This window comes from Oncorhynchus nerka, linkage group LG27, assembly GCF_034236695.1.
Source record: "Oncorhynchus nerka isolate Pitt River linkage group LG27, Oner_Uvic_2.0, whole genome shotgun sequence".
Classification (NCBI taxonomy): Eukaryota; Metazoa; Chordata; class Actinopteri; order Salmoniformes; family Salmonidae; genus Oncorhynchus; species Oncorhynchus nerka.
This window is the reverse complement of record NC_088422.1, coordinates 20709511-20853689: the sequence shown is the minus strand read 5'-3', so window position 1 is coordinate 20853689 and position 144179 is coordinate 20709511. Positions and strand designations below refer to the sequence as shown.

The window sequence follows — 144179 nt, the reverse complement described above, 5'->3', positions numbered from 1 at the left end:
GTTACTACATGGGTATATGAGCAACTTAATGTAGTGTTAGAGATTATTCTATTCGTTTACGGCCTACTGCTGATTAAGGGTTTGATGTTTATATGGCATTAATTAAAACACTATTTTTATTTAAAATAAATAATATACATTACAAATATTCTAGATTGTTCTCTCATTTTCTCTCAGTGTTCTCCTGCTGGGTTCTACAGCAATGTCTCCTTCAACAACCAAAACCTGTTCACACAGCCGCGCCTGGCTCCACAAAACCAGGACCTACAGCCCAAGTCTTTCCCCAAGCCCATCTACTCCTACAGGTAAGCCTCCCCTGGGCCAAGGGGCATTACAGTAGTATTGTATTGCCTGGGTCATGTTCACTAGGGCACACAAAGGAAAATGACAAGTTCAGGTAGTTCCCCATTTAAGTCCATTTTCTTCCCATTGGTGCCTAATGAACAAGACCCTGGTCTAATTATCAACCATATGACATGTATTTACTTCCTATATTTATAACTAAATGGTAATATTGTCTTTCTACTTTGGTCCATCCTCAGCTGTTTGATCGCTATGGCTCTGAAGAACAGCAAGACGGGCAGTCTCCCCGTCAGCGAGATCTACAGCTTTATGAAGGAGCATTTCCCCTACTTTAAGGTAAGACTTGAGCAGATCCTCTAAGGGCTGGTTTCTCGGACCCAGTTTAAGCCTAACCCTGGAATAAAAAGCATGAATGAAGAATCACCATTGAACATGCTTTTTAGTCTAGGACCGGGTCCAGAAAACTGGCCTAATATTCAATAGTGATTGGGGAAGCAGATATGTTGCATGGAAGTTAGCATTGTGTTTAGTAAGTCGTTTAAATGTCTCCTTCCTCTCCTTGGGGTTGTTTTCCCTATAGACAGCACCAGACGGATGGAAGAACTCAGTCCGACACAACCTGTCCCTAAACAAGTGCTTTGAGAAGGTGGAGAACAAGATGAGCGGCTCCTCGCGTAAGGGTTGCCTCTGGGCCCTGAACCCGGCCAAGATCGACAAGATGGAAGAGGAGATGCAGAAGTGGAAGCGCAAGGACCTGCCAGCCATCCGTCGCAGCATGGCCAACCCAGGTGAGACCACAGGGCTGACTGAGGTCTATTCACACACAACCTGGATCCTGTTCAATAGGCACAAAATAGAGGAAAAGGGACTGAAACAGGGAGGAACAACCTGAACTCATTTTTGTTTTCCTTTGCAAAATGTTTTTGAAAAATTGTGTGTGCTCTACTGAACACGGCCCATCAATGAAGGACATGACCCTCCACCAATGAAGATGATTATTACTCCTCAGTTTTATATGTCTATGTGGCAACTGTCACGGCTACAGTACAGTTGGCTATGTTCCAATTGACACTAATATGCTTAGACTCTGCTAAGTTTTTTGTTTTAAATGGACAGTCATCAGTCTGTCATCAGCTGCTAAACTGCCCTGTTTTTCCCTCTCTGTCAGATGAGTTGGACAAGCTGATCACGGACCGGCCAGAGAGCTGCAGACGAAAGCCCATGGACCCCGGGATGACCCGTCTCCCAAGCTGTCCGTCCGGCCTAACCCTGTCTGTCCCAGGCCAGATGCAGCCCCAGCCCGTGGTCACCCTGTCCCTGCAGTGCCTGCCCATGCACCACCAGCTTCATGCCCAGCTCCAGGCCAATGCCCAGGCCAGGCTGGCCTCGGTATCCCCCGCCCAGACACCCCCCTCCACACCGTTCCTGACCTCTCCCACAGCCCTCTTGCCACCGAGCATCCCGGCAAGCAGCCTCATGACTTCTACAGTCTCCACGGTGACGTCAACGCAGAGGTGGACGCACTGGACCCCAGCATCATGGACTTCGCTCTACAAGGTGGGTAGCTATAGCACCTAGTCACAACATGATATACTAATTGAACAATCCTCAAACCAATGTTACTTTGCACTGGAGTTGGCCATTTTCTTGTCTCTTAGAAGCAGTGATGACCATTGACGTGACAAAATTAGTTTCTTCTGTCCTCAGGTAACCTGTGGGAGGAGATGAAAGACGACAGCTTTAACCTGGAAGCGTTGGGCACCTTCAGTAACTCTCCCCTGCGTTTGTCTGACTGTGACCTGGGTGCCATGACCGGCAGCCTCCCTCCTGTCTCCAGTGGAGGTAGCATGCCCTTCTCAGACCTGCAGGCGACGGGCCTGTTCACCTCATACGCCACCCTGGACACCCTCTCCTCCCAGTACATGGGCACGCCAGGCAACAGCAAGCCCATCACCGCCCTGCTTTAATGAAAACATCCCCACCACAGAGTGGAAGTCAAAGACAAGAGCTGTAGTGATGCATCACCAACAGAATCAAAATACCTTCTTTTGTTTTGCACAGAGGCTCTACTTGTCAATCCCACTACTGGCACCAAAAACCCCCCCACATCTTCTTTGACTGAAAAGCGTGAACCCTCATTGGTTTTCTCTGTCCACAATGACAGTGCAACTTGTGTTGCCGTCCCCAAGCCACTACTTCAGATGGGAGAAAGAGGTCCATTTGGAGACTGATTTGATCAAAATAATTTTAAAACCACACACATACAGACAGGGTCTTCGGAAAGTATTCAGACCCCTTGACTTTTTCCACAATTTGTTACGTTACAGCCTTATTCTTAAATTGATTAAATCAGTCTACGCACAATACCCCATAATGACAAAACAAAAACAGGTTTTGGGAAAATGTTGTTAATTAAAAGAATAAATAAATGGAAATATCACATTTACATAAGTACTCAGACCTTTTACTCAGGACTTTGTTGAAGCACCTTTGGCAGCGATGACAGCCTCGATTCTTCTTGGTATGACGCCACAAGCTTGGCACACCTGTATTTGGGGAGTTTCTCCCATTCTTCTCTGCAGATCCTCTCAAGCTCTGTCAGGTTGGATGGGGAGCGTCGCTGCAGAGCTCTTTTCAGGTCTCTCCAGAGAGGTTAGATCGGGTTCAAGTCCAGGCTCTGGCTGGGCCACTCAAGGACATTCAGAGACTTGCCCCGAAGCCACTCCTGCATTGTCTTGGTTGTGTGCTTAGGGTCATTGTCATGTTGGAAGGTGAACCTTCACCCCAGTCTGAGGTCCTGAGCGCTCTGGAGCAGGTTTTCATCATGGATTTCTCTGTACTTTGCTCCGTTCATCTTTCCCTCGATCCTGACAAGTCTCCCAGTCCCTGCCGCTGAAAAATATCCCCACAGCATGATTCTGCCACCACCATGCTTCACCGTAGGGATGGTGCCAGGTTTCCTCCAGACGTGACGCTTGGCATTCAGGCCAATCTTGGTTTCATCAGACCAGACAATCTTGTTGAGAGTCTTTAGGTGCCTTTTGGTAAACTCCAAGCGGGCTGTCATGTGCCATTTCACTGAGAAGTGGCTTCCGTCTGGCCACTCTACCATAAAGGCCTGATTGGTGGAGTCTTGCAGAGATGGTTGTCCTTCTGGAAGGTTCTCCCCATCTCCACAGAGGAACTCTAGAGCTCTGTCAGAGTGACTATTGGGTTCTTGGTCACCTCCCTGACCAAGGCCCTTCTCCCCCGATTGCTCAGATTAGGCGGGCGGCCAGCTCTAGGAATAATCTTGGTGGTTCCAAACTTCTTCCATTTAAGAATGATGGAGGCCACTGTGTTCTTGGGGATCTTCAATGCTGCAGACATGTTCTGGTACCCTTCTCCAGTTCTGTGCCTCGACACTATCCTGTCTCGGAGCTCTACGGACAATTCCTTCGACCTCATGGCTTGTTTTTGGCTCTGACATGCACTGTCAACAGTGGGACCTTATACAGACAGGTGTGTGCCTTTCCAAATCATGTCCAATCAATTGAATTTACCACAGGTGGAATCTCAAGGATGATTCATGGAAACAGGATGCACCTGAGCTCAATTTCAAGTCTTATATCAAAAGGTCTTAATACTTATGTAAATAAGGTATTTCTGTTTTTGTTTTTCTATACATTTGCAAAAAAATCTGTTTTCGCTTTGTCATTATGGGGTATTGAGTGTAGATTGTTGAAAAAATATATATATTTAATACATTTTAGAATTAGGCTATAACGTAACAAAATGTAGAAAAAGTCAAGGGGTTGGAATACTTTCCGAAGGTACTGTGTACTGTAAGCAAGAGGAGTAACCAATGGCGGATAAGAGGGAAACTCAAATTAGGAGAAAATTGACAAAAATATACGGACATCTCTGGTGGAGCTTTGCCAAGCAAAGACTCAAGAAGCTGTGCTACCCTGTAGTACACCAACTACTAACTTACCATCTGCTAGTTATTGTACCATTGGCATTCCTGTGTTTGTAAGCCTTACCATGATACTGCTAAGTTCCCTGTTCTTTATCTGTTGTCTGTATCATCTTAGGAAGTATTACTGTGATGTTTTATTTATATTGGAGAAAGGGAGGAATTTATCAAACACGGTTTACTGTATATATTTGTATGTTTCAAATCCCTTCTATCTCCACAGAAAAGCTTTCGTTTCTTAAACAGTATTTACCCATACATTCCAAAACAGGTCAGCATTGGAAAATATGCTAAAATTAGTCAAATTCTGAATTCATCATTGAAGTGATTTTTTTATGACTGTCAGGCTACATGTACTTTAAAATGACAGAAAAACAATAAAATCACAATGGGTAAATCAGTTTCAGTTTTGTGCTGAAAATAGATTCATTACATTTATTTACTTTATCTCTTATTAGGGTTACGTACACAAAATAGCAGATATTTTATATATATTATTAACACAATTTCAAATGGATATCTGATATTTTGTTGAAGGCAACATTTATCCATTGCATCGTTGTCTGCCCCTGTTCACCTGAGTTTAAGAAACAATCAGGATTCTATTAAACACAATGAAAACATGTACACGTATTCATATCACATACAAAAAGATAGCATGAATCATCATCTTCTTTAGGTGTCCATTTGTTCCAAATGAGCACCATACAAGTACTATGGGTGTGAATTTATCTAGTGGCATTTAGATTGTTCAGCCAGACTACACACCATGTATACACCATCAATAACCAGGTTTCCATCCAACCTTTTTATGCGAGTAAAGTACATGTTGGATAAGAAAGGTGACAAAAGGCCCGATGCAAATCTGTAGGTAAACTTCACAAATGTCGACAAAACAAAATACGGGGTTATTATAAGGTGGGTTATTATAAGGTGGGTTATTATCAGGTGGGTTATTATAAGGTGGGTTATTATCAGGTGGGTTATTTTTGTGTCTGTAAAATGTATTATGTGAGAAATGGCGGTGAAAATGCCTTTATGCGAAAATATTGCTATAATAACCATCATATCAAAGTAAACTTGGAGTCACGCGATGACATGTTGTGTGGTCCTCCCACTAGACTGGTTGGGAAAGCATGCAGTTAATTAGGCTACAGATGAATGATGATGAACTTCACAGGGTGGTTAAAGTGCACGGTGATGAGCTTGATGCTCCTTTCCAATAAATATTGAGGGTCTTATTCTGGTGACATGATGATCAAAGCTTGGCTGCTGTTTGACAAATCAAAATGATCTCACTCTTTTGTCCATGATAATCTCATCATGTAGGTAGCCTACATGCACTGTATATCTGAGAGTTGTTGGCTAGCATGCAAATGATTCGACCTGAATGAGCACATTCGCTATATATAAATTAAAAAAACATCAGTAAAGTTGAAAATCCGACGGAAACCCATTTTAATTTTTTTAAAATTTAAATTCGGGAAATGGGAATTTAACAGCAAAAGTCATTTTTTTGTGCATACCTCATCACACACAGCCTTTTATCCGCACCAAGTCAATTTGATGGAAACACATCTCTGGTGGGAAAATGCACATATTGTTTTTATGCTAATTTTAGAATATTAGCATGAAAATCTGTCGCCAATTGGATGGAAACTTAGCAATTGACAACAAAAAAATACAAATGAAATCACTCAGGAAAAACACAGGTGTATTTCTAATTCAGTCAAACACCAATAATAAAAGAAAGAAATTCAAGGGTACAAGAATAAACACCGGGTGGTAACGTTAAGTACAAAAAAAGCTTTTACCTGACTTTCAAATTGCACATAGTTAGGCTTTTAAAGACGACACTGACCTAAAAACTAACCTTTGGTTTAATTAGTACAGTATGCCGTACATTCAAAGGATAGCAATGAGAATCTTTATTAGAATACTGACAAAAAGGCCAATGGTTCAATCTATTCAATGAATGTTACATTTTTTAAATATATGGGTTTCCCCATCCTATTGATAATGTGCATTTGAAATGCCAGTGAGTAGTGGCGGTTCCCTCTGATCACAGCAATGTCAACCGCTACATGGAACCAGACCATTTCTTTTGCCTGCCTGTAGTGTCAGGTGGGTGTGGTTTGTACCTTTGATCATTTTATATTGGTTCCATTGGAACAGGCAAGCTTAAATACAGTATTTGAAATGATCTGAGATAGTATTTGAACCCAGGCCTGCTTGGAACATCCTAAACATGTCCAATCACAGCATGTAGTACCTGTGCAGTGGCAGGGTGAATCTCTGCTGTGCCTGGTTACAGTGTGTGAGTAGCACTAACTAGCCCTAACCCTGAGAATAAGACAAGCTTTAGTCTTAGCTTTATTGGCTCACCTGATTACAACAGAAAGGGTCCACATGTCTACTTCTCTAGTCTCTCTCGTATGGGACAACTACATAGATGTCTTGTGTAAGGCGTCAGGCAGCTCAGCTCAGACCTGGAGTTTAACTGGGGGCCGTGCCGTCCATCGTGGCCAGCAGGTGGGAAATCTTGGCCCTCTGGGACGGAGTGATGGTCTGGCTCATGTGGATGATGCAGTCCATGGTCAACTCAGGATTGGCCTGCACCAGGCTAGAATAGCAAACACAGTATACACAATAGGATTACTGGTAGTTGCCAGCATATACACACAGTACATTCAAGTGCATGCGCACGCACGCGTGTGTGTGTGTATGTGTGTGTGTACCTGCGGATGTGTTTTAAGGCGTGGTCCCTCTTCAGGTACTTGATGTTCTCTCTGATGGCTGATCGTGTGCCGTCCTCTTTGGTCAAATGTTTCTCCAGCCACTCCACCACCGCTTTGTTGTTGTCCCAAAGGTACGCCTGGAAATGAGGCACAGAATCTCACTCTAAAACACTTCTCCACACAATGGATTGTAGTTAAATAGATTGTATCTCCCACGCAGTAACCCAACATCTTAAACATTGGATCAAAAATAACTCCTTATGGTCAGAGGGTGACAATTAGGACATGTTTCAGACAGGGCTACATGTTTCAGACAGGGCTACTACACTATAATAGCATAACACCACTTGTATGACATGAACGGAGACATTAAGTTGTGACGTCCATACCTGGACTGTTCCCTCAGTCTCCACAAACCAGCGGCGCAGCATGGACTGGATGTGTCCGTCACTCAGCTCTGGGTTGGCCTGCAGGACCTCACACTTCACCACGCCCTCCAGCAGGAGGCGCCGCAGACGCCAGTAGAAGAAGCTCCGCACATTCTTCCAGTCCAGGATGTCCTGCATGTGACCACCGGGTTACACAGACAACCCCCGGGTTACACAGACCACCCCCGGGTTACACAGACAATAGAGTGAGAGGGAGGGACACTAATGCCCCTGTCCCATTGCAGGTACAGAGAATAGGACTGGCCACGACACATGCATCTCCTGCCAGCCCATGTGCAGGTACAGAGAATAGGACTGGCCATGACACATGCATCTCCTGCCAGCCCATGTGCAGGTACAGAGAATAGGACTGGCCATGACACATGCATCTCCTGACAGCCCATGTGCAGGTACAGAGAATAGGACTGGCCACGACACATGCATCTCCTGACAGCCCATGTGCAGGTACAGAGAATAGGACTGGCCATGACACATGCATCTCCTGACAGCCCATGTGCAGGTACAGAGAATAGAACTGGCCATGACACATGCATCTCCTGACAGCCCATGTGCAGGTACAGAGAATAGGACTGGCCATGACACATGCATCTCCTGACAGCCCATGTGCAGGTACAGAGAATAGGACTGGCCATGACACATGCATCTCCTGCCAGCCCATGTGCAGGTACAGAGAATAGGACTGGCCATGACACATGCATCTCCTGACAGCCCATGTGCTCCACTTGTAATTTCCTTCAACTTTATTTTGCTTTGCAGTGTTGGCTCTGGGACCTTCTCTTGTTTGATTGACTATCATAACACAGAGAGTGTTGTTGAAAATACAGGGAGGAAAGTTGATTCTTACCGTGATGGCGCCCTTCTCCTGCATCCTACCAGGAGTGTCGTGGAGGTCCACAAACTGCACTGCCACCTGGTGGTAAATGGGCAGTAGGAACTCCTCTCTGGCACTCAGCTTGGCCTCCAGGTCCCGTCGCTGTTGGTCCGTCAGCTCGGGTGTACCTGGTCAGTCAAGAGGATTTATCAGCCAGTGTCTCCAATGGAAAGCAGAAAATGTTTGTTTCTTATTGGACAAATCCAGGTAGTCTTATCCTGCTTCAGTCTGATTATTTTTGTTTGGTGCCTAATGACCCAGTTGTTTTTTTTAATAGTTGACATACTCATTTTACTCTAAACATGCCAAAACTTCAACAATTGTTATAATGCTAATGAAAAAAAAACATAATCTCTATTGTAGATATGGGTGAAACTACAGGTATTGTTGTAAGAGTTTACCAAGCTTTTCAGCCAGAACGGCGTAGATTGAGTCGATTCGGCGCATGGTCTTCAACAGGTCTTTCCTGCGATACTTAATCTCAACAGTGCCCTCTGCCTCGAGCACACCACCCCTGGACAGGGAGAGTGAGAGACAGACAGAGAGAGAGAGAGAGAGAGAGAGAAGAAAGGGAAGAGGGGGAAGATAAGGGGAGGGTAAAGATGAAGAGAGAGAGAAAGAGAGAGAGTAAGAGAGCAACTCATTCACAATGCAGGGAAGCTTCTCTCCTGTGTAAATGTAAAAAGGCCCACCTGCTCTCCTTGTCTGCGTAGAGCTCCATGCACAGAGGGTTGATGGTGGGGTCGATCACTACCCAGGATCCCCCTCTCAGCTCGGCGTGCGGCGGGATGTAGATCAACACGGGCTGGCGAAACTCCCGCAGGCCATCCACGATGTAGGCACCGAACTTCAGCACCTGGTCGTACATGTCTAAGAGAGAGAGAAACGGACTTGCACTTGTGGTTTTATTTTATTCTATAAATGCTGAGAGAAACGGACGCGCAGTTATGGTTTTATTTTATTCTTTAAATGCTGGGGTGTTTTAGTGGCAGTTATTGTTCCAGTCAGTACCAGACCTGGGTTCAAATACTATTTGAAATGTTTTAGATATTTTGAGCTTTACTTTAATCTGCCAGATGGGCATTCTTTGCACTTTTCTAGACATTTCTATTGGTTCCCTTAAAACAGGCAAGCTCAATCAGGCACAGATACAGTATTTGAAATGATTTTATGTTGTATTTGAACCCAGGTCTGCCAGTCTGTACCTTTCATTCCCCCGGAAAAGCCTCTCCAGTTGGCGAACACCATCAGAGGCAGCCGCTCGCGGTTGAAGTCACGGATGGCCTGGGCCGTCTTAAAGGCTGAGTCCGGGAACCACACCTGGCCAGCCTGTTGCACCAGCTGAGAGGAACGCACAGAGAGGGATATTACACTCTGGTGTAGCTGTCATTTCAGTCTGTGTTACCTTGTCAGATCATGTATTTCTTTTCTAAATGATCGAAGGCATCAAAACTTGATTAATGACGGCTTACAAACAGGTCCCCTTGGCATATGACACAAGCAGGTCCATTACGTAATCATTAAAGGACACAACATACACTAGGTGTACAAAACAGAGGGTTGTGCGGACAGTACATCACTGAGGCTGAGCTCCCTGCCATCCAGGACCTCTATATCAGGCGGTTTGAAAAGAAGGCCCGGAAAATCGTCAAAGACTCAAACCACCCAAGCCATAGACAATTTTCTCTGCTGCCGCATGAAAAGGGGTACCGGTCTACCACGTCTGACACCAAGTCTGACACCAACAGGGTCTTGAACAGCTTCTATCCCCAAGCAATATGACTGATAAAAATGTATCTTTATTGATCTTTTAATTCAATATTTGCACTGTCTCTGTGCACAATCACATAGCCTCCAAACACTCGGACACCCACTCACATACAAGCTGCTGCTACTCTGTTTATCTTCTATCCTGTTGCCTAGTCACCTTACCCCTATACATATCTACCTTCATCACTCCAGTATCCCTGTCACCTTACCTCTATACATATCTACCTCCATCACTCCAGTATCCCTGTCCCCTTACCTCTATACATATCTACCTCCATCACTCCAGTATCCCTGTCACCTTACCCTTATACATATCTACCTCCATCACTCCAGTATCCCTGTCCCCTTACCTCTATACATATCTACCTCCATCACTCCAGTATCCCTGTCAACTTACCTCTATACATATCTACCTCCATCACTCCAGTATCCCTGTCAACTTACCTCTATACATATCTACCTCCATCACTCCAATATCCCTGTCACCTTACCCCTAAACATATCTACCTCCATCACTCCAGTATCCCTGCACATGTAAATATGGTATTGGAACTGACTTTTTAAAATATTTCCTGTATATAGTGTGCTTACTTACTTACTTTATTGTATATAACATATTTCCTATTCTTATTTCTCGTGTTTTTTTCTAGTAATACATTGTTATTGTTTATTCCATTGTTGGGTTTTGAGTTTGCAAGAAAGGCATTTCACTGTACTTGTGACATTAAAACTTGAACACCTTCCTAACATTGAGTTGCACCCCCTTTTGCCCTCAGAACAGCCTCAATTATTCTGGGTATGGACTACAATGTGTAGAAAGCTTTACACAGGGATGCTGGCCCATATTGACGCCAATGCTTCCCACAGTTGTGTCGTGTTGGCAGGGTGTCCTTTCTGGACCCTTCTTGATACACATTGGAAACGGTTGAGCATTAAAAACCCAGCAGCGGTGCAGTTCTTGACACACTCAAACCGGTGCGCCTGGCACCTACTACCACACCCCGTTCAAAGACACTTAAATCTTTTGTCTTGCCCATTCACCCTCTGAATTTCACACACACACAATCCATGTCTCAATTATCTCAAGGCTTAAAAATCCTTCTTTAACCTGTCTTCTCCCCTTCATCTACACACTGATTGAAGTGGATTTAACAAGTGACATCTATAAGGAATGATAGCTTTCACCTGGTCGGTCTATGTCATGGAAAGAGCAGGTGTTCCTAATGTTCTGTACACTCAGTGTACAATGTGGACACTAAGCCACTCACTCTGGCCTCAGAGTCCAAGTTGGCTGGATCGGCCGGTATAGCCACCTCAACGGTGCGTGTTTCCACTGCGATGACACCAATAGGAATCCCTCCTAACCTGTGATGTTTTTTGTTACAAGTTAGTTGTTAATTTACGTTCCGAGCACTAACATCTCAGGGGTTCCATATCCTGTAGGTATGATGCTTTACATATTGTCAACATGTATGGACCTTTATAATGTCATATTATAACACTTCAAATGTCTCCCTCTATGTAGCAAACGTTTTCTACTGACTCAAAATGGCTGGTATTTAGTAAGGATTCAAATCCATTAGAATTTCATCATAATGCATTGTGCCTGCAGACGTTAAGTTTTACTCGTATGTCTTCTGTAAGCATTTCTATCACAGAATTCTAGGATTACAAGTTGCTATTGTGCGTATGTGCGTACCTGGCTCTGCCTACCACTACTGTCTGGGCCCAAGATCCCAGCACCTCCATGAAGGAGCCATGGTCACAGAATCCACTCTGCCAGGATCCTTTCACAGCTAAACACACAAACAGAGTTGATTTAGTCGTCCACATTAATATGTAAAGTGTATTGCATTTCTTTAATGCACTTTAAATAGTTTTGGTTCGATTCAAAATACAGTACACTACACCGTGGAATCAAAATGATAGTGATATATCCATGGGGAAATAGAATCTGGGCAGAGTTAAGAGGGTTTTGTATTCTGCAGAGTGTGTCTTACTGGGGTGGGGCCTCCCAGCCAGTAGCCAGCGGGGGTCATAGGGAGCCTTGGTGGGGGTGAACTCGATCTCCCTCTCCACTGGGTCCTTGGGTGGGATCACCGGCACCGGAGAGTGCTTGTTCTGAAACCAGAGTAGAACAATGTTCTGAGATCTTCTATCTGGGGGTTGGTCGGCTGAGTTCGACCTCTTACCGGACATATTTTGCCTGGTCCCACATCTATTTGTGCGGTCTTGCCAACTTGGCGTCTCAGAGTATAACTGCTGATCTAGGATTAGTTTTGCCTGTTAGATCACAATGAATCCGATTATATGAACAGGGGGAACCTGATCCTAGATCAGCACTACTACTCAGGAAAAGCTTTATGAATATAGACTCAGATCTGGGATCAGGCTAGGATGTTCTTTCTCTTCTTAGAATGTACCTTTGGCATAAAGGAGAGCCACTGCAGGATGGTGAAAACGCCCTCGAAGTCGTCAGGCACCGTGCTGTGTGTCACGCCATTGTTGTGCATGATCTGGACGCCTCCCAGCTGGTTGTTGGAGGTGTACACCTCTCGGCCCAGGACCTGCAATGAAAACAGCTCCACTGTCAACGAAACTGAAAAAACACCACATATCCAGTGGATTACATTCATCAACAGGGAAAGGCGGATACCTAGTCAGTTGTACAACTGAATGCATTCAACTTAATCAGAGAGGTGCGGGGGGCTGCCAATATCAACATCCACTTCTTTGCGGCCCGGGGAACAGTGGGGCTACTGGCCCAACAATCTAACCACTAGGCTACCTGCCGTCCAAGTGGTTGAAAAGCTGAAGGCATTAATGGTTATTTAAAGTTTTTTTTTTTTTAAAGTAATAGTTTCACTATTTATGAAATACGATTCTTCTTAAAGGGGTATTTTAGCTAAAAAACACATTTTGATATATTCCTTGTCAGTCCACTGCTGATATGGTCTCAAATTACCATTATGTTATCCTAATAGTGGACCTGTGTTCACTTCTTGGAAAAGTCTTAGACAGGACAGAGGCATACCTTGTTGAGGGCTCCAGCCCCAGTCAGGATGATGTGGGAGTTCTCCACCTGGATGACCCTCTGCCCCAGACGCACCAGATAGGCCCCGATCCCAATGGCACGGCACGTCACCTGCAGTAACCAGGACATAACATGGCTTTAACATAAGCTATGAGGCATGGTAGGCCTAACCACCTGGGATATCTAACCCCAGACGAAGAGACGTGTGTGTGTGTGTGTGTGTGTGTGTGTGTGTGTGTGCGTGCGCAGTTTGCGTGCGTGTGTGTCTGTTGTGGTGATGTGACGTCTCCTCCTGACCATGCTGATGGTGATGATCTCATCGTAGGCCTGGGATGTCTCCCCGGCGATGGTGCCTGATCCCCTCAGGTTCTCCACCCCCAGTCCCTCCTCGGTCCCTATGATATCAGTGATAACGTACCTGGAGCCCAGTCAATGGGATGGGAGAGAGTGAGAGAGAGTGAGTCAGCAAATCTCTGGGATAACAAACTGTGTGTGTAAGCTGTGCTATTTGATAAAGGGGTGACTAGCTCCAGGTGAAGGGGGTGTGTCCTACCTGGACTCCCCTCCCTCCTCCACATGGTGGCAGTGGACAGCGTTGGTGGAGCTGATGCGGGTGTAGTCCTGGGGCGTCAGGTACAGATACTTGAAACCCTACAGGTGGACACAATAAAACAAACAGTCATCAGTCCAACGGAAGAGGGCTCACACAGTGACAGACACAGGGCATGACTGTGTAGAGGCTGATAGTGATTACATTATGCCCCACCCACCACTGTTCTGATCACAATTCTGTTTGTCCAACCTAGTAGACCATGCCACCAGCACATGTGGAGGGAAGGAATACCGGTAAGTCAGAAAATGAACATGTTTGATTGCCATGACCTTAAATTTTGAATGAGTATTTCCAGTGTGTTTTCCCCCCCATTACCAGCATGGTTCTGCCCTTACAAGTTTCAACCCTGCACCTTTTTAGAATGACTATTGAGTTGAGTGCGTCAATAGCTAAATGGTCTGGCATAGAGTCTACTGGTAAGTAGTGCCTGGTGGTAAGCCACCTTGTAAGGGTCCTGAGGGTCGATCCAGGCCACCTGGAACATGTGTCGTATCTCCTCGGCCAGGCCAATGCGCGCCCCGCTGTTGGCTGAGATGTAGATACGAGGAATGCCCTCGTCCCGGGCCAGCTCCGACGCCCGCAGGAACAGCAGATCTTCCTGGGGCCCGAACGAGCCAATCATATAGGTGATGTCGTTGCAGATGACGATGATGTCGCGGCTCTCGGGATACTCAGGGGTCTTCATCCGCATCCGGAAGGCTACCATTCCCACCTGGGAGGTAGAGAGAGTGAAGAAGGGTATATGCGATTGCCATGTGGTTTGGGACAACATAGGGGATTTAAAATAAATAGTGTCCTGCTTATCTTTGCTTCAGTTCCTTCCAATCCACTTGAGCATGACGTGTTCTACCTGGTTGTCTCCAGGCAGGCGGTTCATCTGCACCAGTCGGTCCTGCGGGTCCAGCACCAGCTCAGTGCACATCAGCACATCTTTAGGGTAACTGTCACCCGGACCCCACAGCTTAAAGAGGGCCTATGAGACACATGGGTTAAAAATAAATACAGTCCGCACAGCTTAAACAGAGGAAGGATCAAGGGTAAAAAACCTTTACAGTGAGAGGTAAAGAGAGAGAGAGGTAAAGAGAGAGAGAGAGAGAGAGAGAGGTAAAGAGAGAGAGAGAGGTAGAGAGAGAGAGGTAAAGAGAGAGAGGTAGACAGAGAGAGAGAGGTAAAGAGAGAGAGAGAGAGGTAAAGAGAGAGAGAGAGAGGTAAAGAGAGAGAGAGAGGTAAAGAGAGAGAGAGAGGTAAAGAGAGAGAGGTAAAGAGAGAGAGAGAGAGAGAGAGATAGAGAGAGGTAAAGAGAGAGAGAGAGAGGTAAAAGAGAGAGAGAGAGAGAGGGGTAAAGAGAGAGAGAGAGAGGTAAAGAGAGAGAGACAGAGAGAGAGAGAGAGGTAAAGAGAGAGAGACAGAGAGAGAGAGAGAGGTAAAGAGAGAGAGACAGAGAGAGAGAGAGAGGTAAAGAGAGAGAGACAGAGAGAGAGAGGTAAAGAGAGAGAGAGAGAGAGGTAAAGAGAGAGAGACAGAGAGGTAAAGAGAGAGAGACAGAGGGGTAAAGAGAGAGAGACAGAGGGGTAAAGAGAGAGAGAGAGAGAGGTAAAGAGAGAGACAGAGAGGTAAATAGAGAGAGAGAGAGAGAGAGAGTAAAGAGAGAGAGTAAAGAGAGAGGTAAAGAGAGAGAGAGAGAGGTAAAGAGAGAGAAAGAGAGAGAGAGAGAGAGAGGTAAAGAGAGAGAGAGAGAGAGAGAGGTAAAGAGAGAGAGAGGTAAAGCGAGAGAGGTAGAGGTAAAGAGAGAGAGGTAAAGAGAGAGAGAGAGGTAAAGAGAGAGAAAGAGAGAGAGAGAGAGAGAGGTAAAGAGAGAGAGAGAGAGAGAGAGGTAAAGAGAGGTAAAGAGAGAGAGAGGTAAAGAGAGAGAGAGAGAGAGGTAAAGAGAGAGAGAGATAAAGAGAGAGAGAGAGAGAGGTAAAGAGAGAGGTAAAGAGAGAGAGAGAGAGAGGTAAAGAGAGAGAGGTAGAGAGAGAGAGAGAGAGAGGTAAAGAGAGAGAGAGAGAGAGAGAGGTAAAGAGAGAGAGAGAGAGGTAGAGAGAGAGAGAGAGAGAGAGAGAGAGGTAAAGAGAGAGAGAGAGGTAAAGAGAGAGAGAGAGGTAAAGAGAGAGAGAGAGAGGTAAAGAGAGAGAGAGAGGTAAAGAGAGAGAGAGAGAGGTAAAGAGAGAGAGAGGTAAAGAGAGAGAGAGAGTTAGAGAGAGGTAAAGAGAGAGAGAGAGAGAGGTAGAGAGAGAGAGAGAGAGGGGTAGAGAGAGAGAGAGAGGTAGAGAGGGAGAGAGAGAGAGAGAGAGGTAAAGAGAGAGAGAGAGAGAGAGAGAGGTAAAGAGAGAGGTAAAGAGAGAGAGAGGTAAAGAGAGGTAAAGAGAGAGAGAGGTAGAGAGAGAGGTAGAGAGAGAGAGAGAGGTAAAAGAGAGAGAGAGAGAGAGGTAGAGAGAGAGAGAGAGAGAGGTAAAAGAGAGAGAGAGAGAGAGAGGTAGAGAGAGAGAGAGGTAAAGAGAGAGAGAGAGAGAGGTAAAGAGAGAGAGAGGTAGAGAGAGAGAGAGAGAGTAAAGAGAGAGAGAGAGAGAGAGAGAGAGTAAAGAGAGAGAGAGAGAGGTAAAGAGAGAGAGAGAGAGAGAGAGAGAGAGGTAGAGAGAGAGGTAAAGAGAGAGAGAGAGAGGTAAAGAGAGAGAGAGAGGTAAAGAGAGAGAGAGAGAGGTAAAGAGAGAGAGAGGTAAAGAGAGAGAGGTAGAGAGAGAGAGAGGTAGAGAGAGAGAGGTAAAGAGAGAGAGAGGTAAAGAGAGAGAGAGGTAAAGAGAGAGAGGTAGAGAGAGAGAGGTAAAGAGAGAGAGGTAGAGAGAGAGAGGTAAAGAGAGAGAGAGAGAGAGAGAGAGAGGTAAAGAGAGAGAGAGAGACTAAATTGCTATCTGACCCTAAACAGAGAATATGAATTGGCTGATTATCTCTACTCTGTCAGAGATACGAAGCAGAGACAGATCCTTACCAAGTACAGGCTGAGTGACCACCGATTGGCAATAGAAACCGGCAGACATAAAAAGACATGGCTACCCAAAGAGGAGCGTGTATGTGGTCAATGCATGACAGGGGAGGTAGAGACAGAGATGCACTTTCTCCTTTACTGTGATAAATATTCCTCACAAAGAGATTCATTATTCACAGAAATGACTACATATATTCAAAATTTTTACAAATTGAACCCAGAGGAAAAACTAAGAATACTCATGGGCGAAGGAGCAATGGCTCCTCTTGCAGCCAAATATGTATTTTCCTGCCATAGCCTGAGGGACACTGAATAATAACATCTGCATAGTAAACAGTAACTTACTTATTATTACTATTATTGTTATGACTATAATTATTAATGTTTATCATTCCAAATATGGGTGGTAATGGTAGTGATAACAGTTTAGTGAGGGTAGTAGTAGTCGTAGTAATGATGATTGTAGTTGTAGTACTGATATAAAGAAGATGACAGTTATTTAGTTATAAGTTAGTTATAGTTTCATTTTCCATAATTTGATTTTATATTTATTACATTTCTACTATTGACTGTTACCATTTTATTGTTATTATTTTTGTATTTAATTTTGTATTATTATTTACTACCATTTTATATTAGTATTTGCTATCATTTATAATTTTGTTACAATGTATATTGTATACATTGTTGCTTTGGCAATATTGACACAATGTTTTTCATGCCAATAAAGCAGCTTGAATTTGAGAGAGGTAAAGAGAGAGAGAGAGAGGTAAAGAGAGAGAGGTAAAGAGAGAGGTAAAGAGAGAGAGAGGTAGAGAGAGAGGTAAAGAGAGAGAGGTAAAGAGAGAGAGAGAGAGAGAGAGAGAGGGGTAAAGAGAGAGAGGTAAAGAGAGAGAGAGAGTTAGAGAGAGAGAGAGAGGTAAAGAGAGAGAGAGAGTTAGAGAGAGAGAGAGGTAAAGAGAGAGAGAGTTAGAGAGAGAGGTAAAGAGAGAGAGAGAGAGGTAAAGAGAGAGAGAGAGTTAGAGAGAGGTAAAGAGAGAGAGAGAGAGAGGTAGAGAGAGAGAGAGAGGTAGAGAGAGAGAGAGAGAGGTAGAGAGAGAGAGGGAGAGAGAGAGAGAGAGGTAAAGAGAGAGAGAGAGAGGTAAAGAGAGAGGTAAAGAGAGAGAGAGGTAAAGAGAGGTAAAGAGAGAGAGAGGTAGAGAGAGAGAGAGAGGTAGAGAGAGAGAGAGAGGTAAAAGAGAGAGAGAGGTAGAGAGAGAGAGAGGTAAAAAAGAGAGAGAGAGAGAGAGTAGAGAGAGAGAGTAAAGAGAGAGAGTTAGAGAGAGGTAGAGAGAGAGAGAGAGAGAGAGAGGTAGAGAGAGAGAGAGGTAGAGAGAGAGAGAGAGGTAGAGAGAGAGAGAGAGAGAGAGAGGTAAAGAGTGAGGTAAAGAGAGAGAGAGGTAAAGAGAGGTAAAGAGAGAGAGAGGTAAGAGAGAGAGAGAGAGAGGTAGAGAGAGAGAGAGAGGTAAAAGAGAGAGAGAGAGAGAGAGAGAGAGGTAGAGAGAGAGAGAGGTAGAGAGAGAGAGAGGTAAAGAGAGAGAGAGGTAAAGAGAGAGAGAGTTAGAGAGAGGTAAAGAGAGAGAGAGGTAAAGAGAGAGAGAGTTAGAGAGAGGTAAAGAGAGAGAGAGAGAGAGAGAGAGGTAGAGAGAGAGAGAGAGAGAGAGAGAGTAGAGAGAGAGAGAGGTAGAGAGAGAGAGAGAGAGGTAGAGAGAGAGAGAGAGGTAGAGAGGGAGAGAGAGAGAGAGAGAGAGAGAGAGAGGTAAAGAGAGAGGTAAAGAGAGAGAGAGGTAAAGAGAGGTAAAGAGAGAGAGAGGTGGAGAGAGAGAGAGGTAAAAGAGAGAGAGAGAGAGAGAGGTAAAAGAGAGAGAGAGAGAGAGAGAGGTAAAAGAGAGAGAGAGAGAGGTAAAAGAGAGAGAGGTAGAGAGAGAGAGAGAGGTAAAAGAGAGAGAGAGAGAGGTAGAGAGAGAGAGAGAGGTAAAGAGAGGGAGAGAGAGAGAGAGAGAGAGGTAAAAGAGAGAGAGGTAGAGAGAGAGAGAGAGGTAAAAGAGAGAGGTAAAAAAGACCCCACCTGTCGGAACATTTCAGGGAAGTCGTAGACGTAGGTGGTGCCCAGGGTCTGAGCCTGGAAGCGCTTATACTGCAGCAGGTCCTTGGTGACATATGGATGGTTGATGAGCATGCCGTGCAGAGGGCCCTGCTTGTCCTCGTATGACTGGAACATGATCTAGAGATCGGAGACGGAGGTCAGCAGCAGCTCATAGCTTTGAATTGATAGAGAAACTTATCAATGATTAGTGAAGCATCTAGTCTTCATGAATGCCCTATGAAACCTTTATTAATTGTAGAATCTTTACTCCTGCACTGCTTATTCAACACCATTTCTCTGGCTGTGCAGTGTGTACAAATCTGTGCACACTGAATGTGAGTGGCAATTTCCTGTAGCATCGGTAAGCAAGTGAGCTGATCCGGTTTATAGTGCTCTTCCTGATCTACCTACCTGTCCTGTTGAGGGGTCTGTGACTTCCTTATATAGGCTGATATCCAGGTTGTAGCCTGACTCGTTGGTGAGGAACAGGTGGATGGGGATGGCGGTCCCGGTGGGCGTCAGCCGAATGTTGATCTTCAACTCGGCCTGGAGCACCCGGAGCTTCCACAGCCTACTACCGTAACGCATCACCATGGAGTGCACTGACTCCTCAATCTAAAAGGGGGAAGGGGGAGAGAGAGGACACAGAGAGGCAACACATACAGTATAGTTCATATACACATGTCAAGCTTTATTTATATAGCACATTTCAGACATGAATGCAATGCGCTTCACAGGAACAAACAATACAGAAAAACTGAAATATTTACTACACAACAAACATAAGAGGATATAAACAAAATAATAACAATAAAAACTGAAAGACTAAAAAGCACCCGAGGAAAAAAAAACTAAAAAGGTGTTTCAAGATCTCTTTTAGATATTTCCACAGTTTTGGCTCCCATCAGGTTCTCTGGCAGGTTATTCCAGAGGCTGGGGGCATAATAACTAATGGCTGCTTCTCCATGCCTCTTGGTCCTGGGCTTTGGGATAGTTAAAAGGCCAGTGCCAGAGGACCTGAGGGACCTACTGGGTACATAACTTAAAATCATGTCTAATATGTATTGGGATGCACAATTGTTGATTGATTTAAAAACCAATAGAAGAATCTTAAAATGTATTCTAAAACTCATAGGCAGCCAGTGCAGAGACTTTAAAAGCGGTGTAATGTGTGCTCTCAGTCTGCTGCAGCAGTCTGTATGTTTTGCAGTTGAACAACGGCTTTCTTGAGAAGACCAGACAGGAGAGCATTACAGTAGTAAAAGCATGGATGAGACTCTCTATCAGCCTGAGATAGAAACGGCCGCACCATGGCAATGTTCATCAGGTGGTAAAAAGCTATTTGTCACATTCCTAATGTGTGATTCGAAATTGAGTTCAGAATCTAAAACGACACCTAGGTTTTTGGACCTGGTGTTTTATCTTTATTGCCTGTGAATTAAAACATGCAGCCAGATTCCCTCTGTGCTTTGGCTCCAATAATAAGTACATCAGTCTTGTCTTGATTTTGCTGGAGGAAGTTGTGAGCCATCCAAGTATTTAAATCATTAATACAGTCTAATAATTTAACTGTGGAGCTAAAATCCTCTGGTAGCACAGACATGTAAAGTTGTGTATCGTCTGCGTAGCAGTTAAAATCAATCCTGTGCTTTCTGATTACGCTGCCAAGGGGTAACATATATAAACTGAACAGTATGCAAAAATCGACCATGTGGAACTCCAAAAGAGTGAGAAAAAAAAACTCTTGCCCTAAATACACTATATGATCAGAAGTATGTGGACAGCTGTTCGTCAAACATCTCAATCCAAAATGGGCATTAATATGGAGTTGGTCCCCCCTTTGCTGCTATAACAGCCTCCACTCTTCAGGGAAGGCTTTGCACTATATGTTGGAACAATGCTGCAGGGAATTGCTTCCATTCAGCCACAAGAGCATTAGTGAGGTTGGGCGATTACGCTTGGCTCGCAGTCGGCGTTCCAATTCACCCCAAAGGTCTACAAAGGGGTTGAGGTCAGGGCTCTGTGCAGGCCAGTCAAGTTCATCCACACCGATCTCAACAAACCATTTATGTTTGGACCTCGCTTTGTGCACAGGGGCATTTTCATACTGAAACAGGAAAGGGTCTTCCCCAAACTGTTGCCACAAAGTTGGAAGCACAGAATCGTCTAGAATGTCATTGTATGCTTTAACGTTGCGATTTCCCTTCACTGTAACTAAGGGGCGTAGCCCGAACCATGAAAAACAGCCCCAGACCATTCATCATTCCTCCTTCACCAAACTTTACAGTTGGCACTGTGCATTGGGGTAGGTAGAGTTCTCCTGGCATCGGCCAAACCCAGATTCGTCCGTCGAACTGACAGCTGGTGAAGCGTGATTCATCACTCCAGAGAACGCATTTCCACTGCTCCAGTCCAATGGCGGAGAGCTTTACACTACTCCAGCTCACGCTTGGCATTGTGCATGGTGATCTTAGGCTTGTGTGTGGCTGCTCAGCCATGGAAACCCATTTCATGAAGCTCCCAACAAACAGTTCTTGTGCTGAAATTGCTTCCAGAGGCAGTTTGGAACTCGGTAGTGAGTGTTGCAACGAGGACAGACGATTTTTACAGCACTCAGTGGTCCCCTCCTGTGAGCTTTTGTGGCCTACCACTTCGCAACTGAGCCATTGTTGCTCCTAGATGTTTCCACTTCACAATAACAGCACTTACAGTTGACCGGGGAAGCTCTAGCAGGGCAGAAATTTGACGAACTAACTTGTTGGAAAGGTGGCTGCCTATGACGGTGCCACGTTAAAAGTCACTGGGCTCTTCAGTAAGGCCATTCTAATACCAATGTTTATCTATGGAGATTGCATGGCTGTGTGCTCGATGTTATACACATGTCAGCAACGGGTGTGGCTGAAATAGCTGATTTCCACTCATTTGAATGGGGGTGTCCACATACTTTTGTATATATGGTGTAGGTCCTAAACCAATTTAGAACTAGACCAAAGAGGCCAACCCACCTCGAAAAAGCAGCACTTAAATCCAAGAGTACAAGGACAGAGAGCTGTTTGGCATCTGTGTTGGCTCTAAGATCATTTACCACTTTAACTAAGGCCACCATCATGTAAGATCATTCGCTTCTTAATTCATGAAACCACACAATCCTTAGTTGTATGTTTTTGCTCATAGGCCTGGAGAGGTGTGCTCTTTTCTGTCCAATAAGGTCATTTCTTGGTAATATGTGTGTTCATTTAAAGGACATGTTTTGGCCCTGGAGCACCCCCAGAGGTAAAAGTTTTGCATAGCCCCTTTAAAGATGGGATATTACGAAAAGTATTGTCGTCAATCACTTAGCTAAGCACGTTATGGAGGAGCCGGCAGCGCAGATAGGAGGCACACTGACCTTGGAGGGGTCCATGATGACAGTGGGGACAAAGTTGAGGAAGATGTGGTTGCAGTCAGTGCGCACATTATTGTTGCTGAAGGCTACCTCCAGCTCATCCATGGCCTCCAGGAGAAGACGCTCGCCCTCATTCTGCAGGTACTCAAAGGATGCTTCCTGGAGGAGAGAGAGAGAGGTGCAAGAGCTATGAAATAAAAACATTATTCTTAGCAAGACAAACTATTTATCTCAAATATAAGAGAACAAAAACAATACATGTATTTTTAAAGGGATTTGTATTTCATTTAACCTTTATTTAACTAGGCAAGTCAGTTAAGAAAAAAAGTGTTATTTACAATCATACTGGCCACAGAGATAAAAATGGTATCCATGAGTTCATCTGAATCTGGGGAAGTAGATAAAGGGCCTCATTCCCGAAGTATCCCTTTAACTTTGTGTGGCGTTGACTCCACCCCCCTGTACCTTTGTGATGAGGTCAGAGTGGCGGATGATGGCTCGGATGAAGAAGCGGTAATCGGTGACCTCGGCACCCTCCTGCACACGGGCGGCGCCCAGGTACAGGTGCATCTTGTGGTTGGCACAGGGCACGGCTGTCAGGTCAAAGTTACGCATGCGGTTCAGCTCCAGCTGGAAGGCCAGAGCAGGCTCCAGGTTCCTGTAGATACGGTCCTCCTGGAACTGGGAGAGAGTGAGGAAGTGGGGGGTGTTGAGAGAGAGAGATAGTTTAATAGTGTTTTAAAGTTGTTCATGTATAACAAATGTCCAGTTACTGTGAGAACTATTTTGTGTAAATATGTTGCTGTTTTTTTACCCCGTCTCTGGCTCTGAAAGTGAAGAACTTGGGAAATTCCCTCTGGTAAAAATCAGAGAGAAAAATGTGATCAATCTTGGTCGTATTCATTAGGGCACCAAACAGAAGAAAAGGGTCAGAAACAGGGAGACTATTATTGTCGAATAAGAAAGGATTGTTTTAATTTTCCATTACAAAAATCTTTATATATGACCCTGCTTTTATTAGCCATAGTTTAATGTAAGTTCATGTTAAGTTAATTGTACATTAATCATAAGTTACTGAACCATTTTTGCAATGTCACCATAGGCTATGACCGGTTGGAACGTTGGTTGAATGACCTGCTTTCTACTGTTTAACGAGAAGCAAGACCTATTTCTATAGAAGAAACCCATTTGTATTCCCAGCTTCTGAAATAACTCATCAACATGCTTTTTAAGAGACCGCTTATTGTCTATCCAGATACCCAGATATTTGTATGCAGGAACATGATCAATGGAGGCACCATCAAAGGTACATCCTTGTATATTATCAAAAATATTTTGGCAAGCAATCCAAGTACTGTCAGTCTGAACATCTCGACGTTGGTTTGGAGTTGATAGCTTAGACGGTGACAGAGGACATAGGTCTAGAATTTCTTTGACCATTCTAGTCTATGGCTCTTTTTTCCATTAAAATGCATTGGTATTCATAGTAACGGCTCTGTTTAAGATGCTCAATGAGGGGACATAAGAGAGCTATTTGCTGACATTACATAGCTAATTTTCGTCACTCTAAACTCCGACAATCAGCTTGTGATTGGTAGCAGATATTTTTGTTACGATTTCAGATTTGAATAGCAGGGAAGTTGACCAAGATGTCATACCCTCTAACCTTTCGTCTAACTTGATGGGAAAGTGGTCAAAATGTCAGTTGTTTATAAAAAGTTTGAGAAAATGTTGTTGATGCGGTTACTTAAACACCTGTAACGTTTGATCAGTACCAGATAATTCTGTTCTGATTTAAAGATTTGAATAGCAGGGAAGTTGACCAAGATGTCATACCCTCTAACCTTTCGTCTAACTTGTTGAGGAAGTGGTCAAAGGAGCTGATTTGTGTCAAAAGTTGCATTCACAGCGAATGTTGGAAGTCATGATGTCACAATGGAAGCTTTAGAATGTTGAAGAAATAGTGTGAAAGTCGATGAAGTTCAACACGTTTTATGAGTATGATTAGTATAGGAAATGGTATAAAATCACGCTATTCAAGACCAGTCTGCTTGTTTTAAAGTTTGAATTGCGTTTCTAGCTTAAACAGTGTAAGAGGAGCAGCATTGTAAAGAATAACTAGAAGTCAGAAATGAGTGGTACAATATTTAAAGTGTGGCTGCTTTTGCAAGCCACACTTATTAATAGTAAGAGATGACGGAGTACTACTCACCATTTTATTCAACAACAACAAAGGGAATTTCAAATGTAGCCTCGTATGACCATTCTGATCTCCAAGCTTACATTCTGTTTCGCTACATGGATTCCGTGCAACAGAATGGAAGCTTGGGAGATCAGGATGATCGTACGAGGCTATTTCAAATGGTCTTGTAGAAGCATCTTACCCTCTGTGCGACTAAAAACGTGATCCTTCGGATGCCGTGCTCAAAGAGTAAAACTTTCTGGAATAAGAAATGATCATATCAAGTATAATCCTAGTGCAGAAATCATAGGACACTGGGATAATAGTGAAGGGGTGAACCCCTTTAAGATTCCCCCCTATGAGAGAAATCCATAATGTTACTGAGAGAGTTTGGGGGGGATGAACAGTGCTGCTGACCTTAGACTGGGCGAAGGCAGCGAAGGCTGTGACCAAGGCATCGTCATTCTCTGTGTCTGCCGACTTGATGGACACATTGATGATATGGATGGGGTTCTCCCTCATGTTCTGCAGGTGCGCAGGGGAAATAATCAATCACAGCTTAGTGAGAAATCTCAGCTTTCCCCCTCATATACCAAATGATCCTCTTAAAGATACTCTATGAGATGTACAGTTCATTAACATAGATGATAACAAAATCATATAAATGTCTTATATTATAAACATACAAATCATTAGTATTAGGCAAACAGTATATATTTTCTGTCTGATATTTTGGTCCTTTTAGGGGATCCCTTGGGGGCGGCTCGCAAACACCACCAGAGTCAAAAGGTCTGTAAAGCCTGTGTAACACGATCCCATCACATGGTCACCTTGCAGTTGTCCTCCTCGTAGAGGCTGGGGCAGGCCTCGGAGAACAACGGGCTCTCCAGGAGCGGGTCAGCAAAGCTGGAGATGACCTCGTCAAAGTTCCTGCACACACAGCCAGCGGATGGACAGACTGGTCAGGACAAGGCGTAGTATTACCCTATATTACCCAGCCTACATATTTCTACCATGCAAACCTGACACCCAAGAGTTGTTCTCTGTGTTATTTCACCTTTTGAAGTCTTCAAAACATTGGAAGGCCACCATGGCCCCCATGCGCTGACAGGGGGGAGAGAGTGCCCCTTCTAGGAAGAGCTCGCTACCCTGCCGCCTCATCTCAAACTGCCCTGTGCTGTTCACCGGCATCGCCACCCTGAGGGGAGGGAGGATACACTGGTGACTCCTGGGTAGGTTTGGGGTGGGCAGAGAGAGCAATGTTCAGTTAAGGTTGGGGGTTGCTTTTCTTCAGCACTAGGCATGGTGAACAACCATCGACACAAATGAGTGTAGGCGCTGGTGATCAATTGACAGCAAGTTTACATCATGATGCCAACAGCATACTGTACCTGTTGTCTTTCCACAAAGCATAACAGACAGCAATATCTTTGTTCACAAGACACTTTTTTTCTTTCATAATACGTTTCATAATATGAACTGATTGGCTGATTGTGTTTGATTGGAAATGGTGGGGCAGATTACTACAGTGGCCTATGAGGGTCAAATCAGCCTCTGGTAGAATACAGAATCCCCTTTTTGTCACAAAGGAATCACACAAGGTTTTAAAAGGCACAATGCATACTGTAGGTCAGACAAATTAAATGTGCCTCCCAAAAGCTAATTATCTCTATGAAAGTTAAGACAAACAATACACAACATTAGAAAGTCATTTGGCAGAGGTTTACAGTTTTAAAAAGAGGGGGGAAAGCCATGCATTCCTAGGAGACATACACAGACAGAGCCAGACACCGTGTGGCAGGAGGAAGGAGGAGCTGTAATCTACCTGTTCAGAGTAGGGCTGCTCCCTCTGAAATCAGACAATTGGCAGGTGAATGTTCGCAGTGGATGATCCACCTGAAAGCTCTTCCTTTACCTCTTGCATTCTTATTAGTTTCAAAGCACTTTATGACATACTCTAGCTTTGCACACTTTAATAATCACCATGAAAAATGATTTTAAAGTTAAAAAGTTAAAAGCAGCTTATGGGTAATTGTATTTCTGTACTGTGTGTGATTGAGATCCATTGTGATCTTTCAGGTTGCATTCATGAAACCAGACTTATGACAAAATAAGAGAGCAGAGAGAAAAGTTAAGCCTCTGCAATCATTACATTACATTTACATTTAAGTCATTTAGCAGACGCTCTTATCCAGAGCGACTTACAAATTGGTGCATTCACCTTATGACCTCCAGTGGAACAGTAGTGCATCTAAATCTTTTCAGGGGGAGGGGGGGTGAGAGGGATTACTTTATCCTATCCTAGGTATTCCTTAAAGAGGTGGGGTTTCAGGTGTCTCCGGAAAGAGCCGGAGCAGGCCCGACTTTCAGTGAAATAGAATTTGCAACACTCTGTAAGAAAAAAAAATGTTTTAAACAATAACAATGACTGAAGTCCTTTTCCTGGTTTGTGGAATCGGAGCGTTGCCATCTTGAAAGCAATCTGATATAACAGCAGTTAATCCCAATAGTTTACCTCGGTCTGACTATTTGCCCCAAAGTGGCGGTGGGAAAACAACGATATTGAGGGTTTGTTCCAAAGGGCATACCACCCTGCATCCCACTGCTAGCTTGCTTCTGAAGCTAAGGAGGGTTGGTCCTGGTCGATCTCTGGATGGGAGACCAGATGCTGCTGGAAGTGGTGTTGGAGAGCCAGTAGGAGGCACCCTTTCCTCTGGTCTAAAAAAATCTGCCCCAGGGCAGTGATTGGGGAAATTGCCCTGTGTAGGGTGCCGTCTTTCGGATGGGATGTAAAATGGGTGTCCTGACTCTCTGTGGTCACTAAAGAGTCCATGGCACTTATTGTAAGAGTAGGGGTGTTAACCCCAGTGTCCTGGCTAAATTCCCATTATGGCCCTCATACCATCACGGTCACCTAATCATCCCCAGCTTACAATTGGCTCATTCAACCCCCCTCCTCTCCCCTGTAACTATTCCCCAGGTCGTTGCTGTAAATGAGAATGTGTTCTCAGCCAACTTACCTAGTAAAATAAGGGTAAAAAAATAAATAATTGGGGGGGGGGGGTTGAGGAAGGACAGAGAGGGTGTACTGCTGTGCCCAAATGGAAGCAGCACACAGACTGTACCATGACCAGGGGTTACAGGATTTATTAGTGCTCTCAGTATAGGGACTGAACATCGATTGGCTCATTCGTTAACAAAGATACACTACCCCTCCAAAAATATCAACCAGATACAATAGATTTCCATTCACATTGCTTAACATAATTAAAGCCTTACGTAGTGAATTAACTACAAACAACTTTTCTTTTGACACAGTTATCATAATGGCAGAGTTGTAACTTTGTGTTGTAAACTAACTGTCATTTCTATGTCTATTTTCGAATCCCCCAGTTTATGGCAAATTGCACCCACCCTGTTCCTTCCATCTCAACTCACAGACTTCTTACTGGTCACTTTTTGGCACAAGGGGAGACCTGACAGATATGGATGACTTGTACCTGGCAGCTATGGATGCCTTGTACCTGGCAGCTATGGAAGCCTTGTACCTGGCAGCTATGGAAGCCTTGTACCTGGCAGCTATGGAAGCCTTGTACCTGGCAGCTATGGAAGCCTTGTACCTGGCAGCTATGGATGCCTTGTACCTGGCAGCTATGGAAGCCTTGTACCTGGCAGCTATGGATGCCTTGTACCTGGCAGCTATGGATGCCTTGTACCTGGCAGCTATGGAAGCCTTGTACCTGGCAGTTATGGATGCCTTGTACCTGGAAGCTATGGAAGCCATGTACCTGGCAGCTATGGATGCCTTGTACATGGCAGCTATGGAAGCCTTGTACCTGGCAGCTATGGAAGCCTTGTACCTGGCAGCTATGGAAGCCTTGTACCTGGCAGCTATGGAAGCCTTGTACCTGGCAGCTATGGATGCCTTGTACCTGGCAGCTATGGAAGCCTTGTACCTGGCAGCTATGGATGCCTTGTACCTGGCAGCTATGGAAGCCTTGTACCTGGCAGCTATGGATGCCTTGTACCTGGCAGCTATGGATGCCTTGTACCTGGCAGCTATGGAAGCCTTGTACCTGGCAGTTATGGATGCCTTGTACCTGGAAGCTATGGAAGCCATGTACCTGGCAGCTATGGATGCCTTGTACATGGCAGCTATGGATGCCTTGTACATGGCAGCTATGGATGCCTTGTACCTGGCAGCTATGGATGCCTTGTACCTGGCAGCTATGGATGCCTTGTACCTGGCAGCTATGGAAGCCTTGTACCTGGCAGCTATGGAAGCCTTGTACCTGGCAGCTATGGAAGCCTTGTACCTGGCAGCTATGGAAGCCTTGTACCTGGCAGCCATGGATGCCTTGTACCTGGCAGCTATGGATGCCTTGTACCTGGCAGATATGGATGCCTTGTACCTGGCAGCTATGGATGCCTTGTACCTGGCAGCTATGGATGCCTTGTACCTGGCAGCTATGGATGCCTTGTACCTGGCAGCTATGGAAGCCATGTACCTGGCAGCTATGGATGCCTTGTACATGGCAGCTATGGATGCCTTGTACATGGCAGCTATGGATGCCTTGTACCTGGCAGCTATGGATGCCTTGTACCTGGCAGCTATGGATGCCTTGTACCTGGCAGCTATGGAAGCCTTGTACCTGGCAGCTATGGAAGCCTTGTACCTGGCAGCTATGGAAGCCTTGTACCTGGCAGCTATGGAAGCCTTGTACCTGGCAGCTATGGATGCCTTGTACCTGGCAGCTATGGAAGCCTTGTACCTGGCAGCTATGGAAGCCTTGTACCTGGCAGCTATGGAAGCCTTGTACCTGGCAGCTATGGATGCCTTGTACCTGGCAGCTATGGAAGCCTTGTACCTGGCAGCTATGGAAGCCTTTTATTGTATGTTGCAATGGTCAAAATGATGTGAATTCCATAGTTGGGAGATAGAGAGTTTAGAGATGGGAGATAGAGAGTTTGGTGTAGAGCTGCTTTATGACGCTGGCAGAGAACTGGTGTCTGCCGTTGGCTGGGTACCTGTTGGGGTGGGACGACGGCAACATGAACTGGAAGTCTACAGCACACGTCCCGTCCTGCAACTGGCGATGCTGGAGGCTGTTCAGCTCATAAGCAATGTAGCCCCTGCGTACGTACACCTATAGGGAGGGGACAGCGGGAAGAGAACATAAGGGAGAATTTTAGCGAAATGACGCCATCAGGATGAAGCCAAATCCGGTTTATATGCTGTTCACTATTCTCACCTCCAAGGCAGCCATGCACACCACCCGGTTAGAATGGTAGAAGAAATTGGGCAAAACATCGAAGATGGTGGTCTCAGACAGGATGAGTTTCTGCCGAGGGGAAAAGCAATATTATCCTTTAGATGTTGTGTAAGTCAACAACAACAACAAAAATTGGTTTTGCATTATGATGCTCACCTTCAGGTTCTCTGGGCAGAACTGGTGCCCATATATGTCAATGGCAGACAGAAAGATGGACTCCACCTGGTTGTGCCTCAGTTCATAAGAGGGCAGATGGGAAGCTATCAAAACCTGCAAAATACACACTTTTCCATCAATATCTGGTGTTTTGTAGCTACTAAACTGCCTATCTAAGTGAATAACCTCTATCATCTTATCTGACTAAGGTCTTACAAGTCTGACTGAACTCTTAGAATGATGAAGAACAGTACACTCCATTGTGGGAAAATGTCATTCAGTACAAACAGTTGCGAAAAATACCTGTCTGGCACGCAGAGCCACCTTTGAGTTCTCCATCTTGTTGAGCTGTGTGAGCTCGTTCAGGATGGCCATCAGCTCGTCTGTTACGGTGGGGTCTCGGCCACACAGCTGATCCTAAACATCACCAGGGATACACAACCCACTCCCTATTAGCATTAGAGAGACGTAAAACATGGCCCCAATACAACAAACTACATATGTAGGGAAACTGCATTGCAGGTTCACTGAAAATTATTACAATAATAATTTTGTATTATAAAGACAGGTGTGGTTTCAGAACCTGGTCTCAGAGCATTTTGTATTATTCTATATGTAAATCCGAGACACTCGATTTAGTATGATATTTTGCCTTTCTTATGGTATGTATTCATTTGTGGATGTCCATCACCCATTTCGTATGATATGTCACGAATTACAATTCGGGGGAAGGGTTAACTAACATGCTAAGTAGTCGCAAAGTAGTTAAAAAGTTGCTAATTATCTAAAATACTAAAGTTGTCTGTGATGAGATTTGAACTAACAACCTTTGGGTTGCTAGACATTTGCGTTATACGCCCACCCCCCAGTTATAAGCTCACCCCTCCACCCTGACCAACCACCCTACTTTCATTTTTTGCCTTAAGTAACCATCGGTCTTATGTAACCATACCAAATGTAACATATCATACTACACTGAACAAAAATAGAAACGCAACATGCAAAGTGTTGGTCCCACAAGCATTTCGCTACATTCGCATTATCATCTGCTAACCATGTGTATGTGACAAATAAAATGTGATTTTGATTTGATGTTTCATGAGCTGAAATAAAAGATCCCAGAAATCTTCCATATGGACAAAAAGCTTATTTTGCTCAAAGTTTGTGCACAAATTTGTTTGCATCGCTGTCAGTGAGAATTTATTTTTGCTAAAATAATCCATCCACCTGACAGGTGTGGCATATCAAGAAGCTGACTAAAAAGCATGATCACTACACAGGTTTATGCTGGGGACAATAAAAGGCCACTAAAAATGAGCAGTTTTGTCACAATGCCACACGTCTCAAGTTTTGAGGGAGCCTGCAATTGGCATGCTGACTGCAGGAATGTCCACCAGAGCTGTTGCCAGAAAATGTAATATTAATTTCTCTACCATTAGCTGCCTCCAACATTGTTTTAGAAAATTTGTCCGTACATCCAACTGGCCTCACAACCGCAGACCACATGTATGGCGTTGTGTGGGTGAGCGGTTTGCTGATGTCAACATTGTGAACAGAGTGCCCCATGGTGGTGGTGGGGTTATGGTTTTGGACGGCATAAACTACGGACAACAAACACAATTGCATATTATCAACGGCAATTTGAATGCACAGAGATACCGGATGCCCATTGTCGTGCCATTCATGTTTCAGCATGATAATTCACCGGATGCCCATTGTCGTGCCATTCACGTTTCAGCATGATAATTCACCGGATGCCCATTGTCGTGCCATTCACGTTTCAGCATGATAATTCACCGGATGCCCATTGTCGTGCCATTCACGTTTCAGCATGATAATTCACCGGATGCCCATTGTCGTGCCATTCACGTTTCAGCATGATAATTCACCGGATGCCCATTGTCGTGCCATTCATGTTTCAGCATGATAATTCACCGGATGCCCATTGTCGTGCCATTCACGTTTCAGCATGATAATTCACCGGATGCCCATTGTCGTGCCATTCACGTTTCAGCATGATAATTCACCGGATGCCCATTGTCGTGCCATTCATGTTTCAGCATGATAATTCACCGGATGCCCATTGTCGTGCCATTCATGTTTCAGCATGATAATTCACCGGATGCCCATTGTCGTGCCATTCACGTTTCAGCATGATAATTCACCGGATGCGAAATGACTACATGACGCAAGGATCTGTACACAATTCCTGGAAGGTGAAAATGTCCCAGTTCTTCCATGGCCTGCATACTCACCAGACAGGTCACCCATTGAGCATGTTTGGAATGCTTTGGATCAACGTGTACAACAGCGTGTTCCGGTTCCAACCAATATCCAGCAACTTCACAGTCATGGAACAGGAGTGGGACATTCCACAATCAACAGCCTGATCAACTTTATGCGAAGGAGATGCATCGCTCTGCATCTGACTGGTTTTCTGATCCACACCCCTAGTTTTTTTTTTTTTAAGGCATCTGTGACCAACAGATGCATATCTGTATTCCCAGTCATGTGAAATCAATAGATTAGGGCCTAATTAATTTATTTCAATTGACTGATTTCCTTAAATGAACTGTAACTCAGTAAAATCTTTGAAATTGTTGCATGTTGCGTTTATATTTTTGTTCATTATATTTTTGTTCATTATATTTTTGTTCACTATAATTTGAGTGTCCCGGATTTACATTTACTATGCTACGTCTAGTCTATGAGGCCAGGCTGGGTTTCAATGACCAATGACAAAGTCAAGCAGAGAACAGCTTGCAGGTTGTGTTGTTTGTCCCCTCCGATATAGCATAAACATTTGCGCAATGCATTTTCCTTTATAAAGATTGAGGCTGAATTGATGTTTAAGCTTCACTTGTTCTTCATCAAGTGGAGGCGGAGCTGTGGGTGTTAAGTTGAGAAAGTATTCTTACAATAAGCATAGTGACCAGGATGTTCTTTTTGGATACTTGGGCGTGAGAAAAGATGCTCTCCAGCACAGGGGTCATGTCAGGCTTGTACTGCTCCCTCAGGTTGATCACACACTTGTCGTAGTGAGCTGTTCACAAAAGGAAAAAATATTGGAATACCATGTATCACCACAATATAAAATAACATACAACTGCAGGATACAGTCTATGTCTTGATTATATCCACAGTGAAACACCAATCACCTTGCTGGAACTGCATTTCAACCTGAAGGTAACGGTTGAGCAGATCAAGCACCACAGACTTCATGTAACCCCGGATTCCACTGCGGTACCTGTGACACATTCATATCACAATCCACTCAAACATCATATATCTGAAGTCATGTCTGTTATGGAGTGATGATTCAGATGTGAAATAAGAGAAGTGTGACCTCTGCACCAGCTGGACGATACTCTGAGTGTTCATGAAGAACACTTCCCGCTCAGCCTTCCTCTGTAAGGTGGCCGCATGGCTGTCCAGGATACAGGCAATCTAAAATGGAGGGGGAACAAATTCAGTAGGCGTACTGTAGAAGGATTCACTTCATTAGTTGAGAGGTGGATGCAGTTCACTGTGCATTTATTCAATTCCCAGTCCCAAGTCTGATCATGTGGTGGCGATTGTATGGTGCCTGACAATGACTGTAAGAGTTGGCAAGACAGCACAAAAAGATCTGGGGACCAACCTCCTACTAAGGTACTCTGAGGCCACTCACTTTGGCGAAGTGAGAATGGTCAGACGGAGCATATCAGTTAGGATTCCAGGCTAAGTCACTCACCCTTTGGCTGGGGAACTGGCAGAGCACCGAGGTGATGTTGCTGGCGTACTGGGCCATGACTTTGCGGATGGCCTTCTCCACACCGGGCGGGATACGGCTGGACACGCTGGTCATGATCTCCTGCAGCTCCAGCAGGGGAAGCGAGGGGTCCCGCAGGGTCTTCATCAGGGAGCCCACCCAGAGCTTCACCTGAAGGGGTGGGGGGAACATACTGTCATCACACCCTCATATCACACCCTTGTCCCACAGCTCAATCAACATTCCCATTCTACAGTGTGCACAAGGGATGCAATTACCCGCATTCCAACTTGTCTTCATAACAATCTGACAAGATTTACGTGGTTCCGGAGAAGATAAAACACTTCTTTGGGGCATTATGCGATCTGATAATCTGCTTGACTATGATAATAATGTCGACCTGGAACCTTGCGACCCCTCTATTGGTATGTGCAGCGCTGCAGTAGGTGGAGGCCCACACCTTGTTGCTGAAGTAGGGCTCGGTGAGGCAGTAGCCATCCATGACCTTGACCAGGTTCTCCAGGACCATGTGGAAGACCTGGTGGAGCTTCTCCCCCACGATGGGCAGCAGCTGCTGGGCTGGGAGAGAGGCCGTGTTCAGCTCCACCTAAGAGATCCACAGGAAGACAGAGATTCAGATATAAACCAGCCTCCAAATGTGTGACTGACCACTGCATCATCCCTGCTATTGACTGGCTGACTGATGGGACTGTTGTGTAGGTGGGTTCTTGTCCATGCCTATGTGAAGGCGTGTGTTTTACATTATGTACACTACCGTTCACAAGTTTTGGGTCACTTAGAAAATCCTTGTTTTTGAAAGAAACGCACATTTTTTGTCCATTAAAATAACAAAAAATTGATCGTAATACAGTGTAGACATTGTTAATGTTGTAAATGACTATTGTAGCTGGAAACGGCTGATTTTTAATGGAATATCTACAGAACAGAGGCCCATTATTAGCAACCATCACTCCTGTGTTCCAATGGCACGTTGTGTTAGCTAATCCAAGTTTATAATTATAAAAGGCTAATTGATCATTTGCAATTATGTTAGCACAGCTGAAAACTGTTGGGCTAATTAAAGAAGCAATAAAACTGGCCTTCTTTAGAATACTTGAGTATCTGGAGCATCAGCATTTGAGGGTTCGATTACAGGCTCAAAATGGCCAGAAACAAAGAACTTTCTTCTGAAACTCGTCAGTCTATTCTTGTTCTGAGAAATGAAGGCTATTCCATGCGAGAAATTGCTCAAGAAACTGAAGATCTCGTACAAGGCTGTGTACTTCTCCCTTCACAGAACAGCACAAACTGGCCCTAACCACAATAGAAAGAGAAGTGGGAGGCCCCGGTGCACAACTGAGCAAGAGGACAAGTACATTAGAGTGTCTAGTTTGAGAAACAGACGCCTCACAAGTCCTCAACTGGCAGCTTCATTAAATAGAACTCGCAAAACACCAGTCTCAATGTCAACCGTGAAGAGGCGACTCCGGGATGCTGGGCTTCTAGGCATAGTTGCAAAGAAAAGCCATATCTCAGACTGGCCAATAAAAATATGGGCAAAAGAACACAGACACTGGAAAGAGGAAGATTGGAAAAAAGTGTTATGGACAGACAAATCTAAGTTTGAGGTTCGGGTCTCAAAGAAGAACATTCGTGTGATGCAGAAAAAAATAACAGATGCTGGAGGAGTGATGACGCCATCTGTCAGCATGGTGGAGGCAATGTGGTGGTCTGGGGGTGCTTTGGTGGTGGGAAAGTAGGAGATTTGTTCAGGGTAAAAGGGATCTTGAAGATTTTGCAACGCCATGCCATACCCTGTGAATGGCGCTTAATTGGAGCCAATTTCCTCCTACAACAGGACAATGACCCAAAGCACAGCTCCAAACTATTCAAGAACTATTTAGGGAAGAAGTCAGCTGGTATTCTGTCTATAATGGAGTGGCCGGTCAGCACAGTCACCGGATCACAATCCCATTGAGCTGTTGTTAGAGCAGCTTGACCGTATGGTACGTAAGAAGTGCCCATCAAGCCAATCCAACTTGTGAGAAGTGCTTCAGGAAGCATGGGGTGAAATCTCTTCAGATTACCTCAACAAATTGACAACTAGAAGGCAAAGGTCTGCAAGGCTGTAATTGCTGCAAATGGAGGATTCTTTGACGAAAGTTCCAAGGACACAATTATTATTTCCATTAAAAATAATTATTTCTAACCTTGTCAACGTCTCGACTACATTTCCTAATCATTTTGCAACTCATTTCATGTATGTTTTAATGGAAAACTTTGATTTCTAAGTGACCCCAAGCTTTTTTGAATGGTGGTGTATGTTTTAAACCTATTGCACTACTATGTGATTTGCACTGTATTATGTGATAAGAATGCCTACTATAATAGCTGTGTCCGAAATGGCACCCTATTCCCTATATAGTACAGTGTAAATATTGGATAGTGTGCCAGTTCAGATGCAGCCATAGAGTTGTATTGAAGTAGGTGAGGGGGTGACTTGCTGGATGGATGCTGCTGGGGTTGTCCAGGTCCATGCGTGCCACCACACAGCCAGGCTCCAGCACCGCCCCATGCCTCTTCACATAGTGGACACAGCCAGACTCCACCACTGTCAGTGTCATCACCATCTTCATGACCTGCAGACGCACCGCAGAAGTCAGTCGGCACACACACGCACACACACAAACAAGACTGACTACCCATGTAACGATTATCTAATTATGAAAACCAAACCTGTAGACATACAGTAGGTTTTCATGGACTCCTCGCTCACCTCGATCTCTGCATACGAGTTCCCTGCACAGATATGGCCTCCGTCCTCCACCAGGTACAGCAGGAGCTTACCAGCAGAGGACGACCTCAGCACTGTAGGGTCTTTCTCCTTCTCAAACACACACGTCTTGTTGCCAACAGTGATCCGGTAGCTAGAGGGTTACAAATATGTACACGTTAATGATGGCAAAAGAATTGTCTTAATGGCCCATCCATCCACCTGACAGAATGTCCCACCTGGCCACTTCCTCCTTCATGTAGGTGGTGTAGCTGCTGCCATTGTAGGAGAGCAAGAGGCCGCCGTCACTCAGCCGGTGGACATCGATCTCAATGTCCGAGCCATTCATGATGACAACGTACATGGTGGGGGACTGGCGAGCCACCTATCAGTCACAAACAATGTTGAAGTCTTATTGGTTGATAACTCTGAGGGGTGAATCCTAACTTCCACTTGAAATGAATTTTTACTTAGTCACGCATTGATGTCAATAGGAGACTAAGTGAAAATTTGACTGAAATTAGGATTCGCCCCTGATCAATCAAATGTATTTATAAAGCCCTTTTTTCATCAGCAGATGTCAAAGTGCTGTACAGAAACCCAGCCTAAAACACCAAAGCAGATGTAGAAGCACTTATCCCTGAGAGGATAAGATCAAGCCATGACAGAGAATGAGACAGGTGTAATGAGAGGTCTTCGTACCTTGAGGCAGTATTTGATCCCCTCATAGACCAGGTCCACCTCGACAGTATTGAGCAAACTGGCTGCAGGCAGCACCTGGCCCCTACAGAAGGACATTTCACATACTGGATTTAGACAGGTGTACAACTTCACAGCAATAACACACCGACAAAGGTGATATTTGGATTCTCTTCCTTCTCCCCCTCAAGGATTTATAAGTATTGGATTGGTTGTAACAAATATGGGAGAAAAACACTCCATCTAACTCCATGCCAATCCAATACTTTTTCAGCCTTGAGGGGGAAGTAACAATTGCACACTTCAGGGAGAAGGGGGGGTGAGAATGTGAATTGGGCTATAGTAGGCCACCTTTCCAGTGAGTGCAGGAAGTCGGACATGCTCTTCCTGAAACTAGCGTCCGCTACATGTAACGACCCGCAGACGATGCCCAGCATGGTGTCTGGCCTCTCCGCCTTCAGGGAGAACACACACACGTTGGAGATGTTTTCACACACACAGACGTTGGAGATTTGTTTTTAACCAACTGTCGTCTTACAGGATTGACTTTTTAAAGATTTCCGTTCATATTCCACAAGGGTCCTCTACCTGAACTTTATCTGCGATGAGATTATCCAACCAGCCGGTGTCGATGTCGTTGTTCCTGAAGCTCTCTGTCTCCAGCAGCTTGATGAGGTACTCCACCGTGGTCCTGAAGTCCCCCCGGATACACAGCTCCTTCATGGCCACCACCATGTTCCTGCGCCACCACACAGTAACCACCACCACTATCACCTCCCAGGTACGGCAAGACACCAACACACAAACCACCAACTCATGCAGAATTCCAAATGGATCTGAGCCCATACACCCAAATCACTCATGTAGATCTGAGAGCACTTTGATAATAGCTTCATCTTGCCTTCTGATTGGCCAGGTGAAAATGTCACCATATTGCTTCCACCTATCCTATCCTCAGGTCTACAGAAGTGGTTAGGGAGTAGGGGCTAGCGGTCGATAGGGACTTCATCAGAATAACTGTCTACAACACAACAAGGCAAGGAAGGACTCACGAAATGGCCTCCTCTCGGTTCTCCCCCCAGGAGAAGCAGTGGCCGAACTGGGAGTCAGCAAACTCGTGCAACCCCCCGGTAGCCCCAACACTGAAGTAGCCCCACACGTTCTTACTGCTGCGGAAGTTGAGCTCCTGCACTGTGCCCGAGCTGGGCTTGAAGCCCTGCGAGTGACAAGGAGGGAGGACAGGTCAGTTGTGAGCCTGCAGAACCCATGCCATCTCCTGTTAAGAATATGGCCGGCCAGCCCTGTAGAATGCACACCTCGTCTGGGTTCTCGCTGGTGATGCGGGCCGCGATGACGTGTCCCCGGGGACTGGGTACACAGTCGGGGGCCTCAAAGTTGATGGTGGTGTCCCCCCAGGGGGCCTCTCCATAAAGCATGCGGATGTCTTTGATCCTGTGGAGGGGGATCCCCATGGCTATCTACAACAAAGGAGAAAGACCAAGTTAACATGGTTTATTCCCAAGGAACTATTCACAGTTCCTAAAGCTTTCAGAACATCTCAACAACCACATTAATATGACATTTTACTGAGTTTGCGGGAAAAAATGGAATGCGATCATTAACTACGCCAAAGGACGAGATTAAACCCTGACCTCTGGCTGTTGCGTACCTGTAGCTGGGCGGCGGGCAGGTTGACATCCCCAATCATCTCTGTGCAGGGGTGTTCCACCTGCAGACGGGGGTTGAGCTCTAAGAAGTGGAAGCTCCCGTCTTCAGAGAAGAGGTACTCCACGGTGCCTGCGCTCACGTAGCCCACCATCTTAGCCATCCGCACTGCATACTGACATGGGGAGGGGGCTTGTGTTCATTAGGCACAAAGAGGAAGATAACTGACTGAAACAGGGAGGGACTACATTTTCCGTTGTGTGCCCTAATGAACACAACTATGGAATAGTGAAATGGCCGAAAAACAAGTATCTAAATGTCAAAGGGGAGAATCGTCATTACAATGGAGAACAGGTCGCAGTTGTTCTCAACTAGCCTACCTGGTTAAATAAAGGTGAAGAAAAAAACAAAACAAAACAAAAAAAACACAACGACAAGGAAAGGCCCTCTGTGTCTCACCTGCTCCATGTGCTCAAAGGTGGTGGAAGATGCTATGGTGGCTGGGGCCTCCTCAATGATCTTCTGGTGTCTCCGCTGGATGGAGCAGTCTCGGCCAAACAGGGAGATGGCGTTGCCGTACTGGTCGGCAAGGATCTGGACCTCCAGGTGACGGGCATGCTGGGCCAACTGCATGACGAAGATGGGCGAGCCGGGCACCTCCGACTGCACCTGTAGATGTATGGATCCATCGATTTGTATTAGATGACGGTAACACAAAATTGTGCTAATTATGGGCATGACATCTCATGCAGTGTGTGTGTGTGTGTGTGTGTTTCAGGTGTTATGGGCAGCCTAGCTGTGTGGATGTGGATTCAAATAAAGTATTAAAATGTGTGTGTGTGCGTGCGTGCGAAATGCGATGACACAAACCTGTCTAAAGAAGCTGGGAAAGTCCTCAGCGTTGTCCACCTTCCGGATGCCCTTACCCCCTCCTCCTTCTGACGCTTTTATCACCACCGGGTAGCCAATTCTGTCTGCTCCCTTTCAGGAGAAAGCACATTGCAGACGAAAGGATATTCAGCAACCCTGAACCAACGCGTTTCATCTTCAGTTTGCTCCACTGTTTATGAACCTTGGTTTAAAAGAGAGTTAGGGACAGCATTTCCATTGCTCGGGAAAGAAACACATTGAAATACACAGTTTCAGACATCTTAAAGGACATCAATACAAACAGAGTGAATTAAATACCTCTCCAGTGACTACTTGTCATATGCTGCAAAGGATGTCTCAATGGTTTCAGCATTGGCGATGGCATGGAGATGCTTACCGCAAGTCCAACGTCAACATCACGCACGCAGCCGTGCACGTAGACCTCTGGAGGCACGCTGATCACGTGGCCGAGCCTCTGGTCCTCCTCTGTCCAGTCTACTCTCAGACCTACAGCACACGCAAGAGAAAATAACATGAGACCTAGCTCAGGACAAATACACTGTTATGACAGAGTATAGAATAGAACAGAATCATCTTCAAAACCGCTAGTGTCAAAACACAACAGTCAGTCACCCAGTCAGAGTCCTAAAACTAGGGGTGTGGGGAAGGGGTTAAGATGCAAAGATGGATGGATGGGGAGGTCTGGGGGTAAGTGTGGGGCAGGGGGGTATATCACCTGATCCACTCCAGGGCAGGGTGGGGATGTCTGCGCTCTGGGCCACGATGGAGGAGGCCACCTTATCACCCAGGGCCCACATGGCCTTACTGGATGGCCCTGAGACACATGCAAAAAAATATATAAAAAATAAACATATCTACATCAACACACCACAATGAATGGTGCTTGTGTTGTAATGAGAGTTAACCATTAAATAATCCACAAACGGCTTCATACCTAAGAAGGAGATTCCGTTCTTGTCCAAGAGCTCAGGCAGTTTGGGGTTCTCAGAGGCGTGACCCCATCCAACCCAGACCGCCTGTGAACAATAAGAAAACCGAGATCAGAGTGGGAGCCATGAAAATATAATTACTAGAAGAGACAAAGCCTCTCAGACCAATTTGACAGCAACATTCATCGGTGCACTCAATATGGCCGCCGGTCCACCCATCATAGGACATTGGGACTTGATTTGGGATTGCTAATGTCCCTTCTAAGCAAAAACGAATTCTCCTGTGGGTGAGAATGGAGATGGAGGAGCACCGTCTGACCTGTACAGGGATCCTCTTGGCGATGTCCACTATCAACTCTACGTTGGCATAGTTGTTGTTGTTGGCGCCGCCGGGTACGGGTACATAGTGGTCCGCCATTTTGATATACTCTATAGAAGAGTCACACACATACAGTCACATTAGTTATTCGTGAGAAGTTCACACAGAAATAATTTCTTTGGAGTAATTGAGTGACTCGCTGTCGACTTTATCTACAGATGTGCCAAGAGACACAATGAGGAACAACCATCTGGAGCTGATGATGATGACCTGCTAAAACATGTTTCACTGACCTGCGTTCGCTTTCAGGTCCTCAGGGGTGACCATCACTACAAAACGGATGGTCTTCTCATTCCGGAACATCTCGTAGGACCAACGGCGGATGGAACGCATACATTTGACCGCCGCTATGCCATTATTAGCTATCAGCACCTTGTGAAAGAGAAAAAGTGGGAGAGAGAGAAAGAGAGAGACAAAAAGAAAAAAGAGAAGAAATAAACAGTACTCAACTCAACTTTTGACACTATTTTGTTGTCTGTTGCTCATAGCTTAATGAGGAGTTTAGTCAAGAGAGACACACATTTAGTGACACGCATCCAAAAAAGGCACAGACAGACAGGGAGGGATATCTTACCTTATCTATCACACGGTTTCCTCCGAAGCGGGTGACAAACTCCGCCGGCGAGGCCACGGTGAAGTCTCTTTGCAGCTCAATTTTTCGGTGCTCGCGACCCTTCCTCACCAGATGTGGGTGAGACATGCTAGGCCTGGAAAGAGAAAACATACAAGTGGTTGTCCAAGAGCACAAACGCATCAATGCCTCACGCTTTTTATAAATATTTCATACGCACAACTCAAGTAAAACATTAAGCAACTGGCAATCAGTAATTTCTGTATTGGGACAAATCTCTGCATCATGTAAAGTAGGTCCCGGTAAATTAGGACGTAGGACTTCTAGAAGAACATTCCCGTTCACCAACATTGGACTCACGGGCCAAACCCAGAACAAGGAGGAAACAGCAGCATTGGACCATCACAGCAATCAGCCAAAGGTCAGTCTCTACAGAGGGTAATGGTTGTGCTGTCACAGCTCAGGTCACAAGTGCATGTCTTATCTTCTCTGTGAGCCAAACATTTTGTCAGCCATATCCTACGCAAGGTGTTCAGTCTACCGTGACAGACAAATGTTTCAACTCGGCGATCTGACAGGCTACAGTACAACACACATGCTAATCCTCTCAGTTACCTACAGAGGTGCCGCAGACATGCCTGGTACTGCACGTATAAACAATGCTCCCAGACCACAGAGACAATCAAAGGTTAATGTGTTATCAGCAAAAATACATAGCCTAGTTACACGAGCCCTTAATTCTATCAGCAGTGGCAGAGCATTTTACCATCTCTCCATTGTGCACAACCACCAAAATGTTCACATGGACCAAGTTCATATGAAAAATATATGCTAATGGAAACAATACTAACTGCACTCTGTTAAGCTGACAAGTAAGCATCAATAAAAAAAAAGTGTGATACTAACAAGAGCAGTGTGCAGGTTTCTCTTTTCTTTAAAGTTCTCTCTATGTTACCATGTAACTGCAACAAGATAGCTCAAATGTGCGAGTGACTTCTTACATTTTGAACTGCAGTCAGTTAAAAGTAACCTGGATATGGGTTTTCATTTTCAGTTCAAAATGATCACATAATGAATCAATTAGAAGCCAGACTTTCAGAATATCTGCCTATATTATTGAAGAGTGACAGGGGGCACAATAAAACAATATAATGTTCACTACCGAGAATGATCAAACACTAAACAATACAGGGGTAATTCCAAGGTAATGGAATTATGCTTTGACTCATACCAAACAAAAAAAACAATGATTTCAAAGTTGAACAAACCATACAATTCCATGCAAAAGGACTACTTTTAACAATTTGAAAAGAAAAATGTACTAAAACTAATTTAGTGGAAGAACTGTGCCAATGCAAACTTTGGTGATGGAGTTAAGATAAAATCTCCCTCAGGTTTTCATGCGAACATGTTGTCCAATAACTCTTAAATACTGTATCTCCTCCGAATTAAGATTTAGAAAATGTCTGCAAAAAGAATGGGGTGTCAGCTATGACATACACTACCGTTCAAAAGTTTGGGGTCTCTTCGAAATGTCCTTGTTTTTGAAAGAGAACCAAATTTTTTGTCCATTAAAATAACAACATCAAATTGATCAGAAATACAGTGTCGACATTGTTTATGTTGTTAATGACTATTGTAGCTGGAAACGGCTGATTTTTTATGGAATATCTACATAGGCGTACAGAGGCCCATTATCAGCAACCATCACTCCTGTGTTCCAATGGCACGTTGTGTTAGCTAATCCAAGTCGATCATTTTAAAAGGCTAAGTGATCATTTGCAATTATGTTAGAACAGCTGAAACTGTTGTGCTGATTAAATAAGCAATACAACTGGCCTTCTTTAGACTAGTTGAGTACTTAGAGCATCAGCATTTGTGGGTTCGATTACAGGCTCAAAATGGCCAGAAACAAAGAACTTTCTTCTGAAACTCGTCAGTCTATTCTTGTTCTGAGAAATGAAGGCTATTCCATGCGAGAAATTGCCAAGAAACTGAAGATCTCGTACAACGCTGTGTTCTACTCCCTTTACAGAACAGCGCAAACTGGCCCTAAACAGAATAGAAAGAGAAGTGGGAGGCCCCGGTGCACAAGTGAGCAAGAGGACAAGTACATTAGAGTGTCTAGTTTGAGAAACAGATGCCTCACAAGTCCTCAACTGGCAGCTTCATTAAATAGTACCCGCAAAACGTCAGTCTCAACAGTGAAGAGGCGACTCCAGGATGCTGGGCTTCTAGGCAGAGTTCCTCTGTCCAGTGTGTGTGTTCCTTTGCCAATCTTTAATCTTTTTATTTTTTTATTGGCCAGTCTGAGATATGGATTTTTCTTTGCAACTCCGCCTAGAAGGCCAGCATCCCAGAGTTGCCTCTTCACTGTTGACGTTGAGACTGGTGTTTTGCAGGTACTATTTAATGTACCAATTTAATTGGTGATCTGCAAGCCAGCTGATGAGAAATGTTGCAAATCATCTTTTTAAATCTGTGAATTGTTTGCAGGACAACACAATCTTTCCCGAAAGGTGTGGAAGTAGGAAATTGTAACATTATCTGACTAAAAACGTTAGAAATTCAGCTGTCCGTTTTCTGGTCAATGTAGGCTTGCTTGCAACTCTGGGTCTTCCTTTCCTATGGCGGTCCTCATGAGAGCTAGTTTCATGATAGCGATTGATGGTTTTTGCAACTGTACTTGAAGAAACTTTCAAAGTTCTAGAAATTTTCCAGATTGACTGACCTTCATGTCTTAAAGTAATGATAGACTGTTGTTTCTCTTTGCTTATTTGAGCTGTTCTTGCCATAATATGGACTTGGTATTTTACCAAATAGGGATATCTTCTGTATATCACCCCTACCTTGTCACAACACAACTGATTGGCTCAAACGAATTAAGAAGAAAAGGAATTCCACAAATTAACAAGACACACATGTTAATTGAAATGCATTCCAGGTGACTACCTCATGAAGCTGGTTGAGAGAATGCCAAGAGTGTGCAAAGCTGACAACAATACAAAAAGGGTGGCTACTTTGAAGAATCTCAAATATATTCTGATTTGTTTAACACTTCTTTGGTTACTACATGATTCCCTATGTGTTATTTAATTGTTTTGATGTCTTCACTATTATTCTACAAAGTTGAAAATAGTACACTTTTTTTTTTAAATAAAAAACTTGAATGAGTAGGTGTTTCCAAACATTTGACTGGGACTGTGTATGAAACATATAACACTAACATATCTTGATTAGATAAGTATTCAATCCCCTGAGTCAATAAATGTTAGAATCACCTTTGGCAGCAATTACAGCTGTGAGTCTTTCTGGGAAAGTCACTAAGAGCTTTGCACACCTAGATTGTACAATATTTGCACATTATTCTTTTAAAAAATATTCAAGCTGTGTCAAGTTGGTTGTTGATCATTGCTAGACAACCATTTTCATATCTTGCCATAGATTTTCATGCCGATATAAGACAAAACTGTAACTAGGCCACTCAAGAACATTCAATGTTGTCTTGGTAAGCAACTCCAGTGTTACATTGGCCTTGTTTTAGTTTATTATCCTGCTGAAAGGTGAATTTGTCTCCCAGTGTCTGTTGGAATGCAGACTGAACTAGGTTTTCTTCTAGGATTTTGTCTGTGCTTAATTCTATTCCATTTCTTTTTATCCCTTCAAAAACGCACTAGTCCTTGCCGATTACAAGCATACACATAACACGATTCAGCCACCACCATACTTGAAAATATGAAGAGTGGTACACAGTGATGCGTTGTTCGATTTGCCCCAAAAATAACACTTTGTATTCAGGACGTATTTAGGGTTGTAATAACAAAAGGGTTTGAATGACTCAAGACATTTCAGCTTTTCACTTTTATATACATTTTTAAAAACATAATTCCACTTTGACATGATGGGGTATTGTGTGTAGGCCAGTAACACAAAATCTCTATTTAATCCACCTTAAATTCAGGCTGTAAAACAAAATGTGGAAAAAGTCAAGGGGTGTAAATACTTAGTGAAGGCCCTGTAGCTAGCTAACCAAGAACAACTGGAATGCCACACTCAGCCTTCAAGTGCCTTTAGCAGCACAGCAGTCAAGTAAACAAACTCACAAATTGCTTCCTGAGGTCTAAAATAGCTGGACAAGAGGGCATTGAACCCATCATTGTTCTATTGACTACTATTACAGAGAAAACAAAATAGTACAGCTAGTGTGCCATTATTGATGACATGCCCCCCCACCTCCCTTTTCACTGTAAATACAACTTCCCTGTTGAAGTTGTCAGTGATTTCAAAAATGTTACAGCGACTAAGTTCACAACCTTTAAACCTGTATCATAATGTATCCTTTAACAAACATATTATCGATCCTGTGTCACATTGAAAAGAGACGGTGAGGAGTTCTTGTTGATGGCACTATTTATGTAGTGGTCATGAGTCATGACACCTAGTCACCAGCAATGTGGATAAGAAAGGTTTGTTGAAAGAGGCTATCGTGCTAAGCAAAGATCTGTGGGAAGATGGCTGTATTACACTCTATGGTTCGTTTCTGCTTTCTTTTACAGCTTGAGTTGATTTCGGGGTGTGGTTCGATGCAGATGTCTCATGTGTGTGAGGGTGTTTGCAGATGGGAAGAGTTAGCCAAATTCTTTTGCCAATTAGCTTCAGCTGGCTGTTGTGCGACCGTAGCAAACTTGGTTTGACTTTTGATAGCATATCTCCAGGGCTAGTTAGGGACCATCAGGAAATTAATTACACAATGTAAATTAGACCATATTTTCATGTTGGACACCTTTTAGTTTTCATTAAATGCTTTCAATATTTGTATACGAATATCTACAATTTAGTTGGTTTGAGGTTTTAAGTCATTGAAATTTGGAGCCAATACACTTTTAACATACAGTATGTCTCATGGTCCCTAATTACTGCAGGCATTACAATTGGCTTGCGTGCAGCTGCACTCCGAATTTATGATTACTTGTGTGCTGACAGCTGTGAGCATGTGGGCAAGATTGAAATGAACACAACCTTAATTTACATTGTGACATACTCATGTACAAAACTCTGCTTTGGACCAGACTGACTTTATGACCATAATTATTTACACTTTGTAGTCAATTCTGACAGAATAAATGTTTTTGACTCATATCGATGCCACGTAGGCTGTTTTCCAAATGAGAAGTTGGTTTTTAGGGGCTTTGTATCATTATATATATCTCTGTCTCAACCACACGTTTCCCAAACAAGGAAAATAAGTAGTTTGTACTATTCCAGTTCCACATGATGGAAATCAAGGTTGTAGAAACATCTCAAGGATGATCAATGCAAACCAGATGCACCTGAGCTCAATGTTTTTAGCAAAAGGGTCTGAAAACTTTGTAAATAAGGTATAGTTTTTTTATTTGTAATACATTTCCAAAAATGTCTAAAAACCTGTTTTTGCTTTGACATTATGGTGTAGTGTGTGTAGTTTAAAAAAATCAATTTTAGAATAAGGCTGTAACGGAACAAAATTGGGAAAAAGTCAAGAGGTCTAAATACTTTCCGAATACACTGTATAGTATATGTGGTTCAAGTGGACGGTACCATACACACACACCAAGTTTGCCCCTGGCAACGTCATGCTACACTAACGGCCATGGTACGTTACGAGCAACACAACCAAATTAAGAAACTCTTGGCACGGTCACTGACAAGAAGAGACCTGGGGTTAAGTCTGCTCTCAAAATGTGTTCTGCTGGGAAGAAGAACGCTTTCATAGCCTAATAGCTTAGCGAGTCGAACAGCTATGTCTTGGCTATTATGAGGAAAGGAACTTTCAGAATCGGGAGGAGCAAATCTGTGCGTAATGGTAGGCTAAGCCTATGATGACCTTATCGGATGTGCTTTACTAACAGTATTTATAAAGGCAACTATCCTTCTAACAACTGTCGTACAGTACCAGTCAAAAGTTGACACGTACTCATTCAAGTGTTTTTCTTAACTTTTTAAAACGATTTTCTACATTCTAGAATAATAGTGAAGACAAAAAACTATGAAATAACACATATGGAATCATGTAGAAACCAAAATATATTTTATATTTGAGATTCTTCAAAGTAGCCAGCTTTGCCTTGACACCTTTGCTCACTCTTGGCATTCTCTCAACCAGCTTCACCTGGAATGATTTTCCAACAGTCTTGAAGGAGTTCCCACATATGCTGAGCACTTGTTGGCTGCTTTTCCTTCACTCCGCGGTCCAACTCATCCCAAACCATCTCAATTGCGTTGAGGTCGGGTGATTGTGGAGGCCAGGTCATCTGATGCAGCACTCCATCACTCTCCTTCTTGGCCAAATAGCCCTTACACAACTTGGAAGTGTGTGTTGGGTCATTGTCTTGTTGAAAAACAAATGATTGTGGGACTATGTGCAAACCAGATGGGATGGCGTATTGCTGCAGAATGCTGTGGTAGCCATGCTGGTTAAGTGTGCCTTGAATTCTAAATAAATCACTTACCGTGTCACCGGCAAAGCACCCCCACACCTCCTCCTCCATGCTTCACGGTGGGAACCACACATGCGGAGATAATCTGCTCACCTTCTCTGCTTCTCACAAAGACAAAGCGGTTGGAACCAAATAATGTGTACTCATATTTGTACTAATCAGACCAAAAGGACATATTTTCACCGGTCTAATGTCCATTGCTCATGTTTCTTGGCCCAAGCAAGTCTCTTCTTATTGTTGTCCTTTAGTAGTGGTTTCTTTGCAGCAATTTGACTATGAAGGCCTGATTCATGCAGTCTCCTCTGAACAGTTGATGTTGAGATGCGTCTGTTACTTGAACTCTGAAGCATTTATTTAGGCTGGTAACTCTAATGAACTTATCCTCTGCAGCAGAAGTAACTCTGGGTCTTCCATTCCTGTGGTGGTCCTCATGAGAGCCAGTTCCATCATAGCACTTGATGGTTTTTGAGACTGCACTTGGAGAAACTTTCAAATGTATTGACTGACCTTCATGTCTTAGAGTAATGATGGACTGTTGTTTCTCTTTGCTTATTTGAGCTGTTCTTGCCATAATATGGACTTGATCTAGGGCTATCTTCTGTATACCACCCCTACCTTGTCGCGACACAACAGATTGCCTCAAATGCATAAAACACATTACAAATTAATTTAACAAGGCACACATGTTAATTGAAATGCGTTCCAGGTGACTACCTCATGAAGCTGGTTGAGAGAATGCCAAATGTGTGCAAAGCTGTCATCAATGGCTACTTTGAAGAACCTCAATAATAAAATGTATTTTGATTTCTTTAACACTTTTGTGTTATTTCATAGTTTTGATGTCTTCACTATTATTCTACAATGTTGAAAATAGTAAAAAATAAAGAAACCCTTGAATGAGTAGTATGTCCAAATTTCTTGACTGGTACTGTACGTTAGTACACCCAGTTGAAAATAGTAAACATGGGATCAGGAGACCACGGGGCCTGTGTGTGTGTGTGTGTGTGTGTGATGTATATGATTCCCATGTCGCATCAATTGTAGAAAATAACAAAAAGGCCCATGAAAGGCACAGAATATGCCCCCACATAACCACCTTTATTGACAATGTTTTGATCCACATCTTCATCGTCCGGTCAAAAGGACATATTTCACCCCACATGACCATTACGCACCCCCGATTCCAACCCCATTTAAGCACATGTAAATGGAACTTCCCTTTTCATGAACTTTTCTCTCTATGCATATTCTGAACTTAAGCATGAGAATAGCATGCAATTCACCTACTATTCATTCAGGGGTGGAGATTGAAAAAAATAAGATGTAGTGGAAATGTGTCTACAGATATGACATATTCTGACCTTGACTTAATTCCCTCATAACGCCACCACCTATATGCAAGAGGAAACCATGATTAAGGTTGAGCGAACCTGCCGGTTCCAAGTGCAAGTGGAAAAAGCACATTTTTTTCCGATAACAGCATTCTCTATGCACTGTAATTTACAACTTGATAATAGCTATTAATAAGAGCTAGGTAAATGAGTAATCTGTTTGGGTAAGGGGATTGAAAATATTAATGACAGTTGTTTTAGATCTATTTGACCATATGATCGCTGGTGACAAATCTGAAACCAGTCACATGGTGGCAAACTGAAGCATGTCAACATTTCCACAGTGAAGTTTATAAAATGTTGTGCCATTATGCAGAATGAAAAATCTTACAGCCTTTTAACTTACAGGGATGAGAGCTCTCGAATGTCTTAATTATAGGCTACCCCGAATCTCTCTGTTTCCTACTTCTATCATGATAAATATTAGCCACAATCAGCATCGACCGTCAGTAGACCTAATAACAACACATATTACACTGTAAATTTACTGTTAGTTCCCTTCAGTTGGTATAGCCAACCGCACCAGTATATGGTCTCACAAGGGGTCTGAGGATCTCATCTCGGTACCTAATGGCAGTCAGGCTACCTCTGGCGAGCACATGGAGGGCTGTGTGGCCCCCCAAAGAAATGCCACCCCACACCATGACTGACCCACCGCCAAACCGGTCATGCTGGAAGATGTCCAGGCAGCAGAACGTTCCCCACGGCGTCTCCAGACTCTGTCACGTCTGTCACATGTGCTCAGTGTGAACCTGCTTTCATCTGTGAAGAGCACAGGGCGCCAGTGGCGAATTTGCCAATCTTGGTGTTCTCTGGCAAATGCCAAACGTGCTGCACGGTGTTGGGCTGTAAGCACAACCCTCACCTGTGGACGTCGGGCCCTCATACCACCCTCATGCAGTCTGTTTCTGACCGTTTGAGCAGACACATGCACATTTGTGGCCTGCTGAAGGTCATTTTGCAGGGCTCTGGCAGTGCTCCTCCTGCTCCTCCTTGCACAAAGGCGGAGGTAGTGGTCCTGCTGCTGGGTTGTTGCCCTCCTACGGCCTCCTCCACATCTCCTGATGTACTGGCCTGTCTTCTGGTAGCGCCTCCATACTCCGGACACTACGCTGACAGACACAGCAAACCTTCTTGCCACAGCTCGCATTGATGTGCCATCCTGGATGAGCTGCACTGCCTGAGCCACTTGTGTGGGTTGTAGACTCTGTCTACCACTAGAGTGAAAGCACTGCCAGCATTCAAAAGTGACCAAAACATCAGCCAGGAAGCATAGGAACTGAGAAGTGGTCTGTGGTCACCACCTGCAGAACCACTCCTTTATTGGGGGTGTCTTGCTAATTGCCTATAATTTCCACCTGTTGTCTATTCCATTTGCACAACAGCATGTGAAATGTATTGTCAATCAGTGTTGCTTCCTAAGTGGACAGTTTGATTTCACAGAAGTGTGATTGACTTGGAGTTACATTGTGTTGTTTAAGTGTTCCCTTTATTTTTTTGAGCAGTGTATTTGGTCAATAACAAAAGAGGTCACCTATTGCAGATTCAGTCTTCCCAGTCTGGTGCAGGTCTACAATTGTGTTTCTGGTGTCCTTTGACAGCTCTTTGGTTTTGGCCATAGTGAAGTTTGGAGTGTGACTGTTTGAGGTTGTGGACAGGTGTCTTTTATACTGATAACAAGTTCAAACAGGTGCCATTAATACAGGTAACGAGTGGAGGACAGAGGAGCCTCTTAAAGAAGAAGTTACAGGTCTGTGAGAGCCAGAAATCTTGCTTGTTTGTAGGTGACCAAATACTTATTTTCCACCATAATTTGCAAATAAATTCATAAAAAATCCTACAAAGTGATTTTCTGGATTTTTTCCCCTCATTTTGTCTGTCATAGTTGAAGTGTACCTATGATGAAAATTACAGGCCTCTCATCTTTTTAAGTGGGAGAACTTGCACAATTGGTGGCTGCCTAAATACTTTTTTGCCCCACTGTATTTGTGAAGTTGCACTGGGTACATCGGCTTCATCTGTAAATTATCTAGGAAGGTGCCTTGTGGCGCAGTTGGAAGAGCAGATCTACCCACCACTTTTTTTTTCTTTAGTTGTGGGTCAGTGATCAACATGTGCCTGTGATTTTTTTATGATATGGTCGAATTGTTTGGGAAGTATTAAAGGAGACATTGGGCTCGTTGTTCAGGGGGGGCTGGTTTGGGAGAGTGAGCCTCAATATTTATGTAATGTCATGCAGCCATTACTCCTGGTAACGTCGCTATATGAAGCATTCTTCCAGACAGTGCGCCTACTACATATCATATGTATGCAACAGTATTGGCTGATAGAGGTTATTTTTGCAGGGTTGGAAGCTACCTCTGCATAGGGAATTCCTGTCCGTCGGCTTCCTAGGTCCATGCTAAAGCCACCCACTGCCTCTTTACCGAAATGTTCAGAAAACGTGTTTCATGCGCATTACATGTCAGTGTGAATTTCTGATTTTCACTGCTTGTACACCTGTGATTATTGATTATGTGTGAAGTGCTTTTGGTATAGCCAAGTCTTGAATGGTTTCCACAACCACTATGCGTAATGGTCCGTTGGGGTGGAATACATAGTACCAGGTAGTCATCTATTTTGGAGACAGGGATTGTGCCAGGACATGAAGGCAACATATGAAGTGGCACTGTTATAGGGGTGATGGGCAGCACCACCATGGAAAACACACACACATTCTATTTACAGTTTCTTTAGAAAGGATTCACACCCCTTGACTTTCTCCACATTTTGTTGTGTTACAAGGTGGGATTAAAATGAATGTCATATTTTGTAAACGATCTACATAAAATACTCTGTCAAAGTGGAAGAGAAATTCTAACATTTGTTGAAAAGAATATGAAAAATAAAACACTACTATATTTTGATTACTTAACTATTCAACCCCCTGGGTCAATACATTTTAGAGTCACAGTTGGTAGCGATTTCAGCTGTGAGTCTTTCTAGGAAAGTCTAAGAGCTTTGCACACCTGGATTTTACAATATTTGTATATTCTTTAAAATTCTTCAAGCTCTATCAAGTTGGTTGTTGATCATTGATAGACAGACATTTTCAAGTCTTCAGCTCTTACCATAGATTTTCAAGTAGATTTAAGTCAAAACTGTAACTTGGCCACTCAGGAACATTCAATGTCGTCTTGGTAAGCAACTCCGTGTAGATTTGGCCTTGTGTTTTAGGTTATTGTCCTGCTGAAAGGTGAATTTGTCTCCCAGTGTCTGTTGGAATGCAGACTGAACCAGGCTTCCCTAAAGGATTTTGCCTGTGCTTAGCTCTATTCCATTTATTTTTATCCTAAAAAAGACTCCCTAGTCCTTGCCGATGACAAGCATGCCCATAACATGATGCAGCCACTACCATGCTTAAAAATATTTAGAGTGGTACTCCGTGATCTGTTGTTGGATTTGCTCCAAACATAAGGCTTTGTATTCAGGATGTAAAGTTCATTTCTTAGCCAAATGTTTTGCAGTTTTAAATTTAGTGCCTTATTGCAAACAAGATGCATGTCCTCAGTTCTCACAGCCATTCAACTCCATGGGTGGGCCTGGCTCCCAAGTGGGTGGGCCTATGCGCTCCCAGGCCCACCCATGGCTGTGACCCTGTCCAGTCATGTGAAATCCATAGATTAGGGCCTAATTTATTTATTTAAATTGACTGATTTCCTTATATGAACTTTAACTCAGTAAAATCTTAATTATTGTTGCGTTTCATATTCCTGTGCTGAAAGTGCATTAGTCAAGCTCCACCACTACTTTGTTCAATTTGCCCTCTGGTGAGTGGGGCCAAATTGTGAGAGGGAATTGTTGTCATTTCCCTAACTTCCTCTTTATAGGGGTTACACGTGCCAAGACCAGCACTGCTCAGTTACATAACACACTCAACCATAGCCACAATGTCAACAGAACAGCCATCATTGTTTACTACATATTCTGTCTACCAACTATCAAGTATACAACATGGTAAAGCAGATCTCTGGACAGTATTATACAGTTCAGAAATCGCGTACCCTGAAATAAGCTGTTGTCTGAAACCTGCAGTCCAAGAATCAGAGAAAAACAGGAAGCTACTTAAAAAAGCAAAAGGAAGAAACTAACCTGAGATACTGAAACCAGCAGTTGAAACTTCCATCACCCTCCATGGCAGATAGATTTCAACTCCGTCATTCACACACCAGAGACTAAGACCAAAACAATACAACCTCCACCAGTCCCTTCCTCTATGAGCCAAGCCCTCCCTCACCCCTCCCACAGGCATATCAAAACATCCTTCAACCGCAGAACCATATGGAACGGGGAACAGAACACTAGTCTCTGTGTGTGTGTGTGTGTAGCAGACCTGAGTTCAAATAAATATGTATTTGAGTATTTTCTAATAATATGACCCGAAATCAAATGTAATTGATACAGAGGTACAATCAGTAAGGCTGGTCTGAATGGATAGCTCACTTCAGTAAGTACAATATAATTACGGGTTCACAACAAAGCTGTGAAACCTATTGTTATTCTTAGGATAATCTTTTTTTCACTTGACAGGGTCAAATAACTCAAGCATAGGTTTGGTAACTTTTGTTCTAACATGGCACACAGAAACTAGAGGCCATGAGTAACTTGGTCAAAAAGAACTGCACTGACTGGCCAATAGGTGGCGCTGTTATAGGCAGTCTCATTTAAACCTTCATATCTGCTGCCCCGTTTGACCTAGAGACTTAACTTTGTATGTAGATGTCTTTCCTCATACTGAACACATTTTCCTGAAGGACCCATAAGGTACATCAAGATAAACTTTCCTCCATCTTGGAAGCTTGGGGATTGGTTAAGAGATGGCTGAGTTACTGATCAATCAGAAAATCAGATTTCACGTGTCCATTTACAGTGCCTCCCCGCAAGTATTCACAACCCTTGACATTTTCCACATTCTGTTGCATTACAGGCTGTATTAAAAATTGAGTCAATTGAGATTGTGTCATTGATCTATACACAATACCCCATAATGTCAAAGTGGAATTTTGCTTGTATTATTGTTTTGTAATTAAGAAATTAAGCTGAAATGTCTTGAGTCAATACGTATTGTGGTATCCCAGGAGGTCTACCCCGGGGGATGGTAATAGAGTGGAGGTACGTGAGGCGACATTGGCTCCCTCTGCTGGGAATACGGGAGCTGGGCACCTCGACACGGACAGCAAAGTGGAGGTAATTAGAGGAAAGCGCCAACCAGCCGTGGAGGCTAAATAAAAGGAGCACGGTGGCACATCGCGGGAGAGAGACGGACGCCAGTTAAGAAAGACCGAGCAAAACCTAAGTTATTTCTTTGATATATTTATTTTCTGTCTTGGTAAATTGTTTTTGCGGACTAAAGCCCCCCTGTCTCTGTGTCAATCTCTGCACGCTCCACCCAACGGTTTACTGCAGTATTCAAACCCTTTTATGGCAAGTCTAAATAAGTTCAGTAGTACAAATGTGCAGTATAAATTGCATGGGCTCATTCCGTGTTCAATAATAGTGGTTAACGGGATTTTTTAATGACTACCCCATCTCTGTACCCCACAAACAATTCTCTGTATGTTCCCTCAAATTGAGTTGTGAATTTCAACCACACATTCAACCACAAAGACCAGGGAGGTTTTTCAATGCTTAGCAAAGAAGTGCACCTGTTGGTAGATGTGTAAAAATAAAACAAGCAGACACTGAAAATACCTTTGAGCATGGTGAAGTTATTAATTAGGAAAGTGCTCAGGGATTTCACCATGAGGCCAACGGTGAATTTAAAACAGTTACAGATTTAGTTTAAATAGTTATGAGACAACTGAGGATGGATCAACAACATTGTAGGTACTCTACAATCCTAGCCTACATTACAGAATGAAAAGGAAGCCTGTACAGAATAAAAATATTCCAAAACATGGATCCTGTTGCAACAAGGCACTTAAGTAATAATGTAAAAAAATGTGGCAAAGAAACGTAATACTTAGTATTCAGGACAAAAAGTATGTTTGGGGCAAATCCAACAACAAATCCCTGAGTACCCCTCTTAATATGTTCAAGCATGCACCTGGTACAGACAGTGGGGCACAAGTTCACCTTTCAGCAGGTCAATCATCTAAAACAAGACCAAATCTACACTGGTGTAGTGGTGCCTACTATAATGGGGCCAAAAAGTTGCAAAACGGACCGCCCTGCGTCAAAGGCACCCTGAGTGAAAAATCGTATATTTTTCCGTTTTTTTAGATTGTTTTTCAATAACAAAACTTGGTTTAAGTCCACAACAATGCTTAAATGACTATCTGATTCGGTGGGCCTGTCAGAACCTGGCTCCCCAGTGGGTTGACATCTGTCCACCCCATCCATGTCTACGCCCTGATGCAAACAGCACATGGTGACAATTACGCATCACAAATAGCCTAACAAACAAACATTTCAGACTAAACTTTTTCATACCCATTGTTGCCTTAGTTATAATTTACTGGTAGATATAACTTAAAGCGTCTTTCCTACTCTACCGGCTACCGATGTCATTCTTCTGTGAGCTGCTCCATGCCAAAACCGTTTCCTCTTTCTGCCTGCAATGATATTCCACTGAAACGAGGCTGTGTGCGCAACGCACATGTGAATATATTTCACGTGCTTTGCGATTGTGTAGGCTACTTTGTATGATTTAACTATTGTACTACATAAATGATAAATCGTATACCCTCCACTACACTACTTTGATATGCATCAGTAGGGATGAAGTAGTGAGTATACGCAATTCCCACTGGAGGAAAAAATATGATTTATACCTTTGTAAACCCTCCACTTCACCACTTACCCTTTGTGTTAAAAAAAAGAAGTGCACTCTCCTGAGTGCCCTGGTATAACGGTTGCTGTCCTTTCAGAATCACAAACCTGTCACACACTGAAGGCCTATAGGTTCGCCACTGCGCAAACATGTCCATAATATACATAAAGTCTGTTAATATAATGATTCAAGAAAGAAGTGTATAAATTAGGCCTGGCGAAGCTGTTTTAGGCACCGACTGAATGGAAGCGGATGATTCGTTTTTTACTCCGCTGGTCTCGTGAAGATCTGACACCGAGACAATACCAAGTCACTCAATACCTGGTCTCAAGTACTACAACACTGGGTTGAATATATATTTCAAGGTATTAATATCCATTGAGTGATTGGTTGAGGTTTCTTGGGTGCGTGACGTCACTACGAGTCCGTGAGAAACATGAGACAGATTCTCTCGCCTGGAATCGGAAACCAGTAGTGACCACCAAATTAAATGACAGTTAACTTACAATTAAAAGGCGAATATAACATTCCCGCATCCCAATAGCATTGTTGCAGAGGAGGGCTTGCTAGATAGTGTTTGAGTCATCTCAGATGTTTTCTTGTTTTACGGTTCTGCTGGCTTGTGAAATGCTAATTTTTGATGTAAGCTAAACTGCTTCTAGACTCAGGAGCCAGAGGGTTAGATGATTCCACAATGGGCAACAACTGGCTACTAGAACTGAACAGATGGTCATGGGGCAATGACATTTGGTATGTAAAGCTTATGTATGTCCTTAGAAGCTGTGTGAATATAAAGTCACTGACACTTTAGGATGGTACAACAGACCAATTGGTGGCAATATAGATCTCATTGGCATCAGTGGCACCATAGGATACTAGAGCAATAACCTTCGATCAAGTGGACTTTGTCTCATGCACATTGATGTTAGATTCTAATTATGCAGACAATGTGAATGATCATGATTAGTATATCTGTATAATCACATATAGTTGCCCTAGTATGTCAACAACAAAAAACATTTTATTTGCCACGTGCTTCGTAAACAATGTGTGGACTAACAGTGAAATACTTACTTACAGATTTTCCCAACAATGCATAGAGAAAGAAAATACTAAAAATAATTGAAAAGTAAAACACAATGATAAAAGTAATAATAGACACACAATGAGTAACAATCTATGTATATATTGGGTACACTACCGGTCAAAAGTTTTAGAACACCTACTCATTCAAGGGTTTTTCTTTATTTGCACTATTTTCTGCTTTGTAGAATAATAGTGTAGACATCAAACCTATGAAATTACATAGAATCATGTAGTAACCAAAAAAAGTGTTAAACAAATCAAAATATATTTGTGATTCTTAAAAATAGAACTTGATACATCCAGTCTGTGTGTGTGTGTGAACGTGATTTTGTATGCGTGTGTGTAAGAGATCAGATAAGATTGTCAAACACGTCTACACTCCAGATCAGGGTTCAAATACTATTTAGGGTATTTCAATTACTTTCAAAGACATTTGAAAGTAAATATTTCAATTTGTTTTATTTTTAGTAGTAAATTGGAATGTGTTTGGAAATACGCAAATACACTGACTCATACACTGTATTTGAAAATAGTATTTGAAATAAGTATTAGAAAATACTTTTAAATAGTAGGCTAATTTTTGGGAATTATTAGAAAATGCTTTCAAATACTTCCAATAGAGGTAGTTCAATTGAGGGCATGCTTAACTGAATGAACAGCAGAGACATAATGCAAGCATTGATATTTATTAAAACAGTTTAGAGAATGGAACCAACAGACTAGACTGCCAAATAGATATCCGGACTAACTATCTGCTTGGATGGTTTTTGCACCAACTTTTTTACAACTAACTTGTCCCTTCACGAACCACCAAACTATAGCTTATGGTAACCTTCTAGCATATCGTAAACAAAAACGTGGGAGGCTAATCCTTCCATGTAGCAAACTGACTGAAATGGTCAAAACATTTTTGGTAGGTGTTCTGTCTAGGCCTACACAGTGGCATCATGTCAGTCAGTACAACTCATAGGCCTTTGCTACTTCACAATGTGGAAAAACGATCATTCCTGAAAGCTTTCCATGTGTTATCTTACCTCTCTCCCCTTTCAGTTTTACCTCCGTGGTGATTACTGCACATGTGGCTCAAGAGTACAAACAAACAAGCTTTTCAAAACTTGGCTGAGAGTGGACTGTGGCATTCAAAGCCAACTGAACCTGTCAAGTAGACTTAGATATGCTCAGCTGACCAACTACCTGAGATATCCATTGTGATGTCACCAAAAAAAAAATCAACAATAGCACCTCATGCTCTATGCCTAAAGGCAACATACAGCAAGTCAAATGTATTTGCAGAGAACTTCCAAGGGATGTAGAAACATTTGTTAAGCACACATACAATATGTTGTTGTGTGCCCTCCTGGGACTCAGACCCTGGTTCTCAAAGTCAACGACACTTGTTCCGTTAAAAGTGCAGAGAGGTGAGGCATGCGACAATAACACAAGTTACTGTCAGCATGCATGCTGTGGTCAGGTGATCATAGGCAGCTGGTTGTGTGGATACAGCATGGGGCAGCAATAATACCACAATGTGGCTGGCAAGTTTGCCTCAGGCCTGGCCAACAATTGGTCTCGCCTTTTGGATAACAGCGCACTCTGTTGATACCCATAGACTACTGCACTGACAGGCAGCCTCACAAGTCACGAGCTAATCTGCTGAATGATTCATTGATTCTTAACACTGGGTTGATGGAGCAAGCACTTGCATTCACTATCAACACGTTCTGAACTAAATACAATTCCAATGTCATCGGAGTAGAGAAAACGATGACGTCTAAACCTGTTTATTCTATACTGAACAAAAATATAAAACGCAGCATGTTACGTGTTGGACACATTTCATGAGCTCATGTTAGTGAGCATTTCTCCTTTGCCAAGATATTCCATCCACCTGACAGGTGTGGCATATCAAGAAGCTGAATAAACAGCATGATAATTACACAGGTGCAATTGGCATGCTGACTGCAAGAATGAGGCTGGTTGGATGTACTGCCAAATTCTCTAAAACAACATTGGAGGTGGCTTATGGTAGAGAAATTAACATTCAATTATCTGGCAACATCTCTGGTAGACATTCCTTCAGTCAGCATGCCAATTGCATGCTCCCTCAACTTGAGACATTTGTGGCATTGTATTGTGTGACAAAACTGCACATTTTAGAGTGGCCTTTTATTGTCCCCAGCACAAGGTGGACCTGCATAATGATCATGCTATTTAATCAGCCTCTTGATATGCCACACCGTAAGGTGGATGGATTATCTTGGCAAAGGAGAAACGCTCAATAACAGATGTAAACAAATTTGTGCACAACATTTGGGAGAAATAAGCTTTTTCGGGGATCTTTTATTTCAGCTCATGAAACACAGGACAAACACTTTGCATGTTGCGTTCATATTCTTGTTCAGTGTAATATGAAAATGAAGTTAACTTAAAAGAAGTTGCACAACATGCTATGGCCTACCTCATGCCATTGGAGGTAGGGGTTGATGTTACTGATGTAACTTGCTGTGGGGGGGAGAAGGTGGTTGAGGTTGCTGATACGGTTTGTCGTAGGCAGGAGGTGGCCGCTGCCTGAGAGGAACCAAAACCTGTAGGGGGTTTCATGGTCAAAGGCAGATCTTCATCTGAAGAATTGTCCTCCGATGCCCCCAGGATGAACTTGGGGCGCGCTTGTCGAGCTTCTAGGCCTGAGATGAGTTTGGGCCTGATCGTTCTACTGGGAGGCTGAGGGACAACGAAGGGAAGGGACGGCTGTGTGTGCTTCATTTCCTCCGAAGAACCCCCTACCCTGGGTATCATGGGACCGACAGTGGGGTCAATGTGGGTTAGGGGACGGTTGTCCCCGCTATCTGTTGAGGTAGATGCTGCAAGACCCATGGGTGTGGATTGTTTAGTAGGGGGTGGAGCAGGGGTGTGTGCAGCCGCAGCGGATCTATCGGCCGCTTGCATCTCCTCCTGTGCTGCAGCTGCAGGGGTTCCACAGCCAGTCACTATTTCCCCCCCTTTCTCCAGCATCTGCTTGACCTTAATCATCCAGAATAGCCACAATATCAGTAGTAATCCCAAGAGTAGAAGTGGGAGCATTCAGACATCCTCTTGAAACTGCAAAATACAAATAGATGTATGATACTTATCCCAATTTCCTGACTGTACCAACTTTTATCATTAGAAAATAAATATGGATTCAAATGAATTATGCGACTGCCTCATAAGGAATTCAGTAAAGTGCACAAGCAACCGTTTCCATAGAAGCAAAACACCTTGTATAAAATCTATTCAGAGTCGTTCAATGTCATTTCAGCAAGCCATGACACCCACCATCACAAATTGTTCTTAAATTGTTTCTGTAACATTTAGTTTATTTTTGAGATATTACGCTAATTGACTGGACCCAAATTGGCCCTTTTGATTTATTGGATTCAAATAATATTCAATAAATATTGTACCCAACATCTGATTTGGACCAAACTTCTTCCTACCATTGAGTAACACATGAGGAATCCAACGAAAGCCACCCACAGACCCCCCACACCAAACCCACCTCAACAACCAGTATACAGTATCAGTTCCCTATGTCTAACAAGTAGTATGGAGCTGCAGGCTTGGAGTATTGCTTTTTCATTCTATTTCATGTATTTCTCCTGAATCTGGTGATGTAATTTGTTTCCCTGTTCTGAATTGCTTTTGTGGAGGATTGGCTTAAATTGCGAGGATGACCACACAATTTATTTTATCATGAGCAAATGCTATTGCTTTTGTACCCAAAGTTGCAAAGAAAATGTTCTGATCCATTTAATAAACACAAGAGTCCAGCCAAATTGATACAAGTTTGTGGCAGTAGCAGGAACAGTGGCATCTAGTGGGGATAACCTGGTACTTTCACTCATTTAAATAATTCAAGCGACTTCAATGGCTAATTTCTCTGAACAGAGGAAAAAAACAAAATCACAGGTAATACATTACAAAGGATGAAAACACTATAGGCCTACTCCAAGCCACAGCGCCATACTACTTGTCAGAAAGACAACTGATACTGTATACTTTTTGTTGGTGTGGGATTGGCGTGGGGGGTATGTACATGGGTGGCTTTTGATCATTTTATTGGATTCCTCGTCTTACTCATTGTTAGGATGAATTATGGTTCAAATCGGATGCTCGGTACTATATTTATAGGAGATTATATGAATGCCTTAAATTAAAATGGCAAATTAGGGTGCAATCAATTAGCTTAATTACATTAAGAAAATAATGTTTCAGGAATGCTAATCTTAACTTTTTCTAACAGAAACCATTTCAGTACAATCTGAGATGGGGGAATGCTTTCCCAACCCTACACTGAGAGAACAGACTATGTGGAGGTTGACCCCAATCACTGTTCAAGGGTTAGGTGTCTTCTTTATCCCCCGCTAATATTTACAGTCAGGCAGTAAGGTAATCTGATCCCAGATCTGTGGTTAGAGGCAACTTCTACCTCATAAGGACAGTCTCTGAAAGCCCAGACAAACAGGAATGTAAACTACAAGCAGGCAAAGAAACATGCCTGTTATGGCAGTGCACAAGGTAGCCTGTAAATGAACAATCCAAATGGGTTGTTTTTTCAGTTGCGAAAACTTTTGCAGTGTTTTTAGGGACTAGGCTAGTGAGTAGGCTATTCCTTCACTACTACTTTGTGACAACCTTACTCTGGCAGCTGACGAGAGAGAGCTGAGTGGGTTTCATTCATACAAACACAGCTAACATCTGTCGTTGTGACACATGGAGGAAAGGTCAGCAGTGAGGGAATAAAATGTGGAGGGGGAGGGACAAGCCCAATAATGACTCCTTCAGATCCAAGGACCCTTTATGTTATTTTCAGAGGTAGACTGGCTCTGGCAGCCAAAACAGCCAAATACTAAACGGGAGTTGAGATACGGTTCTAGAAACATAAAGCCCTTTACTTTCATACAGGGGTGGAAGTAAGCCGATATGGCATCCCGGCAAAATAAATAGTGGGGGTACGCCATACCGGTAAAACATGAGCCTATCACAATTAACACAAAGTGCCAAGAAAAGATGAGTGGCTGTGACTTAGGGACGGGTGGACAACTGTGGAAGCATCAATTCAGGCTTCAAGTGTAGGCCTAATGACAATTGCAGAATGTTATTACAATACATATAGTTGTTTTGTAACAGACGTCTCAGCATTCATCAAATTGCGGGTGTACAGTTCACTGTTTGAATGATGAAATTATTTTGCATTTAGTCTACAGGAGTAACTTTCTGAAGTGATTGTCAAACAATCAGATGAAAACATTATGACTGGTTGTGCTTATGCCACATTAAAAAGTTAATGCATTTTGAAAGTAGAATAAATATTTACTAGGCCGAGGCTACCAGGCCCACAGAGATCATATGATATTAATAGGGATTCTATGATTACACCTAGGCTATAAATAAAGAAAAAGTGTGCGTGCTTGGGTGTCCCATACCGGTAAAAAATTAAATCTACTTTCACCCCTGCCTTCATATCACATCAAAATAATTTCACAAATATAAAATATAAACTTGCAGTTCAAACACGTTTCTGGCAACCTTCTTCCACCTTCTTCCATTACACAGGTGTTCGTAGAATGCTAGATAGCTAATTATCACAGCCTCAGTCTTCCGTAAACACGTGCTGTAACATGGGGATATGGCTGTGTAGGAACACTAACCCTATGAACTATTTTGCATTTTTTAATGATTTCTCGCTGATATGGAAGATATGTTACTAATGTTTCCAAAACCGTACTGCAAGCGATGCGTGTCCACAGTTCGATCGAGCGTCAGAGCTCTTAACAAAAGTACCCCGGACCTTCATCAATAGGCGCTAAAGGTAGTTAGTATCTGGGACAGGCAGGCAGGCAAGTCATATAGCCTAAACCAGGGGTTCTCAAACTTTTTGGGGCCAGGGACCCCTTTTGTGATAGCAAATTCATCAGAGACGTCTCATAATCAGAACAACTTGGGTTAGTAAATCTCCTTGTATGCCATTTGTTATCTATGACTTCGGCAGTGCATGGCTGGATGAACCAAGTTTTGGGTTCTGGGAATAAACATTTTAAAGGAGAGAAAATGTTAGTTTTCAAGCAATTTTCCTGCAGTTCTATACATTATCATAGGGCAGAGATATGTTTTGTTGTTGCCATTAGGAGATAAACTGCAGTTTTAAAGCTTAAATTACAGTGCATCTAAGAAAATAAAAATAAAAAAAGTTTTTAAAATAATAATAATTGGGGGCGAATATAGGTAGTTAGTTAAAATGTATAATTGGTGAGTTAAAGTACTGTGGATACCCAGTATCCCTTTGAGCCTGCCAGGTCCATGTTGCCCAGGGTTAAGAACATACATAGTAGATTTATAATAATATGTTGTATTGTATTACACCCTCTAAAATTCTTCCACCTTGGCCAAAATTAGTTGAATTTTTTGTTTAATAAAATGTTATAACCCCTTTTTCTCCCCAATTGGTAGTTACAACCTTGTCCCATCACTGCAACTCCCATACTGACTCAGGAGAGGCGAAGGTCGAAAGCCATGCATCCTCCAAAACACAACCCTGCCAAGCCGCACTGCTTCTTGACACCCTGCTCGCTTAACCCGGAAGACAGCCGCACCAATGAAACACTGTTCAGCTGGCGACCGAGATCAGCTTGCAGGCGCCCGGCCCGCCACAAGGAGTCACTAGAGCGCAATGGGACAAGAAAATCGCAGCCAGCCAATCCCTCCCCTAACCCGGACGACGTTGGGCCAATTGTGCACCGCCTCATGTGTCTCCCGGTCACAGCCAACTGTGACACAGTCTGGAATCGAACCAGGGGTTGTAATGACGCCTCAAGTACTGTGATGCAGTGCCTTAGACCGCTACGCCACTCAGGAGGCCTGGCCATTTTTTAAATGTCATTTGGTTTATATATATAAAATAATTTCTTTCTCTCTAATATAAATAAATAGAGCTGTCCGCAGACCCCCCACAGTACCTCAACCACGGACCCCACTTTGAGATCCGCTGGCCTAAACAAGATTGGTATAGGGACGAAGCAAAATGATACCATATCAGCACACAAAATCCTTAAAGCAAGACATCCTTGCTACCCTCACGTTCCCACAAAAAGGCATAATCTTCTCTGCCAAGTTTTACTTTCATGCTGGAGGGCCATTTCTCCAACCCTTTCCTCTAATGCTTGAGTAGAGAGCAGTGAGCACAAACATGTATGACCATTAAATAGTTTACTAATACGTTTGTTAAACATCAAATAGACTAGGTCAAAAAAGATAACCCGCTCATCAATATTTCTGATAGGGTAATCTACAAAAGTACTAGCTATCTCAGACAATGATAACAGTAGTCTATCAATCTCTCTGGAATTAGCCTAAAACATTTCAGGGGCAATTCTACAATGTGGATGGATATTCGTGGAACTGAACAAGTTTAAACTCCCAAATGCAATAATATGTAGTACACATTACTATGATAACTTGGCAGTGAAAATGACCGAGGTTAGTTCCGTTAGTAAATGTAGTTAACGCCTAAATTAACTAATTAGTCGTAGGCTTACCTCTACCGTGTTGCGCGTGGTGATGGTTACAATGTCTATGGTGGCCACACGTGTGCACCAGATAAACAACAGGGGTGTACGCCCTTGTGAACGCTAGTAAGTCAAGTCGATGGGTTACAAAGTTCAAACATCGTATTGCTTAAAAATATTTTGTACACGGAATTCTGAGCGAAAAGAGCATACATCACGTTGCTGTGATTAATGTATTTGACAACAAGAATATCCTTCTTTCTGTGAGTGGCCTATCAAATCTCAATTTCGGGTTGCGATTGTTATTGATGAAGCAACATGTATGAATGAGGTGCCATGCTGCTCAAAATAGTTTTGGGTTGACGTTAAAATAGTCTTGAGAGGCGCTACTCACCACCTATGAAAGCGTTTAATATATCATTGTAAGTAACTACAGCAGTGCCAGTTCGATGTTAAGTTGTCATTAGTGACTAATTAAAATCCTTGTTAGGCAAAACAATATGTCCAAAAATCAATCAAATTATGAGCGAGTCAGGGGCATTATGTCTGATGTTGTCCACGGGTGCGTATGTAAATTCACTCTGGCGGTCTACTCCGCTTTGAGAGCACTCTCGTCTGAATGTGCCAGAGCGCAGATCACTGACGGATTTACAAACTCTCAACACACTATGAATATGGCCGGTGTCAGTAAACGTCTACAAAAAAACGTAATTAAATTGTTGCCAGCAGCGAAGTTGGTCACTAACGCTCTAGATAACATGGACATAGCCTAACCAGCTATTCTAGGGCGAGTAAAATAGTCAGTGAGGTGTTCTATCATTTGTGTGTGCAAGTAGCAAGCTTACTTTAATCGTTAGTTTGGGTGCTTATGAGGTCAGAACGCAAGGATCTACCCTAGGTTGCAACCCTACTCCTCGGCCTGAGCGTAAGTGTGCTGGCTGCATCAGTTGCTATATTTAAAATGGTTCTTGCTATATGGAACCTTTGGGCATTCCTACCCTATTCAAGGTGTAATTTTAAATGTATATGTTTAGATACGGTTTGGGTAGCGACATCCAATCAGGAATGTCTTTGGTGGTCTCTGGGTAGAAAAACCTAGCTAGCTCAGCCAGCCATTGGCTAGGCCGTCAGAAAGCTGGACAGAAGGCCTCTGCCATTCCTCTGCATTATAGCAGAATTTGAGTGGCAGTGGAATGAACCAATCACATTTTTGACTTGCAATTGATTGTATTTCTGTGACGTGTCTAGGCCTTCACTACTGAGGTAATTAATTCATAATACAGAATAGTAGGCTGATAAACTGCCAATTCAGTAGGTGGCAGCAATATACTTATATGTTGTAATCTGCCTTAAAACCTTGAAGAAGAGCATACAAGGGAATGGTTACAGTCCAAACACAAGACACACCCTATCCTCTCAGCCCTCAAAGGAAGTGGACGCTTCTGATGATGTCTAATGAGTATACACTTGCAGGGCGAGGGAGGAAGGAATGATTTTTAAATGGACCACCCTTGGCTGGAAATTCTTCACTCATTCATCCCGCAATGATTGTGTATTAAGCCAGCGGTAGCTTGTGGGTGCTTTTATATGTGCTACATTCAATTACGAGGGCATGTCTACTTATGTTAAATATTATTAATATATGCCTGCCGATTAATCGGTATCTGCTTTTTTGGTCCTCCAATAATCGATATCGGTATCAGCGTTAAAATCATAATCGGTCGACCTCTAATATCTACATGTACATACTACCTCAATCAGGCCGACTAACCTGTGTCTGTATGTAGCCTCACTACTTTTATAGCCTCACTACTGTTATTTTTCACTGTCTTTTTACTGTTGTTTTTATTTCTTTACTTACCTATTGTTCACCTAATACCTTTTTTTCCACTATTGATGAGAGCCTGTAAGTAAGCATTTCACTGTAAGGTCTACCTACACCTGTTGTATTCGGCGCACGTGACAAACGTCGATTTGATTTGAAATGCTTTTTGGAAGTTGATAAAGCAAACTTATTATTTTGGTGGACATGTTGATCTATCAGGGTGTGTTGGGTGTAAATATGATCAGTTGTGCGATGTTTCGGTATAAATCCAATTTGGATTTTACTCAAGACATTGTGCTTATTAAGGAAGTTTAGAACGCTTACATTTACAGAAAACCTTCCCCAGGTTACTGTTCACATAAATGCCTCTGTAATTGTTAGGGACAAATTTGTCTCTGTTCTTAAAGATTTGGGTTATGAGTCCTTGATTCCAAATGTCAAGGAAATAACCTACACTCAGGATCAAATTAAACAGTTTTAATATAGCCAATTGAAATTTTGCACTAGTGAGTTTGAGCATCTCATTTAGTATGCTTTTTTAAATTTGAGGGCCTGAAGTTTCGTACAGTGCTCCTGGTCAGTAATTGAGGAGTCCAATGGATTTTGATTGTCCTTTATAGCTTTTTCTAATCTTTTCAACTCCTCATGATTTTGGCATTATTCTGCATTTGTTTTAAAATGGGTTGTCCATATGTCACCATTTTGTATCGCTAATTCTTCTTGTTTAGATGTTTTATTTTATTTTTACAAATTTTGCCAGAAGTTGTTTGTGTTTATTGACTCCTCAATTAGTGTCATCTGCTTGCTGTTGTACTGTGCTTGTTTGGTTCTGAGTGTATGTTTTTACATAGCTTTAAAGTCTCACAGTAATGAAGGCGTAATTCACCATTATTTGGGTCTCTACGCTTTTTGTTGGATAGTGTTCTACGCCTTTTCCTTATAATTTTACAATCTGCATCAAACCAGTTGTCATCTGTGGTCTTTAAAAAAATAATTTAAAAATTCAGTTGTGCTTCTTTTGCCGCTTGCCTGAATATGTAGTTGACGTTTTTTACTGCTAGATTGATGCCTTCTTTACTGTGAGTGAATGTGCTATCCAGAAAGTTATCTAAGAGTGTTTGGATATTTTGGTTACAGGTTGCTTTCTTGTATTCTTCTGTGCTGTTTTGGGCCCATCTGTATGAATTTCTGATGTTGTACAGCTTACTGGGCTGTGAATGTGTAGTTGTTTCCATGTCTGTTCTTAGGAAGAGCAATGTAATTTGGCTGTGATCAGACGGAGGTGTTAGTGGCTTGACAGTGACTGAGCTGAGAGAGAAAGGATCAATGTATGTAATCATTTAGTCTACTGTGCTGTGGTTTAGAGGTGAGCAATGGGTGAATCTCTCCAAAGAGAGATTCACCCATTGACAAAGTACAGACCCAGGCTTCGACAGAGCTGAAACAGTTCCCTTCTGTTTTTGTTGATGGAGATGTCACTGTTGTTTCTATGGGGGAGTTAGAAACAGTATGGCCTGTAATAAAGCTGTCCCCTCTTGTGGTCATTAGATCAGGTAGTGTTCCTGTGCACGCATTTGTGTCCCCACAGATGAGCACATTTCTCTGGGCCTATAAATGGCACATCTCTTCCTCAAGGGTGGGGAAGATCTCTGAGTAATATGGGGATTCTGAGGGGGGTTGTATATAGTTCAAAGGAACACATATTTTTCTCTCAGTTCAAGTTATTTTTTCAGTTTTAACCAAATGTGATATTTACTCATTTTGAGGGGATCAATTAGATTTCGGATTTGTACCAAATGATCAATCATCCAGAGTCTCTGCCTCTATTGACAGAGCTGTATTTCTATGATTACCTCTCTGTAGCCTGTGGGACAGTGAGTGACAATGTCAGCCTTACACCATGTCTCCTGCAGAATGATGACATCAACATCTTTAAGATTTTTGTTGAACTCCAGTGCTGAACTCTTCGGTCCAAAGGTTGATGAGTTTAGGCCCTGAATGTTCCACATGCTAACTAATAGTGATTTCATGTTGCAAAAAGAAAGAATAACAGTCAGAAATACAGTAACTACTAAGTTAAGATTGAGATAAACAGGATAACAGCCAACATTTTTTCTGTTTCATAGAACAAGTCAACTTTTAGTACTGTGTGTGTGTGTGTGTGTGTGTGTGTGTGTGTGTGTGTGTGTGTGTGTGTGTTTAGTACAGATGTATTGGAGGAGCTGTTTAATCTAACTCCATCCTACAGGGTTCTCCTGTCCTCTGACGACGGTGGTGATGTGGGAGTTGGGGAACCACTCAGAGGCCGTCTCTGCTACTCTGTTGACCAGGTTGCCTATTCTCTTCTGTCTCTCTCGCTCTCTGTCTTTGTCGTTCTCTCTACCTCTGTTTCTGTCTCTCTGTCTCTATCTCCCTCCGTCTTTGTCGCTCTCGCTGTCTCAGCAAGTAAAATTAGGAGGCAGCAGATTGCACAGAACAAAGGAACAAAAGGATTGTTTTACGGTGGATATTTGGTTATTATGTTGTAGTCATGCACAATGCTCTTGGTTGGTCATCAATCAAAAAGATCATTTAAAAAAAACATGCTAATTTTATCTCACAGTGTCCACCATTTAAAACAGTCAAACTCCATTCACAACAATATTCAGTTGGTAAGAGACCAGATATTCAGTCAATACTAGGAATGGATTGTCCACCATTCCTAGCAAAATAACATTTCGCTTCAGAGCAATAAAGACATTGAGTAATTTATCTGTGCAAACCAGAAACCTTTCAATATATGCATTCAAACAGGACTTTAGGACTTTTTAAATATAGTACATTGGAAGGTTGTGCAGGACTATGGTAGATGAAGGAACCTATCTATCTTTTTAGACTGTCAGAGTATTTATCTGGTCAATATATCAGTGTGTTATATCTGAAAATATGATTGTATTATAAATGGTATTTTAATGTTTAAGGACTCTTGGAAGATTTGTCCAAATGAGGACTAAAAGAGATCCTAATAAAATCAAATATCTCTCGCTCCTCTCTTTCTGTTGTCTCTATCTAGTGTGGTCAGTTCAGTTGGACTACCTACCTACCTCCATCGTGGTGTAGGGGTACTTTAACCGCATCCTGCTGTGCACCAAGAAGAGAAGGATAGAGGACGCCATCGATTACGTTGCTCCCCGCCCCATGTACTACTATCCCTCTAGAACGTTGATGTTTTATAATTTTTTATTTTATTTATTTTACCTTTATTTAACTAGGCTAGTCAGTTAAGAACAAATTCTTATTTTCAATGACGGCCTAGGAACAGTGGGTTAACTGCCTGTTCAGGGACAGAACGACAGATTTGTACATTGTCAGCTCGGGGGTTTGAACTTGCAACCTTCCGGTTACTAGTCCAACGCTCTAACCACTAGGCTACCAATATAACATATATGCTGGCTATGGCAATATCAAAGCCAATTACTGAACATAAGAAAACAATATTTTTGACTAACAAATAATGATGCGCCTCCCGGGTGGCGCAGTGGTTAAGGGCGCTGTACTGCAGCAGCGCCAGCTCTGCAGCAGCGCCAGCTCTGCCACCAGAGACCCTGGGTTCGCGCCCAGGCTCTGTTGTAACCGACTTCTGTGGCGTGCCGGGCTCAGTGCGCGCTAACCAAGGTTGCCAGGTGCACGGTGTTTCCTCCGACACATTGGTGCGGCTGGCTTCCAGGTTGGAGCGTGCTGTGTTAAATTGTGTATCGGGTTGGATGCGGCTTAGGTTGTGTATCTGACTTTCAACCTTCGTCTCTCCCGAGCCCGTACGGAAGTTGTAGCGATGAGACAAGATAGTAGCTACTAAAAACAATTGGATACCACGAAATTGGGGAGAAAAAGGGGTCAAATTAAGATAAATAAATTTAAAATAAAAAACAGTGATGCATGGTGGCCGAGTGATGTCAAGTTCATGGATGCTTGAATTAATAAATAAGGGTTAGAGCTAAATCACCGGCCGCCACCGGTCCGTGGGGCGACGCACAATTGGTCTAGCGTCGTCCGGTAAAGGGAACAAGCACTGACCATAAATTAGACCATAAATTAGTAGGCAAGATTTTGTTTTAATTATTTATTTTTTACTTTATCTGACCAAAACAATCCTCAATCATCTTCCTTGCAGTATTCACTCCTCCTCCCACTGCTGGGAGATCCTTATGTGGATGCATCTGGCAAATTATGGAAGAGTGGAGGGAAAGCTGCCCTCCAGTGTCCTGTATGGAGAGATACAGTCTAGTTCTACTGGACCTTCTTTTAAACAATGTGTGTATGTGTTTCCCATTTCTCATAACCGATGAAAATGGCTGGGGTAAAAATGACACACCACCTGCATTAACTTTCAGAACGGGACAGCCTAGAAGAAGGGAAATGGGGGTGGAGAGGAAGAGGAGAGCAGTGAGGACGAGGAGGAAGTTGACGATGAGGAGGAGGATGGCGCTGGAGACATGGATGAGGTGGAGGAGCTGATGGAGAGCAGCTGGAACATCATGCAGTGTCTGGCCTAGACTGCTTCCTGTCAGAAATACTTCCTCATGACCGTCTGTTATCATATCATGTGTACAGTGTTTGATCCATAATTAATTTGGAGGGGGTGCGTGGGCACAGCTCCCTGATTTCCTGCACAAATCCATCCATCCTTTTATTATGTCTCCTCAGTTTCCTCTTAGTCTACATCGCTGCCGTTGACCACGGCATGCGAGTGAAGAAAAGACGTAAAGCCCCAGGAACCACACCCATTAAGAGGCGGGGGCGCAGGGCAGGCTTCCCAGCAAGCAGCAGGAGACTCCAGCGCTCTTCCCGGTAAGTAATGAGAGAGCGGTACCACAAAGCCACAAGGTACAGTACCAGTCAAAAGTTTGGACAAACCTACTCATTCAACATGTTTCTTTCTTTTTACTATTTTCTACATTGTAGAATAATAGTGAAGACATTAAAACTATGAAATAACACATATGGAATCATGTAGTAACCAAAATAGTGTTAAACAAATCTAAATATATTTACAATTTTAGATTGTAGCCACCCTTTGCCTTGATGACAGCTTTGCACCTCACAAAGACACTGCGGTTGGAACCAGAAATCTCAACTTTGGTCTCATCAGACCAAAGGACATAGATTTCCACTGGTCAATTGTCCATTGCTCATGTTTCTTGGCCCAAGCAAGTCTCTTCTTCCTATTGGTGTCCTTTAGTAGTCGTTTGTTTGCAGCAATTCGACCATGAAAGCTTGATTCACGCAGTCTCCTCTGAACAGTTGATGTTGAGATGTCTGTTACTTGAACTCTGTGAATCTCCTCGTTGACAAACTCCATTACTGCAGTAATTAAATAATAAAGTTGACTTGTTTTGAAGAAGTGTAAAAGTCTCTCCTTTTGATTACAATAATTCCATGACACTCCTCCGTCCCCCACAGGTATGATCTCCTTCTCTCAGGAGTATGTGTCAAGCATCCTGAGCCAGAACTTCTTCAGCATCACCCAGAAGATCCAGAAGAAGGTGACTGGTAGTGGTGGAAAAGGTACCTAATTGTCATACTTGAGTAAAAGTAAAGATACCTTTAATTTAAAATGACTCAAGTAAAAGAGAGTCACCCAGTAAAATGCTACTTGAGTAAAAGACTAAAAGGATTTCCTTTGAAATATACTTGAGTATCAAAAGTAAAAGCATTAATAATTTACGCAAACCAGACGGCACAATTTTCATTTTTTTTTTTCTTCTTCTATTTGCGGATTGCCAGGGGCACACCAACACTCGGACATCATTTACAAGTGAAGCATTTGTGTTTAGTGAGTCCGTCAAATCAGAGGCAGTGGGGATGACCAGGGTTGTTCTCTTGATAAGTGTGTGAATTGGACCATTTTCTGTCCTGCTAAGTATTAAAAATATAATGAGTTTTTACTTAAGTACTTTACGCTACTGGTGACAGGCACCCGGACTGTGACCCAGCCCTCAGAGATGTTCCCCGTCCTTCCCCATAGAGCCATGCACGGGCATGAATTTTAAACCCAACCCATTCCTGTGACATTCAGGCCCTACCCTACCCAGGCCTGATTGCTTCTGTCAAATTTAAAGCCCGGCTCTGCCCGAAATCAAAAATAACATCCTCTGTTAGTAAACCCATTAGCTGCTATTCTCTGTCAGTCACTGACTCCCTGCACCCAGGCAGCTCGCTGTCTCTTTCTTTTGATGTGGTTGAAGCACTTCTGACACCATGTTATGATCTTAGTCAGATATGGCTGTACTGCACAGCAGAGCACGAACAAATTAGCATGGCTGACGAGTGACAAACATGACTACACAGCTGTGACTCACTGAGGTTGGTGATAACAAGACTACAAGCAAATGGCTCAGCTTCAAAATGTTGGTGATAAATGTAGTGATACCTGAGCCCTGCCCGTAGCCTAGTTATTTATGAAAAAAACAGGTCCTAGCCAGCCCTAACTTGATGTATAATGTTGGGGCCAGTCGGTGTCGGGTAGCAGAGCTCTACTGCCCGGCTCCCACCTGCCACTCAGAAACCCAGCCCTGAAGTTCATCAAATACGTCTGCCAGGTCAGTGACTGGGAACACGGGTCACACCGTAATGTCAAAGTTTTGCAATGAAAATTAGTGTTTGTTATTGGACAAGTTCAGGTAGTCCCGGCCCGTTTGCTTCCGTTATGTGCCTAGTGAATACACCCCAGTGTCATATACATTAGTGCAACTGTTTCAAAGTGTTCCGTAACGCAAAAATTAAAATGAGCATTTCAGTTCTGTTTTCTTCTGTTTCATGCCTAATGAATACAACCCTCCCCTATAGGTGCTCTCCCTGGACGACAACATGGTGAATAAGCTAAAGAGGGACCTGCTGAGCCTGGTGGACGAGCCTGGTGGAACTGGGCGTCCAGGACCCCTGAAACTCCTACTTCCTGCCCGAGGTCATCTGCCACCACTACAACCTGCTGCGATGTTGACCTTTGCAAGGATCCCTCAGTGGCACAGGTGAGTGAAACGCTACAGCTTACATTTCTACTTATATCATTTCAAGTACCAATTCAGAATAGTAGGCAAAATTAAGAGGTGAAAATAGACAAAATTGTTAGGATGAGGCACATGGGCTACTAACAGCTTATTAAACAATATACACTTAGTATTACTTTCTTAGCTACAGTATACTGTACATATCTCCCTGGCATATTACATCATTTATGCAGCAGCATACAAGATATTTTTGGACTCTGTACTGTGCTCACTTGAAACAGGAGTGTGACGCAGCGATCCTTCGTCGTGGTCAAATTTTGTCATCAAACTTTTTCATCAAAGTCTGGCATTCTCTGGATTTATGGTGCTTTCAAGACAACTGAGAACTCGAGGAAAAAAAAAGTTGAATCATGTTGACGTCACTGATCTTCAGGTCGTAGCTCTAGAAAGAGGCCAGAGTTCCCGATTTACAATTCCGAGTTGGATGAAAGTTCAAAACGTATTTTCCAATACGTAGCTTGTTTTTCCTGAGTTCCCAGTTGTCTTGAACTCTCTAATGTCAGATTTTGCAGTTTCGAGTAAACAGTTGTTTTCAGTTGATTCATGATGATGATGACTGCTAGCTAAGATTTTGAAGTATGATGTTGACATCAGTTCAATCAAAGCTACTGTAGATATAACGTGATTTTACGTAATTTTATCTGTGACCAATTAAAAAAAAAAAAAGTTTAACCTTTATTTAACTAGGCAAGTCAGTTAAGAACAAATTCTTATTTTCAATGACGGCCTAGGAACATTGGGTTAACTGCCTGTTCAGGGGCAATGACCTTGAGCCTTCTTGGATGGGCACTTCTAATGTAGCTATATGGCAGCACCCAATGGGCTAGAATTTTCTGTCTACCCTTAGATTTGGCGTGACGTAGTGTCCCCATGAATGACAGAACACTGAGCCAATCACGGCGTAACGCTCCATATTTTCTGCTGGCTTGCCCCACCACCACAGAAAGCACTGAGCTAGGCTGAAACACCTGCATTTTGGAGCTGCCTTACTAAAGAAAACAAAAAAGAGACCATATTTGTATTGTTGACCCAGCCATGTAAAGTAAGTCATTGATTGAGTGCTGAGTGCTGAGATATGGAACCCCCATCAGTCCTAAACATCCTGTGGTACCTCTTCCCTCTGGAATCAGATGCTAATGTGCCTCACAGGAATAGTATGAGCTTTTATTTAATGGTTTTTACGCACTGATTTGGGTCCAGACTACATTCTTCTCACCCATTTATCCTCTCGGTCTGATGGCTTTCAGGGCCATGATCTCCCTGGAGATGAGCTAATGATGAGTCCTGCAAGTCATGTCTCTCTGCCTGTCTGCCATTAGAACAAGATGCATTGTATCAAATCAATATATTTCAAGCGCATTTTAAATCACAACACACTTTACAGTAAAAAAAAAACATTAAGCTATTTGATTTTGAATTTTAGGACCCCTGTAGGTATAACAAAAAACAAAAAATGTGTATAAAATATTGAATTTGCCCTTTACTACTATAGTCCAAAGAATTGCATTCAATGATTCATTCATAAATGGCAAAACAGACAGGTACAGTAAAAAAACTATACAAGCTAACATATGGAATTGTTTTAAGATGGTCATACCATGGATTGTTTAGCTATTTGATTTAGCATTTTAGGACCCCTGTAGGTATGAAGAAAGAACATGGTTTATACATGATAGAATTTGCCCTTTACTACTATAGCCCATAGAAACGCATTCAATAGCATATTCATAAATGGTAAAACAGACAGGTTTTGAAGTGTATTTCCTGTATCTCCTAGATAGAAAGCCAAGAAAATATTGTATTTTTTCGGACATGTATTTAACCCTTTTTTGGGAGGGGGCACAAAACTACCTCCATACTTTCAGAAAGGTTTCTAAACCTGTACCAGGTGACCTTCAAACAGAAGAGTCCTGTGGCGCATTAGTTTGTATCCCAAACGGTTCCGACGCTACAGACAAGTTGGCATTACAGACCTCAGACATAGAGCAAAAGTAGTTTGTTTGGTTGCTACAGAAGTTTTCTTGAGAATACCAATTTTCGGGATGTCTCGTGGTCTGACAAACACCGCTGTAGCTCAACCACCTTCCACCGCAGATATCTCTAATTTAAATTGACAGATGTTTATGGGGATAATTTTATGATGCTACAAGATTGACGCATAGGTGTGTCAAATAAGTATTTCGAAGTGTTTTGTGAAAGTTTATCGTCAACTTTTTTAATTTAAAAAAATGACGTTGCGTTATCAAACTCAGTTTTTTCCTTGATTACACAGTCTTCATAGATCGATATCTAGGCTATATATGGACCGATTTAATCGAAAAAAAGACCCAATAGTGATGTTTATGGGACATCTAGGAGTGCCAAGAAAGAAGCTCGTCAAAGGTAATGAATGTTTTATATTTTATTTCTGCGTTTTGGGTAGCGCCGGCTACCGCAAAATCTGTCGTGTTAGGTGACGTTGCAGTATTTTGGGGGTACATGCTATCAGATAATAGCTTCTCATGCTTTCGCCGAAAAGCATTTTACAAATCTGACTTGGTGGATAGATTCACAACGAGTGTAGCTTTAATTCACTACCTTGAATGTGTATTTTAATGAAAGTTTAATGAAAGTTTGAGTTTTATCAAAAACTATAGGTGGCGCTCTGAAATTCCGATGAGTGATGTTCCTGCATGGGAACTGTATTCTGCGTCATCCTTAAGAAGTTAAACCAGGTGTACACTACACGATTTTGGCCGCAATTTAGCTGTCCCAGACAAGCTTTTGAGAGCAGACAAAATCCCAATGTTGTTGCCTTCTCGGTGCGCCCGGCCTTCACTGACGCTCGTTTAATTAAGGTTAGCTGGTCAGAGATGCAATCTGAGGGCTACCGATCTCGTCCTTGAGCAGTACCAGACGTCCCGATATTTTCAAACATGTTTTATTTTACCGGCACGAAATCTGCAATGTTCTTGTAGTGTAAGATGTGCAATGACTAGTTTTGAGAACAATGATCACGTTTAGCAAAGGAGAGCGCGTCAGAGAGGAAGCCAGTGAGATGACAATGTTTCGCGTCATCCAGAATGTGTAGACTCTAGAGCAGTATCGATGACTACTACTATTATGTACCTGTACTTATCTTTAAAGTGGCAATATGTAACTTTTTGGGCGAACAGACCAAATTCACATAGAACAGATCTACCGCTTCTTAAACGTTTCTATGTGTGCTATTTCTATGCATACTATTACGTTTGGGTTTGTACATCAGTTTCAAACAGCAGAAATTACCATATTTTTGTTATATATTTCACAGCGGTTTTCAATTCAATTTTATTCAACTGAATTCTAAATTTTAGCTAGACATTTCAACTCTCTATGGCAAGTGTGAGTGTCTGACTGAAAATGTTTATGAGGCAGCTTTGCAGTGGTGTAAAGTACTTAAGAAAAAATACTTTTAAGTACTACTTAAGTAGTTTTGGGGGTATCTGTACTTTACTATTTATATTTTTGACTACTTTTACTTTTACTCCACTACATTCCTAAAGAAAATAATGTACTTTTTACTCCTTACATTTTCCCTGACAGCCAAAAGTACATTTTGAATGCTTAGCAGGACAGGAAAATTGTCTAATTCGGGCACTTATCAAGAGAACATCCCTGGTCATCCCTACTGCTTCTGATCTGGCAGACTCACTAAACACAAATGCTTCATTTGTACTGTCTGAGTGTTCAACTGCAACCCTGGCTATCCGTAAATAAAAAATAAATAAGAAGAAAATCGTTGTTTGGTTTGCTAAATATAAGACATTTTAATTTTTTATACTTTTAATTTTTATATTTAAGTACACATAAAACCAAATACTTTTAGACTTACTCAAGTAGTGTTTTACTGGGTGACTTTAGCTTTAACTGGAGTCATTTTCTTTTAAGATATCTTTACTTTTAGTATGAAAAAAGTATGAATATTGGGTACTTTATTATTGGGGTGGCAGGGTAGCCTAGTGGTTAGAGTGTTGGACTAGTAACCAGAAGGTTGCAAGTTCAAACCTCCGAGCTGACAAGGTACAAAGCTGTTGTCCTGCCCCTGAACAAGGCAGTTAACCCACTGTTCCTAGGCTGTCATTGAAAATAAACGAAATGTCACAGACAGGGTGTCACACACTATAATATTCTTCACTTGGTCGTGAGGATTGTCAATACCACGCTGTCTTGCGAAAAAAAATGATGCCGTTAGATTTAACATAGATACAACAAGCTGTGGCTCAAAGCAGCAGTGGTGGAAAAGGTTTTTTATTTTATCTAACCAGGCAAGTCAGTGAAGACCAAAAATATGGTCTTCACTGACTTGCCTGGTTAGATAAAATAAAAAACCTTTTCCACCACTGCTGCTTTGAGCCACAGCTTGTTGTATCTATGTTAAATCTAACGGCATCATTTTTTTTCGCAAGACAGCGTGGTATTGACAATCCTCACGACCAAGTGAAGAATATTATAGTGTGTGACACCCTGTCTGTGACATTTCGTTTAGTGTGTGTCATTGGCAAGACAAAAAAATGACAGAAAATACCCTTGTTTAATGTTAGAGTCTCAGCCATGTTAGGATTTTTAAAGTCATGTAGTGTACAGTTATGGCCAAAAGATTTGAGAATGACACAAATATTAATTTCCACAAAGTTTGCTGCTTCAGTGTCTTTAGATATTTTTGCCAGATGTTACTAATACTGAAGTATAATTACAAGCATTTCATAAGTGTCAAAGGCATTTATTGGCAATTACATGAGGTTGATGCAAAGAGTCAATATTTGCAGTGTTGACCCTTCTTTTTCAAGACCTCTGCAATCCGCCCTGGCATGCTGTCAATTAACTTCTGGGCCACATCCTGACTGATGGCAGCCCATTCTTGCATAATCAATGCTTGGAGTTTGTCAGAATTTGTGGGTTTTTGTTTGTCCCACCCACCTCTTGAGGATTGACCACAAGTTCTCAATGGGATTAAGATCTGGGGAGTTTCCTGGCCATGGACCCAAAATATAAATGTTTTGTTCCCCGAGCCACTTAGTTATCACTTTCGCCTTATGGCAAGGTGCTCCATCATGCTGGAAAAGGCATTGTTCGTCACCAAACTGTTCTTGGATGGTTGGGAGAAGTTCCTCTCAGAGGATGTTTTGGTACCATTCCTTATTCATGGCTTATTCAATTGTGAGTGAGCCCACTCCCTTGGCTGAAAAGCAACCCCACACATGAATGGTCTCAGGATGCTTTACTGTTGACATGACACAGGACTGATGGTAGCGCTCAACTTGTCTTCTCCAGACAAGCTTTTTTCCGGATGTCCCAAACAATCAGAAAGGGGATTCATCAGAGAAAATGACTTTAACCCAGTCCTCAGCAGTCCAATCTCTGTACCTTTTGCAGAATATCAGTCTGTCCCTGATGTTTTTCCTGGAGAGAAGTGGCTTCTTTGCTGCCCTTCTTGACACCAAGCCATCCTCCAAAAGTCTTCGCCTCACTGTGCGTGCAGATGCACTCACACCTGCTTGCTGCCATTCCTGAGCAAGCTCTGTACTGGTTGTGCCCCGATCCCGCAGCTGAATCAACTTTAGGAGAGGGTCCTGGCGCTTGCTGGACTTTCTTGGGCGCCCTGAAGCCTTCTTCACAACAATTGAACCGATCTCCTTGAAGTTCTTGATGATCCGATAAATGGTTGATTTAGGTGCAATCTTACTGGCAGCAATATCTTTGCCTGTGAAGCCCTTTTTGTGCAAAGCAAAGATGACGGCACGTGTTTCCTTGCAGGTAACCATGGTTGACAGAGGAAGAACAATGATTCCAAGCACCACCCTCCTTTTGAAGCTTCCAGTCTGTTATTCAAACTCAATCAGCATGACAGAGTGATCTCCAGCCTTGTCCTCGTCAACACTCACACCTGTGTTAGCGAGAGAATCACTGACATGATGTCAGCTGGTCCTTTTGTTGCTGGACTGAAATGCAGTGGAAATGTTTTATTGGGATTCAGTTCATTTGCATGGCAAATACGGACTTTTCAAATTAATTGCAATTCATCTGATCACTCTTCATAACATTCTGGAGTATATGCAAATTCACATCATACAAACTGAGTCAGCAGACTTTTCGAAAATTAATATTTGTGTCATTCTCAAAACATTTGGCCACGACTGTACACCTGGCTTTAAGGATGCATTTGAGTTTTTGTGGAATCAGCTTTCAACAGTATGCTCTATCAGAGCCTGCTGCTCCAAGACCAGCGTTTTATCATTACTATACTGCTGATGTTGAGCATGAGTTTCCTGGAATTTAAATGACAGTTTAGTGCAGTGTTGCTTGGCTTTAAAATGTGTTGATTTAGTCTATCTGGAGTGATAATGATGAGGAAGAGTGCACATTCATCCCTAGCTCCCTTTGTTGTGGTCGTCTGTAAAAAAGAAAAGAAAAGAAAAACCTTTTTAAAAAACAGCCACTGGTTATGGCATCCCCCAGTCTAGATCAAAATGATCTTAACCCACCAACCTCCATCACGATAACCTCATTGTCCCAGAGAACTCACTTTGTGTACTAATGGGCATTTCTCTCTCAGACCAATAATCTGATTTCACATCTACGCTGAAGCTGAGTCTTACAATTAGATTGGTTGCATTGGGTTCCCTGACGACTGATAGCTTGTCTCAAATGATTGAGTGAAGTACTTACTGTACAGAGCCCAAAATACTTACCATATCCCTTTTTATGCTATATTTTATTATGACATCATGTTACAGAGGGGAAAATGTATTGCAATTTTATCATGTCTTCCAAAATTAAATAAATATAGAACTCTGCATTAAAACAGCATTTATAGCATTGCCTAGGTTTTTCTAGTTACAGGCATGATATCTGACTTGGTCTGTTCATATCACTTAGTTCCAAAGTGTCATTGGTGGTTGTCAACAGACAACAGCGGTCCATCTATTGCATAATACAAGAGGAGGCTGGTGGGAGGAACTATAGGAGGACATGCTAATTTTAATAGCTGGAATGGAGTAAATGGAATGGTATCAAAAACATCAAACATATGGAAACCAACCCACTGAGCAGACACTGGTTGAATCAATATTGTTTCCACGTCATTTCAAGGAAATGACGTTGAACCGACATTGAATTGACGTCTTTGCCCAGTGGGACATGTTTGACTCCCTTCCATTTATTATATTCCAGCCATTACAATGAGCCCGTCCTTCTTGAGCTCCTCCCACCAGCCTCCTCTGCACAAGGCAGTCACTGATCCAGTAGACCTCAGAGATGAGTCCTTTTCGATATCGATGTTTCTATTATTCACTACGAGTCCAGATGGATTCACACTTCCCTACAATCTTGTTATAGAAACCATTTTGTGGGAAATGTCATCATTATTTGATTACTCTCTCTGAGTGTAGCTCTCCTCTTAGGCATCTCGCTCAGCATCAGTATTCTACATGAACATTGGAGGGAATATAGTCCCAGAGACTGTTATCCCTGAACATAATATACTGAAATTGCCCACCATCATCTTTTTGATTCACCCATTGTTTGAAATGTGTGTTTTCAAACCAGAAAAAAATGATCTGCCATCTTTATTTATTCCAATCTGATCTATGTACAGTATGTGATTGACTGGCAGAGATCACAAGTTATACGTTGACGATGCTAGACATTTATTGTTGTGTTTGCATGTATAGCTTATACAGTTATTGACCTGGATCAGGGTAGACCGGAAAAGAGGGTTCTCAGCATAATGTACTCCAACACGTTTAGCTGATTGCGATAACTTATTTAGTTTATTTTTCATTGGTTGGATTAAATTCAGATCATGTGCAGTTATTTGAGATTCAGTTGGGGTCAGTACCATTTCAGTCCCTGTCAGTTGAACTGGACATGGAATTTCTCCATTGGAGTTTAATTCAATTCCTGAATCAACAGGAATTTTCATAAAAGATTTACACTAACCCATCATAGGAAATTGCTTTTAGTGAAAGAACTGGTGGCACTCTAACTAAGTAGGATGTTTTAGTGGTCTTAGCTGTCTTTCAGTTAAATCCCGCAGGGACAGAGGTTGACCCATCAAGGAGGTCTCTCTGAGGACATCTGAGACTGCTTGGGGGGAAAGGTCGTCTGTCTGTCCCATCCGTCTGATCAGCAGTCAGGTGTCTGAGGAAGAACATCATCCATGCATGTGGCCAAAGACTGATGTGGTCAGAGGGCACTGTGGGGATGGGATGTCACAGGGCCACTCCATCTGACAGGTCTGAGTGGGTGGAGCCATAGCTGATGATGGTGAATTCTGTGGGAAGTGTGAAGGTCTGGCTGGGTTTGGGAACTTTACTGTCCTGTAGAAATATACGGTCAGAAAAAAAAAAACGTTTTTGGAACCATGCTAACTCACAGATAGGGGCTAAGACAGAAGTATTACATTATATTAATACTTTTACACATTAAACTCCTATATTCTTTGGGAGTTACATTACCTAACTGGGTGTGTAATCAATGATAAGGGCTATGATATAGCAGAAAATGGTTAACAGAAGAAAAAAATATGATCATGAATATGTGTGGAATCAAGTAGTTATTTTCTTACATCATCAAACTTTCTGCCACTGTAGATAGCGTTCTTGTCAATGAAAGTGAGCATGATCCAGTCACAGATAATGGAACACTGGAATGGATAAAAGTATCATGTCAATGAATGGATAGGAGTTGGTACAACCATTACTGGAAGCTGGTAGAAACAGACATCAACTCATACCACAAGAGTGCTGAATCAAACTCACTATTCCAACTGATGTCATGGCTGTCACTGTGTTGATGATAGTTGGGATTATGCTGAATCGTCCAGCCTGGAGAGGAATTATTTAAGAGTATGACTTTGACGAAGTCTATAACCATATGTCACTAACTAATTGTTCTGATCAACTGGTTATTGATGAATTGAGTACTGATGAAGGCGGTTAAAGTAGGAAATTCTTACATTTCCATGAACTATTACATCAAGACGAATCCCAAAGGCCTTGATAAGTGTCCGGAACTCTTCTCCATCTTTGCTGTAATACTTGGCAAATCTAAACATAATTTTCTAGGTCAAACAACTGTAGAAAAAGGTGGAAAGAGTCCTCCATGCCTTACCAAGATACAGCAGAGATAGTCTAAAATGTTACAATAGGTCATGTCAATGAGATGGCAAGAGTAAATATATGGTCGTATTCACTAAGCACCAAACGGAGGAAAGCAGACTAAAACGATGAGGAACCACCTAAACGTGTCCAATAAGAAACAGTTGTTTCCGGTTTCTGTTGAAAAACACTTGCTACAGTGTGCACTATTGAATATAACCCAAGCATTCACAAGATGCTATGAAGAGGCTAACCTGAAGTTGTAACCAGAGCTGGGCAGGTTCTTCCGAAGGTCCAGGCGACGGAATGAGTATGTGGGTTTACACTCCGAGGGGTCCAGGTCAAGATCACACTTCCAGTTAATGAAGACTCCAATCACTCCCCCCTGACATGATACAATCCATGAGCTCTCTAACTAAACCATTGCAGCGCTCTGTCCAGCTCATCTTCACATTCTTCACTATTGTTGATTGTCTCTTATTTTTTATTTCCATGATCTATTAATTACGTTATTAGTAATCACTGTCAGATTCAGAAACATTAGAAACACACATATTGTTAGAGACATTAGACCTAGATGGAAGATTGTGTCTTTGTGTGTCCTGTGAGCACTGCAATGTAAGGGTTCTCTACAGTTAATATGATTGGTCAAATGGGATATACATTTTGATTGTATGTATGTATATTGCAGGTGTAAACATACAGTCAAGCAAAGCTCGCTGAACTTCTCCCTGGCCTGTTCTGCGATGTAACCCAGCCGGAAGATGGGGCAGTAGGGGTGTTTCTCCTCATTGTAATGACACTTATTCAGATACTTCTGCCCATTTCGTTTGTTTGGTTTGATGTTTCCTCTGCCAAAGAGATAAGAGAAGATTGCTTGCAGAAACAGTTGAGACTGCATATTTGACGGGGATACGGTTTCCTATATTATACAGTTCTTTATATCACCTACGTATGGCTCCTTGTCAGTGTATTGACCATGTATTGCAGCCTGATGTACGTGTGTGTGTGTGCATGGGTTTTGCAGTCTGCGAGCGCATTCTGTGTGTTGTTGAGGTTGATGTGTGTGTGACTGTGTGTGCATGCATGTGTGTGTGTTGTTGAGGTTCATACTATACCTAAACACTTTAAATTTGGGGAAATGGATGGCATTCTTGATGTAAACAGTGAAATTGATGGCCTCTGCTAATGCCGGCTCCCTGGAGGAGACAATAACAGTTTAGACCCTTGTGCCACAATGATTTTACAAGTGATTTATTCCAGTAGTTCTGTGTTTGACTACTTCCTATTTAAAATGTCAAATTGATATTGACCCTTACCGTATTGCCGCATAGTCCTCAATAGGACACCAGGTCTGAATCTCACAGGTCTTGAAGGTCTGGTTATAGTAAGGAACACAGCGCCCAGTTCTCTGTCCTACAGGAAACACATCAGTCTAAATGCATTAGGACTAACCATCTACTGACGGACAGACAGACTCATAGAATGTCTGGCTTAGTGAGACTTTTCACTTCATCCCCTCCTTTATAGTGCGTACCATTGCCATCAAAGTCCACTTTTCCTGAGATGCAGTCCGAGTCCTTTGAGCAGTTGGCATTGGGAACGGTAAAATGCTAAGAAAAAAATAAAACGTAATAGTTCAGATGGCAGCATTAACTGGCTTTCCTTCTCTGTGGTGGTAGACTGGTAATGATATTGATAGATCTTTATCACATTATCGTGCAGAGCTTTTCCAGGAGACAGTGCTAGTTGCAATATTAGAGTATGGAGCAAAGCACACAACTCAACATGAAGCCCTAGTATTGATTATGGGAAAACGACTGCAGTTTTATTTAGCTCATATTGGTTTCAGGAGAACACGAGTGTGGAGAATGGTTGTGACCTCTCACCTCAGCACACGTGCCTTGCCTCTGGTTGTGTGTGACCACTCGTCTCAGTATTGTGCTGATCACGTCACCGCCCTGCAGGTTCAATGCCATACAGAAGAATGTACAGTATATGTTGGTAATTACATAGGCTATATGTTAAAAACATACAGTAACTAGCTACACATTGCATCTTCTATGGGAAGCACAGCCGCGAGCTGCCCAGTGACAGGAGCCTATCAGACGAGCTAAATAACTTCTATACTCACTTCGAGGCAAGCAACACTGAAACATGCATGAGAGCATCAGCTGTTCTGGATGACTGTGTGATCACGCTCTCCGCAGCCGATGTAAGACCTTTAAAGAGGTCAACATTCACAAGGCCGCAGGGCCAGACAGATTACCAGGACGTGTGCTCCAAGCAAGCGCTGACCAACTGGCAAGTGTCTTTAGTGTAATTTTCAACCTGTCCCTGACCAAGTCTGTATACCAACATGTTTCAAGCAGACCACCATAGTTCCTGTGCCCAAGAACACCAAGGTAACCTGCCTAAATGAATACCGACCCGTAGCCCTCACGTCTGTAGCCATCAAGGGCTTCTAAAGGCTGGCCATGGCTCACATCAACACCATTATCCCAGAAACCCTAGACCCACTCCACTTTGCATATCGCCCCAACAGATCCACAGATTATGCAATCCACACTGCCCTTTCCCACCTGAACAAAAGGAACACCAACGTGAGAATACAATTCATCGACTACAGCTCAGCGTTCAACACCATAGTGCCCTCAAAGCTCATCACTAAGCCTAGGACCCTGTGACTATATACCTCCCTCTGCAACTGGATCCTGGACTTCCTGACGGGCCTGACCCAGGTGGTAAGGGTAGGCAAAAACACATCTGCCACGCTGATCCTCAACACGGGAGCCACTCAGGGGTGCGTGCTCAGTCCCCTCCTGTACTCCCTGTTCACCCATGACTACATGGCCAAGCACGACTCCAACACCACCATTAAGTTTGCTGATGACACAACAGTGGTAGGCCTGATCACCTACAACGATGAGACCGCCCATAGGGAAGAGGTCAGAGACCTGGCAGTGTGGTGCCAGGACAACAACCTCTCCCTCAACGTGATCAAGACAAAGGAGCTGATTGTAGACTACAGGAAAAAGAGGACCGAGCACGGCCCATTTCTCATCCACGGGGCTGAAGTGGAGCAGGTTGAGTGCTTCAAGTTCCTTGGTGTCCACATCACCAAGAAACTATCATGTCCAAACACACCAAGACAGTTGTGAAGAGGGCACAACAACGCCTTTTCCCCCTCAGGAGACTCAAAATATTTGGCATGGGTCCTCAGATCCTCAAAAGGTTCTACCGCTGCACCGCCGAGAGCATTCTGACTGGTTGCATCACCGCCTGGTATGGTAACTGCTCGGCCTCCGACCGCAAGGCACTACAGAGGGTAGTGCGTACGGCCCAGTACATCACTGGGGCCAAGCTTCCTGTCATCCAGGACCTCTATACCAGGCGGTGTCAGAGGAAGGCCCTAAAAATTGCCAAAGACTCCAGCCACCCTAGTCATAGACTGTTCTCTCTGCTACCGCATGGCAAGGTGTACCGGAGTGCCAAGTCTAAGTCCAAAAGGCTTCTTAACTATTTCTACCCCCAAGCATTAAAACTCCCCAACAGCAAATGGCTACCTGGACTATTTGCTTTGTCCCCCCCCACCCCCCACCCCCATTTTTACACTGCTGCTACTCTCTGTTTATTATCTATGCATAGTCACTTTACCTCTACCTACATGTACATATTACCTAAATTATTTCGACTAACCTGTGCCCGCTACATTGACTCTGTACCGGTACCCCTGTATATAGCCTCAATACTTATTTTCAAGTTGCTCCTAAATTATTTGTTTTTTTCTATTTTCTTCATTATTTTAATTGTATTTATCTATCAATTTTTTACTTCAGTTTATTTTATTAAATACTTAACCAACAATGCAGTTTTAAGAAATACAAGTGTTAAGGTCTTGTAAGTAAGTATTTCACTGTAAGGTCTACCTGTTGTATTCAATTTGCTTGGATTTGATTTGATATATTTGACCCATAATCCTTGCTTTATGAACTCCGAGCCAAACTGCATGTTCAGGATTGACTGCAGACTGACTGATCTACAAATCACCTTGTATCCTAAATACAGTGGGGCAAAAAAAAGTATTTAGTCATCCACCAACTGTGAACGTTGTCCCACTTAAAAAGATGAGAGAGGCCTGTAATTTTCATCATAGATACACTTCAACTATGACAGACAAAATGAGGGAAAAAAAATCCAGAAAATCACATTGTAGGATTTTTAATGAATTTATTTGCAAATTATGGTGGAAAATAAGTATTTGGTCACCTACAAACAAGCAAGATTTCTGGCTCTCACGGACCTGTAACTTCTTCTTTAAGATGCTCCTCTGTCCTCCACTCGTTACCTGTATTAATGGCACCTGTTTGAACTTGTTATCACTATAAAAGACACCTGTCCACAACCTCAAACAGTCACACTCCAAACTCCACTATGGCCAAGACCAAAGAGCTGTCAAAGGACACCAGAAACACAATTGTAGACCTGCACCAGGCTGGGAAGACTGCATCTGTAATAGGTAAGCAGCTTGGTTTGAAGAAATCAACTGTGGGAGCAATTATTAGGAAATTGAAGACATACAAGACCACTGATAATCTCCCACGCAAGATCTCACCCCGTGGGGTCAAAATGATCACAAGAACGTTGAGCAAAAATCCCAGAACCTGTCATAGTTGAAGTGTACCTATGATGAAAATTACAGGCCTCTCTCATCTTTTTAAGTGGGAGAACTTGCACAATTGGTGGCTGACTAAATACTTTTTTGCCCCACTGTATCTACTATTATTTATAGATCAGTCAGGTTGCTCTGTCAGTGATTATGGGACTGAGCGAAATTGATGTCCTCAAGTTGGCTCACCTCTGAGGGTCGGACGTATTCTACCATGTCCAGAACGTGGTCCCCCTGCAGTGCTGTGCCTTTCATCTTAGTGTAGACTGAGTTCTCTGGCCTCGTCTCACTGTCCTGATAGGCTTTCTGACTGATAAAGACATACCTGTAGTAGGGCGACATGACAGATGCAGATTGACTTCTGTTCTGAGGACAAATTCAATATCAATTCAGATCTCTTAGGGGTTATGATATATTGATTTTGAGCGATACTTAAATATGATCAACTTGATTTGAAATATTTTAAAATCGAACGCTGAAATATGATGTTTCAGTACAGTAGACAGAGAGACATCTTCCTCTAAAGGACCATTAAAAAAAAACGAAATGTATGAAAATCGGCCTATTTGGATCACATTACACAATGACGGTGGTCAGTAATGGCCAATCAGAATACAGCAGTCCCGCTTAATGACAGCAACCTGTATGTGGTTACCATCAATGTATTTAATTGCGAGTGAAAGGCATTTCCTCACCACAAAGTGGCTATTCTCAGCAAATTAATAATTTCACATCACAGTCGCTTGTATAGCTTTTGAAAGCAATAATATGGGTACACTGACAGAATATTCCATCTGAGCTTACAAGCCAACCATTTTTTTTTACCATTATTTTCTTCCTATGCTTTCCAATACCAGACTTAACGTTGCCTTGATTGGCAAAATATCTGCATAATTTAAGGCAGGTCACAGATAATGAACAGAAATACTCAATCACAGAAAAAGTCTGAATAGTTACACACAAAGACAATACTAATTCAAATCACATCCTTGTCTATCTATTTTTAAATGCATGCATAAACAGGAGGCCAGTACTTACCAGATGAAATAGGTGATCACAAAGAACTGAACCCCTCTATATATGACTCCAAGTTTTTTGTTTTTAACCACCATTACCTTGGGGGTCTCATAGTCCAAGAAACCAATAAAATAATCCTTTATAAACTGAAGCAGTCCCATTGTGATTTGTGATTTCTGAGTTTATCAGCTGTCTGTTCAGATGTGAGGTCCTGAGTGACTTGTTCGCAGATATTTCCAAGCTTGTGTCATGAGTCAGTGTCAGTGTCAGTGTCAGTGTCTCTCTCTCTCTCTCTCTCTCTCTCTCAACCGCCCTCCCTCATCCCCTGTTATGCTGTTCTCAAAAACGAAATGCATCAATAAATTCAACATAAAATGTGATTCACTAATTTGGTGGATTGATTATGGTAAGGAGAAAATATAGTGTTTGATTTCTTTATTCAGACCTACACAGAAAACACACATTTGATTTATGCTGGTAGCAGATAGGAAATGTCTCTCAAATCAACAATTATCTCTGTCTGTCTCTCTCTCTCTGTGTGTCAAATCAAAATCAAATCCAAGTTTATTTGTTATATGCACATTTTTATTGCAGGTCTAAAACTCAATAGTGCATATAATAATGTAGAATATCAAAGCTAATCAATGAACAAAAATAAACACAAATCAAAAGAGCACATCAATCAGTAAAAAAAACAAGGCACATAAAATTGATACAAAAGAACACAATTTCCCTTTATACAAACAATGCAAAACATTGCAAAACAATGTGTGTGTGCTTGAGTGCATCTGTGCGTGTGTGTTTGAATAATAATGAATTAATCCTTCAGAAATTAAACTAGCTGCTCATGAATAAATATACGCTGTTTAAATATTGACTGGTTTACACTAAAAATTAAAAATAATATTCAGGCCTAAAAATGACTTGATGTGTCGGGGTCCTGGGAGCTCATTCCGCGCATGTCAGAAGATATACTTGTCACACAACACGTGCAACAGCCCGCTGTGTTTTTTGTTGGCGCTTGTGTTTACATGATTGTCGACTGAAGTATACCTACAAATCTAAGTAATTTACAGAATAACACGAACAGATATTTTGTAAATGGGGGGTCTACAGAAAAAGAAGGTAAGGATGTCACTGTTTGTTATATTACGTACTGAAGTTTTCTCTGAGCACGGAATTATGAGTTCAGGCCGAAATGGTTTAGCTAGCTAGCAATAACATATCGCTAGCTAGTGTGAGACACTTTATGTAACGTTAGCTAGATAACTTATTCACTTATTGTATTTCAATTTCCGTCTAGTCTTTGAATCTTGTGCAGTTGATGCGTGTTGTTTTCAACCCAGCGAGCTAGTTAACGTTAGCCTAGCTGTTACATATTCACATGTCTAGTGCATAAAAAAAGCAGTAAAGAGTACTAAATAGTCAATTGTTTTGCAGAACATTGCCAGCATCAAGCTTTTTAATCTTAAGTCTAGTTACACGTGTTCTAGTAATACGTTCCTCCAATACCTCACACATATGTCTGTCTAAATGTTTTGTGAGTAACTGTAAACCTATGTGTCTTGTTTCAGTATGAGAGGGACTCTGCCACCAACTATATAACAAGGAGCAACGCCCGCAAGAAGCTGCAGCTGAGCCTGGCAGATTTCAGGTACTAAGTACTACTGACCCACCACAACCTGGGTCGTATTTATTAGTGTTGTTGTTGCTCCCAGTTTCAGTCCGTTTTCTTCCCTACGGTGCCTGTTGAATAAGGCCCTGTGTTCTGGCTGTGGATATAATAGCATGGTTGCCTCTGGTGTCAGTTTCTGCAATGCCAAATTCACTGTCTCATGTTCATCCACTGTTCCACACAGACGCCTGTGCATTCTGAAGGGCATCTACCCTCATGAACCCAAGCACAAGAAGAAGGTGAACAAAGGTTCCACAGCTCCTGCACGAGCCCATCGTTAGGAAATTTAGAGAGTACAAGGTAATGTTTTAAACTATTGTTTTGACTGAGATACAGATATTGTTCCATTTTGTGTTTTTTACTGTTTACATTATTCAGTCAAGCACTTGTTCCATCTCTGGTAGGTGTTTGTGCGTAAACTGAGGAAGGTCTATGGAAAGGCCGAATGGACAGCGGTGGAGAGACTGCGAGATAACAAGCCTGGCTACAAACTGGACCACATCATCAGAGAGGTGAGGTCTCAATCCACCGCAGCGCCAACTTCAAACAGCAGATGGCAGTATTGAGCATATAAATTACCTGTAGAAAATAATCTAATAGGATCTCGTGTTGTGCCCTGTTTATGGTTCATATCAGTATAACATTTGTAAAGGATGTCCTACATGTGTTTATATCTGAGCGTTGTGTTCTAATTGCTCTATTTGTGTGCCAGGTACCCCACATTCATCGATGCCCTCCGTGACATAGATGACGCCCTCTCCATGTGCTTCCTGTTCTCCACCTTTGCCCGCACAGGAAAGTGCCACGTCCAGACCATCACGCTATGCCGACGTCTCACCGTGGAGTGGATGAACTACGTAGTCACATCTCGCTCTCTCCGGAAGGTAGGAAGGACAATAGTACAGACGTGTCCTCACTAACATAAAGAGTTGGTCCGCAATGAAAATCTCCATGTTGTGGATAGACAAAGTGCAGGCATGATTTATTAAGTAATGATACGGACTGTTACAAGTACAATAGCATCTGAAATTGAATTGTCATTGTAACTTCATATACACGTACAGTACCAGTCAAAAGTTTGGACACACCTATTAATTCCAGAGTTTTTATTGATTTTGACCATTTTCTACATTGTAGAATAATAGTGAAGACATCGAAACTATGAAATAACACATATGGAATCATGTAGTAACCAAAACAGTATATTTCAGAATTTTAAATGTTGCCACCCTTTCCCTTGATGACAGCTTTAACAATTTTTTTGGTGATTCCATGTGTTATTTCATAGTTTTGATGTTTTCACTATTATTTTACAATATAGAAAATAGTAATTATAAAGTAAAACCTTTCAATGAGTTGGTGTGTCTAAACTTTTGACTGGTACTGTACTGATTTTTGTTGTTGTGGTTACTAGTCCACATTGAATATGTCTGAATGAGATGTATGCTATTTGGCAAGAGAATAACTGGTAGTCCGCAGCACCCTTGACCTGGTTTTGCTTTCCCTGGCAGGTTTTCATCTCCATCAAGGGGATTTACTATCAGGCAGAGGTTCTTGGTCAGCTCATAACCTGTCTCGTGCCCTACCAGTTTGCCCATGATGTAAGTGTTGAGTGACCTCACAGCACCTCAAAGAGCCATTTCAAATGTATTCAGTCACTGTTAAAAGCGTCTTTTTTTTATTTCTACATTATTTTATCAGGGAGTCATACTGAGACCAATGTCTCTTTCGTATATGATCCCTGAATTACAGAAAATACACACGTCAATATAAATACAAAATGCAAGCAGAAACAACATAGTCCTTCAACACACATTCACAAGACCCTCAATCAGCTTTCTGAATTGCCCTAGAGGCATCAGAACATCACATTTTAAGAACATTTTGAAGATTGTTCCACAAATAAGATGCAAGAACTAAAACCTGATTTACCAAACTCCGTAGAGACCAAAGGAATTTCCAGAGTTAACCATCCCCGAGACCGGGTGTGAACCCATACGTCTAAAGTTTAGTCATGATGTTAGGTACAGTGGGATTTTTTTGTAAAGGGGCTTTATAAATGAAAATATAGCAATGAATCAACCTACATTACATCAGATCGCCAATCAACTTTCTGGTAGAGAATGCAGTGATGAGTACTGAAATTTTCACCATAATTAAGCGCAGTGCGCTATGATAAACTGCATCTAGAGGCTTTAATGAAGTGGCAGTTGCATTCATATAGATGTTGCCCTAGTCTCGGACCGATAGGAACGTGGCTGAATCTGTTTTCTACTGTTTAGTGAGAGGCAAGATCTATTTCTATAGAAGCCCATTTTTATTCTCCGCTTATCTAACTCGTCAAATGCTTTTTGAAAGATAACTTTTCATCTATCCAGATGCCCAGATATTTGTAAGCAGGGACACAATCAATGTGGACATCATCCAAAGTGCATATCTTTTAAATCATCAAGTTTATTTTTATGTGCTCTAGAGAACAACATGTACTTAGTTATACCTGCATTCAATACTTATTTCAGGTCAAAGTTTTTCTGGAATACAATGAAGGCAGACTGTAGTTCAGAGAGCCTGGTCAACTGTGGTGGCAATATTATACACAACATTATCTTCTTACAAGTGCAGGTTTTTTTTTTTTTACAGAGGTCGATATTGTTAAGGTAAAAAGTACAGGATCCAGAATCGACCCAATGCAGCTGTTTTTATGTTAGATCATTTCTGGGTAACAATTTAAGTACTTTACTGTTATAGATTTCCTTTTAATTGGGCAAAATGTATTTTTAGCTAAATACTATTTCACAAGCAACAATTTTGCTAGGACTGTGAGTGAGGGCAAAACTAGCTGTTATTGGCAGAGGGTTTTAGAACACTCTTTGTTATTGGTTTATTAACCAATTTACAGCATTGTGAGCCAGATGTTTCACTGGATGTATAAATCTGAAGCATCCGTTTGGCATTTCCACTCACCACCAAATGTGGTGATGAGAGGAAGCCCAGTGGGAGAAGATGGAGCCAGATGGATGTTGGCCAACATTCTGGGAATTTTCTCATTGATGAAACATTTGATTTCAATACACTTTTCTGTTCCAAAAACTAGAATCTGTTACAGTGTGGACTTAGTTTTGTAGACTACCTTTTGCCAAAGTTTCAAGACATTTTGTTTGAGTGCAGGGGCAAATTTTGTTATTGCACACGCGCACTTCATAGAGTTGGCGTTCCCTAACATAAATATGCTAATACATGATAGTTTAGTTTTAGTTTATTTTATTTTTACAGGGACAGTGCACATTAATCAACGTTTCAGTAAAAGTGCCGGTTTTAGCCAGCCGGCTAATTTTCAACCGCAGTCCCTAGAACGGTGGTATCTGATTTTAAGTACCATGGCATCATACTTTGATTCCAACCTCTTTCAAAAAGCTGGTGAAGAAAGTAACTCAACCAAATTCAACCTAGATCATTTCTGATCCATATGAAATAGTTTGATTACAAAGGTAGCAGAACTGTACAGCAGTGCTATGATACTTCCTCTCTTAACATCCTGCTTGACTAGCAGGGCCCAAGCTTACTGTACAACATTAAAACCCATTCGGTGTGTGTGTACAATAGGCTCTCAAAGTGCTTGATAGATTAGACATCACTGTTACATCCTCAGAAAGCATGAGCTCTGGAGTTTGGGAAGTATTGTGCAATACACCAACGTTTGCAGATCAGCAGATCAACAAGTGGCTTCTGGGAGATCACCACAAAACGGAGAACACCATTGTGTTTGTGCGAGTCCTCTTCCATAGAGGAGTCAAAATAGTTTATAGGCAAAATCGTTTGGACGTTACATACAATTTTGTGATAAAAAATATTTCTAACTTAAACTGAGATTTTTATGGGGAATTTTTTAAGTAATGCTAGTTCTATTTCCATGGGGCGCAGACATCGACCATGGGGGGGGTTTAAAATACTTTACGTTGATGCTGTTAATTGTTTTTAAATTAAAGTAGCTTGACATGTGGTTGATGGGGCCTCAACATTGGGCGGCAGGGTAGCCTAGTGGTTACAGCGTTGGACTAGTAACCGGAAGGTTGCAAGTTCAAACCCCCGAGCTGCCGTCATTGAAAATAAGAATTTGTTCTTAACTGACTTGCCTAGTTAAATAAAGGTAAAATACAATTTTTTTAAATTGACTTTACAATACAAGCGTTCAGACTAATAATAATCTGTCTGTCCTATGTCCCCCAGCACCCAACAGATGTGGACTATAGAGTAATGGCTACCTTCACGGAGATGTACACCACCCTCTTTGGCTTCATCAACTTCCGCCTCTACCAGACACTTAACCTGGTCTACCCACCCAAGGTAACCCAGCACCTGGCCTAAACCTGGGTTATGTTCATTAGGCACCAAGGGCAGATAACAGACTGAAACAAGGAGTGACTTCCTTAACCTGTCCAATGACAAATGCTTGTTTTTGTTATCCTGTTGCAAAACGTTTTGCTACAGGGGCGGCGGGGTAGCCTAGTGGTTAGAGCATTGGACTAGTAACCGAAAGGTTGCAAGTTCAAATCCCCGAGCCGACAAGGTACAGATCTGTCGTTCTGCCCCTGAACAGGCAGTTAACCCACTGTTCCTAGGCCGTCATTGAAAATAAGAATTTGTTCTTAACTGACTTGCCTAGCAAAATAAAGGTAAAAAAAACACACAAAAAATACAATCCCGGAGAACCACTTCAGCCATCGCACATAAGTGCTTTTTTAAATCACGATGTTCCTTCTGTTGAAGTTGAAGTCGGAAGTTGACATACTTAGGTTGGGGTCATTAACTCGTTTTTCTACCACTCCACAAATTTCTTGTTAACAAACTATAGTTTTGGCAAGTCTGTTAGGACATCTACTTTGCATGACACAAGTCATTTTTCCAACAATTGTTTACAGACAGATTATATCACAATTCCAGTGGGTCAGAAGTTTACATGCACTAAGTTGACTGTGCCTTTCAACAGCTTGGAAAATGATGTCATGGCTTTATAAGCTTTTGATAGGCTAATTGACAAAATTTGAGTCAATTGGAGGTGTGCCTGTGGATGTATTTCAAGGCCTACCTTTAAACTCAGTGCCTCTTAGCTTGACATCATGGGAAAATCAAAAGAAATCACCCAAGACCTCAGAAAAAAATGTGTAGACCTCCACAAGTCTGGTTCATCCTTGGGAGCAATTTCCAAACGCATGAAGGTAAGGGTGTTTATCTGTACAAACAATAGTACCCAAGTATAAACACCATGGGACCACGCAGCCATCATACCGCTCAGGGAGGAGACGCGTTCTGTCTCCTAGAGATGAACGTACTTTGGTGTGAAAAGTGCAAATCAATCCCAGAACAACAGCAAAGGACCATGTGAAGATGCTGGTGGAAACAGGCACAAAAGTATCTATATCCACAGTAAAACGAGTCCTATATCGACATAACCTGAAAGGCCGCTCGGCAAGAAAGAAGCCGCTGCTCCAAAACCGCCATGAAAAAGCCAGACTACGGATTGCAACTGCACATGGACAATGACCCCAAGTATACTTCCAATTTTGTGGTAAAATGGCTTAATGCCACAAAGTCAAGGTACTGGAGAGGCCATCACAAATCCCTGACCTCAATCCTATGGAACATTTGTGGGCAGAACTGAAAAAGCATGTGCGAGCAAGGCCTGAAAAAGCTTGTGCGAGCAAGGTCTGTAAACCTGACTCATTTACACCAGCTCGGTCAGGAGGAATGGGCCAAAATTCGCCCAACTTATTTTGGGAAGCTTGTAGAAGGCTACCTGAAACGTTTGACCCAAGTTAAACCATTTAAAGGCAATGCTACCAAATACTAATTGAGGGTATGTAAACTTCTGACCCATAGGGAATGTGATGAAAAAAATACTCTACTATTATTCTGACATTTCACATTCTTTAAATAAAGTGTTGATCCTAACTGACCTAAGACTGGCATTTTTACTAGGATTAATGTCAGGAATTGTGACAAACTGAGTTTAAATGCATTTGTCTAAGGTGTATGTAAACCTCCGACTTCAACTGTATATAGTCTAGTAATATACAGAGATCATTGGCCTGCTAATTGTTGTGTGTCGGAGCTGTTGCTAACCACAACCCTCCCTCCAGCTGGACAGCAAAGCTGAGTCGGAGCTGAAGGCCGAACACGAGGAGGACTACGCCATGGACTCTGAGAGCTACTTGGAGGTGGGCCTTTCATCATGTATGTATTGATACAAATAAATGGATAGAAGTTATATTTGCTTGATGAGGGACAGCCAGCCCTCTCTTCATTGTTGTGGGCTACCTGCCCTACCTTGATGCTACTCTGTCAGTAGAGATGTGTAGTTTTGAAGTGGTGTGTGAGGAAAACTGAACCGGTGGGTTTCATGCTCTCTACAGAAACTGTCTGCCCTGAGTGCCAGCTTGGCGCGCGTGGTTGCCACCGCGGAGGAGGAGGAGAACCAGCTCGACCAGTTCCCTGCTGACGGAGTAAGGTGACACACTGAATAAACTGGCTACCAGGTGGTCAGGGGTGTGTTAGAACCAATGCGTCCCACGGTCACATTTCATTGTTTCCATTTAGAAATCACTTTCTTTGCTAAATCTTCAGGATGTAGGTGGAGGAACTATTTGTAGCCTCCACTCATCTTGAATGGATAGTTATACAAAAGTCATCCTCTATTTGATGTTGATGTCCTTAAAAATGTTGCCGGTCAAATGTTCGGTCTACAGAGAAGGGCTCATTCCTACCAATGTATTGTATACTAGGCATTTAAATGGTTGCTCAAGAGCTGATTGGAAAAGCTCCACCAAGGATTCACCATATTATGGTGCATTTTCTTTGAAGATTTAGCTTGGTGTTTTTCAGTTTCCATCTACGCGGACTGTCACGTGTGTCTCTCTGGGCCATGGCTCCTGCTCTAACCTGGAGCCTGGGTACTTTTCAGTTTAATTTACATAACAATGGCTACCTGTGAACCATGGTTTTTGTTTGAAATTTGTCACCGGACATTTGACCGGCAACATTTTTAATTTCCCGTGCATTTGAGAAGTCTGCCGGACCCGTATGCATTGGGTGAGTAACCTGATTAGAGTGTCCACCCACGGTGCTCAGAATGACAATCTCATTTAGATTATGGTAATTCATATTTACACAACATGCAAGTTGAGGATGTAACGATGTGTGGTCTATAACTTCTGATGTGCACTTTGAAAACGTTAACAACTGTGCACATTTAATTTTCCTTAGGCAACAAGATGAGTAATGAACAGCAAAATCAATAGCCTATGTCAATCAACTCTCCCCCATTGTTGAAAAGTTGACCTATTATGTTGGTCAGCTTCTCGAGAAAGAAATAGCCTATTCCAAACCGACTCTGGGACAGTTGTTGGGAGATCGAGATGTGGACTCAAGTCTGACTTGAGTCACAACTTTGACTTGAGACTTGACTTAATGTCTGATGACTTAAAATTATCTGGCCAGGGTTTGTAATCTTTTGTCACTTGTTTTCTGGGTCTTCGTGGATTACGCTACACTCAGCAAGAGACAGTAGCTGCCTTTGCAAAAAAACAGCTGCAACAGATTGGCTAGTGAAACACACACTTGGCACTCTGGACCAGCAAACTTGTCAATCAACACAGGTCGGGTGTGCTAGCGAACAGATTGATTTGCTGTACAGCTATAGGATTGGGTGCTGCGCAAATGTCAAATTGTAGGGAGAGAGGATTACCATGGTGTGTGTGTGTGTGTGTGTCTCCAAAAAATGTTGATCACCAACCTTAACTGTTACTTTGCTAGCTCACAAGCAATGGGGCAACAATTACTAGCATAGGCCTATTGGTCTTTTGGTATGTAAGAATTGCTTGACATTGATAACTTACTAATGAAGCTTGCATTTGGAATTTGTTGTTAAAATGAATTATTACTGTGGCGAAGACCCACCATAAGCGCTGCTCATCACCTATGCTCCCCAATCTTGAAATTGCGTTGTAGAACCAGTTTTGTAATTGACAATTGTATGGTACTGGGGGCCAAGTGCTTGTATTATGTATGTCTACCTGTTTGAGCTCCTGTTAGACAGATTTGATTTGGTTTCTCAAGATGAGGGTGTACAGTAGGGCTGGGCGATAAATCAATATCAATAATTATCGAGAATTACTTCCCTCAATAACGATATAAAACATATTTAGATTAATTTTCGATAATGTCAATTTCACCTCTGACGTAGCAGGAACATGCGGAGAATTAACAATATGCACGTGGAGAGGTATATGCCCACTAAAAACCACTTAGCACCTCGAGTGATGGAGAAGCCACTATTAACCACAAAATGAGTGATGTAGGTGAAAACAGTGGCAGTGATAGCCATGGAGAAGGAGAAGCTTCCAACGAAGAAATTATTGATAAAAAGGGTTCACTTATTTGGTAGTGGTTTGACTTTTTGACGTTGGACAAAGAGCAGAGCAATATCCGGTGCAAATTGTGCCATAGACAGGTGGCTATCTAATCTGGTAATACGACAACTTTTTCACCATCTGAAGCAAAATCACCGCTTTTATTCCCTACGAGCAAACATCAAGAAGACAGACACTCACAAATGCTATTATGCATTGCTAAGGACATGCTACCAATTAGTACAGTCGAAAAGGAAGGTTTCAAGAGGCTTATCAACTATTAACCCCAGGTACACGCTCCCTGGCCGCAAACATTTCTCACACCGCACTGCCTAAACATTACACCGAGTGTAGGGAAAAAGTTGAGGAACAGCGCAAGACAGATTTTATGTATTTTGCTACTACTACTGATCTGTGGTCTAGTTGCACGTCAGCCTTATATTAGCCTCACTATCCACTACATTGATAGAGTGGAATCTTCTAAATAAATGCCTCCAAACATCATACTTTCCCGACGATCACACGGGTGACGCTATAGCAGGGGGGCTCATTGACGCTCTTGCCTCCTGGGGACTCAGTCAAGACCGACAAGTCTGCATTACAATGGATACTGCTTCACCACAACTGGCAGCTGAAAAGAGAAAGTTACTGGGCAGTTGCTAAAAAAATTTTTTTAAGCCATGCTCCTCCACCACAGGTCTTAATGAAATCCAGCTGGTAGAAAAGGAACTCAGTTGCTACCTTCAGTCTCCTGATGCTGACAGTGAAACCAATCCACTGCACTGGTGGAAGATCCAACCCACAAAAACTTTCCCCAAGTCAGCCACCTGGCAAAGCGCTACCTGTGCATTCCTGCGACCAGCTCCCCCTCAGAGCGTGTTTTTAGCACAGGTGGAAACATGATGACCTGCCATAGGGCAGCTTTAAAGCCAGAGACCGTAGACAGACTTGTCTTTCTTTTAACTTGTAAGACAACTACCCCAACATAAACTGATGTGCCATTAGGCTAACAGTTCTAATGCATATTGACTTACACTATTTATTTGTATTGCTTGTTCATGACTTGTAAGGGTTTACAGCTTACAACAAACAAACAAAAAAGTGGAGTTAAAATGTTATTTGAGTTCTACTTCTGACAATAAATAAGAAACATTAAAGCCTTTGGCTTGTTCAGGCATTCTTGAGTGTAAAGCAGATATGCACCTTTTAAACATTATTTGATTAAAATTGTGATAATTATCAAATGAATTTTTTAAAATTATCACAATATATTTGCCTTTTCGCCCAGCCCTGGTGTACAGCCTTGCCTGCTACCGGAGTCCGTTCAGATAGGACAGGTTAAACCTGATAGAGGCTATTTATTTTGGGCTATTGTCCGTGTGTATTTTGTATGATATGGTGCTTGCACCATTTGGATCATCAAGCTGCTTTGCCTTTAGCTGATTTCAAATCAAAATCTAATTTTATTTGTCACATGCGTCGAATACAACAGGTGTAGACCTTTACAGTGAAATGCTTACTTACGAGTCCCTAACCAACAATGCAGTTTAAAAAATGTGGATAAGAAATAAAAGTAACAAGTAATTAAAGAGCAGCGGTAAAATAACTATAGCAAGACTATATTCAGAGGGGTACCGACCGGCACAATGTGCAGGGGCACCAGTTGAGGTAATATGTACGTGAAGGGAGACTTATTAAAGTGACTGCATAGATGATGATAAGAGTTGCAGTGACATAAAAGGGGGGGGGGGGGGGCAAGGCAAATAGTCTGGGTTGCCATTTGATTAGGTGTTCAGGAGTCTTATGGCTTGGGGGTAAGAGCTGTTTAGAAGCCTCTTGGACCTAGACTTGGGGCTTGTGGTACTGCTTGCCGTGTGGTAGCAGAGAGAACAGTCTATGACTAGGGTGGCTGGAGTCTGACAATTATTTGGACCTTCTGACATCGCTTGATATAGAGGTCCTGGATGGCAGGAAGCTTGGCCCCAGTGATGTACTGAGCCTTTCGCACTACCCTCTGTAGCGCCATGCAGTCGGAGGCCGAGCAGTTGTCATACCAGGTAGTGATGCAACCAGTCAGGATGGTGCAGCTGTAAAACCTTTTGAGGATCTGAGGACCCATGCCAAACCTTTTCAATCTCCTGAGGGGAAAAGGTTTTTGTTGTGCCCTCTTCACGACTGTCTTGGTGTGCTTGGACCATGTTAGTTTGTTGATGTGGACACCAAGGAACTTGAAGCTCTCAACCTGCTCCACTGCAGCCCTGTCGATGAGAGTGGGGGTGTGCTCGGTCCTCTTTTTCCTGTAGTCCACAATAAATCTAATTTCATGGCCTTAAGACAGCTACAAGGTCCATATTTTACAATTACATAGGCTAATAAAGATATGTTGTAGACAAAACAATGAAAAGAGCTGTCAGGGCCTCCCAAGTGGCGCAGTGGTCTCTTGGGTTGTCACTACAGCCCCAGGTTCGATACCAGACTGTGTTACAGCGGGCCGTGACCGGGAGACCCATGAGGTGTCGTCCAGGTGTGTCGTCCAGGTTAGGGGAGGGTTTGGCCGGCTGAGATTTTCTTGTCCCATTTAAGCTCTAACGACTCCTTGTGGCGGGCCGTGTGCCTGCTAGCTGATTTCGGTCACCATCCAAAACAGTTCGGAACAGTTTGTGCATATATTCTTCGGCAAGGGTTTTTTTCGGGTGTTCGTGCACAAATTTTTCCTTGAGGCAAGCCGAAGTTCAGAAGCTGAAATCTACACCCCTTTATCTGTGATTGGCAAACAGTAGGGATTCTTCAGTAAAGTGTTTGTCATTCAACGAGATATGAATCCTTTTCATCCACAATTTTTTACTTGAGAAATACTCCAACAAACGTCTTAGATGTAAAATTGCGCGACAAACATTTAATTACTGATTTCTTGACTATTTTAATGTCTTAAAATGGACAAATGGTACAATTGCTGCTTATTTTCTCATTTTTCAAGCAAAGATATTAAGGGAGTATGCAAGCACACTTGTTCAGTTCACCTAGCTGAGTTCGGCTAGGCGCAAACTGAAGCATACGGAAGGCTTAAGACTGGGGAGCACACCTATGTTTTCAAGGGATGAGGTTTGTAAACATGAAGAAACCAATCCCATCCCACCAACTGCTTTCCCCATCTCCTTTCACCCCCCCCACCCACCCCTTGTCTCTTCAGGAGGACCTAGAGAACATGGAGGCCAGAGAGAAGGAGCAGAAAGAGCAGGAGGCCCAGAATAGACTTTTTGAGGGGCTCAAGTTCTTCCTGAACAGGGAAGTTCCCAGAGAGTCACTGGCTTTTATCCTGAGGTGAGAACCAGCCCACCACCACACACACCCAATGATGTCTATAAACCCTGGATTGGTGATGCTATGTATTGGCCATTGAGAGGCTTTGAAGCCACCGGTAGGCCGTATTGGCACTCCCGGTAGGAGCAGTCCTCCAGAGGAATGAGTGGAATTCTACAATACTTCAATTATTTATTTTTTGTTGTTGTCGTGGGACAGTAACATTGTTAATCTCAAAAAAGTATACTATAAGGAGAATGTTATATATTTTAATGTTTAGCTCACATACTGTAATGTAAAATTATGCATTAAGATGTCTAATAGAATAAATGTTGCAAATTCGAATGTAGACATTAATAAATGCATTTCTATAGCTTAAAATAAATAGTTTACAATGATGGGGGGAGTGCCAAGATTAATGCACAGTGGCTTCAACACATTTTCCCCTATCAGTCATCTAGTGTGTATCTATAAATCATTGCACACACCCCAGCCAGTCTGGGCTGCTCAATAATGTTATTGCACCTTGTGAAGTAAAAGCAGGCCAAACGCAAGCTGAAGGTTTTAGGGACTGGTTCCATGCTACACCGCACCTCAAAGAAGAGCTTTGATGCAGAGTGAAGTGATCCATCGTTTATTTTTATTTATCTCTCTCTCTCTATCTGACAGGTGTCATGGGACAAGTCCCTCTGCATCGGTGGTACCTACGACGTGACTGATGAGACCATTACCCATCAGATTGTGGACAGGCCCGACATAGACAAGCAGTACATCAACAGGTGAACAGGCCCGCTGGATCTACCAATATTTGCAGTCGTTACAGCCGTTGCAAATGTCTTGCAATTCATAAAACATCTTGGAATGATCTTTAGGAAGAAACAAAACTTGATACAACCCAGATCCAGTGCCAGAACGAATCAGTTGGACGGGCATTTTCTTTCGGGTGTGTGTTTTTTTTCAAGGGACATTTTATGTGTGCACGCGTTTGTGCATTTTACATTTATTTTAATTTTTTTATGAATGTAATAGTGGAGAACATAGGCAGCTTGTGTGTTTCAAGTTTGGGGGAGTTTACAATTTTTCCTACAATTTCTACTGATCTGCGTGCCAGTTGATACATTTTTTATGCGTATTTCATGGAACAGTTTAATTTCAATAATGTTTTCATTTCTGAAAATAATCTGCACGTGGTTAATCATAAATATCTGAAGTAAAATGATAAACATATTAAAGTTAAAATTCAACTATGGCGAGAGCACTAACCTCTGCCATGTGGACATTGATACACTGATCCAGAAATGAGTGTAGAACTCAGATGCAGCAGTAGGCCTATCTTCCATTGTCAACTAGGTAAAATACATAGGCCTAAAGCCGACAAATTCAAACGGTAGAAAATATCTTGATTTCGCTCGCTCGGATGCTTTAACTGAGATTAATGCGTCTGTCGGCACGTGTCTTGGCCAATATTTTATTTGGACGGTCAAGGAGGTACGGTAGGATGAGCTGCCCATAATGTCGGCCCTGATACAACCCAACCCCTCTTTCAAATCAACAAATGTATTTTCCAAGGCTACTTACAGACCCAAGGGACCAGAGGCTTTCTGTTTGCATTCTCTTTCAGCCCCCCCCCCCCCCCCCCCACAGAGATGGGCTCAGCTCATCCCCACAATGGCCCCTTTGAGAGGGCTCTTCCTGCTCTGGTCACTCAAAAGACCCCTGTTATCAAAGGGAGTGGGTGGAGGGGGGGGGGGGGGGGGTTCAGAGTCATGTGTGACAGACCATGTCCTCTTCCTTTATGTCGCTTCATAGAGCTTAGCTGTACATAGGGTACATAATGCCTCTTATGGGCCTGCTAACTCCTGCCCACATTCATTCATTTGGCTGTTGTGATTACATTCGACTGTAGTGTGATGTACATACAACACATCCACAACTTGCTCATGTGTAAATGGTCTCCAATCTTCATGGAACTTTGAAATGTTACATTCAAAGGTGGGTTGACTCGACTGACTGGGCATAAATATCCCAAAGGTGCAAACCACACCCATCTGGTACTCCAGAAAAGTATCTGAAAGAAGACAACTGTTATTTGAACCAAGTTTGATATGTCTATGTAGAAACCTTGTCCGTAAAGGAGACCGGCTGGTGTGTAACTAACTGGTGGTCATGTTCTGTTCCAGGTACTACATCCAGCCCCAGTGGGTGTTTGACTCGGTCAACGCCAAGATGCGCCTGCCCGTGGAGGACTACTTCCTGGGGGTGACGCTGCCGCCCCACTTGTCACCCTTTGTGGAGGAGAAGGACGGTGACTATGTGCCCCCGGAGAAGCTGAAGCTCATGGCCCTGCAGCGTGGCGAGAAGCACGGTAAGAGCTGAGCCTCTCCATGGCTTCACATGTTTATGTTGGGCCTGCATGATGAATGTTCACATTAGAGGTCGACCGATTATGATTTTTTAACACCGGTACCGATTATTGGAGGACCCCAAAAAAAAGCAGATACCGATTAATCTGCCGATTTATATTTATATATATTTTTTTTTAATTAAAAAACGAATTAAAAAATGTATTTGTAATAATGACAATTACAACAATACTGAATGAACACCTATTTTAACTTAATATAATACATAAATAAAATCAATTTAGCCTCAAATAAATAATGAAACATGTTCAATTTGATTTAAATAATGCAAAAACAAAGTGTTGGAGAAGAAAGTAAAAGTGTAAGAAGGCTAACATTTAAGTTCCTTGCTCAGAACATGAGAACAAATGAAAGCTGATGGTTCCTTTTAACCTCTTACAGCTCCCCCCCTACTTTGTGCAATTTCCGCCTGAAGACATACCCAAATCTAACAGCCTGTAGCTCAGGCACAGAACCAAGGATATGCATATTCTTGGTACCATTTGAAAGAAAACACTGAAGTTTGTGTACATGTGAATTGAATGTAGGAGAATATAGCACTGAAGAAAACCATACGTTTTTTTTGATTTTTGTATCTTTAAAATATAACAAACATTCAGATATAACAAACATTCAGATAGGATGATGGGGACAATTTCAGTGAAAAATATAAGAGGGCAACAGTACTTGTGCAAAGTTTCAGAATGATAACTTCCAAAATGAGTGTGCTACATGACATTTATCATGAAGTCACCCAGGTGTCCCACACAAGTAGCCCAAATGTACCCAAGTGGCCAAATTGGTGAAGGTATACATATACCAAAATGGTTTTCTACCCCCCCAAAGAATTGAGGGGAAAAAATAATTATTGATTAAAAAATATAAACTGCTCAAAAAAATAAAGGGAACACTAAAATAACACATCCTAGATCTGAATGAATTAAATATTCTTATTAACTACTTTTTTATTTACATAGTTGAATGTGCTGACAACAAAATCACACAAAAATTATCAATGGAAATCAAATTTATCAACCCATGGAGGTCTGGATTTGGAGTCACACTCAAAATTAAAGTGGAAAACCACACTACAGGCTGATCCAACTTTGATGTAATGTCCTTAAAACAAGTCAAAATGAGGCTCAGTAGTGTGTGTGGCCTCCACGTGCCTGTATGACCTCCCTACAACGCCTGGGCATGCTCCTGATGAGGTGGAGGGATCTCCTCCCAGACCTGGACTAAAGCATCCGCCAACTCCTGGACAGTCTGTGGTGCAACGTGGCGTTGGTGGATGGAGCGAGACTTGATGTCCCAGATGTGCTCAATTGCATTCAGTTCTGGGGAACGGGTGGGCCAGTCCATAGCATCAATGCCTTCCTCTTGCAGGAACTGCTGACACACTCCAGCCACATGAGGTCTAGCATTGTCTTGCATTAGGAGGAACCCAGGGCCAACCGCACCAGCATATGGTCTCACAAGGGGTCTGAGGATCTCATCTCGGTACCTAATGGCAGTCAGCCTACCTCTGGCGAGCACATGGAGGGCTGTGCGGCCCCTCAAAGAAAAGCCACCCCACACCATGACTGACCCACCCCCAAACCGGTGATGCTGGAGGATGTTGCAGGCAGCAGAACGTTCTCCACGGCGACTCTGTCACGTGCTCGGTATGAACCTGCTTTCATCTGTGAAGAGCACAGGGCGCCAGTGGTGAATTTGCCAATCTTGGTGTTCTCTGGCAAATGCCAAACGTCCTGCACGGTGTTGGGCTGTAAGCACAACCCCCACGTGTGAACATCGGGCCCTCATACCACCCTCATGGAGTCTGTTTCTGACCATTTGAGCAGACACATGCACATTTGTGGCCTGCTGGAGGTCATTTTGCAGGGCTCTGGCAGTGCTCCTCCTTGCACAAAGGCGGAGGTAGCGGTCCTGCTGCTGGGTTGTTGCCCTCCTACGGCCTCCTCCATGTCTCCTGATGTACTGGCCTGTCTCCTGGTAGCGCCTCCATGCTCTGGAAACTACGCTGACAGACACAGAAAACCTTCTTGCCACAGCTCGCATTGATGTGCCATCCTGGATAAGCTGCACTACCTGAGCCACTTGTGTGGGTTGTAGACTCTGTCTCATGCTACCACTAGAGTGAAAGCACCGCCAGCATTCAAAAGTGACCAAAACATCAGCCAGGAAGCATAGGAACTGAGAAGTGGTCTGTGGTCCCCACCTGCAGAACCACTCCTTTATTGGGGGTGTCTTGCTAATTGCCTATCATTTCCACCTGTTGTCTATTCCATTTGCACAACAGAATGTGAAATGTATTGTCAATCAGTGGACAGTTTGATTTCACAGAAGTGTGATTGACTTGGAGTTACATTGCGTTGTTTAATTGTTCCCTTTATTTTTTTGAGCAGTGTATGAAGAAAAAAATATATACATTTACAAAATAACATGGGTAACTATTTACACACTTTCAATATTTGGAAGACCCTCAGTCCTCTATCAAATCTATTTATATAGCCCCAGCCTAAAACCCCAAACGGCAAGCAATGCAGGTGTAGAAGCACGGTGGCTAGGAAAAACTCCCTAGAAAGGCAGAAACCTAGAGAGGAACCAGGCTATGAGGGGTGGCCAGTCCTCTTCTGGCTGTGCTGGGTGGAGATCACAGTGGTTGTAGAGGGTGCAACAGGACAGCACCTCGAGTAAAAATGAACAGTTTAGGGTTCCATAGCCGCAGGCAGAACAGTTTAAACTGGAACAGCGGCAAGGCCAGGTGGACTGGGGACAGCAAGGAGTCATCATGCCAGGTAGTCCTGACACATGGTCCTAGGGCTCAGGTCCTCCGAGAGAAAGAGAGAATTAGAGAGAGCATACTTAAATTCACACAGGACACCGGATAAGACTCTCATTCGGAGTCAGTGTCACTGTGAAAGAAAATGTTCAGTTAGAATAGTTTCACATATGAGCCCTGTATCAACAGGTATAATAAACAGATATATATATAGAGAGTTGAAGGTTGAATATATTATTATATTATTATTACCTGCTAGATCTACTGTCTCTTTTATATTATGACATTTCAGCTAGATCTACTGTGTCTATTATATTATGACAGACCAGCTAGATCTACTGTCTTTATTATATTACAACAGACCAGCTGTATCTACTGTCTCCATTTCACTTTGGCCATTGATGTGGTCCTGCCCTCTCCTCAACAGCCTCAAATAGGCTATTTCATGTGGGTTGGGGTGGGGCGGCAGACACACGCATCTCACATTTCATGACATTACATGTTTATATGTTGCTTCTAAAATTAAAATTAAATCACAAATATGTTATTATTCATTTAAAACAAGGGCATTAGCATGATAAGAACTTACCAGTCCAAAACGATGTCCTCTCCCGTTCAAAAAATATTCCTCCACAATCGCTAAATGAATCGTCCAACAACAATCTCTGTCTCACCTTCCCAATCAATTTATTCAAAAAGTGTGTGTACATCTGTATATCTAGACTTAGATTTAGCTTTCCCTGACTTAGTCGCCATAATGATTGATATATAAACAGCTGAATTTCCGCGTTCACCAAACAATGCAGTGCGTAATATTTGTTTCTCCTTCCGGTATGAAACTTCAATAGCTAATGACTCACTTTACGCTGGAGCTTACTACATGGGTTGGTCTTGCAACACATAAACATAGCGTATTGCCGTTTAGCTCAGCTCAGCTAGATTTCAAGACGATCCGTGGTCATTGGGTTAAAAGACAGTCAATCAACGAAACAGCGGGCAAATCATTGGTGCACAATGATGTCATGACTTGTTGTCTTCAAATCGGTTTCTTTCAGTCAATACGTCCTGCGACCAGTTGATTGCAGTGAAACCTAACATGACTGGAGAAGTCACGTTCTGTGTGTGTTATTTACCTGGAATGTGTCGTCGAATGGAATGAGACGGAATTCACGACACAAGCGGTTCACAAAATGTTTCGTGTTAGGCTATAAAAATGGATTTTATCAAACAAAATATCATTCATTGTGTAACAATGAGCATTGGAATTGCAAACAGACGAAGATCGTCAAAGGTAAACTATTTATTTTAATGCAGTTTGTGATTATGTTACGCCTGTGCTGGTGAATTTAAAAAAAAATGTTTTATGGGGATCTATGCTCAGATAGTCGCATCGTATTCTTTCACAGTAAATCCTTTTTAAAATCTGACAACACAGTTGGATTAGCAAGATTCTAGGCTTTCGATATATGTGAGACACTTGTAGCGATCACCGTATGTTGTGGAATTTCAGCCCGCTAGCGGGTTCCGTGCGCAGAGAGGTTTAACATGAGTCTTCAATATTCCCAGGTAAGAAGTTTTAGGTTGTAGTTATAGGAATTATAGGACTATTTCTATCGATACGATTTATATTTCATATACCTTTTGACCATTGGATGTTCTTATAGGCACTTTAGTATTGCCAGTGTAACAGTATACAGTGGGGCAAAAAATTATTTAGTCAGCCACCAATTGTGGAAGTTCTCCCACTTAAAAAGATGAGAGGTCTGTAATTTTCATCATAGGTACACTTCAACGGTTTATACAATGACGCGGCTGATTTATGGATTTTTCCCGCTTTCACAAGATTCATGCCGCCAAAAAACTGAGCACCGTCACATAATGCGCTCAAACTTCCCATCATTCTGATTACGGTAGTAATTTTGTCACCCTCATCATGGCAAAGACACGGAGAAATGCATATGATGCAGCTTTCAAGTTGAAGGCGATCGATCTGGCTGTTGGAAAAGTAAATAGAGCTGCTGCACGGGAGCTTGGCCTTAATGAGTCGATGATAAGACGTTGGAAAGCAGCGTGAGGAACTGACTCAGTGCAAAAAGACAACAGTTTCAGAGGGAAGAAAAGCAGATGGCCCAAAGTATTTGCAGCCACTCGACATCAGTGTAAATCGTGCATTTAAGGTGGCGCTCCTTGTTCAGTGGGAGGCTTGGATGACAAGTGGGGAGAAATCCTTCACTAAAACGGGCCGCATGCGAAGAGCAACTTATGGTCAAGTCTGCCAGTGAGTCCCGGAGGAAACACCGTGCACCTGGCGACCTTGGTTAGCGCGCACTGCACCCGGCCCGCCACAGGAGTCGCTGGTGCGTGATGAGACAAAGACATCCCTACTGGCCAATCCCTCCCTAACTCGGACGACGCTAGGCCAATTGTGCTTCGCCCCACGGACCTCCCAGTTACGACAGAGCCTGGGTGCGAACCCAGAGTCTCTGATGGCACAGCTGGCGCTGCAGTACCGCTCCCTTAACCACTGCGCCAAATCATATACTTAAGTATAACATAATAACACACAAATACGAGCCTTGATTCATTAATATGGTAAAATCTGGAAACTTTCATCTCGAAAACAAAACATTTATTCTTTCAGTGAAATACGGAACCGGATTTCTTTTAGCTAAATATGCAGGTTTAAAAATAGATACTTCTGTGTATTGATTTTCAGAAAGGCATTGATGTTTATGGTTAGGTACAGTCGTGCAGCGATTGTGCTTTTTTCACAAATGCGCTTTTGCTAAATCATCCCCCAGTTCCTAGGCCGTCATTGTAAATAAGAATTTGTTCTTAACTGACTTGCCTAGTTAAATAAAGGGGTTTTTAAAAATGTAATCGGTGTCCAAAAATAACGATTTCCGATTGTTATGAAAACTTGAAAATGGCCCTAATTAATCGGTCAAACTGGTTCACATGTTTCTGTTGGGCCTGCATGATGAATGTTGTGTATAACTCAAATATTCAACCATTCTTTTTGTTTTAATCAGTACAAGAGGATGAGGATGATGATGATGATGAAGAGGACAACGATGAGGTGGACGATGAAGATTTGACTGAGGAGAAGAATCTGAAAAAGATGGAGGATCAGCGATCCCAGGGCAAGGTGAGAGAATCCTAGCAGTATCTACACGATTGACCATCTGAATGGCCTGTTTCATCCAACATAAAAGAACATCATTATCATTAGGCATAGTGCACTATAGGGAATAGGGTGCCATTTTGGGGACACTCTAAGATGTATCTCTCTTGTCCTGTCCCAGCAGACTCTGGCGGTGAAGGTGACCCCCGGCAAAGTGAAACCCTGGGAAACTGGTTCCGTGGGGAACAAGGTTCGACTGGAGAAGGAGGAGAAGGCAGAGGAGAAGCGTCTGGCAATCATGATGATGAAAAAAAAGGAGAAGTACCTGTACGACAAGATCATGTTTGGCAAGAAGAGGACGACACGAGAGGTGAGTACCCTCCACTCCACACCTGCCTAACTGACATTGCTACTCACAAGCCTCCCTCGCTGCGTTCCATCTCCAGTCTGTACGTGGGTGTAGATGAATAGATAGACACGACATGTAACTGTCGGACCCATCAGTACTGTCGCCTTGGGAACAGCCAGTCTCACGGCCATATTAACCTCTCTAGGGTAGGGGGCAGCATTTGGAATTTTGGATGAAAAGCATGCCCAAATTAAACTGCCTGCTACTCGGGCCCAGAAGATATGATATGCATATAACTGGTCGATTTGGATAGAAAACACTCTAAAGTTTCCAAAACTGTTAGAATAGTGTCTGTGAGTAGAACAGAACTCATTTAGCAGGAAAACCTGAGAAAAATCCATTCAGGAAGTAGTTTTTTGTTTGTTGGTTTTGTAGTTTTCTATTCAATGCCATGACAGTATCCCTTGACTTAGGACTCCATTTGCAGTTCCTTTGCCTTCCTCTAGATGTCAACAGTCTTTAGAAATCATTTCAGACTTGTATTCTTATAAATGAGGGAGTAAGACCAGTCTGAACGAGTGGACCCTAACGTGACGCAGAGTTTTTTTCAGGCGCATGTGCATTTCTTGTTTACCTTTTTTATATTGATGACGTTATTGTCCGGTTGAAATATTATAGCTCATTTAGGCTAAAAAACAACCTGAGGATTGAATATAAACATCGTTTGACATGTTTCTATGAACTTTACGGATACAATTTGGATTTTTTTTGTCTGAGTTTGAGCCTATGGATTACTGAAGAAAACGTTTTTTGGCTATAAAGAGACTTCATCGAACGAAAGGAACATTTATTGAGTAAATTAATGTCTTCTGATTGCCACCATATGAAGATCATCAAAGGTAAGGGATTCATTTTATCTCTATTTCTGAGTTTTGTAACGCTTCTGCTTGGCTGGTTACTGTTTGTAATAATTTGTCAACTGGGCTAGGTGTGTTCTGGGTTAGGTATGCTTTCGCCGAAAAGCATTTTATAAATTTGATGCGGTGGTTGGTTTAATATACATGGAGGTAGCAGTGGAGGCTGCTGAGGGGAGGACGGCTCATAGTAATAGCTGGAATGGTCAATGGAATGGTATCAAATGTGGTTTCCATGTGGTTGATACCATTCCATTGACTACATTCCAAGCCTTATGAGCCAGCCTCAACTGGGAGGTAGAGAATCAGACCCCATTGGGCATTTTGGGAAAACTGGCAGTGTACTTTCCACCAGGCTGGTCTCTGTGCCTAGTACCTACTAGAGGTTGAACGATTATTAGGCATGGCCAATTAATTAGGGCCGATTTCAAGTTTTCATAACAATCGGTACTTGGCATTTTTGGACATTGCATTCCACGAGGGAACTGCATGGCAGGCTGACCACCTGTTACGTGAGTGCAGCAAGGAGCCAAGGTAAGTTCCTAGCAAGCATTAAACTAAAAAACAATCAATCTTCACATAATCACTAGTTAACTACACATGGTTGATATTACTAGGTTAACTAGCTTGTCCTGCGTTGCATATAATCAATGCGGTGCCTTAATTTATCATCGAATCACAGCCTACTTTGCCAAACGGGGGATGATTTAACAAAAGCGCATTTGAGAAAAAAGCACAATCGTTGCACGACTGTACCTAACCATAAACATCAATGCCTTTCTTAAAATCAATACACAGAAGTATATATTTTTTTAAACATGCAATATTAACTAGGGAAATTGTGTCACTTCTCTTGCGTTCATTGCACGCAGAGTCAGGATATATGCAACAGTTTGGGCCGCCTGGCTCATTGCGAACTAAATTGCCAGAATTTGACATAATTATGACATAACATTGACGGTTGTGCAACAGCAATATTTAGACTTAGGGTTGCCGCCCGTTCGATAAGATTCCTAATGGTTCCGTATTTCACTGAAAGAAAAAACATTTTGTTTTCGAAATGATAGTTTACGGATTTGACCATATTAATTACCAACGGCTCGTATTTCTGTGTTTATTATATTATAATTAAGTCTATGATTTGATAGAGCAGTCTGACTGAGCGGTGGTAGGCAGCAGTAGGCTCGTAAGCATTCATTCAAACTTTACTGCGTTTGCCAGCAGCTCTTAGCAATGCTTGACTCAGTGCTGTTTATGACTTCAAGCCTATCAACTCCTGAGATAAGGCTGGCAATACTAAAGTGCCTATTAGAACATCCAATAGTCAAAGGTATATGAAATACAAATGGTATAGAGAGAAATAGTCGTTGCGTCATAATTCCTATAATAACTACAACGTTAAACTTCTTAACTGGGAATATTGAACCACCAGCTTTCATATGTTCTGAGCAAGGAACTTAAATGTTAGCTTTTTTTACATGGCACATATTGCGCTTTTACTTTCTTCTCCAACACTGTTTTTGCATTATTTAAACCAAATTGAGCATGTTTGATTATTTATGAGACTAAATAGATTTTATTTATTTATTATATTAAGTGTTCATTGTTCATTCAGTATTGTTATAGTTGTCATTATATATATTAAATAAATAAATTGGCCGTTTTAATCAGTATCGACTTTTTACGGTCCTCCAATAATCAGTATCGGCATTGAAAAAGCATAATCGGTCGACCTCTAGTACTCACCTATTGAGCTGTAGGAATGTTTAACTTCTTGCGACGAGCAAACCCGTATCCGGGAGCATAATGATAGCCTCAAACGCATTAGCATAACGCAACGGACATAAATACCCCTAGAAACTTTTCCTATTCATGAAAATCGCATATGAAATTAAATTAATGTATTCAAACACAAGCTTAGCCTTTTGTTAACAACACTGTCATCTCTGATTTTCAAAATATGCGTTACAGCCAACGCTAGACAAGCATTTGTGTAAGTGTATCATGGCATAATGCTATGCTAGGCTCTGCTGGCAGCAGGCAACATTTTCACAAAAATAAGAAAAGCAACCAAATTAAATCATTTACCTTTGAAGAACTTCGGATGCTTTCACTCAGGAGACTCCCAGTTAAATAGCAAATGTTCCTTTTTTTCAAAAATATTATTTTTGTAGGCGAAAAAGCTCCTGTTTCTTCACCATGCTTGGCTGAGATATCGACCGAAAAATGCTACAACTATAACGGCAAAAAAAAATCAAAATTAGCTACATAATATCGACAGAAACACGGCAAACGTTGTTTAGGATCCATCCTCAAGGTGTTTTTAACAAATATATTCGATAATATATCCGTCGAGGCAGTTGGTTTCTCATAAGAAGCGATTGGAAAAATGGCTACCTCAGTATTTTATGCAAGGTTTTCTGCGGGAGACACCATGTGACCACATGCCATATATGGTCCCTTACAGCCATTCTTCAAGGGAAATGCCTAAAAAGACGTCACAATGCTGTAGACACCTTGGGGAAAACGTAAGCTCATTTGTAGCTCATTCACAGCCATATAAGGAGTCATTGGCATGAGGCGGTTTCAAAAAATGCGGCACTTCCTGGTTGGATTTTTATCTGGGTTTCACCTGTAACATCAGTTCTGTGGCACTCAGACAATATCTTTGCAGTTTTGGAAACGTCAGAGTGTCTTCTTTCCAAAGCTGTCAATTATATGCATAGTCGAGCATCTTTTCGTGACAGAATATCTTCTTTAAAACAGGAACGTTTTTCATCCAAAAATTAAAATGGCGACCCCTAAATCCAACTGGTTAACAGGGTTTGAATAGTTGTGCCCTGGAAAGCATGCACACTAAAACGATAGCCCCTTCTAATAGAATTGGTCAATTTCTTCTTTCTTTTTTTTACCAAATCCCTCTTTTCTTTTATTTAGAGTACCAGTCAAAAGTATTTGGACTATTTCCTACATTGTAGAATAATAGTGAAGACATCAAAACTATGAAATAACACTTTGAATCATGTAGTAGACAGTGTTAAACAAATCAAAATATATTTTATTTGAGATTCTTCAAAGTGGCTACCCTTTGCCTTGATGACAGCTTTGCACACTCTTAGCATTCTTTCAACCAGCTTCACCTCGAATGCTTTTCCAAAGGTCTTGAAGGAGTTCCGACATGTGCTGAGCACTTGTTGGCTGCTTTTCCTTCACTCTACAGTCGAACTCATTCCAAATCATCTCGATTTGGTTGAGATCGGGGTAATTGTGGAGGCCAGGTCATCTGATCCAGCACTCCATCTCTCTCCATCTTGGTCAAATTTCCCTTACACAGCCTGGAGGTGTGTTGGGTCATTATCCTGTTGAAAAACAAATGATAGTCCCACTAAGTGCAAACCAGATGGGATGGCAGAATGCTGTGGTAGCCATGCTGGTTTAGAGATTTCACATTGTTTTGAGAAACTTACCCCACCCACAATAGACTTCCTAATTGCTTGTTCTGCAGTTTGGGGGCTACGGAAAAACATGAATAAAGGCAAAAAAAACTGTCATTTTAGGAACAGCTATTATTCTCAGTACAGCGATGCAGGTCTTTTGATATTGGACACATGAAATTGTGTAATTACAAACTTTATCCGTAACATATTCCATTTGTGCGACTCAAGTGGTTTCTCCTACCAGCTGTGCTGCTTCTGTGTAGCCTGCACAGCACAGCTAACCGATCGAGTTGCATATTTATCAAGCAAAAGAGCCCAAACTCCAAGTGACGATTCAAATGTTTACTCAACGAAGATGTAACAGCTGAATACACACATTCAATACAGTGCAGTGTCCACTTTTACCCTTATCTCTCACCCCTTCCACAAATATGTACTTTTCCATCAACCAGGATTTCTCTGTGCTGCTCTGTTCATATCACAGACCTGATCAGTAAGGAGAGGTTTTGTGTTATTGGGAGTACACATTCCTGCAGTCCATAGAGTTTGAACCTCTCAGACGGTTGTGTAGAAGAAATATCAGCCCGTGCAGAGAAGCACAAGATTGAACTTCACTGTACTTTATAGAATTCTCTAGAAAGGATAGTTAACGTTGATAGTGTTTCGCTGTTCTGTGGGAATTGTGCTAGAATCAATGTAATATTAGCCACTTTCAATGTAATCTACCGAAACAAAATTAACTATGCAAGAGATTTTCTTGTAGGCAGAGCCCATTGGAGTAGGATTCTATTGCATTGACAGGCATGGCTCCGGTCCGTACTCTACACAAACCGGTGCGCCATATTCAATCAGAGCTGCAATAGGGCCATATGCAAATTGCCATATATGGATCTGTACCATTTACATTGAACTGGTCTATGTTTATAGCATGAGCAGTCGTGAGTAGATGTGTTTTGTTTTGAGATCAAAGTGAGAGCTACATGTAGCCACGTGTGCACCATTGTTCATATGTTTTGCTAGTCAGTGAATTATTAGCCCATTTATAGATAATTTGTTGTCAACGATGGGGGAGTGGGTGCTTCCTACAAGAGCACAAAACGTGTGCGTTTCTAGCCGTCTTTGTCAGGTAAGTCAAATTAATAGCTTTTTCCCCTCAAAGGGGCAGTGTTGTATTTTGAGACCAGCTTGAGTACTCTAAGTAGGCAGGGGTTAGCTTAATTTGTCTGATTCTCAGTAATAGTGGTATGGGAATAATTATGCATTTTTATTTAAGTCTCATGGACTGTAGGCCTTACATTGAACACCACACACTGGCTGCTACTGTAGGCTGCATGATAGAACAGTTATTTTCTCCATTGTTTCAACATTACGATCAAATAGCCACAGTAGCCTACTTGACCACTTATAACTGTAACTTGAAGTGGGTACTGCCTCTGTTCAGAGTAAATGTGCGGCGGAAGTTTTCACAATGTTCAAGTTTGCGCCCAGCAGACCTTAAATTTGCTCAGTGCCCCAAAACAATTGAGGGAACATTTCCCAACAGTACTTTTAATCTCTTAGGATATAAAAACAATCTATTCATACTAAAAATATATAATGCTATAAAACTCTAAAAGTAATATAAAACAGTAATTTACAATCTATCAAATCCCTTAAAGAGCATGTGACCTTGGTTGCACACCCATGAATTCTTCAGTCACTCCACTGTTCATTAACTCAATCTGATTTCCCTTCGCAGGCAAACAAACTGGCTGCCAAGAGAAAGGCTCACGAAGACACCAGCAAGGCAGAGAAGAAGCAGAAAAAGGCCAAGAAACAGTAGCCACCTAACAGTGGAAATTCATCAAGGACTGGTTTTGATTTGTATGGTTGTCAATCATACAAGGTTAACGTCTCATGAAACTCATGGGTTTATTATGGGGAAAAAAGTGAGTTGGTCCCATGGAGATTGAGATCAATGTTAGTGTCATTTGTCAAGCATGTTGGCAGGAAGGAATACTGGAGCAGTCACATTGTTGCAAAATATTATCCACCCTGCCTCGTCAAACGTTGAGGTGAATGTCTGCTTTGTTCTTATTTGTGTGAACTCTGACATTCTGGTCAGTACTCTGTAAAAGAAAGATTTTACCACTGATTAACCCTATTTTAATCTATTAAATGGGGTTCTGTGTACTCTATTTACTGTTAATGACTAATAACATAAACAACCAGCCCTGCTGTCATCAGAGAAATTAACTTGGCTTGAAACCTCCCCTAACAAAAGAACAACACTTTTTGTATACTTTTAAAAAAGTAGGACACTTTTTTTGCTTGATGTGTAATTACAATAAATCGTTTTTGTTTAAAGTAACCCACTTCTTTGAACTTGAGGGCAGGGAGCGATGCATAGGGTAACGCTAAGTTACAGTTGAAGTCGGAAGTTTACACACACCGTAGCAAAATAAATTTAAACTCAGTTTCACATTTCCTGACATTAATCCAAGTAACAATTCCCTGTCTTAGGTCAGTTAGGATCACCACTTTATTTTAAGAATGTGAAATGTCAGAATAATAGTGATTTCAGCTTTTATTTCTTTCATCACATTCCCAGTAAGTCAGAAGTTTACATACACTCAATTAGTATATGGTAGCATTGCCTTTAAATAGATTAACTTGGGTCAAATGTTTTGGGTAGCCTTCCACAATCATTTTCCTCTCTCATGAAGCCATCTATTTTGTGAAGTGCTCCAGTCTCTCCTGCCGCAAAGTACCCCACAAAATTATGCTGCCACCCCTGTGCTTCACGGTTGGGATGGTGTTCTTTGGCTTGCAAGCTTCCCCCTTTTTCCTCCAAACATAACAATGGTCATTATGGCCAAACAGTTCTATTTTTGTTTCATCAGACCAGAGGACATTTCTCCAAAAAGTATGATCTTTGTCCCCATGTGCAGTTGCAATCCGTAGTCTGGCTTTTTTATGGCTGATTTTTGAGCAGTCGCTTCTTCCTTGCTGAGCGGCCTTTCAGGTTATGTCGAAATAGGACTTGTTTTACTGTGGATATAGATACTTTTGTACCTGTTTCCTCCAGCATCTTCACAAGGTCCTTTGCTGTTATGGGATTGATTTTGCGCTTTTCGCACCAAAGTACCTTCATCTCTAGGAGACAGATTGCATCTCCTTCCTGAGCGGTATTTTTATTTTATTTTTTTATTTTACCTTTATTTTACTAGGCAAGTCAGTTAAGAACAAATTCTTATTTTCAATGACGGCCTAGGAACTGTGGGTTAACTGCCTGTTCAGGGGCAGAACGACAGATTTTGTACCTTGTCAGCTTGGGGATTTGAACTTGCAACCTTTTGGTTTCTAGTCCAATGCTCTAACCACTAGGCTACCCTGTATGATGGCTGCGTGGTCCCATGGTGTTTATACTTATGTACTATTGTTTGTACAGATGAATGTGATACCTTCAGGCGTTTGGAAATTGCTCCCAATGATGAACCAGACTTGTGGAGGCCTACAAAAATTTTTTGGAGGTCTTTGCTGATTTCTTTCGATTTTCCCATGACGTCAAGGAAAGATGTACTGAGTTTGAAGGTAGGCCTTGAAATACATCCACAGGTACACCTCCAATTGACTCAAATTATGTCAATTAGCCTATCAGAAGCTTATAAAGCCATTACATTTTCTTGAATTTTCCAAGCTGTTTAAAGGCACAGTCAACTTAGTGCATGTAAACTTCTGACCCACTGGAATTGTGATACAGTGAATGATAAGTGAAATAAACAATTGTTAGAAAAATCACTTGTCATGTACGAAGTAGATGTCCTAACCGACTTGCCAAAACTATAGTTTGTTAACAAGACATTTGTGGAGTGGTTGAAAAACTAGTTTTAATGTCGCCAACCTAAGTGTATGTAAACTTCCGACTTCAACTGTACCCATGTCAACTTAATGTCTTTTCACTGTTTTGTCACATTACAACCTTTTCTCAAGACTCCATTATGAAGATTTAAGTTGTGCTGAATCTTTGGATTAAGATACCTGTGTCAGTGTCCTATTGTAATGCATTACTGACTATTCCTTCTATTCACTGTACCACTCACTGGGAGCCAAATCATTTATTGGTGCCGGTTGTGTCGGTCTTTGCATGACAGAAGGCAGCCTTCTGGGTTCCATATATGCTGGCGGTGGCACCGTCGGACCAACTCTGATACCAAAGAGATGGAATCTGATGCCACATCATGAGGACTGTGGCGGGGACAGGCTGAGGATGCCATGTTATCAAAGTAGCCTTTTCCACAGTGCTGAGCTGGCCTGATTATGCATCCTCTTCATTGCTGTAGGCCACTGTCCATAGGGTTGCGCACAATTGGCCCAGTGTCGTCTGGGTTTGGTCGTGGTAGGCCATCATTGTAAAAAAATATTTGTTCTTAACTTAAGGTTACATTTTAAAAGTCCTGAAACCATGACGTGAAAGCACAGTACATTTGGCTTGGCCTGCTTTGGGTAAATCAGGCATGTGGTGGGGGCTGAGTTTGGTCCACTATCCTGACCGGTGGGTGGTAATGATGAGGGACTGCCCTCTGATGACTCTGATCTCAGTGGGTTAGGGGCCAGTCCCTCCTGTTACTCAATCTCCTTATTCACTGACTGACCCTCCCACTCACCAGCATGCCTCAACTACATTCCACACATGCCAGTCCGAGTCTCAGCCTGGCACTTGGAGCGTGTGCCCGCCAGGGTGCTCCACGCTCAACAAAAGGTTGAGTGTTCAAACTGGGGGGGGGGGGCTTGGTATGGTCCCTCTGGTTTGAAGGGCTACAGTGTGCAGAAAGGGTAGGACAGTGCCCACCTCCCTTACTGTAATGGTCAGTGGTGTATGACCACATATTGTCACATCCCGTCTCCCAGAGCCAAATGGACTCCTCAATCCCTGGCTCGTATGGTCGTTCTCTATTGACATCTTACTGCTGTTGAATGGCCGGTAGTGGTACAAAATACAGTGTTCCATATTCTCACGAGTACAAAAGACTAGCTAGGCAAATTTCCATTGAAATTGTTTTTTAGTCCAGGAGTAGGTTGAGTCTGAGTCAGGTAATCGTGCCTCAATTTGAAACAAAATGCAGAATGAATACAAAAAGCTTTTAGAAGCATAATCAATCTATAGCTTCAAAATATAAATAGGCTGTTGGTCCTTTAATTTGAGAAAGGTAACAGTTTTCCAGCCAATCCCTCCGAGTGAATTTAATTTAGGATTGTTTCTAAAATGTATTCTGTACTGTAACTGGGTTCACCACAAAACAAAGACTACATGAAATGCAATACCCATTTATTTTCAGTTTATTTGGACAATAATCTATTGTCTGTCATTCCTAATAACAGCCCTTGGTTGTGTGTTATTTACAATAATCCATGTGTTCGCATGCCTTAACTTAATATTTGTATATTCTATTCATCCAATTTTTGTAAAAAGTATCTACAGTATATGCAAAGCTTGCTAAAATAACTTTTGAGCAATACTGTAGTGAGCCAGCAAGCTTGGAGAAGATGGCACAATCGAGCTCTTTGTGCCTTGGCTCTCTGCAATTGTTCTTTTTATACTATTTGCTACCCCTCCTATCAGCTTTCAGCTCAGACTAGTGTCTGCTCTCAATAGCCTTCTGTATGTAGCCAGAGAATAGAGCCCATGCCCTGGCCCCCTCTCTTTCTCCACCTCTTCCTCTCCATCTCTCGTTCCCTCTTTTCCCCTTTGTCTCTCCCTCCCCTCTCGTTCTCTTTTAAACACAAACAAGTGCAAGTCCTGACAGGGAGCCTGATGTCACAGTTGGCTGTATTCAGCTGGATCTCGTTCAGAGTCGAAAGTGGAGCAGAAGAATCAGGTGTGCATAATATACAGAGAGAGAGAGCGCGCACCTGCCAGATGAATTGGCTATGGAGCGTTGGGCATAACATATGTGATGAAAAGGAAAGCACTTGACCATGTGGTGGGGTTGTGACACCGTGTGTGACCCGACGAGCAGGCACAAGCAACCAGTGGACCGGACAGCTACTCTGAGACGCACTGCTATGCACTCTGAAGAGAAACAACAGTCTTAGGTTTTAACTTCAGTTGCATTTTTCATCTAACTGCAGTTGCGGGATTTATGCACAACAGGGTAAGTGTTATGTTTTACGAAGAGAATGATATGAGGATAATTTGAAAATGAAATGTATATTGTTTTTTTGGTCGTATTCTTTGACAAACGGTTTAATAGAAAGATCAGACTGCAACTATAATGTATTTTTATCTCAAGTTTATGAGCTCTGAAATGTGAGCTGAAGAAAATTGTTTCTGCCATGCGATAGAGCAGCCCATTTAGTTTCATTCAGACGAGTTCTTTGGGCATTGCCAATGAGATGGAGTGCATAGTAACTTTGCCCTCATATTGAATGCTTTCCTGAATGTCTCTTTTTGGGGGTTCATTGTCCCGTATGTCGTCATGCATCGTATGTCATTATGTGCGTCTGTGACTGAAGGTTATGACATTAGATAATGGATACATTGCTGATTATGTAATTTGTGGAGAGCGTGACTTTTGCCTTTGACCTTCACCTTACGATTCGATTTGAATGGTATTGTATGCATAACGTCTTAGCACCTACTTATATCAGACCATACTCGGACAGTAGATGAAATAAAACGGGACACATTAACAGACACCTGCCCAACAAACAATACAATGCCATTACAGTATAAAGTGGGGTCCGAAATTATTGCGAGCCTTGATAAAGAGCAAAAATGACACTCTAAAATAAACTATTCAAATACTGGGCTACAGGTAACTTCCAAAATAATGGAAACGCTTAACGAGGGATACACCTGTCAGGTGGGTGGATTATCTTGGTAATGGAGAAATGCTAGCTAAAAAAACAAACAAATTTGTGCACAACATTTGAAATAAATATTTTTGTGCATTTGGTAAATTCCTGGGATCTTTTATTTCAGCTCATGAAACATGGAACCAACACTACATGATGCGTTTATATTTGTGTTCAGTATAGTATAAAATAATATAATTTCAAAACAATTTTGAGCATACAAAATAGCTCAGTATTTGAAGTATGTATTTTACACGGTAATTTTTGCTCATCTTTATCAAGGTTGTCAATATCTTCAGACCCCACTCTATATTTCTATATCACAGCCATCATTATCTGAAATTATGACTCCATTCGGGTTCAGAAATTGCCAGCAGGTGTTAAACGCAGGCCCCTGGTGGCCCCTCAGGTTTAATTCCAGGTGCATCCCTCCCAGAGGCAGAGGAAGCACTCAGCCTAACGAAGCACACATCTATCTATACCAAGGTCCATTTTCAGGTTAAACAGCTCCATGCAAAGTCCCCTGTTCAGGAGGACTAGTGCTCAAATGTCTCCCATATATCCCAATGCCTGGGCTGGTTTGAGGGCAGGGAGAATGGCCCCTCATGTGCCTCCATAATGGCCCCTTCATGAAGCTCCCTGACAAAGGAGCAAAAGACACTTTATCTACTTCATCACAAAAATTATCAGTAACAAAACATATTTTTTTCCATCAGACAAAAAATGTATCACACAAATGTCTGCAAAATTGGAACAGTGATTCTAGCTGATGTTAGACCCAAATGTTTCCAAGAGATTTCAAAATTATGGAAACTAGTTTTTGATCTTTTCAAGGAGCTGTTTTGAGGAGAAACCTCAAACATAAACAAAGATTTGGGAGCTTTCTGTGAAGTCAAGAGTATTTTGATAGAGGTTTCTTGATTTGGTTTGTCTTTAGTATAGTTTCTCCACACTGCTACAGGTGGAAACCGGGTGACCCATTTTACCTACTAAATGCTGACTTAGCCTCTGGGTCACTGTGTTTGCGTTTACACAGGTAGCCCAATTTGTATATTTTTTTCACTAATTCGTCTTTTGACCAATAAGATCTGAAAAAGATCTGATGTGATTGGTCAAAAGACCAATTAGTGGGGGGAAAAAAGATCAGAATTGGGCTGCCTGTGTAAACGCAGCCTGTGTGCAGTCCGATCGGATTCCAGGCTACAGGGTGAATAGCTGCAGACTCAGACTGGATCACTTTCCAGCCCAATGCATTATTCATTTAAAGGATAGATGACACAGAAACACAGGGTATATCCGGCCTTGCTGTAGTGTAGCTGCACTGTGCACTGTTCCGATTAAAGGCACAGTGGTAACACTTTGCTTAAAGCATGCAGGTGTAATGCTTATAACTTGTTATAAGAATGTTTAAGCCTTTATATTGTCTTACAATTTTAAGTCTCTATGTATAACATTTCAACTTAAATGATCATAAACTCTTGAGTATATAACTTTCATGATTAGGTGCTGGGACATAGACCTTCTTTGGACAATATGCCATTGGGCAGTTTTCTAGGAATTGTATAAAGGATGCAGTATCAATCAATCAATCAAATATATTTATAAAGCTCTTCTTACATCAGCCGATGTCACAAAGTGCTGTATAGAAACCCAGCCTAAAACCCCAAACAGCAAGCAATGCAGATGTAGAAGCACGGTGGCTAGGAACAACTCCCCAGAAAGCCCAGAACCTAGAGAGGAACCAGGCTCTGAGGGGTGGCCAGTCCTCTTCTGGCTGTGCCGGGTGGAGATTATAACAGAACATGGCCAAGATATTAAAACGTTCATAGATGACCAGCAGGGTCAGATAATAATCACAGTGGTTGTAGAGGGTGCAACAGCACCTCAGGAGTAAATGTCAGTTGGCTTTTCATAGCCGATCATTCAGAGTTAGAGACAGCAGGTGCGGTAAAGAGAGAGTACAAAACAGCAGGTCCGGGACAAGGTAGCACGTCCAGTGAACAGTATGTGGGTTGAAACGATCAAGGAATGCACTTTTTCTTTCTTTTTTACATTTGCTCAATATTAACCTAGTAGTTGATGTGAAGTTACAGTGGGGAGAATAAGTACTTGATACACTGATGATTACTTAAAAATCATACAATGTGATTTTCTGGATTTTTGTTTTTAGATTCCGTTTCTCACAGTTGAAGTGTACCTATGATAAAAATTACAGACCTCTACATGCTTTGTAAGTAGGAAAACCTGCAAAATCGGCAGTGTATCAAATACTTGTTCTCCCCACTATGCTTTAAGTGAATGCTTTGGAAAAACAACAATATTGCGTAAAAAATGTATATGTCATTGAAAGATAGTGATCTAATAATAGCACATATGAGACATTTCTGTAACATTTGTCTTAACCTGCCATAATATGGTCAAAACACTGTCATTACACATATATTTAGACCTGTTGTGACATATGTAGCATTATTTTATTGCCGGTAATGACCCCTACATAAGAGTGTCAAAACCCACAAAACCTACCACACAAGGCAAAACATTCCATTACACCATAGCCTTCTTGTCAACAGTATGTTTGTCATACAACATTTTCCATAATTGACCATATTCAATTATCATTGTAATTACGCGCACATTGATGTCATACATGCACCTACCCCAGTGCTCTGTTGCTGATGACTGGGATGAACACAGGAGCAGGACTAGACACCCTCTTTTTGATTGATGACTGACATAAGGGCATGTACGTGACAGGCCTATCTGGCTTATATGATTATGGTGGTCCTAATGCTTCTTGACAGAGTCATAAAATGTATTTTCTTAGTCCAAGTAAAGTGACACAGGATGGTCCTAATGCTTCTTGACAGAGTCATAAAGTGTATTTTCTTAGTCCAAATAAAGTGACACAGGATGGTCATAATGCTTCTTGACAGAGTCATAAAGTGTATTTTCTTAGTCCAAGTAAAGTGACACAGGATGGTCATAATGCTTCTTGACAGAGTCATAAAGTGTATTTTCTACTTTCGACTGTGAAGAATTCATTACAACAACAAAGGAATTAAGAAACAAACTTTCAAACAAAAGGAAACTTATTTGCAGGGAAAAAACACATTTGAATAAATGTGGGTTTGACACTTATGTAGGTGTCATAACCAACCATAAAAAAGCACAATATTTATCACAACAGGTGTAAATATATGGGTCATGACAGTGTTATGACCATATTATGACAGATTGTGACAAGTTATGTCAACTGTTGTGACATGGTTATGACCGTGTCATAATGTGTTAGGACGCTGGGTGTCAAGTAAAGTGTTACCGAAATTTCAATTATGCCTAGAGATAACCTCAACAGATTGAACAGAGTGGATTTCTAAGAGTTGTTCCATTACCAGAGGCACACAATGTCCTAATTGGAAACAGCCATCTGACTGAGCTGCTGTGTGTGTTCCCAAATAATTGGCCACAGGAGACAGTGGATCCAAGGGACTTGCAGAATCCATGTCAATGAAAAAGTTGAGGTCATCGATGAACCATAACCATAGAAGATTTCAGGACTGCCAGTCCATTGTTTTGGTACACTGGATAACTTCAACTTAACTGAAATTTTTGCTTCAGATAACTTCTATTTGGGACCATGGTTGGCAAGCAGGGGAGGCAATGGAGGTCGATGTGCAAAGGCCTTGTCCTGGGTACCCTACTCACTAGCTGTATGATCCTGCTCTACTGCCTTTCTGCTCCACAGGCCCACTTGAACCTGCCTGAGTAAGCCTCATCCATACTCTTCTTACTGGGGGGGATGTTGGTGCAATGGTTGGGCATCCTTTGAAGTATATATTGTATCAACAACATTCAGTAGCAATATACATGTATATGATATAGCCCACAGATGATACAGATACTTTTATTTGCCATATGAATGATGGTAGTACGCTACTGTACTATGGGAGGCAAAAGGAGTTTTCTATAACATTGCATGATGGTAAATCAGTCAATAACATTGGTAATTTGATAATGTGTTGTATTTGTATGCGTGCTCTCCATAGGGGTCCAGTGCCTTACTCCTGTTCCCATCGACCTGCTCAAGCCCACACCAGACTTTTCAAAAACAGCTCACACCATTCACCGGGGCAGACAGGCACCTGCACTCCCAAAGTGGACATCATGTTCATGAAAACCCACAAGACAGCTAGCAGCACACTCCTCAACATCCTCTTCCGATTCGGAGAGAAGCACCGGCTCAAGTTTGCCTTCCCAAACAGCCGTAATGACTTCTTCTACCCCTACCCATTCCAGCGCTCCCAGGTCAAGGACTACAGGCCTGGCATGTGCTTCAATATCATCTGCAACCACATGCGCTTCAACGCACCTGAGGTGGCCAAGGTGCTTCCTACAGACACCTCCTATATCACCATCCTCAGAGACCCGGCTGAGCTCTTTGAATCCTCCTTCCATTACTTTGGCCGCCTGGTGCCCATGACCTGGAAAATACCAGGCGAGGACAAGTTGGGGGAGTTCCTGCGCGACCCCCGCCACTACTTTGACCCCAATGGCTTCAACTCCTTCTACCTCAAGAATCTGCTGTTCTTCGACTTTGGGCAGGAAAACACTCTGGAGCTGGGCGACCCGCGGGTAGAGGAGGGCATCCGGGCCATCGCAGGCCGCTTCCAGCTGGTCATGCTGGTGGAGCACTTTGATGAGTCCCTCATGCTGCTCAAGGACGCCCTCTGCTGGGAGATGGACGACCTGCTCTTCTTCAAGCTCAACGCCCGGAAGGACTCCACCGTGTCTAAACTGACCCCGGAGCTGAGGGTCAAGGCCCTGCAGTGGAATGCCGTGGACTGGAGGCTTTACCAACACTTTAACGTCACCTTCTGGAGGAAGGTGGATGCATACGGACGCCAGCGAATGGCCGACGATGTGGCGGAGCTCCAGAGGAGGAACGCAGTGATGGCGGCAGTCTGTATCGAGGGAGGCCATGCTGTGGATGCAGGGAGCATCCAGGAGACAGCCATGCAGCCCTGGCAGCCCATCGGGGAGAAGTCAATCATGGGCTACAACCTGAAAAATAATGTGGACAAGGCCCACCGCAAGCTGTGCCTTAAGATGCTCACCCCAGAGCTGCAGTACCTGACAGAGCTGGGGGTCAACCTTTGGATCACTAAACTGTGGGGTCATGTGAGAGACGTGATCAACTGGTGACTAGAGGGTGATTAGAGAGACACGAGCCATGGACCAAGAGAGTGCGGCTGTGGGTGTGTGCCTGCTTGTGAGAGCCCCTATTGGATTGCATAGCCTCCAAGGCCTGAATACCTGCAGAAGATCATAAGGGGTTTGGTTTTGCATAGCCTTCTCAATCATGGTATGATGAACTCTTCCTCTGTGTCAGCAGTATTGACTTGTTTGCCTTAAATACAGTACATGTTTGCAGTATGTAATGCACCTGATAGGTGCTTGAGAACCGCAGCGTTTGCGTTAGAATCTGAAGATAAGCATAAGCATCCCTCTTTAAAATGTATGTGTTTATAGGTATAGTATACTGAATACCCTTTATACCCTCAGCCCTGCCAATCTTAGAGTATTTTTGAAATAAAGACTAAATTAAAAAGATGTCTGTTGATTTGACTTATCAAGGTTGTTCGCAAAGTTAATAGTTAAAAAATGATGTCTTGATGTGCATTTTGCTTTACTTTTCAAGACGTACATCTAGAAATCACATCATCTCAATTTTACAAGTCATGTTTGTAACAACATAATTGTAATAACACCAGGTCATGTAATAACTTATAATATTGTACTACTTTACTCCCACTTTAGAAGTCATGTTTGTAACAACAGATAATTGTAATAACACCAGGTCATGTAATAACTTATAATATTGTACTACTTTACTCCCACTTTAGAAGTCATGCTTGTAACAACAGATAATTGTAATAACACCAGGTCATGTAATAACTTATAATAATGTACTACTTTACTCCCACTTTAGAAGTCATGCTTGTAACAACAGATAATTGTAATAACACCAGGTCATGTAATAACTTATAATATTGTACTACTTTACTCCCACTTTAGAAGTCATGTTTGTAACAACAGATAATTGTAATAACACCATGTCATGTAATAACTTTTAATAATGTACTACTTTACTCCCACTTTAGAAGTCATGCTTGTAACAACAGATAATTGTAATAACACCAGGTCATGTAATAACTTATAATATTGTACTACTTTACTCCCACTTTAGAAGTCATGTTTGTAACAACAGATAATTGTAATAACACCAGGTCATGTAATAACTTATAATACTGTACTACTTTACTCCCACTTTAGAAGTCATGCTTGTAACAACAGATAATTGTAATAACACTAGGTCATGTAATAACTTTTAATAATGTACTACTTTACTCCCACTTTAGAAGTCATGCTTGTAACAACAGATAATTGTAATAACACCAGGTCATGTAATAACTTATAATAATGTACTACTTTACTCCCACTTTAGAAGTCATGCTTGTAACAACAGATAATTGTAATAACACCAGGTCATGTAATAACTTATAATATTGCACTACTTTACTCCCACTTTAGAAGTCATGCTTGTAACAACAGATAATTGTAATAACACCAGGTCATGTAATAACTTATAATATTGTACTACTTTACTCCCACTTTAGACGTCATGTTTGTAACAACAGATAATTGTAATAACACCAGGTCATGTAATAACTTATAATAATGTACTACTTTACTCCCACTTTAGAAGTCATGCTTGTAACAACAGATAATTGTAATAACACCAGGTCATGTAATAACTTATAATATTGTACTACTTTACTCCCACTTTAGAAGTCATGCTTGTAACAACAGATAATTGTAATAACACCAGGTCATGTAATAACTTATAATAATGTACTACTCTTTCTGGATTATGTTATAAATCGCCAGATAACGTAATTGTTTAACAGATAACATAATACCTTTTTCTTGATAACGTAATAATATTACATTTTTCTGTGATTATTCTGTGAATAAAAAAGTAGTAGACCAATTAGTAGAACATCTGTAGAAAAAAAGATCCGAAATAGGCTGCCTGTGTTAACGCAGCCCGTGTGATTCAGTTGAACCGGCAGCATGCCGACCTTACCCTGTCTCTGTCTCCCAAACAGGAGTATGTAGCTTGATGGGATATCTCAGCGCAGCGGCTCCTTTCTATCCATTGCTTCCGTCTTTGATTGGTCAGCTTCCGGGAGGAGGAGTGTGGTTGGCAAGGGAAATAAGTGTGGGTAATAAGTAACTAAAAGACATACAACATTATTGTAGATAGAAGAGTATAGAATAATATGAAAGGTAGAAATATAGGATGTTTTTTCCTTGTTCTTTATTTTCTTCATTTATTTAAAGGTTTTGGGCTACTATCCCATCGGGTGTGATTTGTCTTGCTTCTTGTTTTGTGAATTGTTTTGCTTATTTTCTTCTTGATGGGCATCATCTGGCTTTCCATGTGTTGAGTTTAAGGCTGAGTGTGTAGATCTGAGCCTGGGTCCGGGAAGGGGTCAGGTGGGGGCTTGGATAGGAACCTTGTTTTGGGTAAGGGGTACCGGGGTTTGGGTACGGACTCGATTTAGTGTAACTATGGGGTATAGTTGTGTAGTTTTCTTTTAGGACAGGTGTCCAGTAGGGTGGAGAGAGGAGTGTCCTTGTAATGAATGCTTCTTCAATTGTTTTCTTTAGTGATAGGTTATATTTTGCTTTGGAAATGTATTGTTTTCCTAACAGGTCCAGGCATTCAGTGATGGTTTTCGTGCCAGAGATATCATGGAGGTAGGTAACAGTTAAGTTGCTTTGGAGGTGGTAGACTGCTCTTATTGCGGTGTTCTGCATGACTTGTAGTTTGTTTGTTTTTAAGTTAGGCTGATGACATTATCCAGGCTGGGGAGGAGTACTCGAAAACAGGCCTGATGTAGCTCCGGTACACTTTCAGTAATGTAGTTGGAACTGCTCCGGTACTCCTCCCACATAGGGCTTTTAGATGTTTTATTCTTAATTTTCCTTCTGTTTCGAGGTTTTGAATGTGTATTATCCATTTCATATCTTGCTGGAATGTCACCCCCAGGAACTTAGTATTTTTTTCTGTCTTTTGGTTTTGTCTTTAAAGGTGTTTAAACAGTATAATTGATCAATACACCATCATGCCAGGTAATTTAATGCTTAAAAACAAAAAAATGATGAATAAGATATTTGGCTACAGACGTGCCATTTCTTACTGATATCTACTGCTTTGGTCCAAAAACCAATTTTGAGAAATGACTTCAACACATACTGGAGGAGTTACTGGGTAAACTAACAAGTGGCTAGCTACGTTTGTTGCGGCGTGCATGACCAGAATGACACGTCAATGAGCCACCAAAAGCACACCCCATTTCTGTTAGAAAATTTAGAAAAAGGTGTTGGACAGTTTTTTGTGCGAATAGTAGACCTAGTCCAGGTAGCAGATATAGTAGTCCAGGTAGCAGATAATGGACACTAAGGGTGGGTTGCACCAACATGAATTAACTCTTAAACTGGGTTAAATCAAGGTTTATCTGTTAATCTTGTTGCACCAAATGTTAAACCTAGTTATATGAAATCCTTCCTCTAATCGAAGATTAGTTTTCACTTTAAACTTAGATGAATTTTTATGCCTGTTGCTCAATTAATTAAAAAATATATGTAAACTAAGCTTGGAGTTTAATTCTAAACTGCCACTTGAGATGGTTTAAAATGGCAGCATATCTACTGTGGAGAGGCCAAAACGAGTTCCTCTGTCACGTCGGTACAAAGGGTCGGGAGACAGGCGCAGGAATGCGTAATAGTTTTTTTTATTATACCCAAATTACAGCATGCCGTGTAAAGGCAAGGGGACGAAGACCAAACAAACACTATACAAAACACAGGGTAGAAACCCAAACAAAAGAGCGAGGAGTACCTCGAATAAATAACACAAGCGCACAATGATTAACACACGGGATGAAACCCGTAATCATCTGCGCAATCCACAATGGCACGAAAGCCAAAACACACAGCACAGGTACTCACACAAACCAATGGACATTAACAATAACCGACCGGACACTGGTAAACCAAGGACCCACTTATACAATTACTAATAACTGGGAATAGGAGCCAGGTATGCATAATGAAAGTTCTGGAGGGATCCGTGACATCCTGAGAGAATAGTTAGAGACAAGTTGAATCCTGTTGAATTTTATAATAATTAACTTATTATTAGTAGGCTATTTACATGCCCATTTTGTACAACAATTGAATTGGGGCTTATGATATGCCCATCCTTGGTAGAAGTATGATGTTATGTAAGTTTTAACATGCATTATAGTCATTGATATTTACCAGTTATTTATGCTAACTAAATATTTGTGGGTCAAGTTGTCTGTCGTCATCATAGGGGTTATGGAGAGGGGCAAACTATTGGGGAATCATCTCACATATCTTTTGGGTGATAGGATCCCCTTGGACAGAGGCCCCCCTCTGATTTGGGTCTCTCTTCTCTTTAATCCGTGTAGATCCATTACATTTGTCGCATAAAATGGCCCAGGCAGTCGTGTTGTCTGTCTTTGTATCCTCCAGTACGTTACTAAATTCCTCCATCAGCTCCGACAATAGTTTTTTTTTCATAAGAGTATGAATGCTATGCTAGCTAGCTTGGTTTATAAACTAGCTAGCTACAGTTGCTAACGTTAGCTAACACATTTGTTTTCTCTCTAGTACTGGCAAATAACACATTTTAATTTCAAATCAGCCAATTGAATTGTTGCATCTTATTGTGTTGTTGTCCTCCGGTGGCTAGCTAGCTAGTTAAAATGGTCCCTTTCCTAAATTAGCCATTGTTGGAGATAGGGATTTGGATTTGTGGATTTACTTAATTCTCCGTACTATCCAATGATTATAACGGCGATTATGATCCAACCATAAAAGGATAGAAGTTCAATATGTAGCTAGCTGTAGTAGGCTAATGTTAACTACCTGGCCTGGCGCATTGTTGCCCATGAAAGTAAGTTAGGCTAGCGAGCAAGCATTTTAGCCAGGTAGCCTAGGACAAGAACAACTAAAAGCATGTACTGTATGACAGATTCTAAGCATAGATGATTTGATGATGTTGAAATGGTGCTGGAATAATGGAGGCAGACCCTGTTTTCTTTGCGACTCGCAGTAACTCTCCGTGGTTCTAAATTAATACTTGTTTAGTAGTCCAAAAATGTCAGAAACATTAACTTGCTTGACCATGCTGTAGGCCAAGTAACTGTTTGCTACATGTAATATGCTTTGTGGACTTCACTGGACAGAGGTTGCGCTCCGGTTTTGTGATGAAACAAAGGTGTGGTTTACTTTATTCTACCAGTTTGTCTATATATCATGGTGGCAAGGTATATGAACTAACAGGTTATAGAGCAAACAACACAATTATCACAACACATACTGTAGTTTGTAATATTACTTTTTTTCTGGCTTGGCTTCCCCAGTGATTTGACCCAATAATGATGAGAATTATTAGGATATGACAAATATTTGTCAGTTATTGCATTCTACCCATGTTGCCTTTCGGGTACTACCTGAGACATGAAACAGATAGGTGGGAGGGTATACAGGCTGTTGCCAATTTATTAATGCGCAATTTGCCTAAATGGGTAATGGAAACACTTCAACCACAACATTTTTATTCATCACTAGTAATTTGCGAAAAAATAAATAAATATTGGTGTGACGTCGTTACTTCCAGCTGTTTTCATCGATAGAAGACAGTTAAATGGAAATGTACCCTAGCAGGCAATTGTCACTGTCACGCCCTGACCTTAGAGAGCCTTTTTATTTCTCTATTTGGTTAGGTCGGGTGTGATTTGGGTGGGCATTCTAGTTTTTCTATTTCTTTGCGGGTATGGTTCCCAATCAGAGGCAGCTGTCTATCGTTGTCTCTGATTGGGGATCATACTTAGGCAGCCTTTTTTCCATCTATAGTTTGTGGAATCTTGTCTTTGTATAGTTGCTGTTTAGCGCTACAGCTATTTAGACATTGTTAGCAACTAGCCACTTTAGCCCGGATAGCCCAGAAAATATCTGCCAGTCTGCTCAGCGCGATATCAGCCCTGAGCATATCGGACTGCTTTTTTCCGCCCACTACTACATCACTTGATTCCTGTCGCAAACTCTGGACCATTACACGGGATCACCACAGCTAGCTAGTTGCTACCGAGTGGCTATCGTGGCTAATACCCTTGTCCAGCAGCAAGCACCATTTAGCCCCAGGCTAGCAAACAAAGTACACCAACTACAATACCTCTCCTGCCAATTGGCCTGGACCATTTGTCGACATGGAGCCCCGCCTATCCATCACGACTGGTCTGCTGATGTATTTTGGCCGATGTGCTCTCAACTGGCCTCTGCATTGTTGATGTCAGTGAGGACCCAGCTACTAGCCCCGGCCCGCTAACTCTCTAAGCACCGTGTCTCCCGCTCGCCCAGCCTGTTTCGTCCATTGCTACTTATTGGATCCATTGATCACTCGGCTACACAGCTGATGCCTACTGGACTGTTCATTAACACGGTACTTCATTTTGTTTATCTGTCGGCCCCAGCCTCGAACTCAGGCCTTGTGTGTAGCTAACTGATCCTCTCTGCCCATTCATCGCCATTTACCTGTTGTTGTTGTCTTAGCTGTTTATCCATTGTTGTCTTAGCCCTACCAATCAACACCTGTGATTGCTTTATGCCTCCCTCTAACACTTCAACCACAACATTTTTATTCATCACTAGTTTTTTGCGAAAAATAAATAAATATTGGTGTGACGTCGTTACTTCCAGCTGTATACTGTTATTTAGGGTAGCTCTCATTGTTTTGTTTTACTGCAGAGCCCCTAGTCCCACTCAACATGCCTCGGTTAGCTCCCTTGCCTCCCTTGCAACTGGCCCAAGCCCCTCCCCCCGCTTCTCCTTCACCCAAATCCAGACAGCTGACGTCCTGAAAGAGCTGCAGAATCTGGATCGCTACAAATCAGCTGGGCTAGACAATCTGAACCCTCTCCTAAAATTATCCGCCACCATTGTCGCAACCCGTTACATTCCTAAAGATTGGAAAGCCGTCTCGGTCACCCCCCTCTTCAAAGGGGGAGACACTCGACCCAAACTGTGACAGACCTATATCCATTCTGCCCTGCCTTTCTAAAGTATTCGAATGCCAAGTGAACAAACAGATCACCGACCATCTTGAATCCCACTGTACCTTCTCCGCTATGCAATCCGGTTTCTGAGCTGGTTACGGGTGCACCTCATCCACGCTCAAGGTCCTAAACGATACCATAACCACCATCGATAAAAAACAGTACTGTGCAGCTGTATTCATCTACCTGGCCAAGGCTATCGACTCTGTCAATCACCGTATTCTTATCGGCAGACTCAACAGCTTTGGTTTCTCTAATGACTGCCTCGCCTGGTTCACTAACTTCTTCTCAGATAGAGTTCAGTATGTGAAATCGAAGGGCCTGTTGTCCGGACCTCTGGCAGTCTCTATGGGAATGCCACAGGGTTCAATTCTCGGGCTGACTATTTTCTCTGTATATATCAATGATGTCGCGGCTGGTGATTCTTCGATCCACCTCTATGCAGACGACACCATTCTGTATCCATCTGGCCCTTCTTTGGACACTGTGTTAACAAACTTCCAAACAAGCTTCAATGCCATACAACACTCCTTACGTGGCCTCCAACTGCTCCTAAACGCTAGTAAAACTAAATGTATGCTCTTCAACCGATTGCTGCCCGCACCCACCCGCCCGCCTAGCATCACTACTCTGGACGGTTCTGACTTAGAATATGTGGACAACTACCAATGCCTAGGGGTCTGGCTAGCCTGTAAACTCTCCTCCCAGACTCATACTAAGCATCTCCAATCCAAAATTAAATCTAGAATTGGCTTCCTTTTTCGCAACAAAGCCTCATGCTGCCAAACATACCCTCGTAAAACTGACTATCCTGACGATCTTTGACTTCGGTGATGTCATTTACAAAATAGCCTCCAATGCTCTACTCAGCAAATTGGATGCAGCCTATCACAGTGCCATCCGTTTAGTCACCAAAACCCCATATACTACCCACCATTGCGACCTGTATGCTCTCATTGGCTGGTCCTCACTACATATTCGTTGCCGTACCCACTTGCTCCAGGTAATCTATAAGTCTTTGCTAGGTAAAGCTCCGCCTTATCTCAGATCACTGGTCACCATAGCAACACTCACCTGTAGGAAACGCTCCAGCAGGTACAGTGCCTTGCGAAAGTATTCGGCCCCCTTGAACTTTGCGACCTTTTGCCACATTTCAGGCTTCAAACATAAAGATATAAAACTGTATTTTTTTGTGAAGAATCAACAACAAGTGGGACACAATCATGAAGTGAAACGACATTTATTGGATATTTCAAACTTTTTTAACAAATCAAAAACTGAAAAATTGGGCGTGCAAAATTATTCAGCCCCTTTACTTTCAGTGCAGCAAACTCTCTCCAGAAGTTCAGTGAGGATCTCTGAATGATCCAATGTTGACCTAAATGACTAATGATGATAAATACAATCCACCTGTGTGTAATCAAGTCTCCGTATAAATGCACCTGCACTGTGATAGTCTCAGAGGTCCGTTAAAAGCGCAGAGAGCATCATGAAGAACAAGGAACACACCAGGCAGGTCCGAGATACTGTTGTGAAGAAGTTTAAAGCCGGATTTGGATACAAAAAGCTTTAAACATCCGAAGGAGCACTGTGCAAGCGATAATATTGAAATGGAAGGAGTATCAGACCACTGCAAATCTACCAAGACCTGGCCGTCCCTCTAAACTTTCAGCTCATACAAGGAGAAGACTGATCAGAGATGCAGCCAAGAGGCCCATGATCACTCTGGATGAACTGCAGAGATCTACAGCTGAGGTGGGAGACTCTGTCCATAGGACAACAATCAGTCATATATTGCACAAATCTGGCCTTTATGGAAGAGTGGCAAGAAGAAAGCCATTTCTTAAAGATATCCATAAAAAGTGTCGTTTAAAGTTTGCCACAAGCCACCTGGGAGACACACCAAACATGTGGAAGAAGGTGCTCTGGTCAGATGAAACCAAAATTGAACTTTTTGGCAACAATGCAAAACGTTATGTTTGGCGTAAAAGCAACACAGCTCATCACCCTGAACACACCATCCCCACTGTCAAACATGGTGGTGGCAGCATCATGGTTTGGGCCTGCTTTTCTTCAGGTGGTTAAAATTGATGGGAAGATGGATGGAGCCAAATACAGGACCATTCTGGAAGAAAACCTAATGGAGTCTGCAAAAGACCTGAGACTGGGACGGAGATTTGTCTTCCAACAAGACAATGATCCAAAACATAAAGCAAAATCTACAATGGAATGGTTCAAAAATAAACATATCCAGGTGTTAGAATGGCCAAGTCAAAGTTCAGACCTGAATCCAATCGAGAATCTGTGGAAAGAACTGAAAACTGCTGTTCACAAATGCTCTCCATCCAACCTCACTGAGCTCGAGCTGTTTTGCAAGGAGGAATGGGAAAAAATGTCAGTCTCTCGATGTGCAAAACTGATAGAGACATACCCCAAGCGACTTACAGCTGTAATCGCAGCAAAAGGTGGCGCTACAAAGTATTAACTTAAGGGGGCTGAATAATTTTGCACGCCCAATTTTTCAGTTTTTGATTTGTTAAAAAAGTTTGAAATATCCAATAAATGTCGTTCCACTTCATGATTGTGTCCCACTTGTTGTTGATTCTTCACAAAAAAATACAGTTTTATATCTTTATGTTTGAAGCCTGAAATGTGGCAAAAGGTCGCAAAGTTCAAGGGGGCCGAATACTTTTGCAAGGCACTGTATATCTCACTGGTCATCCCCAAAGCCAACACCTCTTTGGCCGCCTTTCCTTCCAGTTCTCTGCTGCCAATGACTGGAACAAATTACAAAAATGACTGAAGTTGGAGACTTCCTCACTAACTTCAAGCATCGGCTGTCGGAGCAGCTTACCGATCGCTGCAGCTGTACACAGCCCATCTGTAAATAGCCCATCCAACCAACTATCTACCTCATCCCCATATTTGTTTTTTGTTTTTTTTCTGCTCTTTTGCACACCAGTATTTTTGCTTGCACATCCTCATCTGCACATCTATAAACTCCAGTGTCAATTGCTAAATTGTAATTATTTTGCCACTATGGTCTATTTATTGCCTTACCTCCTTGCTTCATTTGCACACACTGTATATAGATTTTCTATTGTGTTTTTGACTGTACGTTTGTTTATCCCATGTGTAACTCTGCGTTGTTGTTTTTGTCACACTGCTTTGCTTTATCTTGGCCAGGTCGCAGTTGTAAATGAGAATTTAACCAGGCCTACGTGGTTAAATAAAGGTGAAAAAATAAATGCAGTGTGATACATCTCCTTCGCATAGAGTTGATCAGGCTGTTGATTGTGGCCTATGCAATGTTGTCCCACTTCTCTTCAATGGCTGTGGGAAGTTGCTGTATATTGGTGGGAACTGGAACATGCTGTCGCACACATTGATCCAGAGCATCCCAAACATGCTCAATGGGTGACATATGTCTGGTGAGTATGCAGGCCATGAAAGAACAGGGACATTTTCAGCTTCCAGGAATTGTGTACAGATCCTTGTGACAAAGGGCCTTGCATTATCATACTGGAACATGAGCTTGTCATGACTGTCCATGAGAATCCAAATAGGTCAGATCAGGTTTGCAATGAATAACTTCAATCAGACCCCCTTTCACCCATAGAGGGTGGAGAAAAGAACTATTGGGGATTGACACTCACATCCTGTTGTAAATCAAGGGAGAAGATCCAGGCCTGTGCTCTCCAAATTGTCTCAAAATACCGTTTTGCCGCTGAAACTTTTAACACATTCAAAAGCGAATACTGGAACAATATTTCTAACGTAGAACGTGGGGAATGGTCAGAGGCGATTTATAGAACACTGTCATTTTGTTTGTTATTTTGGGATATCATTCAAAATGTTATAAAGGATATACTGTAACTTGGAGAGTATACCCACTACATGGATGAAGTTTCCATACTATGGGTTGTGCATGTAATATAGACAATTATGAGTGTTTTTGTTAAGAAAGGGATGTGATTTGAGAAGTTACAAGATATAATTTTCCCCCATAACTTTGCACAGTGAGTAATCACCGCCCCAGAGTGAGGTCAGGGAGAGTGCCAGCCTTCCGGAACCACTCCATTCTTGCGAAAGGCATAAATGATGGGTTGAACCAGAAAAAACGTAAAGCGCCAGCTACACGTTTAAAATGGTTTGAACTTTGAATCACCTCCCGGTAAAATCACCTCCAGGACCATCACTGTTATGGCTGATTAGCTGTCCTAAGTAAAGTATATGTACGAAAGCAAATTTAAGTAAGACCATCCTGTTACTCTGCTCAAACAATAATATCACACTACTTTCATCACCCCATTGGGAAACGATCGATACAGCTGGCTAGTCTATCTTCAAATCAAATCCAATTTTATTTGTCACATACACATGGTTAGCAGATGTTAATGGGAGTGTAGCGAAATGCTTGTGCTTCTAGTCCCGAAAATAACCAACGAGTAACCTAACCTAACAATTTCACAACAACTACCTTAGACACACAAGTGTAAAGGAATGAAGAATATGTACAAATGTTCAAAAAAGCATCTACAAGAGCGAATGGAAGGAAAATCAACTCTGTAGTTCTGTTCAGGACTACACAACATGTCACCGGATACCGGACAACTACAAAGAAGGACAACAGTAGAAAAGTTGTTGGAAACATTTCGGACAATCAAAGACTTACAAGCGTGCCATGAAAAGGCCCACCCCCTTTCCAAGGGTGCCCCGTTGACCAAGAGATCCCCGGGGAACCCAAGCATTTAATGTAAAAACATCAATGATTTATTGCTCAAACCGGGCGGCGGTTCGAGTGTAAGATGTTGCAAAAGAACATGGCTGACGTTTTACATTCTCCCAACCAATTGTGCTATTTTGTTAGTTTTTTTGCGTTTTGTGTAACTTATTTATGACCGGAAAGAACTTCTGGACATCAGAACAGCGATTACTCACCGTGGACTGGAAGAAACTTTCTCCTTTAACGAGTTCGAGGAGAAGGATATACTGCTTTCACTGGAACAGGCCCAGATCCCCGCCTTTTGCGTGAAGAAAAGACGCAGGAAAAGGGGCCGCAGATCGGGCAGCCTTCTGAGAATCCTCTAGGCGAGTGTGTAAACTCCCACTGACATCCGTTCTTCTCGCTAACATGCAATCATTGGAAAATAAAATTGATGACCTACGATTAAGATTATCCTACCAACGGGACATTAAAAAATGTAGTAACTTATGTTTCACCGAGACATGGTTGAATGACGATACAGACAATATAGAGCTAGCAGGATTTTCCATGCACCGGCAGAACAGATACACTACCTCTGGTAGAACGAGGGGTGGGGGTGTGTGTCTATTTGTCAATAACAGCTGGTGCGCAGTGTCTAATGTTAAAGAAGTCTCGAGGTATTGCTCGCCTGAGGTAGAGTACCTTATGATAAGCTGTAGACCACACTATCTACCAAGAGAGTTGTCATCTATATTATTTGTAGCCGTCTATTTACCACCACTGAACGAAGCTTGCACTAAGACCGCTCTCAACCAACTCTATAAGGCCATAAGCAAAGAAGAAAATGCTCACCCAGAAAAGGCGCTCCTAGTGGCCGGGGACTTTAATGCAGGAAAACTTAAATCAGTTTTACCAAATTTTTACCAGCATGTCACATGTGCAACCAGGGAAAAAAATCCTAGACCACCTTTACTCCACACACAGAGATGCATACAAAGCTCTCCCCCGCCCTCCATTTGGCAAAACTGACCATAATTCTATCCTCCTGATTCCTACTTACAAGCAAAAACTAAAGCAGGAAGTACCAGTGACTCGCTCAATACGGAAGTGGTCAGATAACGGGGATGGTACACTACAGGACTGTTTTGCTAGCACAGACTGGAATATGTTTCGGGATTCATCCAATGGCATTGAGGAGTACAACACCTCAGTCATTTTCTTCATCAATATGTGCATCGACGACGTCGTCCCCACACGTCCTGACAGGCAACATCCACATCGAGCTAAAGGCCAGAGCTGCCGCTTTCAAGGACCAGGAGACTAATCTGGACGCTTATAAGAAATCCCGCTATGCCCTCAGAAGATCAAACAAGCAAAGCTTCAATACAGTATTAAGATTGAATACTACTACACCAGCTCTGACACACATCTGATGTGGCAGGGCTTGAAAACTATTACGGACTACAAAGGGAAACCCAGACGCGAGCTGCCCAGTGATGTGAGCCTAACAGACAAGCTAAATGCCTTTTATGCTCGCTTCGAGGCAAGCAACACTGAAGTAGGCACGAGACCACCAGCTGATCTGGATGACTGTGTTATAACGCTCTCTGTAGCCATTGTTAACAAAACCATTAAACAGGTCAACATTCACAAATCCGCTGGGCCTCAAAGCATGCGCAGACCAACTGTCAAGTGTCTTCACTGACATTTTCAACCTCTCCCCGACCGAGTCTGTAATACCTACATGTTTCAAGCAGACCACCATAGTCCTTGTGCTCAAGGAAGCAAAGGTAAACTGACTAAATGATTACCGCCCCGTAGCACTCGGTAGCCATGAAGTGCTTTGAAAGGCTATTCATGGCTCACATCAACAGCATCCTCCTGGACACCCTAGACCCACTCCAATTCGCATACCTCCCCAAAAGATTGTCAAGGGCTTATATAGTGGAGGGAGAAGGGCGTGTTTCACAGTCTACAGCCCATGTCTCTTCACAGGGCCGGGCCACTGATTGAGCAGAGGCCCAAACTTATGAAAACCCAAATCTCTCATTTGGAAGCTAAAATTACATTTCATCTCTTCACCAATAATTTTATATTCAAACATTTAAATTGAACAACAATTCCATGTGAATCCGATAACTACGATGTGCAGACTTTCCACTGTAGAGTTTGTCATCTTATCATTGATGAGAATGTCTCAGATGACAACCGAACGGACATCATATTCATTAAGTACCACCGCATATGTTCAATTGGTCAGATTACCAGAATATAGTTCATTTCACCCCACCTTCTGATGTTCCCAGAATATCTATGTTAACCAAGGGGTTTTCAAATTTCACATCAGTAGGGTAGAGAGAGGAAAAAGGGGGGAAGAGGTATTTATGACTGTCATAAACCTACCCCCAGGCCAACGTCATGACACTTGCCTAGTTAAATAAATGAAATAAAAATACGTCTCAAAAAGTCTCATGGACTGTAGACCTACATTGAACACCACACATTGGCTGCTATGGTAGGCTGAATGATATAACAGCTATTTCCATGTTAGAATGTTATTGGATGCATTTTCTCCATTGTTTTTGATGGTAGGCCACTCTGGTAGGCCTACATTATGACCAAATAGCCACAGTAGTCTACTTGGCCACTGTTAAAACTGTAACTTAAAGCGGGTACAGCCTCAGTGCTCACAGTAAACGTATGTTGTATGTTGGAAGTTTTAACAACATTCAAGTTTGCGCTCAGTGCCGAAAAAAAATTGAGGGAACATTGTCGCCACCTATCATTGGCTATTATCAATGCATGTTTACTGTTTTGGGTGAATGACTATTTAGAGCTTAAATACATATTTATCCTTACATCATTACAATCTAATTATATAGGCCTACATGTGATCCAAATTTATAACAAAAATAAATGAAATATCCTACTTGTGACAATATAGCTAATGTATTTATCTAGATGTTATAGTCTACAATTTGTCTTGTCTGTAATATTGTTGCCACCAAACAAATACAAATTTGTTGATTGTCTAAGTGTGAAAAAAAATGTATACATATTGTAGGCTACACATGGGTTATTGAAAGGAACTTCTACACCGGCAATTTTAGAGGCTTAATCTGTGTCCGAGAAACCGGCCCTTAAACCGCTACAGGATTGGAAGGTCCCCCACAGGACGGTTGAGCTAACGTAGGGTAATGCGATTAGCATGAGGTTTTAAGTAACAAGAACATTTCCCAGGACATAGACATATCTGATATTGGCAGAAAGCTTATGTAACCGGTGTGAAATGGCTAGCTAGTTAGCGGGGTGCGCGCTAATAGCATTTCAATTAGTGACGTCACTCGCTCTGAGACCTTGAAGTAGTTGTTCCCCTTGCAGAGGGCTGCTGCTTTTTTGGAGCAATGGGTAACGATGCTTCGAGGGTGATTGTTGTCTATGTGTGCAGAGGGTCCCTGGTTTGATCCCAGTTAGGGGCGAGGAGAGGGACAGAAGCAATACTGTTACTTAAATTGTAGTTAATCTAACTGCACTGTCCAATTTACAGTATCTATTACAGTGAAAGAATATCATGCTATTGTTGGAGGAGAGTGCACAGTTACGAACTTGAGAAGTTATTAATAAACCAATTAGGCACATTTGGGATGTCTTGATTCAAAATTTTGAACAGAAATGCAATGGTTCATTGGATCGGTCTAAAACTTTGCACATACACTGTTGCCATCTAGTGCCAAAATCTAAATTGCGCCTGGCTGAAATAATTAATTATGTCCTTTCTCTTGCATTTCAAAGATGATGGTACAAAATAAATTAAATAAAAGAAGCATTGGTTTGTTCTTTGTATTATCTTTTACCAGATCTAAAGTGTTATATTCTCCTACATTCATTCCACAAACATCAAAATGTTTCCTTTCAAATGGTATCAAGAATATGCATATCCTTACTTCAGGTCCTGAGCTACAGGCAGTTAGATTTGGGTGTGTCATTTAAGGCGAAAATTGAAAAAAAACCAGGGCGGATCCTTGAGCAAGTACTGGGAGTACATGGGAAAATAGCTACAAATGCACAGGAAAGCAAATGCTGATGTCATTTCTGTTGTTGAGGTGTGTCTTAGATTGAACAGAGCGGTGAGATCCCTCCCTCCTGCTGCAACTCCCCGTAGCCCTGTGCAGGGGCAAGATGTTTGTGTTCTCTGGCCAGAGTGGTGCCAAGATCACCAACAACCTCTTCCAGTTAAAGTTCAAGGGACACATGTAAGTCAGAGCATACCAAGTAAGCCAGAGAAGACTGAAGGTTTATATAGCTTTGAGAAGACTGAAGGTATATATAGCCTTAAGGAGACTGAAGGTTTACATCGCTATAAGAAGATTAAAGGTTTAAATAGCCTTAAGAAGACAAAGTTTATATAGCCTTAATGTGGATGCTACCATGATTACAGATAATCATGAATGAATCGTGAATAATGATAAGTAAGAAAGTTACAGTGCTAGCAAAACAGTCCTGTAGCTTAGCATTTGCTTCATCTGACCACTTTTTTAATGACAGAGTCACTGGTGCTTCCTGCTTTGCACATTTAACATGCTGGTAGAAATTAGGTAAAATAGATTTAAGTCCCTGGCCCTTAGGAGAGCCACCTCTGGATCAGCATTTTCCTGTTTGCTTATTGCCGTATACAGCTCATTGGGTGTGGTAACTAGTGTGGTCTACAGCTTATCATGAGATACTCTACCCCAGGCGAGCAAAACCTCAGACTTCCTTAGATTTCGTGCACCATCTGTTGTTTACAACAATACATAGACCGCCATCATTAGTCTTACCAGAGGCTGCTGTTCTATCCTGCCGAAAAAGCGTAAAGCCCACCAGATGTATGTTATTCATGTCATCTTTCAGCCACGACTCTGTGAAACAGTTACAGTTTTTAATGTCCCATTGGTAGCATATACAGTCTCCAGATCTCAACCCCATAGAAAATCTTTGGAGGGAGTTGAAAGTCCGTGTTGCCCAGCAACAGCCCCAAAACATAACTGCTCTAGAGGAGATCTGCATGGAGGAATGGGCCAAAATACCAGCAACAGTGTGTGAAAACCTTGTGAAGACTTACAGAAAACGTTTGACCTCTGTCATTGCCAACAAAGGGTATATAACAAAGTATTGAGAAACTTTTGTTATTGACCAAATACTTATTTTCCACCATAATTTGCAAATAAATTCATTAAAAATCCTTCAATGTGATTTTCTGGATTTTTTTTTCTCATTTTGTCTGTCATAGTTGAAGTGTACCTATGATGAAATTTACAGGCCTCTCTCATCTTTTTATGTGGGAGAACTTGTACAATTGGTGGCTGACTAAATCCTTTTTTGCCCCACTGTATATGTGCTCGTAGTTCGTCTGTTTTATTATCCAATGATTGTACATTGGTTAATAGGACCGATGGTATAGGCCCATTACACACTCGCCTTCAGGTGAACATCTCCATCGGTGAGATGGTGCCCAGCATGCAGGCCTTTGA

The 144179-nt window shown here is 42.3% G+C and overlaps 5 protein-coding genes and 1 pseudogene across 8 annotated transcripts in view; 3 read left to right on the top strand and 3 right to left on the bottom strand.

Moving 5' to 3' along the window:
• Positions 1-4652, top strand: part of LOC115111331 (forkhead box protein N4-like) — an 8882-nt gene extending 4230 nt beyond the window's left edge. The window contains 6 exon segments of the mRNA XM_029637265.2: positions 178-305; positions 543-639; positions 884-1091; positions 1472-1714; positions 1717-1860; positions 2011-4652. Of these exon segments, the coding sequence (XP_029493125.2) occupies positions 178-305; positions 543-639; positions 884-1091; positions 1472-1714; positions 1717-1860; positions 2011-2270 (1080 nt within the window). The 3' untranslated portion in view covers positions 2271-4652.
• LOC115111329 (acetyl-CoA carboxylase 2-like) overlaps positions 1-53642 on the bottom strand; it is a 54738-nt gene extending 1096 nt beyond the window's left edge. The window contains exons 1-53 of one of the 4 annotated variants that reach the window (XR_003860797.2): positions 53533-53642; positions 41538-41670; positions 41197-41335; positions 40904-41013; positions 40590-40671; positions 40371-40469; positions 40032-40141; positions 39635-39745; positions 39224-39433; positions 38769-38939; positions 38416-38577; positions 38152-38315; positions 37688-37838; positions 37451-37554; positions 37103-37184; positions 36640-36785; positions 36404-36554; positions 36132-36266; positions 34088-34234; positions 33610-33798; positions 33223-33323; positions 33035-33123; positions 32795-32919; positions 30180-30293; positions 29877-29990; positions 29700-29789; positions 29476-29594; positions 26273-26296; positions 25505-25645; positions 25278-25377; positions 24865-24972; positions 24650-24706; positions 23080-23121; positions 22731-22946; positions 22269-22424; positions 19292-19495; positions 18863-19018; positions 14584-14706; positions 14176-14445; positions 13674-13771; positions 13418-13538; positions 13121-13231; positions 12510-12653; positions 12087-12207; positions 11786-11882; positions 11355-11451; positions 9522-9657; positions 9009-9186; positions 8718-8830; positions 8290-8444; positions 7386-7556; positions 6997-7133; positions 6748-6881 (exon numbers count right to left, since the gene is read on the bottom strand). Coding sequence is in view for 3 of the 4 variants with exons in the window: in XM_029637262.2 (XP_029493122.2) it covers positions 6755-6881; positions 6997-7133; positions 7386-7556; positions 8290-8444; positions 8718-8830; positions 9009-9186; positions 9522-9657; positions 11355-11451; positions 11786-11882; positions 12087-12207; positions 12510-12653; positions 13121-13231; positions 13418-13538; positions 13674-13771; positions 14176-14445; positions 14584-14706; positions 18863-19018; positions 19292-19495; positions 22269-22424; positions 22731-22946; positions 23080-23121; positions 24650-24706; positions 24865-24972; positions 25278-25377; positions 25505-25645; positions 26273-26296; positions 29476-29594; positions 29700-29789; positions 29877-29990; positions 30180-30293; positions 32795-32919; positions 33035-33123; positions 33223-33323; positions 33610-33798; positions 34088-34234; positions 36132-36266; positions 36404-36554; positions 36640-36785; positions 37103-37184; positions 37451-37554; positions 37688-37838; positions 38152-38315; positions 38416-38577; positions 38769-38939; positions 39224-39433; positions 39635-39745; positions 40032-40141; positions 40371-40469; positions 40590-40671; positions 40904-41013; positions 41197-41335; positions 41538-41670; positions 53533-53576 (6795 nt within the window). In the remaining variant the exon portion in view is untranslated. Of the gene's footprint in view, positions 1-4570; positions 6882-6996; positions 7134-7385; positions 7557-8289; positions 8445-8717; positions 8831-9008; positions 9187-9521; positions 9658-11354; positions 11452-11785; positions 11883-12086; positions 12208-12509; positions 12654-13120; positions 13232-13417; positions 13539-13673; positions 13772-14175; positions 14446-14583; positions 14707-18862; positions 19019-19291; positions 19496-22268; positions 22425-22730; positions 22947-23079; positions 23122-24649; positions 24707-24864; positions 24973-25277; positions 25378-25504; positions 25646-26272; positions 26297-29475; positions 29595-29699; positions 29790-29876; positions 29991-30179; positions 30294-32794; positions 32920-33034; positions 33124-33222; positions 33324-33609; positions 33799-34087; positions 34235-36131; positions 36267-36403; positions 36555-36639; positions 36786-37102; positions 37185-37450; positions 37555-37687; positions 37839-38151; positions 38316-38415; positions 38578-38768; positions 38940-39223; positions 39434-39634; positions 39746-40031; positions 40142-40370; positions 40470-40589; positions 40672-40903; positions 41014-41196; positions 41336-41537; positions 41671-53532 lie in introns of those variants that run through there. The other 3 variants (XM_029637262.2, XM_029637263.2, XM_029637264.2) reach the window with 3 other exon arrangements.
• Positions 53643-58004: 4362 nt separating this feature from the next.
• Positions 58005-65128, bottom strand: LOC135565279 (uncharacterized). Its single transcript, XM_065011440.1, has 2 exons — positions 64873-65128; positions 58005-60397 (listed from the first exon to the last, which is right to left on the bottom strand). Exon 2 carries the CDS (start codon positions 60377-60379, stop codon positions 59753-59755), a length of 627 nt encoding a protein of 208 aa, XP_064867512.1. The 5' UTR covers positions 60380-60397; positions 64873-65128; the 3' UTR covers positions 58005-59752.
• A 16778-nt stretch (positions 65129-81906) lies between these two features.
• On the bottom strand, positions 81907-88691 carry LOC115111327 (P2X purinoceptor 2-like). Its single transcript, XM_029637261.1, has 12 exons — positions 88540-88691; positions 87691-87826; positions 84722-84793; positions 84370-84445; positions 84152-84248; positions 83951-84031; positions 83536-83683; positions 83087-83217; positions 82691-82781; positions 82494-82559; positions 82301-82378; positions 81907-82052 (listed from the first exon to the last, which is right to left on the bottom strand). Exons 1-12 carry the CDS (start codon positions 88677-88679, stop codon positions 81945-81947), a joined length of 1224 nt encoding a protein of 407 aa, XP_029493121.1. The 5' UTR covers positions 88680-88691; the 3' UTR covers positions 81907-81944.
• A 795-nt stretch (positions 88692-89486) lies between these two features.
• LOC115111328 (pescadillo homolog) lies at positions 89487-117255 on the top strand (annotated as a pseudogene).
• A 3366-nt stretch (positions 117256-120621) lies between these two features.
• LOC115110985 (galactosylceramide sulfotransferase-like) lies at positions 120622-128800 on the top strand. Its single transcript, XM_029636869.2, has 3 exons — positions 120622-121043; positions 125368-125514; positions 125796-128800. Exons 2-3 carry the CDS (start codon positions 125387-125389, stop codon positions 126949-126951), a joined length of 1284 nt encoding a protein of 427 aa, XP_029492729.1. The 5' UTR covers positions 120622-121043; positions 125368-125386; the 3' UTR covers positions 126952-128800.
• Positions 128801-144179: the final 15379 nt, after the last annotated feature.

Coding starts and splice junctions, on each gene's coding strand:
- LOC135565279 (XM_065011440.1), bottom strand. CDS start 60,379: ATGCTCCCACTTCTACTCTTGGGATTACTACTGATATTGTGGCTATTC.
- LOC115111327 (XM_029637261.1), bottom strand. CDS start 88,679: ATGGGACTGCTTCAGTTTATAAAGGATTATTTTATTGGTTTCTTGGAC. Junction 84,794..87,690: donor AATACGTCCGACCCTCAGAG/GTGAGCCAACTT, acceptor TTGAACCTGCAG/GGCGGTGACGTGATCAGCAC. Junction 82,053..82,300: donor GTGGCAGAAAGTTTGATGAT/GTAAGAAAATAA, acceptor ATATTTCTACAG/GACAGTAAAGTTCCCAAACC.
- LOC115110985 (XM_029636869.2), top strand. CDS start 125,387: ATGGTTGGCAAGCAGGGGAGGCAATGGAGGTCGATGTGCAAAGGCCTT. Junction 125,515..125,795: donor GCCCACTTGAACCTGCCTGA/GTAAGCCTCATC, acceptor TGCTCTCCATAG/GGGTCCAGTGCCTTACTCCT.